A 104,551-nucleotide genomic window follows, 5' to 3' on the forward strand; every position below is an offset into this window, starting at 1 on the left:
TGGGGTCGAAACCAGACTGTTCCAATACGGTCCGTATTGATCGCGGTCCGCCAGTTGAGTATGGGGGCTATAGAGCATCTTAGAGTCAGGAGCTTTTCCTGATCACATGATCTGACATGGATAAACGCTGGGCCCTAGTTGTAGCCTACAACATAGCATAGTATAGCATAGTCACACAGAAACAGACAATCTTCATACTCTGCTCTTGTTTGGAGCACTTTGTAACAACTTTATTGCAAAAATACAAGTTCCATCTGCTAGCACAGCATTTACAAACTAAGTCCAAAATGGAAATCTGTCAACCCTTCCTTTATATTACCAAGAAAACACATCCTCTTAACATTTAAGTTCGAAGGATATCATTATCTGTACACAAATGTACACTGTTCAGCTGTCGCAGAATCTGTTTATTAGCATGTTAAATAAAAGAAAATGGACACCTGTCACCTGCTCTTCTACTGCCAATCCACGAGGGGGCAGTGTTGCATAATGTACACAAACTAAGGATTATTAATTCATTTTCATCAAAATGACTCTCACTAAAGTGGCACTCTTTGGTTAAGTGTTTAACATCTGCAACAATCCAATTACATTTCTGTTTCAGAGACTGTTTTCCCCAAAGAAGGACAACACCACTCGCACCCAGTGAATTGCACTGCAGTTGAGCATCCTAAATTCTTTATTAACCATATGATTTTAGCAATTGTTTTACCTTAAGACACTCAACTTTCTTCATTAAGCTCCATTCTCTTCATATTTCCTCAGTCATATCTACAGTGTAGAAAAATACGTGTACAAATATTCCAAAACAAATCAGCAATATCGTAGAAAGCAACAAAACATAATTTAGTAATTTCCTCCATTTCAGATTGTAGATAACGTAAGTGTATTTTGTAAGGCTGTAGCTCGCTTTTCCTCCCAAGCCAAAAAAGCGACTTCACTGTAATTGGGGCTCTAATGATCCATAAGTTTACATCATCAGATCTAAAATCTGCCTCAAAAAACGAGACAAAGTTGGCTTTTGTTGTATTCCAGAGCTACTGTATAAATCAGCGTCTTAGTAATATTTGGGTTGAGATTTCAATTAGGAACTAATTAGCCATCCCCGGTGTTGGCGCATCACAAAGACAAAACATCAAGAAAAAATGTAAATGGGTCTAACGTTCAAGATTCAACAAGTACGATTTGCTAAAAGCCATTGAATTGACAGCGTGATAGTCAGTTCCCATATATGTTCTCTGTAAAGTACACTGTCACTACATTCTCTCTACGAGTCTAAACCTCTGTACTTCCTTAGCACTCCAGATCACCATCCTCTAAATACCCCAAGTCTTTAAAGTACAAAAACCGGTTAATAACATTGAGAATCTCCCGTAACAATGGGAGAAATGTCAATATAAATAAAACAGCAACAGATAAAACTATCTCAACACTTCTGAAGTGAACTAAACTTGTTTAAACGCAGTTAGGTAAATTCCCTGCACTAAGAAAATCTCATTATTACTTTATAACGTACTCTAAGCCGAGTGATTCCGTCAGTCGTAGATGTGCTGAACAACCGTGCATAGCTGCAGGGCCGTGGAAAGCCTCAAGAGAAAAGTCTAGGGTCCTTAGCCCTCTCTAACTGAGAGACACACAGGCCCATTCTACAAGAGGGCTCTAATCACCAGACAGTGCTAGCTAGTTGATACAATGCAAAGTACAGCAGGTCTATGGCAGAGTATATACAGAGGCTGAAAGATTAGTTTGACAATCTATACACTACTTACCCAGGGCACCCTAAAAATGATAAATACAGTAGTACAGTAAGTAAATAAATCTGAAAGCTCAGAAGGTCCTGTTTTAGTGTCAGTATACAACGAGGAGAGGAGAGAAGAAGGTGTTGTCTCTTCCTATCCAGACAGGGAAGGGTTGGTGTCAGGAAGCAGCCTTATGATGCATCCATTTCACTGTCTAATACCTGTTAAAGAATAATTCATGACTGACAACAAAAAAACATCCCCACCCCGTTAACTCAACGTCCGTCTTCAGTCTTTGTCTGTAACAGGCTTCCTTCAAAGGGTTTTATCGTGACCCCTGGGAACAACAGTGGAACCCCTAAACCTCCAGCTGCGTTGTTGATGATGTGTCAATGGGGGAATGAGGGGTGTCCTAAACTCCAAGAAGCACAATGCCTCTCGCCATCCACCTCAGTGGACACTCAGTGCAAGGTTTTCACAACCCCCTTCTACCCAGCCTGGACTCTGTCACCTTCCAATGTTGTTGGCATCGCTCTGGATCACACCATCTTTAAACAACCTTAGATGAGGCTAAACATAAACTCTATCGAAATAGACCAGGTTTAGGACCAGATAGTGGTTGGCCTGTCTGGTTAAAGAGGTTTGGGGCACGGTTATACTATAGACAGTAATTGATGGGAAACGAAAGGGCCACAATCTGCTAGAACAACGTGCCCCAAGATCGCTGTTAGTCTCCCTAACACTCAGGACTAGAGTCTGACTTCTACAGCCCAACAGGGAACAGAGACAGAAAGAAGACCGAGAGAGAAAGAGGGGGTGTGTGTTGGGAGTGAACTGGGTCTGTTTGTAGGGTGACGGTGAGCTGGATCAGCTGGCAGGCCGGAAGCGGGCCATATAGGCCCAACAGGACTGGCAGTAGTGGCGGGAGGGCTCGGTGGGCAGCTGTTGGCACAGGGAACAAAGTGGGGCACTACCGGGGCCACGGGATGAGGCCCTCATTCGAGGTTGGTCAGGTTTCTGGGTGGGCTGATGGAGGGGGTGGGGGTCCCGCATGGGCATGGACGGTGGTACCATCCTGTAGTCGGGAGTCCTCCAGTCAACATCCGGGGGTACATCCAGGCGGAGGGGCTGGGTGGAGGTCTCGTTGGACAGCTGGTGGTAGGCTGGGTGGTGTTGGGGAGGTAGGCGGGTGGGTAGGATTGCGTTGATCCTGCTGGGTTGAAGGGGCTGCCTGTAGCCGTTTATGGTGCCTCTAGGGGGGGCGGAACGGCGGGGGTGGGAGAGGGTGGCGTAGCCCGTGTCTGGGTGGCTGTAGTACCCAGGGCCAGGGCCGGGGCTGGGTCCTTCCCTGGGCTGGGGGAGAGAGGAGGACCCGGATGGAGGTGCCCTGCGAGGGGCCCGCGGTAGTGTGCCGTAGCTCAGTGCAACACTGTGGTAGTTTTCACGGGAGAAAGCTTCACCCCGGTCAAACACAGCCAGAAACTGGTCTCCCTTCTGGTGATCTCCTGTGGGGGCAGATCATTGTTAGAACACAGCAGAGAACTAGCTATTCCAGTACAGGCACAGCGGGAAACACAATGTACAATCAAAGAGCTCTGTGAATTTGTTCCTGTCACATTTTCTTTTCAAAAGGGTCGTTTTGAGATATTTATTCAACATAAATAAATATTAATATAAATTACCGTGAAAATGCATATTTCAGAATCTAGACATACTCCATATGTTAGAGAACACTATAAGTAGTATAATGACACCAAGATGTTGTCTGTATCACGTACGATTAACAGATCATTATGTCTTACAGAAGGCATGTATAGGTCTAAAATGGGCCTAAAATGGCCACTTTCATCATGATTTTCTCAAAGATGGTTTGTGACACAAATGTAAAAAGTATGTAAAACATCCCTCCTCCCAATGAAGTTTCAATGTGAGAATTGACTGAACAACCTGGGATACCCAGAAATAGATTCTGCTCCCGCTGGCGTTGAATCACCTAAACCATGCAGTGTGACCAGACATACAGAGACAACAAAAGGAATAACAGACAGTGAGAGTGTGATGTGATCCACGTCTGATAGGGCCATGATGGTGCTGTGGTTTGATGACGGGAGGTGGAGGGGGCTGACGGTTACCTGAGCGTCCCAGATAGGGCCCCGAGGAGGGGGGCCGCGCTCCCTGCTGAGGGGGGTGCTGGGACAGTGCTGGGGGGCTGTAGTGGTGGTTGTTGTGGACGTATTGGTGTTGGGGTTCGGGTGGAGAGAGGTGGGTGGAGGAGGGAGGGAGGTGCAGGGAGGACGTGCTAGGGTGACGTGCGGTGACTCGGGGGTCCGCATGCTTTGGCATCCTGGTAACTGGGGGCTCCTTATTTTTTTTATTAAAGAAAAAAGAACGAGGTTCAGTTTGAGAGAGAGAAAGAGAGAGATCCACCACAAGGTGAGAATACCCAGCAGTTGAGAGGCAGAAAGGAGAGGAGAGGGAGGATGAGAGGAAAACAGGTGAGTTAAAAAACAGGTTGACAAGGGATGGCTGACCCACAAATGAAAACAAAACAAAAACAACACAGTCAGGATTTCAAATGGCAACACAAACCTCCCCATCTATTCATATAATGCAACAGAACCATGTCTAGCGCTGGTCTTTGTTCTTCAACCAAAGAATGTAAGCTGAACACAAGGTTAAAAGCTTAATGGACTACCTGAATGATTTATGGATCATTTATAGATTCCGCCTCTGGCATTTTGCTGAGTGAAGATCACACCACTAGAGGCTCCAGCACGGCAGTTACATTATGTGAACACCAGATGGAGGTATGACAGTATGAAACAATCATATCCACTGGGAGGGAGGTGTGACGATGATAAGGTACACTGATGGTACATGATGATGTAATGACGTGCTCGCCAAAGCTAACACATGCAGCTCTGAGTGGGAGTGACAGCTGTGGCATTCCCCAGTCAGGAACTGAGGCTTGCGTGTAAGGCTCTGTGTTTGTGTGTATGACGTATGCACAGTGTGTATGCATGTGTGTGTGACGTATCCACAGTGTGTATACATGTGTGTGTGATGTATGCACAGTGTGTATGTATGTGTGTGTGTGCGTGTGTGAGTGTTAGGGCTGAGCAATTAGTGTTTTTTAAAGGCATTTTTTTTATATATAATCATGTTTTTCGATTTAGGTTAAAACACTTTTTTTTTTAAACATTAAATGCATTATGAAATATGACCTTTGTAATTGAAATTCCAAAACCAAACATTTAAAACATTCCATTATCTCTAACACAGAATAAAACAATTAATAAGAGCCCATTACGGCTTACCACTTATTATGAACATTACTAAAATCAAATATTTCAGTTGTGATTAGATTAGACGGTTGTCTGGCTGTCAGGAGGTAGCAGCCAGACAGCCATCTAACGTTATCTTTGTGCTCCCCAACGAGTCATACTATTTAGCTAGTTGGCTCGAAAAGGGTAGCCGTGATCATTGGGTTGCCACAGCTGCCCATGCTGAAGAGCTGTCTGACAAAATCACTATTTTAGTAGGTTTTAAGACTGCTACAACTATCAATCGGGTAGAGCTACCTCGAGTCACAAACTGTGTCTATCCCTCTCGTCACTGTGTTGGTTACGTTCCTCTCTGTGTGGGAATGGGAAGACGAGGTGCAATGGATTCTGGTCATTGTAGTTAATTACCACATTTTCTGCACTGAACTAGGTTGAATAAGTGCCTATTGAGTCTTCAACTCCCTACAGCGTCCCACAGTTCGTTCTTTATTTGATGTCTCTCGTGCTTGATATGATTTCTCTCCAGAGAAACGGCGCATTCAGCTCACAAAAAAAACGAACAAAATGTTATTTATTTAATTACATTTTAGTCATTTAGCAGACGCTCTTATCCAGAGTGACTTCAAGTAATTGAACCACCCTCTCTCAGTTGTTTAATAAAAAAAAATACATTTTGGTTAATCGCTTAGCACTAGTGTGTGTGTGTGTGTTTGTTTGTGTGTGTGTGTGTGTGTGAGACTCACGAAGCTGCGGGAGGGGGCGAGGTGTTCCGGTCGTCCCCCTATGACTGTGCCACTCAGACTGCGGGTGATGCGACGGAGGTTCTCAGCACTGTAGTTCTCGTCATCTGCGAGTGGTCGCTCACATGACCCAGGCTACAGGGAAACAACAGACACATCGTGTCAAACGCCCTCCTACACACACAAACACATTCCTGTACAGACACAGGGGCTGACACAAACACATGCCTGTACAGACACAGGGGTTGACACAAACACATGCCTGTACAGACACAGGGGCTGACACAAACACATGCCTGTACAGACACAGGGGCTGACACAAACACATGCCTGTACAGACACAGGGGCTGACACAAACACATGCCTGTACAGACACAGGGGCTGACACAAACACATGCCTGTACAGACACAGGGGCTGACACAAACACATGCGAGTCCAGCCACACACGTCACTCAGATACAGCCTTCGCACATCTGCACCAAATCACTACACGCAGCCTCAACACACATCGATACACACAGCTTTGAACACGCATCACCACTCACAGCCCTGAATCTCACAACTAGCCAACACACACACATATATATACAATGCCTTCGGAAAGTATTCAGACCCCTTGACTTTTTCCACATTTTGTTACCTTACAGCCTTATTCTAAAATGGACTGAAAAAATTATAATCCTCAGCAATCTACACACAATACCGCATAATGAAAACGCTAAAACAGGTTTTTATTTTTGTGTGCAAATTTATTCAAAATATAAACAGAAATACATTATTTAGATAGGTATTCAGACCCTTTGCTTTGAGACTCAAAGTTGAGCTCAGGTGCATCCTGTTTACATTGGTCATCCTTGAGATGTTTCTACAACTTGATTGGAGTCTACCTGTGGTAAATTCAATTGATTGGACATGATTTGGAAAGGCACACATCTGTCTATATAAGGTCCCACAGTTGACAGTGCATGTCAGAGCAAAAACCAAGCCCTGAGGTCGAAGGAATTGTCTGTAGAGGTCTGAGACAGGATCGTGTCGAGGCACAGATCTGGGGAGGGGTGCGGAAAAACCTCTGCAGCATTGAAGGTCCCCAAAAACGCAGTGGCCTCCATCATTCTTCAATGGAAGAAGTTTGGAACCACCAACCGCCGCCCTGCCAAACTGAGAAATCGGGTGAGAAGGGCCTTGGTCAGGGAGGTGACATAGAACCCGATGGTCTCTGACAGAGCTCTAGAGTTTCTCTGTGGAGGTGGGAGAACCTTCCAGAGGGACAACCAACACCAATCAGACGGAAGCCACTCATCATTAAAAGACACATGGCAGCCCACTTGGAGTTTGCCAAAAGGCACCCAAAGACTCTCAGACCATGAGAAACAAGATTCTCTGGTGTGATGAAACCAAGATTCAACTCGTTGGCCTGAATGCCAAGCGTCACGTCTGGAGGAAACCTGGCATCATCCATACGGTGAAGTTTGGTGGTGGCAGCATCATGCTGTGGGGATGTTTTTCAGCGGCAGGGACTGGGAGACTAGTAAGGATCGAGGGAAAGATGAACGGAGCAAAGTACAGAGAGATCCTTGATGAAAACTTATCCAGAGCGCTCAGGACCTCAGACTGGGGCAAAGGTTCACCTTCCAACAGCACAACGCAGGAGTGGCTTCGGGACAAGTCTCTGAATGTCCTTGAGTGGCCCAGCCAGAGCCCGGACTTGAACCCAATCGAACATCTCTGGAGACCTGAAAATAGCTGTGCAGCAACGCTCCCCATCCAACCTGACATAGCTTGAGAGGATCTGCAGAGAAGAATGAGAGAAACTTCCAAAATACAGGTGTGCCAAGCTTATAGTGTCATACCCAAGAAGACTCAAGGCTGTAATCACTGCCAAAGGTGCTTCAACAAAGTACTGAGTAAAGGGTCTGAATACTTATGGAAATGTGATATTTCATTACATTTTTAAAAATAAATTAACAAAAATTCCTAAAAACCTGTTTTTACTTTGACATTTTGGGGTATTATGTGTATATTGATGAGGGGGAAAAAATATTTTATCAATTTTAGAATAAGGCTGTAATGTAACAAAATGTGGAAGAGTCAATGGGTCTGAATACTTTCAGAAGGCACTGTATGCACACAAACGTACACACAGCACGTGGATACTGACCTTGGAGTGTTGTGTAGGGCTGCTGGTGTAGCCTGGCGTTCTGTAGGCATGTCTCTCTAACTCGGCTGTGGGAGTCTTGGAGCGGCCAGGTGCAGCCAGCCCAGACAATAGCTTCCTAGCCGCTGCAGATACAACACAGAGACACAGTATTAGGGGTGGACAGCTCTCGCTCACTTACTCTTTCTCAATCATTGTTTCTCAGTCCCCCCCCCCTTTTTTTAACAGTGGTCACTGGTCAGTGAATATCTTACGCTGCTTGTTCGTAGTGGGCTGGGGGCTGACTCCGCGTGGGGCCCGGGGCAAGCTGGGGGCCTGTAGGCTCGCTTGGTACAGAGAGTCTAACTCTGACAGCTCCTCGCAGGGCGACCCCACCACAGGGGCAGGCTGGGAGTTGTAGAAGCGGGTCACGTTCTCTGCCCAGTGATCCACTGGCATGGCGGCTCCTGACCTGTAGTCCCCAGACGCCGGGGAAGGGGTCCGCCCTGGTCGGCTGGGGGCGGGTGGAGGGTAGTGGGAGTCTGTGGGAGGGGTGTAGAAAGGGGAGTCGACAGCATCAGGCCGGCCCAGGCTCAAGCCGGACCAGTTCCGGGTGGGAGGGGGAGGAGGACCGAGCCTGGAGGTGTTGGAGGAGATAGGGACAGGGGAGCTGTGGTTCTGATGGGCAGGAGGGGGCTGAGAGGGGCACAGGGAAGGCCGTCTGGGGTAGGCATTCTCCATGTTGGCATGGCCCCTTTCCTCTGAGGTGTGGCTGACTGGGGAGGGTGTCCTGGAGTGGGGGTGTGGGGTGGGCAGAGTCTGGGCTGCGGGGTTACTGTTCCAGTGTGGGGATGCAGCTGGCTTGTAGTTGGGCAGAGCTGGAGGCTGGTCATGGCCTCCCTCAGTATGGCTCTCGTCCCAGCCGTCCACGCACAGGGCAGGCAGGGACATGGCAGCGTGTTTGTGGAGAGGTCTCACATGAGGGAGCACGCCTGACATATCCAGTCCTTCCCAGCGCCCCCTCGCCTCCGCCACGTACCCCCCTGTGGTTGACCCTGTGTGAGGGCTTGGGGGCATAGAGACAGGGGGGTGGCTCGAGGGCTCAGGGAGTGAGTTTGTACTGGAGGGGAGTGGCTTAACGTGGAGAGGAGAAGGCATGCTTCTGGTGGCTTCCAGGACTGCTTGCGGTTGGTCCTCCTGGACGTCCATCAACAGTATTTTGATTGGGACAGGCTGTTCACTAGGAAGGTGGAGGAAAGAGGCTCACGTTATGGGCTGGTTAGTGAATCATGGCCAGGCATCTCTCATTGGTCTGAGCTCTGAAACAGAGGAGGAGTTTGTGTTGTAGGTCTAAAACGTGTGTGTGTGTGTGTGTGTGTGTGTGTGTGTGTGTGTGTGTGTGTGTGTGTGTGTGTGTGTGTGTGTGTGTGTGTGTGTGTGGGTATGTGAGTTTACTGTGCGTGTGAGCGAGATGACTGTGAACGTGTGTCATGTTCCTGTAACAGATGTACTCTTTATGGACTTTGGTACAGGCTAGCCCAGGGGACAGCTGGGTTGGCTCAGAACCGGACCCCTGGGAAAGGCACTCGTGTCTGTGGACCCCCCTGGCTCCTGGCCTCACAGCAACCCCCACAAGACTAAACAGTAAACACACACACAACCCTTCCTCCACAAAACACAGCAGCGTTAGCTGCATTTTCACTGAATACGATGTGGCATTAGCAAATATTAGTACATCTTCAAACACAAGAGTCAAATTGTGTGTTAGGAAAAAAATATGTTGGATTAATGGATAGATGAAGGATAACATCAGCAAACTGATAAAACTCCAAATATTTAAGCCTACTTTAAATAACCTAGGTTCAATGAAAGGAAACAGCATTTCTCGCTTTGTATGCACATTGAACACAACTTCTACCTATAAATCAATGGTATTTTTCCTATACTACCTGCAAGGCATTTTGCATGTTAAAGAATAAACCAGGACTGTGTGATCCCTTGTTCCACTCCTTCCAGAGTCACATGAGGAGCTCAGCCAGGAGTGTGGGCAGAACAGGGCAGGTCAGCTGGAGGACGGGAGTCACAGGACACAGACAGGAGACAGTGCTGGTACCTGGGGGGCCCTTGGGGACAGGGACAGGGCTGATCCTGCTCCTCTGTCTGCTCCTGATCCTGTTGCTGGGGTCTGTCTTCCTGCTGCTGCTGTTGCATGCGCTGCTGCAGGCCCCGCGCTCTCCTCATGCACTTTTGCAGCCGGGCCTCAGCCACTGTCCTGCTATGAGTGTTAGCACCGCCCTCATGCATGGGAAGCCTGAGTTTAGCTACAGGGCGAAAAAAAAGGGAAGGAAAGCAGAAAAGAAAAAAAGAAAAATGCAGAAAATAAAGAGCTGAGTTATGGAGATGCATGCAAAAACACTTGGCACAAAACTAAATCATAGGATTAGACTTGAAATAATGGGGGTGGGGTTTGGGAGGGGAGGGTTTTGGGTTCGAGGAAAACACAAACGGGCACCACACTTGGTACATTAAAATGGACACAAGCTAGGGAAATGAATATCCACAGTGACTCTTAAAAGATTCTGTTCATATGGCACAATGGTTAAATCATATCGAATAATGTTAAATTAATCAAAGTGAATTATGTTAAGCCCAAAAACTTAAATTGATGGTTTTAAGCTGAGCCCTTCCCTAGGCGCAATATCTAAGAAGGCTGAGAAGAAACTAAAGGCTGTTCCTTGGTATTTTGACTCATACTGTATCGTGGCAGCTGAATTGAGAAATACAGAAGCAATTTTTCTTGGTTAGCTGGCGAAATATCTTTAGTTCGGACGCTTTTAGTACTCGACTTGACTTGCTGTAGATCTTAAACGGAGAAATGGGGTTTGTGGGACAAGGGTTTACTGGGGTGCCTGACAGGGGAAACTGTGTGTGTGTGTGTGTGTGTGTGTGTGTGTGTGTGTGTGTGTGTGTGTGTGTGTGTGTGTGTGTGTGTGTGTGTGTGTGTGTGTGTGTGTGTGTGTGAGAGTTGGGTGTTTGTGAGCATTCCTCCGTGGACGAGTCAGGAGTATAATACACACATTCAATGTCCAAGACGCTCACGACAGAGACAGTGATACTGTGAAAGTTACATCAATACACAGATATACTAGGAAATGAGGACAAACAGACAAGAGACACACACCATACTAACAGACTCACTGGCATGTTGACATAACAGACCGAGGACACATTGTCCTAACTGAGCCTTTGGGAGACTTGGTTGTCATAACGCTGGGTTCCCCACCCTCTTTCACCCCCTGACCCGTCCCTCTCAGCACCGCCAGGCAGGCAGGCTAGTAACCACGGTGATGGGTAAACACGCCGACAACTCGCCTCGTTTCATTATCATCAGACAGAGACGGTTGGTAGACAGAGGGCTGCCGACCTTTTCAGCCTTCTCAAACTTGTGTTTAGACAGACCAAATTGTCCCTTCCTCTTGTCGTTACTCATTCAAGACTGCTCCTCGTGTTTATGGGCTTTTATTTTAGGTTTAGGCCTTATTGTAAGTGTGACTGGACAGAAAGCACAAATGTCATAATATTTGGATAAAACAAGAGCTACAGTTGAGGGCACTAAAAAGTTAGGGTTTTGTAACAAACTATCGCTAGGAGACGATAGAGCACCATGCTGCACACACATTGCGGCAATTATTCTTCCAATACAGTGGCACAAGTTAGTCTTTCAGGTATAGACTACTCATTTGACTGGTTCAAACCAAGTGACTCTGTGGCCTGGAAGTAGATAGTTGTCCAATAGGACCCTCAAGTTCACACCAAAGGTTAAAAATTGTCCTTCTTGTAGCATTCACATGATTAAAAATGTATAAATATATACAGTGGGGAGAACAAGTATTTGATTCACTGCCGATTTTGCAGGTTTTCCTACTTACAACGCATGTAGAGGTCTGTAATTTTTTATCATAGGTACACTTCAACTGTGAGAGACGGAATCTAAAACAAAAATCCAGAAAATCACATTGTATGATTTTTAAGTAATTCATTTGCATTTTATTGCATGACATAAGTATTTGATACATCAGAAAAGCAGAACTTAATATTTGGTACAGAAACCTTTGTTTGCAATTACAGAGATCATACGTTTCCTGTAGTTCTTGACCAGGTTTGCACACACTGCAGCAGGGATTTTGGCCCACTCCTCCATACAGACCTTCTCCAGATCCTTCAGGTTTCGGGGCTGTCGCTGGGCAATACGGACTTTCAGCTCCCTCCAAAGATTTTCTATTGGGTTCAGGTCTGGAGACTGGCTAGGTCACTCCAGGACCTTGAGATACTTCTTACGGAGCCACTCCTTAGTTGCCCTGGCTGTGTGTTTCGGGTCGTTGTCATGCTGGAAGACCCAGCCACGACCCATCTTCAATGCTCTTACTGAGGGAAGGAGGTTGTTGGCCAAGATCTCGCGATACATGGCCCCATCCATCCTCCCCTCAATATGGTGCAGTCATCCTGTCCCCTTTGCAGAAAAGCATCCCCAAAGAATGATGTTTCCACCTCCATGCTTCACGGTTATGATGGTGTTCTTGGGGTTGTACTCATCCTTCTTCTTCCTCCAAACACGGCGAGTGGAGTTTAGACCAAAAAGCTCTATTTTTGTCTCATCAGACCACATGACCTTCTCCCATTCCTCCTCTGGATCATCCAGATGGTCATTGGCAAACTTCAGACGGGCCTGGACATGCGCTGGCTTGAGCAGGGAGACCTTGCGTGCGCTGCAGGATTTTAATCCATGACGGCGTAGTGTGTTACTAATGGTTTTCTTTGAGACTGTGGTCCCAGCTCTCTTCAGGTCATTGACCAGGTCCTGCCGTGTAGTTCTGGGCTGATCCCTCACCTTCCTCATGATCATTGATGCCCCACGAGGTGAGATCTTGCATGGAGCCCCAGACCGAGGGTGATTGACCGGCATCTTGAACTTCTTCCATTTTCTAATAATTGCGCCAACAGTTGTTGCCTTATCACCAAGCTGCTTGCCTATTGTCCTGTAGCCCATCCCAGCCTTGTGCAGGTCTACAATTTTATCCCTGATGTCCTTACACAGCTCTCTGGTCTTGGCCATTGTGGAGAGGTTGGAGTCTGTTTGATTGAGTGTGTGGACAGGTGTCTTTTATACAGGTAACGAGTTCAAACAGATGCAGTTAATACAGGTAATGAGTGGAGAACAAGAGGGCTTCTTAAAGAAAAACTAACAGGTCTGTGAGAGACGGAATTCTTACTGGTTGGTAGGTGATCAAATACTTATGTCATGCAATAAAATGCAAATGAATTACTTAAAAATCATACAATGTGATTTTCTGGATTTTTGTTTTAGATTCCGTCTCTCACAGTTGAAGTGTACCTATGATAAGAATTACAGACCTCTACATGCTTTGTAAGTAGGAAAACCTGCAAAATCGGCAGTGTATCAAATACTTGTTCTCCCCACTGTATATTTTTTTTTAAACATTTGAGTCATGTAGTAGACGCTCTTATCCACTGTGACTTACAATTAGGGCATCTTAAGGTAACTGGGTGAGACAACCACATCACAGTCGTAGCAAGTACATTTTCCCTCAATCAAGTAGTTATCATGGCCAGCATCATGCTAGCAGTTAGCATGGCTGTCTTATGCACAACAGTGATGAGGACTACAGGTGGAACCAACAGAGACACACATAGACAGACACAGGGACACAGACAGGTCGGTGGTGGTACAGTGTTATAGCGGGGCGACTGGGCTGGCAGCAGGCACAGGGAGGCAGGTAAAGGCTACTTACACATAGCTTCACTAACCACTGACAGAGCGGCAGATACATCGCCAGCCTGCTCCAGCCGCAGAGACTGGTCTAGCAGCACCTCAGCGTCCGGCACACACCGCTCAAAGCTGTCCCCTTTGCCTAAAGAACACGCACACCAAAAGCAAAGCTCCTTAAACGCACCAAAAAAAGCTCTTTAAAACAAAAAAGGCACACTGTGGGGTTGAGTTAACTGAAGACTTATGTTTCACTTCAGAATCGCAAGTGCCTAGCACCACTTACCTAAATCACTGAATAGTGCTACAAATCTCACTAGTTCATCCAATTTCTCTCCACTACAAACGCAGCAAACAATCAAACATGTTTCTAACCCTCTGAATGAGGAAACGTCCTATTGTGTGTGTGTGTTGGAAAACAGAAGTCCCACTAGACAACCCACTCAGGGTGCTTTAAACAGGGAGCACTCAGACAACTGCTACATAAACGCACTCAGACAACTGCCAAATAAACACACACACACACACACACACACACACACACACACACACACACACACACACACACACACACACACACACACACACACACACACACACACACACACACACACACACACACACACACACACACACACACACACAGGGCAGGGCTGCCTCCCACAGAATAACTAATACAAGTCATTGTTCTCTAGGTTGGGTCTGGAGCTGTGTCTGGGGCCTTACCCTGGTTCTGAAGCTCGTCTAGGTCCATGAACTTGCTGGGTCTGGGGTTGAACCCCAAGGCGGCCTCCTTCTCCTTCTCCTTCCTCCTCTGTAACTCCTGTTCCCTCGCTCGCCTGGCCACCTCCTCCTGCAGCTCGTCCAGCTCGCTGCGGCCCTCTCCCGCTGTGTCACACACGCACGCACACAAACACGTTGATATCGCAGCTTTCTATAACGTTCCCTGTTCTATATCAAGTAAGAAAAGGTGTGGGGAGTGACAGTGTGTACACTTCATCACACTTTGAGCACACAGAGACACAGATATGAATGAACAGAAACCATCTGCTCAGGGGTCACATGCCATGAAACCATTCCATTATGTGCAGCGCACGTGTGAGACAATAGTGTGTAAACATGATATGGTGCAGACATGCAGACATGCACATTAAACATGGTGTGATATGGTGAACATGCAGACATTCACATTAAACATGGTGTGATGTATATACACACCCCCTAAAACAGACCCAAATCACACGTAAAAATACACTTTCCCACACACATTGTGGGAAACACAATCACACACACGGACTCAGACCTACCCAGGCTTACGTGGCTGTTGCCTCTGCATGAAGCCTTGACATCCTGCAGTAGAGCGCTGCTGCTCTTAGACTTGGGCACGGTGCGCCATGATGGACCTGAGCCAGAACTGGAGGGCTTCTTCAGACCGGTGTCCCTGAGAGACACGCAGGGAGACAGACGGAGAGGTCATACGCAGTTCACCATGTCCATGTGTGACTCTACCTTTTTCGGATATGTGAGTTACGGTCATCTGGAATCTTTCATAGTGGTCATAACGGTATGAATACAGTTGACTGTACCTGTGTGCATTAGCAGCATTGGGTCCCTCACTGAGAGGCATGTCCAGGCTGACAGGACTGTTACTGTTCCTCTCGCTGCTCTCATAGCCGCTCTCCATCCTCTGGATGAGCCTGGGGGGCTGCTGCTCCATCTTATGGCCCCTGGGGGTCGGCAGGGTCCAAGAAGAGGCCATATTACCAAAGGGCCCCTGTCCTTTTCCAGTGACTGACCCTGTGGAGCCCTCGGCTGGGGCCCCACTGTCTTCAGGCAAGGTGGCCCCTAGGGGACTATACCCGGCCTGTCTGCGTTTCTCCCTGCTGAAGATGCTGTCTATATTGAGGACCTCTCTCCGGGGCCTCCAGGCCGGTCTGTAGCGTCCCCCGGAGGAGCTGGACTTGGACTCACTGCTGGTGCTGTCGGCCTCCCAGTCTCTGGACTTGGTGGCGGCCCCCGGCTCAACCCCTAGACCTCCAAGGGCCCCGGAGCCCGAGGAGGAGGCGGAGAGGGGCCGGCTGTGGATAATGTTGCTCATGGTCTCCTTGAAGTCCCTCAGTCGACTGGAGGAGGAGGACTTGGTTGCGGTGCGTGGTGCCTGCTGCTCTTTCAGAGTCTCACCTAGAAACCAGGGAGAGAGGGGAGAGAAAAGGAGTGAGATTGAAGGAAGGGAGACAGAGCGAGAGCGGGAGATAAAGACGTTAGTGGTATGATGTCATGTGTTGATGGGGGAGAGGTGGAAAAAGCAAGAAAATAATGGGCTGAAAGTGCAACGTGAGTGACAACTGATAACTGGACAGAACAAAATAAAATGGTGAGGACACACATATTACAGTATACTACACGATACCCTACTCCTGTACCTGATTCTGATCTTCTGGTTAAATTTGGAAAACAAAAATACTTTGAACTACTGAGGCACTGATTCTGATGAAGTGTAAGTTTCTAGATACAGTATATAGTCTCCTGAGCCATCATGCCCTTATTTCATAGGTCACTTGTCCCCTGGCTCTGCTGTGTGGTTGGTCACTAGTCTCCTGGTTCTACCGTGTGATTGGTTCCTGCATACCCTCGCTGTGGTAACCTGCAGACGTGGCCTCGTCAGTCTTAGAGCCCCGGCTCCTCTCCTCAAGTCGGCGAGGACGACTAGAGCTCCGCCTCCTGTCACTGGCCCCGCCCTTTCTGTCCACTGTCCCACCTTTCCTCAAAGAGTGGCACTGCACTGGTCCACTGGCCGCCACTTGGCCTTAGCAACAATGAGAAGCGGGGGAGGACATTTTGAATGACCGTTTATGTGGTTAGGACATGCGAGACATGATGACACATGATCAATGATTAACATGATTGGGTAATGGCTGTGGCTTTAATCCTCTATACAGTACATACAAAACTGTCTCAGTATGTTGGGGTGAGTATTACATGCATAATCCTAAGTAGTTGCATGTGTGCAAGGTAAAAGCATGAATAAATATATAGCTTAGTCTGTGTATATGCGTGGGAGTATACTGTATGTGTGTGTGTGTGTGTGTGTGTCAATGTGTGTATGAGTGTGTATGCATGTGTGTGTCTGCGTGAGTGTGTGTGTGTGTGTGTGTGTCAATGTGTGTATGAGTGTGTATGCATGTGTGTGTCTGCGTGAGTGTGTGTGTGTATGTGTGTGTGTGTGTGTGTGTGTGTGTGTGTGTGTGTGTGTGTGTGTGTGTGTGTCTGTGTGTGTGTGTGTCTGTGTGTGTGTGTGTGTGTGCATCTATTCCATATATATGTTTGTGTGTATATAATAGGGCTGACCCCAATTAGTCGACTGGTCGATAGGCTGTTGGTCGACCGAGATTTTGTTTAGTCGAGCATTCAGCAAATATATACATTTTTTATGGCACACGAGAAACCTGTCTGATTCGCACTTATCTCAGTGAACTAATCCATTGCGGAGGCAGAGATGAATCCATTGCGGAGGGCGCGGGGATGGAACGGTCCAAGAAGAAGGGGAGTGTGGCTTAAATGCACAAAGCACGTCTCGTTCCAGAATGTGCTCTCTCCCGCCAATTTGACAACATTCATTGTTTCATCACTTCATTGTGTGAATTGTTTTCCTTGATTCTTAGTGTCTATCAATTCCCCATTACATAGATCACCAGTATTACATTTACCGTTAATTCCTATCATTTCTAATCTGCAATGTTTGTTTGGTTATGGTAATTTATGTTTATGTTAATGCATTCAATATATTATCATTACAGTCTTTACATTGTTTGCAGAGCACACAACCTATGCTACATTTGTGAGAAACAAGTTTTGGTGTATTTCATTCCAGTTTTGTCAATTTAGTCATTGTCGCTACTGTCAATGTTGAGTAAGGACGCGCACCTGATTACGCATAGAAGTAGACCTAAGCTACCTGGCCTGCGCGCAAATGTAGGCTTATAAATGTGCCCATTTGGGGCTGACAGTATTTCTGATTGTCGTAACTCACCACCACTAATGAGCTGTGGAGCTTCTCAAAGTAATGTTTTCTTCACCTCAAACAATTGAATTGAATTCCTCCGCCTCCTACCTGTGGTCTCCAGGCTGCTGTGTGAGGCTGCATCATTGTCCGGGTTACAGATGACGGTTCCCTGGGAGTCGGAGGAGAAGTGGCTGGCCATGGACTCATGGTGGGAGTGGGAGTACTTGTAGGAGTAGCTGTCTGTCGACGAGTCGGTGCGAGTGTCACTTGAGATGGATGGCTCCCGGCCTGATGACGACACATGATGAGCAAAACACGTCAGCATGACAACGGAACAGACACAGACAGCCTGCAGAGATAATGGGATAACACAAGCCGCGGTACCAGATGGGCGGGGTTTGCACTTTAGGGACTATTCCATTAGTTCCATTTGAAAGAAAACAGATAGTATTTGAACCCAGGCGTAGTATGTAACAGCCATCCTGTGTGTGTAGCAGTGATCTTGTGTGACGCGAGGCGTCTCGTACCCGAGTCCTCGCTGTCGTAGTAAGCCTTGTTGAAGTGGTGCAGGTCCAGGCGGGAGGGCAGGTCCTGCACTGACACGGGCGTCCCCCGGGGGTCAGCGTAGAGCAGTAGCAGGGGTTGATAGTGGCCCTTGATGCAACGCGACACCACGTCCTTCCACTTGGGCCCGATCTACCAGGAAGAGAGGAAAGCGCTGTCACAACTTTCCAGGGAAATCCAAATAAAGGTGTTTAGATGTGAGTATTCAGCCCATCCCTGATGTGAATCTCAAACTGTTGGGACAGAGAAACATCCAGAAAATTACACACAGAGCAATGCAAGTGAGCTCACATAAGAATGAGAGTTAGTAAAATAAAACATTTACAGTACAATATTTACTGGAAAACATGAACTGACTGTAAGTGCCAGAGGGGCAAGAACCAAGAGTCACGAGGGAAGTTGTTATCAAGCAAAGTCTTTCCCTCCATTTTCCAACCCTGTCTTACCTCAACCTGGTTTTCCCAACGCAAGAGTGTGTGTTTGAAAGTCTAAATGTGTGTGTGTGTGTCTACAGTGGTGGCCGCTGTGCTCTGGCTCTCTATTGGCCACACCCTCCTGTCCAGCTGGCCAGATAAACAATGGAGGGATATCCACTGTTTCAGGCCACTTTTGTTCAAACCCTCACTGGCTCACATGCCGGCTTTACAGACACACAGAGGCAGACAGAGCGAGAGAGAGACAGAAAGAGAGAGAGAATGAGAGAGCGCTACTTTGTGTGCAACTGTCCAGGAGTGAACGTACAGCACAGCCATTATGAGACTAAAGCAATGATAAGATAAGAGAGGAGAGAAGGAAGAGGAGGGGGAAAAGGGAAGAAGGGATGTCAGAAAGGAGATGAGACCCAGACCAGTGGGGGGGGGGGGGGGGGGGGCTGAGAGAGATACACCACAGCTGGGTCAGCAGGCCAGGCGTGTGGAACTAACTAACTAACACCTCTGCTCGTTGCTCACACACCAAGTCACACTGGGAGACGGGACCTGACCTGGAATTGCAGGAGAAGCCAATCAGAAATCGCACCCATGACTGCTCACAACACTGCTGAAGTGTGAACCACCAATCAGAGTTCATCCAGTTGACCTCATGTGACAGGCTTTGGGGTCCTCTCTTTGTCCATGATAAAGACTGTGGCAGGTTACATGTTTCTTTGCATGAACAACTGTACATACTTGTTGATTGTTGTTTATATTGTAATTTTCGTATGGTGTGAATATCCACCGTAGGATAATAAAGTTGACTAAGGGCAATTCCATGGTAACGGAATTACGCGGAGATTTTTCACTTTAAAATCTACACTAAACAAAAACCATTGATTTCAAAGTTTAACAAACCGTAGAGAACTCTATGCACAAGGACTATGTTTAACAATTCCCACTGAACATTTTACAAAAACCCATTTACAGGAAGAACTGTGCAGATACAAAGTATGGTAACAGAATAAAACTGTGTGAGATTTTACCGTAATTCTGTTACCAAACTTTGCATCCGCACAGTTTTACTGGTAAATGGTTTTCTTTGAACGGTGTAAATTGTTCAAAGCAGTCTCAGCGTAATTCCGTTACCGTGGAATTTCCCTTAAACTACTACTATGACAACCATCCCTCCTTTGGCTGTCATGACAACACAGCCTATGTCACATATAAAACATGGAGTAAAAACAATGAGAAATGAGATGAGATGAAATGAGCAACAAACAAACAAACAAACACAGAGAGAGAGAGAGAGAGAGAGAGAGAGAGAGAGAGAGAGAGAGAGAGAGAGAGAGAGAGAGAGAGAGAGAGAGAGAGAGAGAGAGCTTAGAATAGGTCCGATGGACCAGGCCACTGTTTAGCAATGAAAGAAAACAGGTATTTCGCTGTTAAAACATGAATATCCTCTCCCTCTTGACACAGCAACGTGAAAGAGAGAGAGAGAGACATTAACATATAAGAAGGAGGACTCATATCTGAGAGGATTCCCGAAAAAAACACTTGTATAGCTCATGTTTATGTCACAGTAACATCACCCAAGTGAGGAGCACAGCACAGCCAATCATGGCTTGTATGATTTTTAAATACAAACATACCAGGAGAATAAAACACAGAAACTACACAGTAAACTTTTTTTACATTTTTTTAAAAATACATTCACACAGAGTAAGGATGGGCATTTGACGTTTTTTGACTGTTTGAGTACTCAAAATACATTTTTAGAAGACAAGGGCCACACTGGAATGAAAAAAGTTGCCCGTGTGAAGTGATGCGCACCTTGAATCTGGAACAGTCGTTGTCAAAAAGTGATCATTTGAAACAGGGCTCAATTTGGGGAGTGGAAAGAAGAAACAAGTCTGGGTTACAAACATAAACTGTCTTCTTTTCGATATACATACGTTCGATTTAGTTCGTTCTGCCTGTTCTTTGGAATTTTCTAAATAGATCAACAAATCCACATTGAACACTGTATGGTGATGAATTACAGCCATGACATCTGTTTGGTGACTTAGACCTGCGCTTAATGATTCTGAGGAACATTTCTTTATTTTATTTAACCTTTATTTAACTAGGCAAGCCAGTTAAGAATAAATTCTTATTTACAATGACGCCCTACCCCGGCCAAACCCTAACGAGGCTGGGCCAATTGTGCGCAGCCCTATGGGACTCCCAATCACAGCTGGCTGTTGAACCAGTAGTGATGCCTCTAGCACTGCGATGCAGTGCCTTAAACCGCTGCGCCACTTGGGAGCCCAAAAAATGTGCTCTTTGTCTTTATCAAACTAATGTTTTTGCAAATTTTCAGTGTGGAACCTGTCTATGTTTAGTGGGGTTATAGCCTAGGCTAACTAACTCTAAATGGCAGTTTGCAAAGTAGCCTAAGCGGAAAATAGACAGGACAGGAATTATTTAAAAACTGAAGCTCGTTGTTGGAACACATATTTTCCTACTTCAATCAACCAGTCCATTTTGAATTGAAGATACAACTGTCATCATTTGGCAAGGAATGTAGTTTGTGTATCCTATCAGTTAGATACGTTTTTATAGGTATTTATTTCTGTAGGCCTAACGGGAGCTTGTGTGCGCACTCAGCACGCGCGAGCGTAGGGAGTGGTCGGAACGCAATTGAGTGAATGAGACACAGAGGGGAAATATAATTTAGGGAGAAGAACTGTGTGATGTAAAAGCAAATTAACATTGTCTTCAAGACAGAATTTTACTTGCCCGTTCAGGCAGCCACAAAGCACATTCCACCAAATAGTTTTACAGTATTTGATCTCTGGTTAAATATTGAGCTTTGACGTCCGTTCGAGTACTCGATTACTCATGCCCATGCCTAACACAGAGTAGGTAAAAGTTGCCCCTAACCACTGACACAGGGTCAGATATTTTTTCATCATAATGGTTATGGCTAGGGTTAAAGTAATCTTAGATCTGTGGATAAGGGCAACTTCTGGAGCCATTCACCCGGGTCAATTTGGTATTTTTTTTTTTTTTACCTCTTTGACATGTGCGTCGTCAAAGTACATCCACTTGCGTATCTTGGTCTGGAAGAAGAAGGTGGAGTAGTGCTTGCCGTAGTAACACACCATGCCCACCAGGTAGAGCTCTGCCTGCTTGGCTTTGTCATCAGTCACTCTGTAGAAGAGCTGTGAGGCACAAGGAGAGGACAGATTGATGCACTGATATTCAGCCCCATAAGGAAATTCAAAATACACTGTACTGCAATACTGTACATCAAAAACATATGTGGGTTAATGTCATTTCTCCTGGTCAAGTCACAAGGTCAGTAACAAATTAGGCCCTTACAGTAAATATAATCCATAATACATTTTTGCCTGTCATACATTTACATCAACTGAGGCCCAAACAGACATCAGGAATGTTGGTATCAGATCCCAACACAACTCTCCAGAGGTTCTCAAAGGTTAGCTCGCTTTTACAGCCGGTAAACACCATGAAAGATTCAATAGAGATGGAAGACGGTGCCTGACTTGTGTGTTTACCACTGAGTCAGAGTATAGAGACATCAGACTTCTTTTTACCCACTCTGGTGTAAAGGCTAGACACATTACAGCATATGCAAACCCAGAACAGCCTAACCTTGTGGCATCTTGTAAAGGAAACTGTAAGAGTCTGTGTGTGTGTGTGTGTGTGTGTGTGTGTGTGTGTGTGTGTGTGTGTGTGTGTGTGTGTGTGTGTGTGTGTGTGTTTGTGTGTGTGTGTGTGTGTGTGTGTGTGTGTGTGTGTGTGTGTGTGTGTGTGTGTGTGTGTGTGTGTGTGTGTGTGTGTGAGTGTGTGTGTGCGTGTCTTACATCCCCCAGGCGCAGGCAGGTGCCCAAGCTGTGGATGACGTCCTCTGCCAGATCTGAGTGGTCAGAGTCCCACACCAGACCTATGGTGATGATCTCGGGAGAGTTCATCAGCACCCGACGGATGCGCAGCTTCTCCCCGCAGTTACTCTGAAGCAGGGAGGGAGGGAGAAAGAGAGGAGGGAAGGAGGAGAGAGAGGGAAGAAGAGTCCGTGTGAAGAGGAGGTGGGAGAAGAAAGGTAGAGGGCAAGAGATGGAGTGGGAGAGGCAGACGGTAAATTGAGCGTAATAAATCACAAATATAAACACAAAATCCTCTAACAAACAAAGAAATCCTAAAGCAAAGTCTACCATGACTCATTACGTACTGAGTGGACAGTGATCTTTATCCATTTAGCTAGTTCAGCGTTGACGATGGTTCATTTCAAGGCAGCACTCACAGTGAGCTGTGTCTGAAAAGGTCAGCTGGCTATAGGCCAAGTCCTGACAATGACATCCCCCAATTCAAGTGTCACTTCTATGCCTGTCACAGAGAGCCAACCGTCCTTTACACTGGGTCCAGCAGCATGTGGGGTTCCTTAAGAGAAGGTTTACCACAGGATTCCTTTCATAAAGCTGATTTTGGCCAGAGCGGTGTGTGTGTGTGCGTTTGTATGCGTTTGTTTGCGTGGGAGAGGGACGCATGTCACCGCATGCACCTGCCATCTTGACCTCGTTTCCCAGAAGTGAGGCTGGAAACAGGCAGGCGGAAGGCCCCCTGAAGGCAGCGACTGTGCACACGCCAAATTTGCCATAAACAGAGGAGACTTTCTCACAGCACATGAGAGCACTGGGGTTTCTCACACACAGACCAGCGGTAGAAGCCTCAGAGTCAGCCAATACTTACAGAGAAATAAAATACAGTTCTGAAAAATGTCTTTAATTGTACAACATTGTGGGAGCTCGTTAGATATATGTAGACTCTAGTGTTCACCTTACGGGACTTTAGAGGCTTTAATGTTTGATAAGACAAAGCTGGGAGGGAGTACATGCATAATAGGAGTAATGTCTGACTGGGAGATTTCATGTGGTTGAAATTTTCAAATAATACTTTGAGCTGCTCATGTTGAGCTCCCCTGGTCCTTTCAGTTCAGTGTCGAACCCAGAGATATTACAGTCGGAGCACTGAGGACTGTGTGCTTGGCTGACCTCCGAATGTTGTTTACTGCCACTCTAGAAGCCATGGAGTTCCGCTGAACCAGTCGGCCCACACTGTCACGCCCTGGCCATAGAGAGGCTTTTATTCTCTATTTTGGTTAGGCCAGGGTGTGACTAGGGTGGGCATTCTAGTTTCTTTATTTCTATGTTTTCTACTTCTTTGTTTTTGGCCGAGTGTGGTTCCCAATCAGAGGCAGCTGTCTATCGTTGTCTCTGATTTGGAATTATACTTAGGTAGCCTTTTCCAACCTATGTTTTGTGGGTAGTTATTTTCTGTTTAGTCTCTGTTACCTGACAGAACTGTTTGCTTTCATTTTGTTACTTTGTTCAAGTGTTTTTTGATAAATAAATAATCATAAACACTTTTCACGCTGCGCTTTGGTCCACTCCTTCCGACGACAGGCGTTACACACACTCAATACAAGCCTCAGTTAGATTGTGTGTCTGAGCATGCATATGTGTGAGAGTACAGTTATTTTCATTGACTGAATAATCCCCCAAAAAGTGGCTCCAAGAAATTAATAAATCAGACCATTTTCACCACCATAAGCAATAATATGTGGTAAATATAAATGCAATATACACTGAACAGAAATATAAACGCAACATGCAACAATTTCAAAGATTTTACTGAGTTACAGTTCATATAAGGAAATCAGTCAATTTAAATAAATAAATTAGGCCCTAATCTATGGATTTCACATGACTGGGAATACAGATATGCATCTGTTGGTCACAGATACCCCCCCAAAAAGGTAGGGGTGTGGATCAGAAAACCAGTCAGTATCTGGTGTGACCACCATTTGCCTCATGCAGCACGACACATCTCCTTCACAGAGTTCATCAGGCTGATTGTGGCCTGTGGAATGTTGTCCCACTCCTCTTCAATGGCTGTGTGAAGTTGCTAGATATTGGCGGGAACTGGAATACACTGTCGTACACGTCAATCCAGAGCATCCCAAACATGCTCAATGGGTGACATGTCTGGTGAGTATGCAGGCCATGGAAGAACTGGGACATTTTCAGCTTAAAGGAATTGTGTACAGATCCTTTCGACATGGGGCCGTCTATTATGCTGAAACATGAGGTGATGGTGACGGATGAATGGCATGACAATGGACCTCAGGATCTCCTCACGTATTTCAATAAAATGCAATTGTGTTCATTGTCCATGGCTTCTGCCTGCCCATACCATAACCCCACCACCAACATAGGGCACTCTGTTCACAACATTGACATCAGAAAACCGCTCGCCCACATGAGGCAATACACGTGGTCTGCAGTTGTGAGGCTGGTTGGACATACTGCCAAATTCTCTAAAATGACGTCGGAGGCCGCTTAAGATAGAGAAATTACCATTACATTCCCTGGCAACAGCTCTGGTGGACATTCCTGCAGTCAGCATGCCAATTGCGCACTCCCTCAAAACTTGAGACATCTCTGGCATTGTGTTGTGACAAAACTGCACATTTTAAAATTGCCTTTTATAGCCCCCAGCACAAGGTGCACCTGTGTAATGAGCATGCTGTTTAATAATCAGCTTCTTGATATGCCACACCAGTCAGGTGGATGGATTATCTTGGCAAAGGAGAAATGCTCACTAACAGGTATGTGAGAAATAAGCTTTTATTTCAGCTCATGAAACATGGGACAAAAAATGCACATGTTTTTTGTTTATATATTTGTTCAGTGTAGAACGCTGTCACATTCATGTTTTTGTAAATTGCATATCATCCATGTCCATGTAAACTTGCGACTGTAACTACAACGGCACTCTGGCACTGACACGTTTAGGTGGCTACTGACAGAATGTAAGAGACTTGTCCAGTTCATCCAATCAGCACGTGTTGTGGGTTTGTCTTTTTTCTATGCTTCAGGGAGTAAGAAAAGCGTGATTGGCTCGCAGAATGGGCTGCGGCGAGTTAATTGATTGCTGTCCCATGTGCTAGGGGGGAAAAAAATCTATATTCTTATTTTTATACCCAGGGCCAGCGGCCCGGGTACCAGTCCGGAGCCCGGTGGCTGGGAAACCCTGGTCTATGGTATGGTAAAATATAGTGTGCTAGTATAATCACGCCTAGGATGAACCTCGTAGGTTACGATATCGCCTTTGTGAAACTCACCGGACAGTTGCGTAGGTCTCCCACAGTACTGGCGTTGCGGAGCAACTCTCCAAACATGTCTGGTGTGGGCTTGTCTCTACACTCCAACATCCTCACCGCCTGGTTACTGTAGCAGAAACACACAGAACACTGACACTCAGACATCGACAGTATGAGACGACACTCACTCAGACGTCTAGTCCTTCCAACACCGGGGTTGTGGGTGTGAGTCATCCACATATACAGAGTGTGTTAAATGTAAGTCACTTTTCGATAAAAACACTTTTCAATAAAGACATCGTACTAAAAGACAGACAATACAGCCCCAGCCTTAACACGGGTGTTACTGTTCATGTGAGACAGCACTGCCCTTCACTGCAGGGCACTCATCTACAAGGTGACTCTTTGTCCCTTCCCATTCTCTCCAGGTCTCTGGGGAGATCTCTCCACCTATAGAGGTGCACACCTCAAAGACGCTCCAGGGTTATACTGTAGCTTTGCTCTGTGCTCTGGTGCAGGAGAGATGACTAGGTCTCAGGAGACAGACCTTTGTTATTGGCAAACAAACCGTTGTCAGGATACAACACACTCCTCTGAGGGGTTCGTGGAGAGTGTGTTTGTGTATGTGTGTGTTTCTCTAAGACAGAGAGAGAGAGAGAGAGAGAGAGAGAGAGAGAGAGAGAGAGGCTTGTGTTGGGGGATTTTGGGCTTATATCTGGGCCAGAACAGCGTTCAAGAATCAGATAGAGCCCATACAGAACAAATACCAGACTCATCTCATGAAATATGAATGGAGACATTTCATAACTTTTGCATAAGAAGTTTGCTCATAGCATAACAAGCCCTCTGGGTTGACTGGCTACAGCACACAGCTGGAGACGTGGGCGGGCGGGCAGGCAGGCAGGCGGCCCCTGGTTCACTACAGCTAGTCTGTAGCCTAACGGCGGGATGATTCTCCTCCCATAGCCCAGAAAGGTGTTGCTGACAGCTCCTAACCCCAAGAATAAGAGAGCTAGTCAGTCCCAGTCAGAACACTAGTTAGTACCAGTGAGAGCTAGTCAGTACCAGTCAGATCACTAGTTAGTACCAGTCAGAACTAGTCAGTACCAGTCAGAACACTAGTTAGTACCAGTCAGAGCACTAGTTAGTACCAGTCAGAGCACTAGTCAGTCCCAGTCAGAACCAGTCGGCTCAGTGCTGTTTCCCCAGTCAGAGGGTTACTTACCAGAGGGAGGTGGTGGAGATGTAGTGCACCATCTGAATAAAGGGCAGTGGGTCAGAGGAGGCCCCACAGCTGCTGCACACACACTGCAAACACACACACACACACATCAAGTTACGTGACTATGATAAGCAGAGATGGCTTCACTTCAGTTCATTAAAATAGGAATGGATGGGCAGATCAATTCTGAGATTAACTTTTTATGGCTGCAGGGGCAGTATTGAGTATCTCTGTTTAAGGTGCCCATTTCAAACGGCCTCGTACTCAATTCTTGCTCGTACAATATGCATATTATTGTTATTATTGGATAGAAAACACTCTCTAGTTTCTATAGCCGTTTGAATTATGTCTCTGAGTGGAACAGAACTCATTCTACAGCACTTTTCCTGATATGGAGTGAGATTTCAGAAATGTTGGCCTCTGGTCCCAGGTCAGTTTTAAAGTCCCTGTAAATCCTATGAGGATACAAACACTGCCCACGCCTTCCTCTAGATGTCAGTAAGAGGTGACAATTTGAATGGAGTCGATTGCGCAATCAGGGCCTGTATAAAACGCCAAAGACCGGATGTACCGTTCTTTTCCTGCTGCGCCTGACGCACGATGGACGTTGGACCTGCTCTCTTTCCAAGCTTGGGTTTAGCCAGTAATATTTCGCCGGTCATGTTTTTACTCGTTATAGGTGTTAAAGACGTCATAAGGTAGTTAATTTAAACCGTTTTATAGCAATTTATATCCGTTTAGTGCGATTTTGAGGCAATTCTTAGTGATGCACTTTGAAGCTTTGGGCACGTTTCCAGTACCGGTCGAACGTTAGTGGGCATTTCGACGGACAAGAGGACATCTTTCGACCAAAAGAAGATTAGACCCAAGAAAGGATACATTGCCCAAGATTCTGATGGAAGATCACCTCATAGTAAGAAATATTTAAGATGATAAATCGTTGTTCTGTCGAAAAATTTTAAACGCATATTCCGCCATTTTCTTTGGTATAGCTTCGCTTGGCGAACCCTGTATTGCACAGTAAGGATAATTTTAGAAATGTAATTCAGCGATTGCATTAAGAACTAATTTGTCTTTCGATAGCTGTCCAACTTATATTTTTTTTGTCAAGTTTATGAATAGTTAATCATGAGACAAGATCACTGTCAAATATGGCGCCCGACATTTTCAGGCTAGTTTTGCTAGTTTTGTCATTGTATAACCACGTTTTTTTGTGGCTAAATATGCACATTTTCGAACAAACTCTATATGTATGTTGTAATATGATGTTACAGGAGTGTCATCGGAAGAATTCTGAGAAGGTTAGTGAAAAAATTAATATATTTTGGGGATGATTACGTTATCGCTCTCTTTGGCTAGAATCAATGCTCTGGTAACGTTTGCACATGTGGTATGCTAATATAACGATTTATTGTGTTTTCGCTGTAAAACACTTAGAACATCTGAAATATTGTCTGAATTCACAAGATCTGTGTCTTTCCATTGCTGTGAGCTGTGTATTTTTAAGAAATGTTTTATGATTAGTAATTAGGTAATACACGTTGCTCTGTGTATTTATTCTAGTCGAGTTGTGATGGTGGGTGCAATTGTAAACTATGATTTATACCTGAAATATGCACATTTTTCTAACAAAACCTATCCTATACAATAAATATGTTATCAGACTGTCATCTGATGAGGTTTTTTCTTGGTTAGTGGCTATCAATATCTTTATTTGGCCGAATTGGTGATAGCTACTGGTGGAGAGAAAAAATGGTGGACAAAGAAAAATGGTGTCTTTTGCTAACGTGGTTAGCTAATAGATTTACATATTTTGTCTTCCCTGTAAAACATTTTAAAAATCTGAAATGGTGGCTTTATTCACAAGATCTGTATCTTTCATTTGGTGTCTTGGACTTGTGATTTAATGATATTTAGATGCTACTATTTAATTGTGACGCTATGCTAGCGATGCTAATCAGTGTGGGGGGGGTGGGGGATGTTGTCATAGGTGTACCGACCTCGGGCTTGCAGCCATAAGAGGTTAAAATGTTTTGATTGACTGTGATAATATAAAGAATTTACTTAGGCTTGTATTTGTACTGATGCTTGTGTTTGTGCTGACCTGTTCGAAGAGTGTCATGGCAAACTTCTGGTGTGGGATGCAGTGCTTGGCTGTGCAGATGTCTTCTTTGGTCTCGTCTGAGATGTGGAAATGGATCCGCATTAGAATATTCTCCTGTGGGGGCAACAGGTAGAGACAGTCACGTTAGCGTTATGCCCGTTTTTTTGGTGTGTAATTGTGTATGTACGCAAGTGTGTGTGTGCTTGTCCACATTTATGTTTTTACTTAATCACACTACTACGTCATGACAAAACCAACACACAAAGAAAATATCCTTTTGAAAAAAATCACTGAAGTCCAGTGAATCACAGAGGCTCTGGTCGGTTATACTTGGATAATTTACTGGTTGATTGATCACTCGAACTGCAGGCAGGAGCCCTCTGGGCGGTGGGATCACAGCAGAGTTCTGCACACATAAGCTGCAGCACCGCAGAAAGAGGGTCTCCACGGGGAGGGTCCAGTGTACAGTTAGCATCTGCCCCGCACCCACCATCTCACTGCCTCCGGACCTCAGCCAAACACCTCGAATAATACACATTAAAAAACCACCCAAGTTGCAGTTTTTGTATGTTCCCGGTTGTCAGCAGAACATAAGGGCTGCTAAACAAGCAGAAGAGGGGGAGAGAGGAGAGATAGGAGAGAAGGAAGAGAGGTGGAGAGAACAGGCCCAGATAGAGATACAGGGTAAGGAACAATCCTCTGGCTGGCTGCCCAATGGCATTGCTTATAAGATTACCTGGTAAGGAGGAAATAAATTATTCTTTACAATCATGCACCTCTGAGAGGGGAGAAGGAGGGAGCAGGCTCGTTGGTTTCTTTGTCGTAGTTTGGAGACCAGGTGGACTCTGCTTACTGTCGGTGGGATCAGGAAAAGGCCCTGTACAGAACTCTGCCCTGCAGCTTCCCAAAGTGAAAAACACTTCCCAAACTTTCCTTTGTTCTGCCAAAGAAAATAGTGACTCTACCACTGTTTTGTAAATGTTATGCTACTGCAAATGTCTGGTGTCAACATACAGCATTTAGCTATGAGATCCCTTTCAGCTGATCTCTTAGCTCTTCTGTTTCTATATACAGTTGAAGTCGGACGTTTACATACACCTTAGCCAAATACATTTAAACACAGTTTTTCACAATTTCTGACATGTAATCCTAGTAATGTCTTAGGGCAGTTCGGATCACCACTTTATTTTAAGAATGTGAAATGTCAGAATAATAGTAGAGAGAATGATTTATTTCAGCTTTTATTTCCTTCATCACATTCCCAGTGGGTCAGAAGTTTACATACACTCAATTAGTATTTGGTAGCATTGCCTTTAAATTCTTTAACTTGGGTCAAACGTTTCAGGTAGCCTTCCACAAGCCTCCCACAATAAGTTGGGTGAATTTTGGCCCATTCCTGCTGACAGAGCTGGTGTAACTGAGTCAGGTTTGTAGGCCTCCTTGCTCGCACACGCTTTTGTGGTTCTGCCCACAAATGTTCTATAGGATTGAGGTCAGGGCTTTGTGATGGCTACTCCAATACCTTGACTTTGTTGTCCTTAAGCCATTTCGCCACAACTTTGGAAGTATGCTTGGGGACATTGTCCATTTGGAAGACCCATTTGCAACCAAGCTTTAACTTCCTGACTGATGTCTTGAGATGTTGCTTCAATATATCCACATCAGTTTCCATCCTCATGATGCCATCTATTTTGTGAAGTGCACCAGTCCTCCTGCAGCAAAGCACCCCCACAACATGATGCTGCACGGTTGGGATGTGTTCTTCGGCTTGCCAGCCCTCCCCCTTTTTCCTCCAAACATAACGATGGTCATTATGGCCAGTTATATTTTTGTTTCATCAGACCAGAGGACATTTCTCCAAAAAGTACGATCTTGTCCCCATGTGCAGTTGCAAACCGTAGTCTGGCTTTTTTATGGAGGTTTTGGAGCAGTGGCTTCTTCCTTGCTTAGCGGCCTTTCAGGTTATGTCGATATAGGACTCGTTTTACTGTGGATATAGATACTTTTGTACCCGTTTCCTCCAGCATCTTCACAGGGTCCTTTGCTGTTGTTCTGGGATTGATTTGCACTTTTCGCAACAAAGTACGTTCATCTCTAAGAGACAGAACGCGTCTCCTTCCTGAGCGGTATGACGGCTACGTGGTCCCATGGGGTTTATACTTGCGTACTATTGTTTGTACAGATGAACGTGGTACCTTCAGGTGTTTGGAAATTGCTCCCATGGATGAACCAGACTTGTGGAGGTCTACAATTTGTTTTCTGAGGTCTTGGCTGATTTCTTTTGATTTTCCCATGATGTCAAGCAAAGAGGCACTGAGTTTGAAAGTAGGCCTTGAAATACATCCACAGGTACACCTCCAATTGACTCAAATTATGTCAATTATCCTATCAGAAGCTTCTAAAGCCATGACATCATTTTAGGGAATTTTCCAAGCTGTTTAACTTTTTATGGCTGCAGGGGCAGTATTGAGTAGCTCTGTTTAAGGTGCCCATTTCAAACGGCCTCGTACTCAATTCTTGCTCGTACAATATGCATATTATTGTTATTATTGGATAGAAAACACTCTCTAGTTTCTATAGCCGTTTGAATTATGTCTCTGAGTGGAACAGAACTCATTCTACAGCACTTTTCCTGATATGGAGTGAGATTTCAGAAATCTTGGCCCCTGCTCCCAGGTCAGTTCATAAGTCCCTGTGAATGCTATGATGCTACAAACACTGCCTACGCCTTCCTCTAGATGTCAGTAAGAGGTGACAATTTGAATGGAGTCGATTGCGCAATCAGGGCCTGTATAAAAGGCCAAAGACCGGATGTACCGTTCTTTTCCTGCTGCGCCTGACGCACGATGTACGTCGGACCTGCTCTCTTTCCAAGCTTGGGTTTAGCCAGTAATATTTCGCCGGTCATGTTTTTACTCGTTATAGGTGTTAAAAACATCATAAGGTAGTTAATTTAAACCGTTTTATAGCAATTTATATCCGTTTAGTGCGATTTTGAGGCATTGCTTTGTGTTGCACTTTGAAGCGCCGGGCACATTTCGGGGTCCCGGTCGAACGTTAGTGGGCATTTCGACGGACAAGAGGACATCTTTCGACCAAAAGAAGATTAGACCCAAGAAAGGATACATTGCCCAAGATTCTGATGGAAGATCACCTCATAGTAAGAAATATTTAAGATGATAAATCGTTGTTCTGTCGAAAAATTTTAAACGCATATTCCGCCATTTTCTTTGGTATAGCTTCGCTTGGCGAACCCTGTATTGCACAGTAAGGATAATTTTAGAAATGTAATTCAGCGATTGCATTAAGAACTAATTTGTCTTTCGATAGCTGTCCAACTTATATTTTTTTAGTTAAGTTTATGAATAGTTATGCATGAGACAAGATCACTGTTAAAGATGGCGCCCGACATTTTCAGGCTAGTTTTGCTAGTATTGTCATTGTATAACCACGGTTTTTTGGGGCTAAATATGCACATTTTCGAACAAACTCTATATGTATGTTGTAATATGATGTTACAGGAGTGTCATCGGAAGAATTCTGAGAAGGTTAGTGAAAAAATTAATATATTTTGGCGATGATTACGTTATCGCTCTCTTTGGCTTGAATCAATGCTCGGGTAACGTTTGCACATGTGGTATGCTAATATAACGATTTATTGTGTTTTCGCTGTAAAACACTTAGAACATCTGAAATATTGTCTGAATTCACAAGATCTGTGTCTTTCCATTGCTGTGAGCTGTGTATTTTTAAGAAATGTTTTATGATTAGTAATTAGGTAATTCTCGTTGCTCTCTGTATTTATTCTAGTCGAGTTGTGATGGTGGGTGCAATTGTAAACTATGATTTATACCTGAAATATGCACATTTTTCTAACAAAACCTATCCTATACAATAAATATGTTATCAGACTGTCATCTGATGAGGTTTTTTCTTGGTTAGTGGCTATCAATATCTTTATTTGGCCGAATTGGTGATAGCACCTGATGGAGTAAGAAACTGATGGAGTTAGAAAAGTGGTGTCTTTTGCTAACGTGGTTAGCTAATAGATTTACATATTTTGTCTTCCCTGTAAAACATTTTAAAAATCTGAAATGGTGGCTTTATTCACAAGATCTGTATCTTTCATTTGGTGTCTTGGACTTGTTAATGTGTGAAAGTTAAATATTTTAAAAAATATATTTTTTTGAATTTCGCGCCCTGCACTTTGAGCTGGATGTTGTCATAGGTGTACCGACCTCGGGCTTGCAGCCATAAGAGGTTTTAAAGGCACAGTCAACTTAATATATGTAAACTTCTGACTCACTGGAATTGTGATAAGCGAAATAATCTGTCCGTAAACAATTGTTGGAAAAATTACTTGTGTCATGCATAAAGTAGATGTCCTAACCGACTTGCCAAAACTGTAGTTTGTTAACAAGACATTTGTGGAGTGGTTGAAAAACGAGTTTTAATGACTCCAACCTAAGTGTATGTAAACTTCCGACTTCAACTGTAGATGTATATAAAAAAAATAAGCAGGAGTGGAAGAATGAAGGGTAATGCACGTGGGGAAGTGAGGGATAAGGTAAGTAAGTATGGAGGAATAAGGGAGGTGAGAGAGGAAGAGTGGAAGAGTGAGGGAGGGTTGTCTCTTACGAAGCACTCTGCAGCGTCGTCCATGATGCCCAGCTGGAAGCGCTGTTCGTCCTGGAAGGTCTTGGCCAGGGCGCTGCGGAGCGCGTCAGACGGCAGCACCTTCTCACTGCTGAACTGGAACTGGGCAAAGATACTCTAGAAACAACAAGAAACACAATAACATAGCAGGGTCAATAACTTTCACACTTTCTGGAGTAAAGAAATTATAGGACAACCTGGCCTGATCACTCCTTGCTGTCCCCAGTCCACCTGGTCGTGCTGCTGCTCCAATGTCAACTGTTCTGCCTGAGGCTATGGAACCCTGACCTGTTCACCGGACGTGCTACCTTGTCCCGGACCTGCTGTTTTCAACTCTCTAGAGACTCTCAATGATCGGCTATGAAAAGCCAACTGACATTTACTCCAGAGGTGCTGACCTGTTGCAACCTCTACAACCACTGTGATTATTATTATTTGACCCTGCTGGTCATCTATGAACATTTGAACATCTTGGCCATGTTCTGTTATAATCTCAACCCGGCACAACCAGAAGAGGACTGGCCACCCCTCATAGCCTGGTTCCTCTCTAGGTTTCTTCCTAGGTTCTGGCCTTTCTAGGGAGTTTTTCCGAGCCACCGTGCTTCTACACCTGCATTGCTTTCTGTTTGGGCCTTTAGGCTGGGTTTCTGTACAGCACTTTGTGACATCAGCTGATGTAAGGAGGGCTTCTTGAATACATTTGATTGATTGATTGATAATTTCACAGGGTTCACAGGGCATGACACGTTCAGATGCAAGACATCCTTACGAATGGACTAATCTCATAACACAACCTAGAGTTACTGAGAGAAGATGGCCCATTATAATGTCTTTCTGTTTCACCCTGAACAATGTGAGTGTTTATTGGGAAAGCGGACACAGACACATGCAGGCACACAAACACCCACACGCACGCACGCGCACACACATACACACGTTTGCCCTGCCGCTGCACCTCAATTTATCTTGCGCAAGGAGGAGAGAGAGCGAGAGGAGAAGAGAAGAGGTGGGTGAGGTAAGGGAGAGAGAACAGGAGCGGCAGGGAAAGAAGTGGGGAGAGGATAAATGATCATATCCTAATAATTCTTCTCAAATTAAATGCCTGGCAGAAATGCCCTGTAATCGACCCCTCAATTGAGCCCTGGTGAATTCCGATAAGGCTGAAACATCAAGAGAGAGGGAGAGAAAGAGAGGAGAGAGGGAGACCAGAGGGAGGGAGAGAGGGAGATGGAGGAAAAGGGAAAGGGAGCATAGGGAGATGTGGAGAGAGAAGAGGGGGAGAGAGAATGGGAGAGAGAGAGGGGGTGGGGGGAGATGGAGTGAAAGAGAGAGAGAGAGAGAAAGTGCAGAGGGAGCAGCAGAAGTACACTTAAGCCTACAATGACTATGACTCACACTGAGGTACAGTAGACACGAGTGTGAAACCAGCTAACCGGTCACAGTTAAAAGGACCAGACCTAGTTAGCCAGTAGCTAAAAGGATGGCCTCGTTGAACCCACAGGGCTCTTTCACTCTCCAAGTCCTGCCAGCTGGCCAGATTCAGCTGCTCTAAGCTATGCATGCATGCCTGCCTGCCACAGACCCACAAAGGAATCAGAAATGCCTTCAAATGTCACCATCAAACCCCTCTGATGGCCCTGCAGCCCTAATGCATCGCAGATCACACCACTCAGATTCACAAGAGCTCATTAAATCTGCATTTGGGGGTAAAAAATCCCACACGGCTGAGTGTGTGAAGTGCCATCCTGCAGCCACTCAAAAGGCATTTACGCAGCCTCGACTGTCACCTCGGGTGTGTGTGAGTTTGTGACACCTCCTCATTAAGATCAAATCAGCGACTCAAAACAGGAAGAAAAATAACTTCTGGCCCACAGGATGAGTCTTGTGGTGTAATGAAAGTAGCATAGAGGCAAAGCTAGTCTGGTTCTGCCAGCCAGACAATTGGACAGAGATTTGGAACGCCCGACAGAGTCCAGTACTGCGTAACATCTAAGTTTGATAGACCACACTCAGACAGAAATACACGGTCATGGTGAGATATATAGAGAATGGTCATTGGTCACAGTGAGAAGGAGACGGTCACGGACACGTTAAGACAGCGAGACGGACCATCACGGTGAAACAGAGAGAGAACCATTGAGTCCGTCACACTCCTCACAGACAGAGAGACCGACAGAGACAAACGGACAGGGGAAAGCACAGGAGAGAGCCTCTCATTCCCAACTGAGATATTGAACGTTTGATGGAGAGTGCCAGTGGCATTCCTGCACATTAGATGGAATGTAATAATAAAAGAAAGAGTGATGAGAGAGGGGGATTGGAGGGAGCAGAGTGAGAGAGAAAGGGGGAGAAAGAGGGAGTGTAAGGGAGATAGAGAGACAGAAAGGAAAAAAGAGAGGGGGGGAGATGGCTAAAGCCAATGATCTACATTCGGCAGTCTGTCTAGATCAAATCAAATCAAATTGTCAAAAATCAAATCAAATCAAATTTGTCACATGCACCGAATACAACAGGTGTAGACCTTACAGTGAAATGTTTACTTACAAGCCCTTAACCATCAATGCAGTTTTAAGAAAATACCACAAAAAAAAGTAAGAGATAAGAATAACAAATGATTAAAGAGCAGCAGTACGTAACAATAGCAGGGCTATATACAGGGGGTATCGGTACAGAGTCAATGTGCGGGCCACCGGTGTCGAGGTAATTGAGGTAATGTGTACATGTAGGTTGAGTTATTAAAGTGACTATGCATCGATAATAACAGAGAATAGCAGCAGCGTTCCGGGGGGGGGGAGCAATGCAAATAGTCTGGGTAGCCATTTGATTAGCTGTTCAGGAGTCTGACAGTCAGAGAGAGATCCATGGTGCACAATCCATAACCACTGTCCAGGCATCCAACCACTGCCTGTCCACACCAGGGTAGATTACTTACTTACTGACAATTCACATGCTGAGATACACATGTTCACATTCAAAGGCATGGTCCTCCATCTCTCTGGGGGCACTCAGCTAAATCCACAAAAGTCACTTGAGAAAATACTCCTAGATTTACTGTTAAAATAAACGCAACAGTCCAATACCAAAATAACCATCCTCTATCTGCATTCTTTGGAAGGCATTACCTGGAAAGGATTCATGAATAAGTGAATCAACTCCTCCACCCACAGGCCCCATCCTCTCTCCACCCACAGGTCTAGACTCTTACCTTCAGGGCACAGAAGATACACGAGTCCTCCATGCACTTGTGTGTGGTCAGCTGCCGGAAGCTCCGGCGAAAGATGTCCAGGTGCCACAGGACCTGTGGGAAACAAGAGCAGGAAGGAGTGAGACAAACCATGAAAACGCTCCTCAGGCCTTCTCATTTCCTGATTTCTAAATGGAGTCTGAGTTTACTGAGTAAACAACAGAAAGGTGCTGCGTGCGGGACATTAGAAGGTTGGTAGAGTGTTTCCATCGAACCCCAGAGAGAGACAAAGCTGACAGTCAGATTGTCTCTGTGTCGCCTCCGCTGCTGCCTCAGATGGTCGACATCCCTGCAGTGCGTGTCTGATACAAAATGCAACGGGAGCGTGTGACAAACACTTGCTCCGCTGCGTCGCCTGCGTTTGACTTTCCCACCCTCTCTAAGTGCCGGAGCTTCGCTCCAAAGGTCAAAGCTTTTCACAGATTCAAAACCCTTAGAGAGAACAGGGACTGTCAATCTGTGGAAATCTAACTCGAAAAACCAGTGGAATTCCCTCGCTAGTTCGTACCTGATGCTAAAGGATGTCCCTCCCTGGATCTGAGGTTAGTTACACAACCACAGTAGTGCCCACTGTTGTCCTGTCCAATCCCCCGTTGGCTCTGAGAGCCCACCACTGCTGCACTGTCCCACGCCCATCCAATAGGAACAAGAGCAGGTCCTCACCAATCAGATCCCTGATGCCCTCCCAGGCGCTTAATCCCCTCAGCATGGAGGAATCCTGCACGCCTCGCCGGGAGTTACGGGAAGAAGGAATAAAGACTGGGGGGGGAGCGAGACAGACAGAGGGAGAAAGAGATAGTACGCGCTAGACCGCGGGAGAAGGGGACAGAAGGTGGAATAGGGAGAGAGCGAGAGGTGAGAGAGAAAGAGAGAATGTGTGTGTGTGTGTGTGTGTGTGTCTTGGGTATATGTGTGTGAGAGAGTAGCAGGCCCCCTCTGAAGCCTATCACTTTGAGGAATGTACGCTTGCCCAGGTCGAGCGGAGATGCGGGTTGTCAGCGGAACAAACGTGGCCCTGGCAGTTTCCTGTCGGTAAGCTCCTCGGCATACCATCTCCCATCTGGCACCCTGCCTGGGCACCCCCAAAGGGACAGGGCCCACCCCCACCTGTCTAGTGTCTACCCTGACCCCACAGTGCCCATGTCATGGTCCTGCTGCCAGGCTGCCACACGTCACTGAGCAGAATCATAGAGGCCTGTCAGTCTCTGTTAACCTAACACCCCTAACCTTCCTTTTTCTATCTCTCTGTTCCCCCTGTCTCAGACACTACCACCTTCACATTTTTCACACCAATCATGATCCACCCAAAATGATCACCCAATACTGTACAGTACACCTGTGCTATCTTAATTTGATCCTTCTGTTGTCACAGAGAATAAAAAAGGCTTCTTAAATCAGTAATTTCCACTTTAAAATGTCAGACTAGATTTATCCTAACTAAAAATGGATCAACCCCTACAAAAATGTCCATTAATTATAATCCACATAATAATTAGCATTTCTTGTTGCTGCAGACTTATTTTCCTGCAGGGAGAAACTGGTCAAATTATAATATTACATCTGTATGTCAAACATGGCTTCAATCAATTGAAACACCAATCATGATACAACCAATTGTCACCCTATACTGTACGCCAATACATTTATGCAGCGGTGTAAACAGCTATCCAAACTATCCCATAAGTATTCAAACTAAAACATTGCTTCAATTCATTTAAACTCAAACAACATTAGGGGATAAATAGTGAGTGTGGTGAGGCATGAGTAATACCTAGGTGAGCAGCAAGCCTGGAGCATCTGTTGGCCTCCAGCAGAGCCAGGCGTTACAGCACTAGTACCCAGTGGAGCGGGTTAATAGCAATCAACAGCATTGAGCATGACAGGCCTCCATAGGTCAATATAGCTGACCTCCGGTGACCTCCTCTAACAGTTTCTGCAAGGCAAGAGACTCCTCCAGGACTACTCCAGGACAGTGTGAACCAATACCACTTCTTGACGCTGCATGCTTCCTCAGGCGTGAATATACAATCTGTCCAAGTGCGTGATAAAACACAATCATGGTCACTACATTTGAAAGGACTTTAGCTTATTACAGCTGGTATAAGTTGGTTGCCTGAAGAGGTAGAAAAAAGCTCTGAGGCGGTTTAAGGACCATGTTGTGACACTGCTGACTGAGATACAAGAAGTACAAGAACTGTGAGGTTGAACTATAAAACTAATAGATGTTCCTTGATTAACATTTACCAACATCAAGCATATAAATTATTATTATTATTATTCAGTTTTTTACACTGCTGCTACTCTCTGTTTATTATCTATGCAAAAGTGCTATTGACATACAGATGTAATATTATAATTTGACCAGTTTCTCCCTGCAGGAAAATAAGTCTGCAGCAACAAGAAATGCTAATTATTATGTGGATTATAATTAATGGACATTTTTGTAGGGGTTGATCCATTTTTAGTTAGGATAAATCAAGTCTGACTTTTTAAAGTGGAAATGACTGATTTAAGAAGCCTTTTTTAAATTATCTGTGACAACAGAGGGATCCAATTAAGATAGCACAGGTGTACTGTACAGTATTGGGTGAGCATTTTGGGTGGATCATGATTGGTGTGAAAAATGTGAAGGTGGTAGTGTCTGAGACAGGGGGAACAGAGAGATAGAAAAAGGAAGGTTAGGGGTGTTAGGTTAACAGAGACTGACAGAGACTCTATGATTCTGCGAGGCTATATCTAGGGGGTACCGGTACCGAGTCAATGCGCGGGGTACAGGTTAGTCAAGGTAATTGAGGTGATATGTAAATGTAGGTAGGGGTAAAGTGACTCTCGTTATTGTTATTTTATTGTGTTACTTTTTTAACTTGAGTTTATTTAGTATATATTTACTTAAAACTGCATTGCTGGTTAGGGCTTGTAAATAATCATTTCACCTGTTGTATTCGGTACGTGATAAAATAAAATTAGATTTGACATGCAATCATTTCCAGATGAAAAAAAGGCAGTGTGTCAAACACAATAATTTAAGTGGCCCAATTTTTTTTTTGTACAGGCCTATAAATTCAGAATGATATACGAGGCAAAATTCTCAAAATGGAAACCTTCCAGAGCTTTGTCACTATGGACAGCAAAACATTGTTTTGTTAGTACAGCCTTCCCTTGAGTAGGCTATCAGCAAGATTTGGGCCAGAGGCTGGGGGGTTGGAAACGCTCACATTGAGATCTAAACATCTCAAAGAGAGTGATGAGAGATGAGTTCTATCCTGAGAAGTATCTTAAGACGAGAAGTTGCTGGTTATGCCCTATAAGACAGCCATAAAGAGGCTGTCAGCCACACGCACACATTAACATCTCCCAGATCTTAACAAGTCCTGACTGGACCTCTCCTCCAGGTTTCATAACCGGACAATACACCAGACCATCTGCACTGCAGCAGCTTCACAGAAACGCAAAGGACTGCCTCAACACCTGGATGAGGCCAAATATGTGAGTTTCAGTTTCACCTAGACTCAAAAAGCTGTGAGTTGGGGTCAAATGCCAGGTGAAACCATATGTAACATCGTGGGCCCGTCAGTCTGGCAAAAAGTATGCCAGAACATTCCATCTATGCACCAAACAATCTGAACATCAGCAACAGGACCACTAGAAATGGTACTGAGTGTGTGATACCACAGGCCTTCAGTTCTTTTTCTGAACTATGTAATCGGAGACATTGGGAATTTCCTCTCATCCATTCCAGAATCGTTGGAATGTATATTCAGTTTATGAGACCCCTGCTGTGTTGCCACTCTGTGTGACCCTGTCCCTGATAATGCCTTCAATCTGTCAGCCATCACTTGTGATAAAAGTGTTTCAGGGAACTGATCCAGGAACGAGAAGCATAAAAAGTGGGAAAATCCGACTGGACGAGATGCAAATCGATGATATAACAAAAATAGCAAAATTCCAGCTTTAATGCTGCCATGACGACAGCACTTAAAGCAGGATTAGCAGATTACACTTAAGCAGAGAAAGGGAGGTGGCAGTGGAGGGGGAAAACAGACAACTTCTAACCCCAACAACACAAACATATGGAGAGAGACACACACACGCATGCATGCACCGCCCAAACACACATCAAACCCACATCCCTACCTTATTAAACTGAGTGTTTCATCTTCACTTCCAGGGGCAGTCTAAATCAACATCTCTAACCTCTCCTCCACATGGAAAAGGCTACTGTAGCTAGCCCTCCATCCAGCCTGCCTCGGTGCAGCATGTACGGCACTATGCAACCAATCACACCCCAAAGACCCAACAACAGTGACTGGTTTACTCACCCAATCAGAGAAGGGTGAGCATCACAATACCCAGGGTACCGCCTCATTCCAAGGCTACCCCTCAGACAAGACTTAGGAAAGAACATGTGGCATGACAGATTTTATTCCGAAGGTGGAGGCGTGACTGCAAAACCTTTTTAGGCCATGATGAATAGCTCTCCGCCTTCATGAGCAGTGGCCGGTATGGTATCAGTGTCTGTGTGCAAGTAGTATGTGTTACTGCAGTTCTTGTACAAGGGCTAAGTTAATAAGAATAACAGAAAATATAGCTTTTGAGTCTATATTGCATGGAGAGAGAATGGGATCACATGTGCATAATGCGCAATCAGCACAATTCCTGGTTTGTGTTTTTCTTCCTGTCCTATGCCCCCTACCAGGTCCAATATGTTGCTTGTTCTCCCACTGCGGAGTGCAGACCCAGACCATGGCATTCTTCCGACGCACACAGACTATTCTTCCCAGGTTTGTGAGCCCTTCTCTCTTTGTGGTGGTCTGTTAGTCTTAGAGACAGATGTCCAATATGGAAACAATGTCCAGTCCACAACTGTACTACACAAAGCAGAGAGCAGAAAAGGAAGGTACCTCTCCATATGGGATTGGTAAAAGGCAGTGGAGGCTCCTCAGAGGAGGAAGGGGAAGACCATTCACCTCAGTGAAGTTCATACAAATTAAAATTGTGAAACATACATTTTTTGATAAAACTATACTAAAAATATTAATGTCACCAAATAATTGATTAAAACACACTGTTTTGCAATGAATGTCTACAGTAGCCTCAACAGCACTCTGTAGAGTAGCACCATTGTGTAACCAGAGAACAGCTAGTTTGCACCCTCCTCGGTACATTAACTTCAATACAAAACCTAATAGGCTCATGGTTTTCACCCCCCTTCTACAGAATTACACAGTAATGACAACTTCCGGAGGACGTTCTCCAAGCTATCAGGGCTCTTGCAGCATGAACTGACATTTTGTCCACCCAATCAAAGGATCCGAGAATTAATCTAGTACTGAAAGCATATGCTACAGCTAGTTAGTACTGCAGTACACAAAATGTGGTGAGTAGTTGACTCAAAGAGAGAGAAGGACAATTGTTGAACAGTTTTGAACAAATACATTTCTTAAAAAATGAAGGAGAAGCAAGAGAGAGAGAGAGAGAGAGAGAGAGCTAGCTATATTTTCACTTTCACTTACTTAGCTAGTGAATGCAGCTAGCTAGTTAATCCTACTTAAATCGGGGCGGCAGGGTAGCCTAGTGGTTAGAGCGTTGGGCTAGTAACCGAAAGGTTGCAAGTTCGAAGTCCGAGCTGACAAGGTACAAATCTGTCGTTCTGCCCCTGAACAAGGCAGTTAACCCAATGTTCCTTGGCCGTCATTGAAAATAATGATTTGTTCTTAACTGACTTGCCTAGTAAAATAAAGGTAAAAAAATAAAATAAAATACCTGGCTCAAATGGAGAGTGATGCTATGTTAGCTAGCTGGGTATGGCTATCCAACATTAGAATTCTTTCATGTCAAGGTACGCTTTTGGTTTTATGAATTTATTGCCACCCGGGCCTGCTGGTGTAAATGCTAAACTGCTTGCTGACTGTACACTGTACTGCATGATTGTAGTGGGTTTACTAATGCATAAGTTCTATTAGCTATGTTGACTATGACATTAGCTATTATGGTGACGATGTAGGTTTGGCTTGGAAAGTTATTTCGCCTGGTCACAGACTGCTGATGTGTTGTGCACTGAAGTCCACAAGCGAAGGGAAAAGGGGAGAGAGGAGGAGAGCACGTAGATGCAAGAAGGAATTACTACGAGCAAAGTGATCATGCTGTTTGTATGTGGTTGCTATGAAAGTGTGTATTCATTCAGACGATTCTGTTGAAAAACCTTTCTTAAACGGAAACAAACGGAACAAAATGGGGATAAACATACCTGAATTTGTTTGCAACTGTTGGACTAATGATTACACCCTAAATCATCTAGATGCAGGGCAAAAGTGTGCAAGGCAGCATTGAATGTGTCACTGTCTGTCACCTTATCTCGACCCGTGCACCTATGTTGTAAACTTTAATTCATAGGCTAGGTTGTAGCAACCTCATGATGGGTATAGGGAAAATGTTAGTATTATGTAGTAGCCTAAACCTATCGATATTACATTGAGCTGGGTGATGGGTGAATGGAATATGAATGACAGTCATCCGATACGCTGTAATAGAAATAAGGACATGCTCATATAAAAATCATTGTCCTCCTCATCTTAAATGGCACCGACCGCCACTGATAGGAGGGCCAAAGGAAGACAGGTGTCTGTCTGTATGCTAACATGGGACATAGCTGCTTGTTACTGCGATGTTCCAGCCCTTTCCCTCATCCTAATCAGATGTCAGAACAACTACTCCTCATCTGAGCACAGACCCAACTACTACAATTCACAAACGTGCCATTTCTACTGGCCCTGTGAGGCCCTTAGGTATTCCAAGCATACATCCTCTTGATCACTTTGGGCACAATTATACAACACTTGCACGCCACGCCGCTCAAGTCAGGCAAGTGAAGCTCAACATATTTGTTCCCAGGTTTGCGTGTCCTTGTTGAACTGTGGAGCGTGGAGGAGAGGGTTGTTAGGAAGGCACACGGCACAGATGCTGCTCTCCTATTGGCCTCGAGGCATCTCCCGGGCCCCTTTCTGTACATGATATGGAAATGAGAGAGGCAGGAGAGCATGACAAAGTCATCCCGACTGGACAGCTCTGGAGGAAAGTGATAGCCCAGCAGAAAAAAAGAGCCGTCGTTGACTATTTGTTTCTGCATTATCATGAAGTGCATGTGAAAAAGAGAAGGCAGGAAGGAGAGAGGAACTGATGGAAGGAAAGAGGGAGGAGGGAGAGAGGAAGAAGGGCTCTGTTGAACCGCAGGACATCTGTTTCCTGAGATGGTATGTCAGGTGATATATTTCTCATGTTTTCCCAACACTGCACTTAATCAGAACTATGGACAGTATCTATCGTTAAATAGAAGGTGTGGAGCTCAAAGCAACTGTAGGAAAAATGTTAGGCTAGAAATATGACCAAATCAGACAGAGACAAATTGTGCAAGTAATTACTATAATCAAAACAAACACCACAAGGCTATTCTGAACAGCAGACAAATGCTCAACTCAAGCTGTTAACTCAAGTCTCCAGGGATCATTAGGACACCGGAAGTACTAAGCTGCCACCAGGAAGTAGGCATGCTTTGCTTTGTTTGCTTGCTCCAGTCGTGAGTCGTGACAGGAAATGGGTTATGTCATAGTTGTTTTTTCCTTCCATCTCAAGCCCTAGAACACATGAAAGACAGATGCCCAAATACCCAACACACAGGACCACTAGATTGGACAGATTTCCATCTGATGAAGTTTTCATTCTGGAAAACATTTACTTGACAGAGGGATGCCATGGGCCGCTTCTTTTCCGATATGGAATATCAGAGAGTATTGTGGAGCTGTCCTTTGGCAAAAATAATGTCCTATTTCGAATGGAACTGGGTCCTTCAGCGCTAAATCGGACATCTTATGAAAGAGTGACATGATTTCCCCCTGGGATTTATAGGACATTCAATGAAACTTTCAACGCAGTGACTTACATGCTCCCATGCCCCTTTTTTTCAACACCGCTTTAATAGGAGCTACTCAATTGCTTCATCTTTTAAAACCAGATATGCTAAGACAGTCAAAACACAGACGATTTGCTGTGGTAGTCAGCCCCATATGTGATCAGTCTGGATGAGAGCAAGGGAATTGATGAACACATAGAAAACTGAGTGGCAAATCCTTCAGCAGAAAGATTGTTCTTCTGTAAGACTACTTTAACATATTCAAATGTTTGAATAAATCATTGCAAACTGCCATCCCTACTGTACATAATAGGCTGTCAATTAAATAGGCCTAGATGCTCAATGCCGGGTGTTAGGAAACGAGACACTAGAATGTTGCAATCAATCTAAAGATAGTTTATACATGTTTTCATTGTGTCCTGTTTAAATGTTACATATCAGTCTTGACATTTCTTTTGGATTCATTTCACATGATAGGACGCTAATTAGTTAAGGCCAGAAGGTCCTTAATCTTAAACTGAGCCATTACCCATGACTCATGGGTGAGAGTTACATGCAGATACGTTTTTACAAACACAGGGGGTGTCTAGACGCTACATTTCTCCTCCTCTCATGTTTTCCCCTCTCCCATTTCCTGTAACTCAACTGGTTCTTATTATGTGCCTCGGTATGAAGGTTTTACTTTCAAACATTTGATGAAGAATGTGAACTCAAACACAATGGCCTTTCGTGCGTCCCTGCATAGCATGCTTCAGAAACTCAAAATAACATGATTAGATAAAACTGTAGCGGTGATGTTAGAGAGGGGTAAAGCTGAAGTTATCTGTTCGGGCGTCAGGCAGGTATTCACACTGCCAACGAAAGTACAAGTAAGATTCTGTTCCATCACAGACTGATGCTCATCCACATAGGGAGGAACTTGTACGTAAGTGCTTAAGTCATCTCTCAAAGGTAGGTACCTCAGATCCTCTCCTCTAAGCAAAGACAGAATGGCAGGTTTCAATAAACCCTTTCACCCAGGGGCAGTGATTTAGGGCTTTTCAATTAAGCCCAGAGTACTGCAGCTACCAGAAGTGGTTTCTGTTAACATGGTGGGTACTGGACATCAATCGAAGTGTTTTGAGCTGTAGCAAATTAACATTACAAAACAATACTGTACAATAGGCTTAACCAAACTTAAACTCATAAATAGACTGAAATGAAACCATTCTAATAACATATAGCAATATGTATATGTCCAGATTACACATTTAAATGCACAGTGGATTGCAAACCGACTGACATACAGTACACTCTTTGGAAAAAAAGTGCAATCTAGAACCTAAAATGGTTATTCAGCTCTCCCCATAGGATAATCCTTTGAAGAACCCTTTGGTTCCAGGTAGAACCCTTTTTGGGTTCCACGTACTGTAGAACCCTTTCCACAGAGGGTTCTACATGGAACCCAAAAGAGTTCTACCTGAAACCAAAAAGGGTTCTCCTATGGGGACGTCCAAATATCCTTTTTTCTAAGAGTGTACTTCCAACTCAGCATAGAAATGATTTGCTTAAATCCTTTTTATATGCCCATATTCAAATGTTCCCAAATTATGACCTTTTCAACAAAGTTATGCCTGTTAAACCATGTGTAGGCAAAATAAGAGACAATATCAGAGAACTTAATGAAGCCTAGTTAACGCACAGCATTTAATTTCAGACAAAAAAGGACTGTTTTCGCCCCCGGGCTGCCGATACGCTGTTCCAGCATATTGTTATGGCTCCCAGCAGCAGACAATACATTATCAGCTCCCCCCCTCTGTCTCCTTACTCATAACTGACACTAATTTGTAGCTTTGGCGGTATTATCAGTCAGTTAAGCCCCTGTATTTCTATTTGGCTGATTATATGGTAATCCAAAAATAGAGTGAAAACTAATGACAGGTTGTTTGGCTGGGTAATTATGGTGCATGGCAGCATCTGTCTGACAATTGTTTATGGGGACTAGAAGCTTGGCTTAAGTCACAGGCGACTGACTGCCTGGCAGGCACCATATTAAACTTTGGAACCGCCTTTCCCATTTCCCCCGAAGTACGGTGTGAGTGGGTCCTCCCAGTCAAGCTGGCAGTGCCTGGGCAGCAGTCCTATAGAAGGCAATGGTAGAACCACTTTCTTAAGCCACTTGTTCAGGCTGAGTCCTTCTGGATGAGAGAGTGGACAAGAGTCTCCCACCCACTACGTCAAGTAAAGTATCTATGAGTACACTAATAAGAGACTGGTTATCCAGGCATTTCATAAGACTCAAGCCTACTTCACCAATCATTTACTTAACATGAGTCCTTCAAGGATGACTTGGTGACTTGCTGGTGTGGTGACTTGCAGTGGTTGGATTTTAAGACGACCAAATAATGGACAGTTTTACAGTAGAACAAATTAATTGCTGTTATTGTTGTTTTATATTTATCAATGGATTGACATTGTATGGGACTACATGAGAATCTGTAATTACAGTATTGCATCAGTAGAGGGATTAGTCAGGAACAAAGGCTGATTATAATGAGATCTGGCATAAAGTTTCATATCACTGACAGATTAGAAATTGGACTAATCTGAAAATGTGGGTATGAGAAGCCAGAAGTATGGGAAGCAGACTCCCGAGTGAAGAACATTACCGCACTGAAATATTTAAAGCTACACTTGGAGCATGAAGTTCTGAGAACATTCTGTGTGTGTGTATCATGCTACATTAAATGTATCGTCATCTCTCTGTCATGTCAAGTGAGGATACTAACACGTATTTCAGAGAGTTGTGTTTCACTATATTTTCCTAAGGGTGCCACACAGGACTTGTCTATTACTGTCTGTAATCACTGCTCCTCCCTGAAATCTCACAGAAGTCTAACTCTTTTTCCATAACGTTATCGAGCAAATTAAGAAGGAATGTCAACGTAACTTGTATCGAAGTAAGAAGCAAAATTCTGTTTCCAAAATAATAATTATTGTGAGCTAATGTGACATAATAAAGAAATGTGCATATGTCGCAACAGCAATGATAATTCGCCTTATTTAACTCTTATTAAAATCTTTTTCCATTAAAGGATGTCGATTTAACTCGTTTGACTGCTAGGATTGTACATAAATCCTTTATCCTTTACGCATGTGCATAATCATAGATAAATCCGACAGGAGAGTTTTAATGATGAAAGTTGGACAGAGGATCTCAAAATCTCTGTGCAAAAAACACTTTCACAAGCTTATTTTCTGGCAATTGTGCCTTATTCTGTGCTAGAGTTAGGTGGTATTCAGATTTTCATACCGTCATACCGTTTCTGTACCATACCAGGGTATACGTTATTACCGGAAGTGCACACAAAGGGCTCTATAATATAATTTTTTTTAAATGCACAAAACAATTTAGGCAGCAGGGATCGAGATCCAGGAGGGGATTGAATGTCTCTGTTGTAACCAAGAAGCTTGATCTTGACATCTAGCCACTTAGCTAGCAAGTTAGCAAACCAAATGCATAGCTGGAACCCTGAGCTTGAAATAATTGATTTGATACATCTTAGATTTCGTATAGTTAAACTTAACTTACAGTTAATTATAAGCAGTGGCGTAGCACACCTCCTAGCAGAACCCGCGAGGGTATTGAAAATCGTACCATATGTATTTCGAAAAACCCCGGTATATGTTATCCTGTGCCTGATGTTAAACAAACCGTTATAAATGAATAATGCAAATAGTTAAGCCTATTTGCGTGATTGACCCATCATTTCAATAAAATCTCAGTTTATGATTGTAATTCAACTTTGCCATGGTATAGCCCCCGATAGGCCTATCAGACAGCCTACAGTAGCCTACACAGCAAATTTGCAAGTGTTCAAATCTTGGTGTTAAGGTAAAAAGTGTTGTGAGTGTTATATCTGAGTGTTGATTAAGGCTGTCGAGAGTCGGCTGTTCTTTCGACCAATCGATTGGTAAAACATTTTAAACGTGTATTTTTCCATATATAGACGCATCCTATGTGTTTTAATCAAATCAACTATACGCATTGAACTTGTCTGATGCTTTAATTGCACTGTTGGTTGAAATAATTAAGACACAAAAATGACTAGAGGGAGTCCGACTGCAATTGATTTGATTGTACCGCCTGGCTCAGATTGTGTAAAAAAAAAACTGCTAGTGACTGTGTGACTAGCATCCATTGTCTCTCTCTCCTCCCTGCTGCAGCGACCACCACAGAACATCAACAGTGTTGATCACGCTGAAGCTGCAACATAATTACAGCCATTTCTGACTGAAAAGTTCTGCTTAGGAAAAACATTCCCTATTCCCTTAACCCTTGCTTTCTTTACGTGACACATGTATGCATCTCATGCATGTGACCAATAGGGCCTGACCTATGGCATATCATAATCACATCAATAAATTGGATATAATAAACTCCACACCGTAACACGTGACAGCAAAATGGATGCAGAGGACATGACAAATAAACTAGAAACGGGGGAATGTTACTGGTTGCTCAGGAGGTAAAGGGGAAGTCAGATGTGTTGAATACATTTGGCTAGTTGTGGAAAATACTGGAGATCAAGAAAAATAAGGTATGGAGCAAGCGCTGTGTGCATATTATGTGTACCAAACAGGTGCTGTTAAATTATAATATTTTTCTGACCGTTTGGAACAATGTAAACAACACAAAATAAAGTATAAGCGTACCAGAGAGTCTGTTGTGATGTATTTTTGGGCCTTTTTTAGCCGGCAAAGACTAAAAACAGTCGCATGCCTTCGTGAATGCAAATGCCGAAATTGAACAGTTTATGTATTGTTTACGCCAATTATTGAAGGGTCGCTTTGTTATTTTATTTTAAAGCTAAAATGCTTGACTGCATTTGAAATAATGAATGACTCGTATGCTTTGTGATGACATGAACAAATGAATGATTGATACATTAGGCTACATAAATATAGAAATATAGGCCTAAGTAAGTTATGGTATTAAGACTAACCAGAATGCACTCTCAGGCCTGGTGGTTATACCAGGCTGCTATACTAAGCCTAGTAATGATAATGACATTACTTATTTGTATAATGATTATCATAATAATAGCAGTAGTAATAATAACAATAAGGAGATCAAGAAAAAGGAGGGTTATTACTTGTATTATTAAAATAATTTTGGGGGAAATTTGGAACAGTGTAAACAAAACTAAAGAAGTTCTAAGTAATACCAGAGGGGCTGTTCCAACAGAAACAAGTGCAAAGCCTTTATTACAGCATAGCAAATAAAAAAATAGCCACATTTGTGATATTGTTTATCTGACATGAGGCTTGGTGCTCACAGTCTGTAGGCTATTAAACAAACACTCAAACAGGCAACATAAGCAGGATCTGTCTTGTTTCTGTAAATATACAGTACCGGTCAAAAGTTTGGACACACCTACTCATTCAAGGGTTTTCTTTATTTTTTTATTATTTTTTACATTGTAGAATAATAGTGAAGACATCAAAACTATGAAATAACACATATGGAATCATGTAGTAACCAATCTCAAATATATTTTATATTTGAGATTCTTCAAAGTTGCCACCCTTTGCCTTGATGACAGCTTTGCACACTCTTGGCACTCTCTCAACCAGTTTCATGAGGTAGTCCCCTGGAATGCATTTCAACGGGTGGGCCTTGTTAAAAGTCGCAGTGATGAAACTGGCTCTCATGAGGACCGCCACAGCAATTGAAGACCCAGAGTTACCTCTGCTGCAGAGGATACGTTCATTAGTGTTTTCCAGCCTCAAAAATTGCAGCCCAAATAAATGTTTCACAGAGTTCAAGTAACAGTCACATCTCAACATCAATTGTTCAGAGGAGACTGCGTGAATCAGGCCTTCATGGTCTAATCGCTGCAAAGAAACCACTACTAAAGGACACCAATAAGAAGAAGAGACTTGCTTGGGCCAAGAAACACGAGCAATGGACATTAGACCAGTGGAAATCTCTCCTTCGGTCTGATGAGTCCAAATTTGAGATTTTAGGTTACAACCGCCGTGTCTTTGTGAGACGCAGAGTAAGTGAACGGATGATCTCCGCATGTGTGGTTCCCACCGTGAAGCATGGAGAAGGAGGTGTGATGGTGTGGGGGTGCTTTGCTGGTGACACTGTCTGTGATGTATTTAGAATTCATGGCAGACTTAACCAGCATGGCTACCACAGCATTCTGAATGCCAAGAGTGTGCAAAGCTGTCATCATGGCAAAGGGTGGCTACTTTGAAGAATTAGTTTAACACATTTTTGATTACTACATGATTCTATATGTGTTATATCATAGTTTTGAAGTCTTCACTATTATTCTACAATGTAGAAAATAGTCAAAATAAAGAAAAACCCTTGAATGAGTAGGTGTGTCCAAACTTTTGACTGGTACTGTATATGAATGATAAATAAAGCCAGGCATATTTAACAGTTAGGCTGTTGATTATAGACCTAATTAATTTGGGGTTTCCTCTCTTCTCACTTTTCTTAGACAATTAAGGCAAGGGCTGTTTTCTTGCCTCCTAACTCCGCTGCTGCTACCGCCACATTGTTCTCAACACCAATATGCTGGTTAACTTTGCTATTATCCACATAGCTGTAAGGGGTGCGTACTGGCGGCAGAGAAGTCAGGCGCAGGAGAGCAAAAACTGTGTTGACAACGGCGCAGTTTAATAATAAAAACCACCGGAAAACAGAACAATCAAACAATGGGTACAAAACCCGTCGTACACCAGACATAACGTGCACAAGCACTTACAATAAACAATACCGGACAAGGACATGGGGGGAACAGAGGGTTAAATACACAACATGTAATGATGGAATTGAAACCAGGTGTGTGGGAAGACAAGACAAAACAAATAGAAAATGAAAAGTGGATCGATGATGGCTAGAAGACCGGCGATGCCAACCGCCGAGCGCCGCCCGAACAAGGAGAGGGACCAACTTCGGCGGAAGTCGTGACAATAGCAACATGGTCTAGGAAAAGGCGCCAATTCAACAGTGCACTGATGTTTCAGAACGGCAGACAGCGACTGTAACGTCCTGACCAGAGTTCTTATGTGTTTTGCTTGTTTAGTGTTGGTCAGGGCGTGAGCTGGGTGGGAATTCTATGTTGTGTGTCTAGTTTGTCTGTTTCTATGTTGGGTTAAATGTGTTGCCTGATATGGTTCTCAATTAGAGGCAGGTGTTTGACGTTTCCTCTGATTGAGAACCATATTAAGGTAGGCTGTTCTCACTGTTTGTTTGTGGGTGATTGTTCCTGTGTCAGTGTTGGTGCTACACGGGACTGTGACGGTTAGTGTGTTTTGTCAGTTTGTATAGTGTCTTGTTTTGTTTGATTAAATTCATTATGTCTAATTACCACGCTGCACATTGGTCCTCTGATCCTTCTCGCCTCTCCTCGTCTGAGGAGGAGGACGACATAGACTGCCGTTACAGAGACCACTATCGAATGCAGGAGAAAGCGCATTTGTTATAAAATTATTTTACCATTGTCCTTAGCCATATACAATTTCAGTAGCACGTCTTACGAGTTATGGACTGTGCCATCCCCACGGTCTCCACAATGGATTAGTCCACTCAGACAAGGCAGGTGTCTTGTACATCAAAGAAATCTTTGGTCGACCAACAGCCTATATACCAAACAATCAACCAGTTCGCTAAATGAGGTCAGTCCTAGTGTTGATTCTGGGGGGGTTAACATCAGTGGGATTGAAATTGACCCCAAATGCAGTGAATAAATGAAGTGTTATTTGAATCACAGTATAATCAACACTGTGTGTGGTGTTGTTGTTACTCGACTGTGTTGAGCTCATTTCCGTTAACATTGACTGATTAATTGATTTTATACTATACCAAGATGAATAACTTGTTTCTAAACTAATCCAATCTGTAAGGGGTTGGACTTATTGCACCCGTTACTGAGATGGTTGTTCCAGTTTAGATGGTTTAGGTAGTCTAGTTTATTATGTCTTTCACCATAGCAGTCATTCTGAATGCAGGTTGTGGGTGATAAAATGTTGAAATTGTTGGATGTCCTCCCTCTGGCAGGATACCGTAAGGAATAAATAATCACTTCACAAACCAGTTTATTGTAACTTGCAGGTCTGATGTAGCCCATGAGGCAAAATTTTATTTTCAGACCACAATGTTAATGATAACTAGGCCTTATGAAATGTATAATATATAAAGGGTTGACTTTGAATTCAAACACATTCACTTGTTCAGTCACTAACTCGGTGAAGGCCTCAGAACTAAAAGTTATTGAATGCAACAACTATGTCTCTGTCACTAACAAACACATTAATGGGTGGGTATCTCTCACATTCAATTGAAAGGCATATGCAAATAAGGCGTTTACAACCTACATCGTTAAAACAACCCCCCGCCCCCCAAAAAATACTGTAACACTACATGAGCTTTTCCCTAACATAAAAAAGTGTAACAGCAACAGCTCTAATAAAGTGTTAATTTAAGTCTGAATTTGCAACACCCTTGGTGTTAAGGACCACCACTCTAGGGGTGTTAGTTTGTGAACACTTTGAAAAGTTTTAGTTTTAAAATTATTTTGGTGGGTCACATATAATTTCACTGTGGGTGTTAATATTCTGGATGTTAAAATTCGGATCTAAAAATTTGCTGTGTGTGCGTGCAAGCAGTAGTGTGTTTGTTTGTATCCCTACCTGTAGTGCGCTGTTGAGGAAGCAGCTGTTTTGGCCCGGCTCGTTGCTGAGTCCTTTACTGGGGGCGATGGATGTCATGGTGCGTGGGGTAAAGATCCCCTGCAGTCCGCCGCTTCCGGACGCAAAGTAGTTCCTCTTCCAAGACATGTTCCTGGCTATGAGTCACCTATTTCCCGGGATCAACACTCAACAGTCTGCCCCCATGACAAAACACACAGGGCCATCTTTGCAGTGGCAGAAAAAAACGGAGAGTGAAAATCAGTGGGTGTCCAAAATGGGCTAGAAAGACAAAAAAAAATCAATACAACTGTGGTTAGTTTTTCCAATGGTTTGATTTGACTGATGGAGTCCAGAGACTCTAATGTTCCTAGTGCAATATCGGACAGGGTGTGTCCTATCTAATCCAGTCTTCAGAGAGATAGAGCGAGTGGAATCTTCTCATCCTCTAGCTTTCTCACTCCCTCTCAGTCTCCCTCCTGGACTCCCCCTCTTTCTTGGACTCGTTTGTGGAATCTCACAGACGTCTGACACTAGGGGACTCGTTGATGGTAGTTGTTGTTGCTGCTGCAGGTGTGTCGACCCTCACTGGTGTCTTCTGCACAGCCAAGTACAGCAGAGTCTTAGCTCCTCAACAACAGAAGCTCTTTACAGAACAGGCCAAAGGGGAGAGAGGTGAAAGTTCACACTTCAGCAGATCTGCAGGGGGACAAGAACATAGAAGTTTATGAGCGGGCTCCTCCCCATACCACCTCCCCCTCACTGGTTTAATCACACTCCCACACTAAAGTCACAATAGAGGGAGATATATTTACAATCAAGACCCTCTCTCCCACTCAAAATGCCATGTCTCCTCCAGTGCTCTCCCTGCCCTACCTCTGTCTTTACTCGATTTCCACACGCAGTATGCAGATGTCTCCACTATCACCACGGTGGAAGGGGAATAGATTTGCTGACAGTCATCCCATTTGCGGAGCGTTAAGACGGGAGAAAAGTCGAAGCCCACCCTCCACTGGGTCTCTGCACAAGTGCCTGGGACTGCATTCCCTCCTTCCTTCTAGCACACACCGTGCAGATAATGCCTTGCAGGAGACGTGGTAGTGTGACGCCACTCTGCCACGAGTGGTGCAGGTCTGAGGCACTCTAATCAGAAATCCACAGACAGGCTAAATAAAGCTGTGCAAAGTCTGCTCGGTGGGCGGACACAGGTGTGTGAAGGTGATTATGAGGATGACAGCGTAGAGAGAGTGGTAATTCCACAGTGGTTTTATAAAACCCTTGTTGTCATTTGTAAATATTACAAATCTCATTGCCCTTTGTGATATGGAAGGAAACTTTTTTTTCTTCCCCCCCAATTTCATGGTATCCAATTGGTAGTAGTTACAGTCTTGTTTCATCGCTGCAACTCCCGTACAGACTCGGGAGGGACAAATGCATCCTCCGAAACACATCCCAACCTAGCCACACTGCTTCTTGACACAATGCACATCCAACCCGGAAGCCAGTCGCACCAAGGATGAACCAGACTTGTGGAGGCTACAATTATCTTTCTGAGGTCTTGGCTGATTTCTTTTGATTTCCCCATGATGTCAAGCAAAGAGGCACTGCGTTTGAAGGTAGGCCTTGAAATACATCCACAGGTACACCTCAAATTGACTCAAATGATGTCAATTATCCTATCAGAAGCTTCTGAAGCCATGACATCATTTTCTGGAATTTTCCAAGCTGTTTAAAGGCACAGTCAACTTAGTGTATGTAAACTTCTGACACACTGGAATTGTGATACAGTGAATTATAAGTGAATTATAAGTAATCTGTCTGTAAACAATTGTTGGAAAAATGTCTTGTGTCATGCACAAAGTAGATGTCCTAACCGACTTGCCAAAACTATAGTTTGTTAACAAGAAATTTGTGGAGTGCTCGAAAAACGTGTTTTAATGACTCCAACCTAAGTGTATGTAAACTTCTGACTTCAACTGTACACTGAGTGTACAAAACACTAAGGACACCTGCTCTTTCCATGACATAATGTAGACTGACCAATGGCACACGTACACATTCCATGAATCCAGGGGAAAGCTATGATCCCTTATTGATGTCACTTGTTAAATCCACTTCAATCAGTGTAGATGAAGGGAAGGAGCCAGGTTAAAGAATGTTTTTTAAGCCTTGAGACAATCGAGACATGGATTGTGTACGGGTGCCATTCAGAGGGTGAATGGGCAAGACAAAATATTTAAGTGCATTTGAACGGGGTATGATAGTAGGTGCTAGGTTTTTCACACTCAACAGTTTCCCATGTGTATCAAGAATTGTCCACCAACCAAAGGACATCCAGCCAACTTGACACAACTTTGAAAAGAATTGGCGTCAACATGGGCCAGCATCCCTGTGGAATGCCTTCGACACGTTGTAGAGTCCAAGCCCCGACGAATTGAGGCTGTTCTTTGAGAGCAAAGGGTGCAACTCAATATTAGGAAGGTGTCCTTAATGTTTTGTTCACTCAGTGTATACAGTGCATTTGGAAAGTATTTCACATTTTGTTACGTTATAGCCTTATTCTAAAATGTATTAAAAACATGTTTTTCCTCATAAATCTACACACAATACCCCATATTGACAAATTGAAAACACGTTTATAGAATATTTGCAATAATTTAAAAAATTATAATGAAATAAATACTTTATTTACGTAAGTATTCAGACCCTTTGCTATGAGACTCGAAATTGAGCTCATGTGCATCCTGTTTCCATTGGTCATCCTTGAGATGTTAAAACAACTTGGAGTTCACCTGTGGTAAATTCAATTGATTGGACATGATTTGTAAAGGCACACACCTGTATATATAAGGTCCCATAGTTGACAGTGCATGTCAGAGCAAAAACCAAGCCATGAGGTCGAAGGAATTGTCCGTAGAGCTCCGAGACAGGATCGTGTTGAGGCACAGATCTGGGGAAGGGTAGCAAAACATTTCTGCAACATTGAAGGTCCCCATGGACACAGTGGCCTCCATCATTCTTAAATGAAAGAATTTTGGAACCACCAAGACACTTCCTAGAACTGGCTGCCCGGCCAAACTAAGCAATCGGGGGAGAAGGGCCTTGGTCAGGGAGGTGACCAAGAACCCGATGGTCACTCTGACAGAGCTCCGGAGTTGCTCTGGGGAGATGGGAGAAACTTCCAGAAGGACAACCATCTCTGCAGCACTCCACCAATTAGGCCTTTACGGAAGCCACTCTTCAGTAAAAGGCACATGACAGCCCGCTTGGAGTTTGACAAAAGGCACCTAAAGGACTCTCAGACCATGAGAAACAAGATTCTCTGGTCTGATGAAACCAAGATTGAACTCTTTGGCCTGAATGCCAAGCATCATGTCTGGAGGAAGCCTGGCACCATCCCTACAGTGATGAATGGTGGTGGCAGCATCATGTTGTGGGGATGTTTTTTAGCCACATGGACTGGGAGACTATCCAGGACTGAGGAAAAGAAGAACGTAGCAAAGTACAGAGACATCCTTGATGAAAACCTGCTCCAGAGCGCTAGGACCTCAGACTGGGGAGAAGGTTCACCTTCCAATAGGGCAACGACCCTAAGCAAACAGCCAAGACATTGCAGGAGTGGCTTCGGGACAAATCTCTGCATGATCCCGGACTTGAACCCGATCGAACATCTCTGGAGAGCCCTGAAAATAGCAGTGCAGTGATGATCCCCATCCAACCTGACAGAGCTTGAGAGGATCTGCAGAGAATGGGAGAAACTCCCCAAATACAGGTGTGCCAAGCTTGTAGTGTCATAACCAAGAAGACTTGAGGCTGTAATCACTTCCAAATGTCCTTCAACAAAGTACTGAGTAAAGGGTCTGAATACTTATGTAAATGTAATATTTCAGTTTTGTATTTATAAAAATGTGGAGAAAAAAAAGAAAAAAAAACGTTTTTGCTTGTCATTATGAGGTATTGTGTGTAGATTGATGAAGGAAAAAAATATTTAATCAATTTTAGAATAAGGCTGTTACGTAACAAAATGGGGAAAAAGTCAAGGGGTCTGAATACTTTCCGAATACACTGTATATGCTTATGGTAACATTTATGATACTATGAAACATTTATTAGGTTTGGTGGCTAAAAATCGGAGCTCTTGGCGGTTTTTAAGTAGGCTCTTTCTCAGTCCTTCCATATCCATCATCATCACAATGTGCTTTAAATGGTCCGACTTCAGGGCAGAGTTGCAAGGAAGGGATGAGGAGTGAGATGAAAGGGAGAGGGATTAAGAAGGAGGGAGAGAACAATGAAAGAGGTAATAAGGTGGAGGTACAGAGGAGGAGAGCAAGAAAGAGTCAGTACATCCCTATTGTGTGTGGTGGCTGTGATGAACCGAGCCTTCTCTCCAATTCCTCTTTCGTTCCTCCACTCCTCTCTTCTTCTCTCCTCTGGATGTGTTTACCCAATGTTGAATCACAAGCTGACCTGTACTTGTGATGTCACCAGGTCACATGTCTGTCTGTTTGTGTTTGCTCTTCACAACCCGGACCTGTGGCACCGACTGGCAGGATCAACCAACCTCTGGTGTACAGTGTACACAGTCTGCCTATGACAGACACAAAGTTTTGAGTTTTGTGTTTGCAGACACCAAAAGGGAAACATCAATAATCCTGAATGAGTCATTCATTAATGAGTCATTCATAAACCACCACTGTTCAAATGTGGGAAGAAATGTCCTCCTTCCACACACTTGATTAAAAACGGTGTAAAAAAACAAAATGTGAACAATTAATCACTGTCGCTTATTCAAGAGGATAGACTCTTGGTGAACCTGAGGCGACACTGAGCAAGACTACGGCGTGTGTCTGTGTCTCTACTCTGCACTTATGCATGTCTGCGTAATTACTTGTTTACTTCAAGGAGGAGGATCAACAGCCCTCCTGTCCTCTCTATCCCACAAGCCCAGTGAATGGTGCTGAGTCCAAAATAGTTCCTCTGCCAGACAAAAACAACACTTTCAGCGCTCGTGGTGGGAGTAAGACAATCCCTGAGCTGAGGGTCAAACAGACACACACTCCCACCCTGGGACTGGCTGGCTGGGCTGGGGAATTATATGGGCGTTTCCTATAGGTGGACGGTTGTGAAGCAGCCTAATCACCGGCGCAGGGAGGAGAGGGTTCAAAGGGGGGGCTTAGACGTTTCCTGTAATGAGGTGGCTTGTTAACACCAATGCTGGGTGAAGACGCTGGGGGTGCTTGGGCATCTCCTATAGGTGGTGTTGTGTTGTTATCATCCCGACTGAGTGTTCCCTACCAAGGGCGAGGTTAAGGGGGAGTGTAGCATGGGCGTCTCCTATACAGCTAACTACCGTTTTGTTGGGGGAGTGGAGGGAGTTCAGTTAAGAGGCAGGTCATGTGGGCAGATTAGCCTGATCAGACCCTGCCTAGGATTAGTCTGTCCCGTTGGTCAGGGATCTGTCTGGGCCTGAGAGGGAGGCAGACCTGACTAACCTAGCCGCTACGCCATGCGACATGAAGCTCATATTAGCTCCACCACAGACACAGATGTCTACTGGGCTGTAGGAGGCTCCCTCAGCATGGCCCGTAGCCACTGTGCATTTACAACACCACATGGCCAGGGGCAGCCACAGGGAGTTAGAAAACATGCTACTAGTCCCAGATACTCATGGAGAGAGACGGGATTCCCTCCCTCCCTGCTGCCTTCACATGAGCTCATTACAGACAGCTCAGATGAAATGTTCTCCAAAAGCCATCATTGTCAAAGAAGTGACCACAAGTGCTGGATGATTTCTAAGCGGTAGGTAATTGGGACACTACATTGGGAAACTACACTGCAAGCATATCCCTAGCAGTCCAGAGGTGTTATTTTCGGTATGCAACACCAGAAGCAGAAAATCGGGGGCCGCATCTTCAGTGCGAGACACTTATTTCAGATGAGAACACTTTGGAAGCGTGATTGAAATGCTTGATGATCACAGTGGCTCCAGTTTCAACCGAAGCTTGCGCTATGCGAGCGCTTTGGCCGGTTTGTGCCACAAAGCCAGAACACCAAAGTGGGCTAAGTCTCCTAGGCAACAAAAGTATAGGCCTAGATGACAGCTGATGATGTGCTCCAACGGGTGTTTGAATTCATCCATCTCTTTTCATTCACTTAGAAGTCCTAGGACATATGAAATGGGTCTCAGAAGGGATGTTCTCTAAAAGAGGCATCATTACTGAATGAAGTCATCGATGAAAGGGGAGTCGACACCCTAAATACACCTCTTCACACAGCAGCACAGCCTTCAGTCAGCATTCAGGGACCAGAGAGAGAATCTGTTTGACTCAGGGAAGATGGCGCCCATTGCCAGGCAACTGGCTGCCACATCTGATTAGAGGGCTGGGTGCTGATGGACTGGCCTCTCTGACCAGGAGGCATGTTGACATGCCCACATCGATCAGTGCGTGTCCCATCACGTCCAGGCCAGCTCTGCTCACAGTGATTTTCTCACCAGGCAGCTACGCAGACCACTGCAACAGGCCTGGGTGCCATCACACACATGGTAACGTGTTGGCTTCTCTCTCGCCATATGATTGTCAGGTAAGATTAGCCTACGTGCTTTTGAGTAGGACCTACATAGGAAAGGTTAGGAGAATCAAAATTGGAAAAACTAAATCAATACCCATCTATCTGCATTAAAATGAATCATGGTCCTTCATAAGAAAGATCCATACTAAAGCAAACCACCCAGAATGATGCTGGACCCTTGTGGCTGTGTGACACTGACTGGGCAGTGTGTACACAGTGTGACTGAAACCCACCAATTTTGACTAATTCAATTGAACTCAGTGAGGCGAAAAGGCTGAGCTGAGCGCCAGCGAGACGAAATATCCCCTGACGACATTAATGGGCCATTATACAGTTCACCCATCCTGTCTGCCATACACCGCACAGATAAAGTGAGAAAAGGCTTCTTAAAAAAATTCCCCATCAAATTAAATAAAGCTGTATGTCCCAGAGAAATACCATTCGGGTGCTTGAGAAGTATAAACAATAGTAAAACGCTGTTTAAAGCTTAAATAGCGTTATACTGCCTCGAACAGGATTAAGCAAATGAAGCCTGACAAGACTCTTTGGTGCAATTCCAGCTTAACGGGCATAAAGACAGACACACACAACACAGCATAGTAATCCCCCCCCCCCCCCGGCCCTCACATTCCATATCATCTCATAATAAATCATCAATAGGGGGGGGGGGGGGGGGCTTGTCTGGAAGTGGTTACGCAACATGATTACAGTCTGTAGCTGAGTGTAGCCCCTCCTCCGCCTGCACCCCTAGAAATCACCACTAATGCCTCCCGTTGACACCCCTCCAGCACCACACCACCACATTGCCAGCCTGGCAGGGGCGCCGTGCCAGGGCCTGGCCTCCACCGGGACTACGCCAACAGGGGGATGCAAAGTAGACTTGTGGAGGCCGCATGGGGCTCGCTCCCAAAGACTGGTGCTCTGGTGCTCACATGCAGGCCTACTGCTGTGCTGCCATTGACTATATCAACTGAATTTAGGACTGTACTGGCAAATCAAATCTGTAGCCTGATCACCAAAAACGGTCTGTGCCTTTAGGAAAGTCTTCCAACCTGGAAATGGCATGCCCTGATGTTGTTTCACTTTCATTGGAGACAGGGGAGGAATTCAGTTTGGCCACACTGATATTGACATTCCATCATTAATGAAAACAGTGAGGAGTCTCACCATTGAACAAACTCACACCCCAGTCTGACAGTAACAGCTTCAGCTACTGGTGATTTTATCACAATCTACTTCTGCCAAGAGGACCTTCTAGGAGCTTACAGTGACACATGAAAACAGGACCCCTGCTGGTGAGAATCACACCACCATTAAACCAAGAGCCAAGGCTCTGGCAGATTCTGGCTTTGACTACTAGTCAAAAGGCAATCATTGAATGAACAGTTCGAGGGGACTTGATGAGGGATACCAATGAAATGTTGGTCAAACAATGAGGAAAGAGGTCACTGCTGACTTGTCTGTATTCCAGCAGCCTAACCTGAATAACGTTTGCCACTATTAAAACCCTGGCCTCTGACCTGCCAAATGATAAAACATCTGTCCCCGGCTCGCATTGCTGGTAAATCTGGGCTGTTTGGGCATTTAAGCTGGCCTCCTAATTGTCTTAATGCGGCATTACTGTATTTATGTAATCAGCTCCAGCCCTATTTAAAATTACCTGGCCTGGAAGATCGTTCTAACATGGGAGGAGGGAGAGAGAGACAGGCTAAATTAATCTTGAAATAACCTTGCCATAATTCTTGTATCTGGTTTACTGTTACTGAGAATGTGGCACTAAAGCAGAATAAACCAACTAATCTCAGCAGAAAATGCTTTGCCTCACAGTGAGAGAGAGAGCACTTGGGTCTTAATGAGTATTACATAAGGTAGCATAACATAGGCCTACATCTGTTTTCAGACAGACAACATCTAGCGACAATTAATGACTCTTGAAATCTTAAGGCTGACTCCTGATTCTCTCAGTCATTCACACGCACTTGTGATTTAGGTTTGAAATGACTTGCTATGGCTCAGGTGGGGAAGGGGGATAGACGTTGAAGAGATTAGAAGCATGCTGTGCGGTATGGGGTGATGCCAGGACAAACAATGTAAGTGTGCAGTGTGCACATACAAACACACACACACCCATCCTGGCTGCATGTCTGCACGCTATCAGAGCTCTGGCAGACGGCAGGGGGTAGTGGCAGCCTGCGAACGTGGGAAAAGGAGGGATTCAGTATAAGGGGCTACCGTGGGACCCGACATCATTGCGGCGCGGTCTGCATTTTTCATGCGGCGAGCGGGAGATCAGACAGACAATATTTTTTGGTATCGCAGATTAGGCTACTTGGAAATAGTCATCTGTCTGTTTTGTAGGGTATGCGTTAGCCAATTAAAAGCACCTCTTTGTCGCACTATTTACACACTCGCTCTCTCATCATTCGCTGCTTCAAGTTCAATAGCACCTCTTCTCTCCTAGTTTGGGTGTGCGAGATCAAGTGCAGCGTTAGGCTATATGGGTGGTCTAAATGAAATGCATGGGTGGAGAAGCATGGTGCAGTTAGCCTATTTTAGCAAGGAAATTTGCTTAAGTATGTTTAGGCTACAGTTTACTACAGTTTCAGGAAATAACTATTGACAATTAAAAGTTGAGGTGCAACGTTGCGCCTTTTCCTTTTCAATAAATATTGATAACCTATTTTTTTGTCTTTGCATGGAAATCGTCCCGCTCCTAAAAGGGTAGCCTGTAGGCTATGCAAAACGTAAGAGAAAGTGCAAGTGTCCGCTCTCATCATTCTTGCTGCTTTAAGCTCAGTAGCCATACCTCTCCTCTCCTAGTTGGGCGTGTGAGATCAGGTTTGCGTGTGGTCTCTATTAAACAAAGCATGCTATATGCATGGGCGGAGAACCATGGGGGTTATCTTTCCAAGGAAATTAACTTCCGAAATATAATAAAGCTATAGTTTAGGCCTACTACATTTTTTGGAAATAAATACTGATCACCCATATTTGTCTCTGCCTGCAAAACGTCCCGCTCCTATTAAAGTATGCTATATTATGCAAAACGTAGCTCGAGAGAAAGTGCAAGTGCGATAACCCCCGTGCTTCTACGTTCCAACTCTGGATCTCTTTCAAACTACGTCTAGCCTAATGGCTGATATATCCCAGTAATACCAATAACCTAATATAGCCTAATGGGCCAAGTGAGAATCTCTGGTAATTTAACCTATTTCTTGGGTTATTTTTGATATTGCCTACAGGGCGCAAAATTGCTGGGACCATGGCTGCCAAGCGATATGCCTGACCTATGCCTAAAATAAAATTTGCAGGACTGCGGTCGGGTTCGGGGCTAGTTCTTGTGGGAGCGGGTGGGAGTTGGACTAACCTAACGTAGCGGGCGTTAAAAGGCCCATTGACCCGAGTCCCGATATTCGTTTTTCAGGGGAAACGGAAGTTAGGTTGAATATACCGTATCCCTGAAAACCGGAAACATCCACCTTCTACCAAACACGCGGAGAGTGAAGTCGGACAATAAGCCAGCAGGAGTGAGCGGGTACGGTATGAAAAGCTGCGGGAGCGGGAGGATGAAATCAGTCCCGCGCAGACCTCCAATTCAATAACATTTCCACTCCCAAAGAAAACAGGGCAGATGCAGAAGGTTGTTTTTTTGTGATGAGGGTGTGGGTATGTGGGGTGGATGGTCAAACACACCAGACATGATGACACATTGGTCAGTACCAACACCCCTCTCCCCCTCTCCCTTACAACCTCTTTCCACCTCCATCAATATTTCCGAGAAAAAGAAAAGTGCGAGGAGAGCAGTGGGAAGCAGTAAGAGAACACTCAATAGTTTCAAGTAACTGACAGTGAGAGAGATGAAAAATCGAAAGAGACTGAAAAGGAGTTTGAGAGGATAAAACTAGGAGACATTGCTATGTAGCTAGAATAGAGGAGATGAGAGAGAGAGAGAGAGAGAAAGAGAGCGAGATGAGAGAGAGAAAGAGAGCGAGATGAGAGAGAGAGAGAGATGGAAAGCAGGGCAGGGGTGAGCGGAGGGTATGGCAGCAATCACTCTGGCCAGATCAGTGGAGATGAACTGGGCTGAAGCCAGCCAGAGAGAGAGGTTGAGACTGGGCACAGAGCTCCATCTCCGGCTTTCAGCCTTTCTGTCTCTCTCACTCACTCCCTCAGTCACTCACTCTTTGACTCTCTCACTCGATCACTCACCAGGGTTCTAAATATAAAAAATGTATTGGTTGCAAAAAACGAATATGTAACACTGTAAAGACACTAGCTTATTATAAAAAGCTAAAATCATGATGCGAATTAAGGGGGAGCTGAATGAGACGTTAGCACCTCTAAATGAGAAGCTAGCTCCCCTAAATGCAACAAAAGTCAAACTGGGGGGGGGTCTCTAAATAATGAAATTTAACCATTCTAATATTTGTTTAAAAAGCCGTGGTAAATATGACAATAAAAGCTTCCAATGAAACGAACACCCCCACCTCTCTGTCATGGTTTAAACAATCTATTTCTACAGTATGTGGTGGCGCTGTCCACTCAGTAGTACTGAATTTCAGCTTTAGCTGAGCTCCTTTACACATTGATTTTCCTTTGTACTTCCTCATTTTTGCTATTTGTTTGCCATGCGTCGTTTAATAAAAAAATATCCTTTATTCCAACTCATTACATTTATCCATTGATGTATCATTGCTTGCTGTTGTCAGTCAGCTCTTTAGATCACTCAATGCTTTGTTTTTCAGGTGCTCGTGGGTGCTGGGGTTCTCCCTGCCATCCGTGACCAGAGGTAGCAGACCATTTATTTACCTTTATTCTTTTCTAAAGTTGTTTGTTTTCTTTCCTGGATCAGCTGATGGTCGACAATATCACTAGACAACACGCCTACAGCTAGACACCAATGCGCATCCAATCCATCCAACAAGTATACGTTAATGAAAGTAGGCCTATAGTTGACTCTTTTGGTTAGAAGCATTCGATTTTGCAACTGCATAGACCTACATTATTTTGGATATGTGAGCCCAGGAGAGCTCTTTCACAGTGAAACATCATGACATGTTAAGTAGGCATAGTTACACATACAGTGTATTTTAAGCGATAACCAAGACCCATAAATAGTACAGGGCTTAAGTTCAATGTTTTAATTCAATTCTTATTTGTTAATAATGACAAATAACACTGTCATAAATGTCATTAATGCAAGGATAGAGAGTTAGTGTTTTATGTCACACGATCTGTGAAGACTCCAAGCATTAATTCATGAACTAGGGTGTAAAACATGTTTTGATTCAACTCATGTTGTCACGCCCTGACCTTAGTATTCTATGTTTTCTGTATTATTTTGGTCATGTCAGGGTGTGACGAGGGTGGATATGATTGTTTTGTATTGTCTAGGGTTTTTGTATGTCTAGGTGTGTGTGTGTAGTCTAGGCATATGTAGGTCTATGGTGGCCTAGATTGGTTCCCAATCAGAGGCAGCTGTTTATCGTTGTCTCTGATTGGGGATCCTATTTAGGTTGCCATTTTACAGTTTGGTTTGTGGGTTATTGTCTATGTGATGTTGCATGTCTGCACTCATGTCATTTAGCGTTCACGTTCGTGTTGTTATTTTGTATAGTTTGTTCAGTCTTCTTCGTTATTAAAAATAAGATGTATTATCATCACGCTGCGCCTTGGTCTCCTCACTACGACGATCGTGACACATGTATTACATTGAATGTAGGCTTCCTATTCTTCCAGGTTGTTAGCTAGCTACAACAGCCAAAGATGTAACATGCATTCCTCAAAACACCACCCAGAGAGAACGTTTGCTAACAAGTGACAAACAAGTCCTCGTGATGTGGATGTTGAGGAACTTAAAACTTGTGACTCTCTCTATTGCAGTCCTGTTGATGTGGATTGGGGCATGTTCCCTCCTCTGCTTCCTGAAGTCAACAATCAACTCCTTTGTTTTGCTTAAGTTGAGGGAGAGTTTGTTATCATGACACCACAGTGCCAGTTCACTTACCTCCTCCCGATAGGCTGACTCATCGTTGTTGGTTATCATGCAGTGGTCTCGTCAGCAAACTTGATGATGGAGTCGGTGCTGTGCAAAGCCACGCAGTCGTGGGTGAACAGGGAGTACAGCAGAGGACCGAGGACACATCCCTGGGGGGACCCTGTGTTAAGAGTCAGTGTGGAGGAGGTGTTGTTGCCAATCCTCACAGCCTGTGGTCTGCTCGTCAGGAAGTCCAGGATCCAGTTGCAGAGGGTGATGTCCAGGCCCAGGGCTCTGAGCCTTGTGAATAGCTACAGAAATGGCATCTTCCGTGGATCTGTTTGAGCGGTAGGCAAATTGGAGTGAGTCCAATGTGCCTGGCATGCTGGCCTTGATGTTGGCCATGAACAGCCTCTTAAACCACTTCACGATAATTGAGGTGAGCGCGACGGGGCGATAGCCATTTGGGCATGTCACCTTGTCTTTCTTGGGCACAGAGACGATGGTGGTCTCCTTTAAGCAGGTGGGGACTACAGCCTGAGACAGGGGCAGGTTGAAGTTGTCCGAGAAGACGCCTGCCAGCTGGTCAGCACACACTCTGAGGACGTGGCCAGGGATGCCATCTGGGTCGGCGGCTTGGCGAGTATTCACTCTTTTGAGAGTTTTCTTCACGTCAGCCTAGGACGGCGAAAGCACCTGGTCGTCTGGAGCAGTGAGAGTCTGCCTGAATGGCTCAGTATTGTCTGCCTCGGAGCGAGCATAGAATGCGTTAAGCTCATCTGGGAGGAAGGCTTGGGTTGGCACCACACAGTTGGATTTGCCTTTGTAGTCTGTGATAGTCTGTAGTCCTTGCCACATGTGACGCGAATCTGAGTTGTCAAACATCAATTCAAGTTTGAGTCTGTATTGTCTTTTTGCGTCCCTAATGGATATGCGGAGCGAAACAAAGGAGGTACTTCCACAATACTGATGATGGATCAGCTCCTAGAAAGATGATATCACGTATGGCTGCAAATATTGAGGAAGCTTATTCTATGACAATGCACTAAATCGAGATTTGTTGTTGTTGTTACATATCGTGAAATATATGGAGGCAAAAATTACAATAGCCTACAATTAGCAAAATAGAACTCGAATGAACATGAAATTGGTTTCAATATTATAAAATGATATAGGCCTATGTAGCCTATACTGTAGGCTATTTATCTTTTAATGCAATCATCTCAGTTTTCATGTTTATCCCTCGCTTGTTTGTAACAATTGCAAAGACATTGTGCAACTTTGTATTTGTAGTCAACTTCGTTGTGAAGTCAATAGCGTCACAGAGAGACATATAAACATCTTGATTCTATGTTTAGTGGAGATCTTCTGTGTATAAAGTGACGCGGTAGGGGGAAAAACGTATCTGTCGATGCACTTAGAGTGGTCTGAGGCAGTTGGTAAATAACAAGCGTTTTGTGCAACCTTAGTAACGATGGTGTTGGGAAACAGCTCGGATATTTAACGATGCTTCAACGAAAGTTCTAATGATGAACAAGATGCTTTTGGGAAACTGGGCCCAGATCTTTTGACCTGGTTGTGCTAAAGCAAGCTGTTTCAGCTGTTAGTAGTAATGGTGCAGCCTTAGACGCTATCGAATCTGCACTCGCTTTTTTTTCTAAGGACCTCGGAATCAACGGTACAGCGGAACCTTATCAGTACAACAATAATTATCTGGGAGATTTTTTTCCTAGTCGCAAGGCTCCCAAAATAAAACTCCTGGTCGCACAGCAAAATTGGTCACACTTTGTAGCACTATCACTTACTCTATGTTTTTTCTCTCTCTCTCGCAGGCATCCAGCACTCAATGTCCCTTTGTCCTGGCATCCAGGCCTGCTTATTCATCTTACCATCTGTATGATAAAGTGCCACCTGAACCCGGGCCAAGAAGCCATGTGAACTCAACTCTCAGCATCGCAGGGGGGTGGATGGATAGAAGCAAGATGGCGCCGACAGACATGCCTCCGCCCAGTACCCTGCCCTGAACTTTAGTCACTGTTACTAGCCGGCTCCGACCCGGTACTCTACCCTGCACCTTAGAGACTGCTGCCCTATGTACATAAAGGCATTGAACACTGGTCAATTTAATAATGTTTGCATACTGTTTTACCCACTTTATATGTACAGTATATACTGTATTCTAGTCATGGCTCATCTTATATAACTACTGCTGTACACACCTTTTCTATTCATATACTGTCCATGCTGTTTATACACACCTGGGCTGTCCCCGACTAAAACAAATCTTTGTTGAACTAGTCATCTACATTTTTAAACGTGTCTTTTCCCCTACACCATGTGTGTTATAATAAAATCAACTATATGTAGGCTACTGAGCTTGTCTGATGCTTTAAGCACACTGTGACTAAATAATTAAGACACACAAATGACTCGAGGGAGCCAGAGATCAAGATAACCTAACCAGAAAAAAAAGAAAACTGCTCCCGACCCTCTTCCTCCCGCTGCTGCTGGCCTTCGCAGATTGACAACCTTTTCCATCTGGAGTGCCAATTTATCTTACCATTTCTACCATCTGAGTGCCAGTTATGATTTTTATATGCACATTTTCATGAAACAGTTTCATTTATAATAATGCCTTTGTAGCTCAAAATCATTATCATGTGGTTAATCAAAATTCTAAAAGTAACTTCCAATGCCAACTATATAAAAATAGCCTACATAAAGCCAACAAATAAAAACATTGCAGCCTGCAGGCAGAAAATATCCTGATAAAAATAAATATCCTATAAATCACATTGGCTACGCATGGCCTGTCTGCAAGGAACTTGAAACATTGTATCACTATTAACTTGGGTCAGGCCTAAAGCTCCTGCTAGCAAACTTGCAACATTGAAATAAACCAAAACGTGTTCTTCACAAGTGTAACCTAGGTTGTGTGGTCTGCAAACAACGTGTCCACTCCGACAATGACAACGATAAAATACTGAAATAATAATATATTGAACACATTAACAGAAATTACCTTAACCAAACAAACATTGTAGATCAGAAATTATGGGAATTAACAGTAAATGTACTACTGATGATACTGGTGTGCCATCCCCCTTGCCTCCGCAATGGATTAGTCCACTGAGATAGGCATGAATCAGACAGGTGTCGCATGTGTCATAAAAATATATACATATATATACTTTAGACTGCTCGACTAAAAAAAGCTTGTGTGGCCTACCACTTTGTGGCTGAGCCATTGTTGCTCCTAGATGTTTCCACTTCATAAATTACAGTTGACAAGGGCTGCTCTAGCAGGGCAGAAATTTGAAAAACTGACTTGTTGGAAAGGTGTCATCCTATGACGGTGCCACGTTAAAAGTCACTGAGCTCTTCAGTACACGCCATTCTACTCCTAATGTTTGTTTATGGAAATTGCATGGCTGTATGCTCAATTTTATTTACCTGTTAGCAACGGGTGCGGCTGAAATAGCCGGATCCATTAATTTGAAGGGGTGTCCACAGACTTTTGGCCATGTAGTGTATAAATTCCAGACTCTGACATTTCTCGTTCTGATATTTCTTACATTTTTTGTATTACTGCACTGTTGGAATTAGAAACACAAGTATTTCGCTTCACCTTCGTTAACATCTGCAAATCTGTGTATGCGACCAATAAAATTGTATTTGATTTTGATGGGACAACACAACTTGGGATCAACTCAATAAAACAAGAGTGGTAAGGTCAACAGAAACACAACAGCCCAAACACAAAAGCTGAGGCAGTAACGTTACTGAAGCACACTTCCAAGGCAGCCCTACATCACTTGTTCCATTGGGAGCCACACTTCAAAAGGAGCTTAATGATGATGAATGTGTAAATACCATGTTTTTTTTTAATTATTTTTTTAAATTGTTTATTTGCTCATAGGCCTAAGTGATAGATTCCCAGTCGTAACTATTTTACATTTGCTTTTCTAACCCCGAGCCATTTCTGAACCCGCATAGGGCAAATAAAAATGCAGCGGAGGATAACATAAACTAAGTCAAAAATTGGCATCTTCTGTGTTTACAGCTAGCCCCTGCCTTTTAGCTTGGATTAAATACTGCTCTGCTGCCTGCCTAAACATAAATAACATCAGACCTACAGCACAGAAAATTGTCATTGCTAGTGGATCCCAATAAGCAAAAACACTTTGTGTGGAAGTAATCTAACCTGTAATCTAACATGACCGATATGATTGCTATTACACAATACAATAAAAGGTTCTTATAGAACTCCACCAATAACAATAATCTTTGGGAAATCCCATATGAACCATGTCAGTCACAAATGGTAGGCCTATATTGTGTCCTTCAATGACCAGCAATATATCAAATGGGGGTGAAAACTGGGTGAGGAATAGAAGGGTGGGGAATGAGAGAGAGAGAGAAAGAGAGAGAGAGAGAGAGAGAAAGAGAGAGAGAGAGAGAGAGAGAGAGAGAGAGAGAGAGAGAGAGAGAGAGAGAGAGAGAAAGGGAGAGAGAGAGATGCTGTGATGTTGGCTGTATGTGTTAATGAGCCTTGACTGCTTTCGACACAAAACGGCCAAAACCCACAGACACGCCTTGCCCCAGAGACGCCAAATTCTTATACCAAACCAACCCCTAGCCCCAACCCCATTAGCACTTCTGATATGAAATTAGTGTATATGAGCAATATGGCAACAACAAAAAATCCACCCAGCCTTTCAGAGGACATGACCTGGTGATGTCATTATGGGTCAACCAAATTCCTTCCATCATTCTCAGACAATAATCCAGACACCTGATGCAACAGTTGCACTGACAGATTATACATTTGGTTGAGTTGAGTTGAATGAGTTTAAAGCTTATGAAAGAAGAGTTAGCCTATGGTTTCACCAAAAGGAACGTTGTACACACCATTAGTATGTCAATACACCACTTTCCTACAATGACACACAGACCATCACCCCACCACAACAGTGGGTGGGCCAGAGTGCAGCGAGTCCTGGCCTGTCATGGGCACCAAAGCCTATTAACACGGTCCATTAGTTCTGGAGGTGAACCCAGTGTGAAGTAGACCGGTCTTGTAATGGTGAAATCAGTTCATTTGACTGATGTTCTGATGTTAAAGTGGAAGTCCAATGATAGTGGATCTGTCTGTCTCTATAACAAGTATTTGTGAAGAGATGACTGGTCAAGATGTATAGCAATAGCCTAACAAAATATGAATCATCATGACTCATTATCACACTAATTCACAACATGATAATTATCACATAATGAAGAGGAAAATGACTAAGGCTATTTTGATTACACTATGGTCCATGTAACCCTTATCAATCTAATACACTAATTTTAATTGAACAATAGAATATTAGTTTCAATTTCTCATTCACACACATTTATGTCAAAGGTTACATGTGAATACACTACACAATGCAGCAAAGATAGCTGTTAGCCAGGGGACTCAGTATAATATCAAATTAAAATAATGAAAACAAACAAAATATATTGTCCTCATTCCAACCACCAAAGATAAATCAAGTAGCCTGAAGAGCAGGTGCGTCAAAACATATAGCGTATAGCGAACTCAATTTAGTCATGCCTGCTATTCTGTTATTTCGTAGGTAAAAGTTTATTTTGGAGATAAACGCTCTATTTCACCATATTACCAGGGTTCTAACTGTGTAATAGCACAATCAAACGTAGGGTAGTTTACCGGAAGTCCCCATTCATTCATTCGAATAACCTACTTTCAACGTTAGGTGTTTATGTTGTTACATGAATCGCACCGATACATTGTAACATTTCGCGGTGTGCAACATTCCAATGTGAACAAGGATGGATACATGAACGGATACATATAACATTTATGTTAAACCGTTCTCGCGAGTGAAGTTTAAAGCATCTCGTTAGTCAACTCGACTCCCAGAGAACAATGAACAGATTCCGAGCAATGCAGCATCCCGTGCCTCAGTTCAACAGTTCTATATACCGTTAGTCACAGACAATGCGCAAGGGCTAAAACTTATACTTAGTGTTTCCGTTGCCTCTAGTTGGAACCACATCGACAAACCTCTGATAATTATTCCTAAAAACTCAAAATAAAGACTGTAAAGTTGTACGAAAGTAACGGTTCTGTGTAATAACAACATCTTAACCCAATGTATTTACATTTATTTTCAAAACAACAGATCAAAACACATTCTTCTAAAATAGTAGCACGAACAACTTACCTTTTCATTCGGGAAAATGTTTCCGGATAGCCTACGGTACTAACCTTCGCTTCAGCTGCAGGATTCTCAAACTCCCAAAAAATTCCGCATACCAATTTCAGCAGGCATTGAAATCTTCATAACGTGCTCTGTGAGACTGTGCTGGGTTGGAAGCTGGGCGGGGGGAGGGGTGGCGCCATTACCTGCCGACCGAAACAACCACAGGCAGTCTCCCAAATAAAATCACAGTGGAGGGGGCGTTTGAGAAACAGAGACGACACTTTTTGCATGTTTGATGGTACTCGACCGCGCAGACCGTAGCGCGAAACATTCTGTACAGAAAAAAATATTACTCAATTCAGCAGTGTTCTGCTGTGATAATGGTCATACTGAGTAGCTTAATAATGACTATACGATGTTAATAGTGGGAGGAAGTTGTAATTATATGTAGCCTCATCGACTTTGAAATAGGCTATAGAATAATTTGACATGAAATAATATTAGTAATCATGCAATAGAGTAACTAAAATAAATATTCCAAATCAAATGACATTTTATTAGTCACATGCAGCAGAATACAACAAGTGTAGTAGACCTTACAGTGAAATGCTTACTTACAAGCCCCTAACCAACAATGCAGTTTAAAAAATACGAATAAGAAATAAAAGGAAAAAGTAATTAAAGAGCAGCAGTAAAATAACAATAGTGAGACTATATAGAGGGGGTACCGGTACAGAGTCAATGTGTGGGGGCCCGGTTAGTCGAGGTAATATGTACATGTAGGTAGAATTATTAAAGTGACTATGCATAGATAATAACAGAGAGGAGCATCGGTGTAAAAGAGGGGGTGCAATGCAAATAGTCTGGGTAGCCATTTGATTAGATGTTCAGGAGTCTTATGGCTTGGGGGTAGAAGCTATTTAGAAGCCTCTTGGACCTAGACTTGGCGCTCCGCTACAGCTTGCCGTGCGGTAGCAGAGAGAACAGTCTATAACTAGGGTGGCTGGAGTCTTTGACAATTTTTAGGGCCTTCTTCTGACACAGCCTGGTATAGAGGTCCTGGATGGCAGGAAGCTTGGCCCCAGTGATGTACTGGGCCGTACGCACTACCCTCTGTAGGAGGTGAGCACTCAAATAGTATGAGCTTCACCATACCCATTTTGAATTTGTCTGGATGGTGACATTAACCAGCCACAGACCTACTGTATATTCAGTAGAGGGTATGGAGGGTACGCTATTGACTTCTGTAATGATTAGAACCATCACATGTCAAAATCAATAGATGGCAACTAACTGGCCCCTATATTAGAACAGGTATTTCAGAAATCAGCATTGAGGGTGTTATGCATGCCTTGGGGTTGCAGCCAACTAGAATAAAAAACTTGTCTAAATGGCCTCCCGAGTGGCGCAGCGGTCTAAGGCACTGCATCGCAGTGCTTGAGGTGTCACTGTCACAACCGGTCGTGACCGGGAGTCCCATAGGGCGGCGCACAATTGGCCCAGCGTCGTCTGGGTAAGGGGAAGGTTTGGCCGGGGTTCTAGCAACTGCTTGTGGCGGGCCGGGCACCTGCAGGCTAACTTCGGTTGTGAGTTGAATTGTGTTTCCTGCAACACATTGGTGCAGCTGGCTTCCCGGTTAAGTGGGTGGGTGTTAACTTCTTTGGGGTAGGGGGCAGTATTTTCATGTCCGGATGAAAAGCATGCCCAGAGTAAACGGCCTGCTACAAAGCCATAAAAGCTAGAATATGCATATTATTAGTAGATGTGGATAGAAAACACTCTAAAGTTTCTAAAACTGTTTGAATTATGTCTGTGAGTATAACAGAACTCATCAGGCAGGCAAAAACCTGAGAAGAAATCCAACCAGGAAGTGAAAAATCTGAGGTTGGTCGATTTTCAACTCAGCTCCTATTGAAGATACAGTGGGATATTGGTAATGTTGCACTTCCTAAGGCTTCCACTAGATGTCAACAGTCGTTAGAACCTTGTCTGATGCCTCTACTGTTTAGTGGGGCCGAAGGAGAGAGGAATGATTCAGGTCTGCCATGACCTGAACATGCTCTGACCATGCGTGTTCATGTGAGAGCGAGCTCTGTTCCATCGCAATTCTGAAGACAAAGGAATACTCCGGTTGGAACATTATTGAAGAATTATGTTAAAAACATCCTAAAGATTGATTCAATACTTCGTTTGTCATGTTTTTACGGACTGTAATATAACATTTTTTACTTTTCGTCCGTACTTTCCGCTGGACCTGCCCGCGCGTCGTGAGTTTGGAAAGTGTACTGAACGCTAGAATTTGGACATAAATGATGGACATTATCGAACAAAACGAACATTTATTGTGGAACTGAGATTCCTGGGAGTGCATTCTGATGAAGATCATCAAAGGTAAGTGAATGTTTATATTGTTACTTCTGAATTTTGTTGACTGCATAATATGGCGGCTATATTTGTGTCTTGATTGGGCTCTGAGCGCCGACTCAGATTATTGCATGGTTTGCTTTTTTCGGTAAAGCTTTTTTGAAATCTGACAAAGCGGTTGCATTAAGGAGAAGTGCATCTAAAATTCCATGCATAACAGTTGTATCTTTTAGCAATGTTTATTATGAGTATTCCTGTAAATTGATGTGGCTCTCTGCAAAATCAAAGGATGTTTTGTGACTTCTGAACGTAAGGCGCCAATGTAAACTCAGATTTTTGGATATAAATATGAACTTTACCGAACAAAACATACATGTATTGTGTAACATGAAGTCCTATGAGTGTCATCTGATGAAGATCATCAAAGGTTAGTGATTAATTTTATCTATATTTCTGCTTTTTGTGAATCCTCTCTTTGGCTGGAAAAATGGCTGTGTTATTCTGTGAATAGGCACTCACCTAACATAATCGTTTGGTTTGCTTTCGTCGTAAAGCTTTTTTGAAATCGGACTCTGTGGCTGGATTTACAACAAGTGTATCTTTAAAATGGTGTAAAATACATGTATGTTTGAGGAATTTTAATTATGGGATTTCTCTTGTTTTGAATTTGGCGCCCTGCACTTTCACTGGCTGTTGAAGAGGTGGGACGCTAACGTCTCACGTACCCTAGAGAGGTTTTAAGGAGGGCGGTTTGGCGGGTCATGTTTCACATGACTCGACCTTCACCTCTCCCAAGACCGTTAGGGGAGTTGCAGCGATGAGACAAAATTGAAATGGGGAGAAAAAGGCGATAAAATACAACAACAACAAAAAAGTATATAAAAACTTGTCTAAAAACTTGTGTAAATATCAAAATTACCCACTGGGCAAAAACGGGTTGAATCAACATTGTTTCTACATCATTTCAACCCAAAAAATGACATTGAAACAACGTGGGAAACTGATTGGATTTGCAAAAAGTATTTTAACCTAAATCCAATGACATGGTGAAATGTTTTGTTGATTTCACATATCATTTACGTTAGTTAAAAACTCAACCAATTGTAAATCAAAACTAGACGTTGAACTGACGTCTGTGCCCAGAGGGTAGTATTTCAGCTCTTGTGCTACACTTGACAATGGGAATTACCCAAGCAGTTTACGCTATTGAGTGCGCAACAGATACCACACCACATTTCTAACACACAGCCATTTTCATTCTCAAGGAATGTTTACACCCAGTCTGAAGGCTACGCAGCTATGAGCCACATAGTCCTCCTCCACCCATATGATTAACAGGGCTATGTTACCCTATAATCTGGAGCTCTGCCAGTCCGGGAACTCCTTAAATTTGAGTCAGTTTGCTACAGCAGGAAAATAATCCTACAGCAACACAACATGAATGTGAATTATTATGTAGGTTATAATTAATGGATATTTTTGTAGGGGTGGATACATGTTTAGTAAGGGAAAATCAAGTCTGAAATTTCAAAGTGGAAATTAAAACTTCAGAAGCCTTTATAAACCTCAAATACACTACAATTTAAAAGTTATCCTGCAACTGGGTGACGAAATTAAGATCCTACATCTGTACGAGTACACCTCGATACAAATAGGATGAGGTGGTGTTCATTAGAAATTAATAACGCCACAGTTTCTCTGTTCAGTCCTTCATTAAAAGTTCCAATGCACCCGGTTTATTCTAATATCAAATCATTTCTGGCTAACAATTAAGTACCTTACTGTGATTGTTTTTAATTAACATGATGCAAAAATAGCTTCTTCGCAAAGAGCAATTTCTCAAGTAATAGTTATAGTTTTCTTTTGCATTAGATGTGTCTCAATCCACCACATCCACCGATGTCGCACTTCCGCATCTGCGGTCAAAGGTGACAGCGCTAGAGTGTTTTTTTCCAGACATCATGAAAATCGGTCTTCTCACAAAACCGTCTGTAGGGTCTGAACGGTTATTCCCCTCTATGGAAAGATGAGACTCTCACGAATATGATAGGGTTCTCCGTTTTGCTCTATGGCCCCCACAAGCGTCTTGGGACTCGTCTGAAGTTGGTACAGCCGATCTGCCAACTTCTGTCTGTAGCGTCCGAATAGTTTGGACTACTCGTCTGGAAAGGTGAGACTCTCACGCAGTGATGTAAAGTACTTAAGTAACAATGCTTGAAAGTACTACTTAAGTCATTTTTTGGAGCATCTGTACTTTACTATTTATACTTTGTACAACTTTTACTTTTACTTCAATACATTCCTAAAGAAAAAAAGTGTGTGCGAGCAAGGAGGCCTACAAACCTGACACAGTTAAACCAGCTCTGTCAAGAAGAATGGGCCAAAATTCACCCAACTTATTGTGGGAAGCTTGTGGAAGGTTACCCGAAACGTTTGACCCAAGTTAAACAATTTAAAGGCAATGCTACCAAATTCTAATTGAGTGTATGTAAACTTCTGACCCACTGGGAATGTGATGAAAGAAATAAAAGCTGAAATAAATCATTCTCTTTACTATTATTCTGACATTTCACATTCTTAAAATAAAATGGTGATCTTAACAGGCCTAAAACAGGGAAGTTTTACTTGGATTAAATGTTAGGAATTGTGAAAAGCTGTGTTTAAATATATTTGGCTAAGGTATATGTAAACTTCCGACTTCAACTGTATATATGGAGACTGTTTAGTTCCAAAAATAAAGGGTTTAAATACATGTAAAAAAAACATTAAAAAAAAAACATTCTTATATCTTTTCCTTGAGATTTGTATCTGTTGTTCCATGTAGTGAATCTGTTATTCAATGTGTTTGTATTGGCTAATAGCAGTAAGGCCAAATTAAAAAAATATATATAGTTCAACGGGTCTTAAAATTCTAAATCCAGTAGCAAAATGATCCTTGGTATGACCTTCTTAAAGCAATTCCATATAGTTTAGTAGAACCCCACCCAGACAGGGTATATACTGTAATGGTTTAACTAATTTAGCGTCTGGTGATGTCACCAGGTAGGCAAAAACTCCATTCCACCAAAACAGGCTGAAATGTCAGGTGTTCTTGTCAAACAACTCTTACACTAAAAATGTACTATCACAATTTTCACAATTTCAAACTATTATTCCAACCTCTTAGTTTGGAAATATATATAAAACACAGGAAATCAAGTTCTGACTGCACTGGGCCTTTAACGCTGATCAAGCTTTGTGACTGTGTTATGGTGTTAGTGGCACACAGCCAAGCTGTGATATCTTTAATCCAACAGTGGTTGTTTTCAAAGGTGGCAAATGTCCAATCCAGAGAGAGACCATAACGCGACTTTGAACTCTGAGACGAGCCTGTCATAACAGCGTGAGTTGATTCACACAACATGACTGGAAACAGTTTTCACACGAAACTGTACATGACTAAATAGGTGGATGATTTTCAGTAAATTCCACTGAGGAAGGAAGGGAGGAGAGACCGGCCAACGTTAAACTTTATATTGGCGGATGAATAGTTGTGTGAACCCTCAGGGTGTGAGGCTTTACTTGTAAAATGATAGGGCAGGGAGGGATTGTGGGGGAAATAAAACTTTTTAATACAGGGAGAAAAGTTCCACGCACCACCATACAACACATGAGGTAGTGCTTATCGCAAGGGACATTTGTGGAACTTCACATTAGGAGAAGCTTAGATAAACACATTGTTAAAGGCAGTAATCGTGTTAAGTCAACAAATACTGTGTTTGACTGCCTACACACTCCCTGCTACAATTCCATAGCACCACATACTATAGAAAGCTGTAGCTGTGGTGTGAAAGGAGGACAAAATCATTCAAACCCTAATGAGAAAACACATGGGAGTTAATCTAAGGAAGTCCGTGTTAGCATGGAGCACAACACAATCTGATCCATAATAAGTCACGTTAGGCTACTTTGTGTGTCACTTTTTAATACAGTTCTCTGAGAAAAACACAACAATATGATAGAAATACCATAATTGTGTGACTCAACGTGATCATCAAGAAAAGGCCTATTGGGCTCTGTTCTAAGCTTTCCTCCTTGGTTGGGAGCTTGTACTTTTAGAGGATTGGTCCATTTTTTGATCCCTTTCCAGCTAATTTGCAGTGCAACAGGTGCCTGCTCCAACTCTTCATCTGCATCCATCACTAGGATCAAATAAACACTTTTGAAAGCTGCAGCACAGCCTGTAATCTGCACACTAATGAAATAAAGCCCAGAGAATATCCCAAACACAACCTGGAAAACAAAGTGTACCACGTGAACGCTACTGGGTGTCCTAGAAGAACTGTTACAGAGAAGATGCCCCTACTCCAAGAACAGACATTGATTACTTCAATAAAAAAATAAAAAGGGACTCAATCTGCAAGTTGTGTCAAGCTTTGATTCGGGAATTAGAACACTTTCTCACAATAGGCCATTCATTCAGAAGACAAAAGCTGTTATTTGAAAACAAAGCATTAGCCCCGTAACAATGCACCGGCGTTCTGCTCAAACATGAGTTTCCTCTTCTCCAAAGGCCCTCACTCAGCCAGCTAACAAAGAGGGGGTCCACATTCAGACCAATTAATAAGGGTTTTGTTTTGCTTTTTCGACAAATATGTGTTTGTGTGCGTGTGTATGTTTCTGGGAGAGAGAGACAGAGTAAGATTGTTTTTATGCTGTATAAGTTTGTTCCAGTTAATATATCATACTTTAAAGGCTCATATGCCTCTATGTAATAAAAAAAATACATAACCTTTTGTGTCATAATAATCTAATACTTGAGCATAACAGGGACATTCAAAATTATTAATTCTCTCAAGCGTTCCAAACAAAGACGAGTAATTGAGATATGTGTCATATGACTCTGTGACAGGCCATATGGTACAGTAGACCTACAGTACAGTACCTTATTTCACTGTGTCCACTGACTCCACTTCCTGAATGACATCATCCGACCTAGCTCTTAGTCAGCCACCTTGACTGAGATACTGTTTACTCACAGTGTCATATGATGGTACCTAAACACACACACACCCTGGGGCTGTTCTCAGTCATACCACCCTGAGGCTATTGGTTAGACAACACACCTATTAAGTAAAAGCCTTGCCCTTCTAATAGGTACCTTATCATTCAAAGAGGTTTCCTAGTACTGTTTTGCCGAACAGACCTTCTTAGTCATTTCAAGGTTTCCCATGAGGCACTTTTTGAAGGGGAAGTTGCCTAGTGTCTTACTTTTTTTCTCTGTATGTAAATGTCAGGAAAAGATATATGACCATATTCACCACAATAATGGGGCAATAAATTCAGGAGGCGTCTCTCAACCAAAAGTTTTCAACATTGAGATTGGGGAAGGAATTGCTTGGCTCCCACGGTTTCATACATTTACTAATATGCAAATAGTCCTTGGATGAAGCCCAGCGGACTGAGCTGGGAGCATGGTGAATAATGCAGCTGGCCCATGCACTGATCTACTTCAGGTTACTATTTTAAGGGGCATAAATTCAACAATAACTAAGGGATAATCAACTCAGGGCTCTATGCGTTCTATGGAAAATAATGAACGACGTGAAAGGTGTGTTCCACGATGCGTAAGCGGAGTGGAATCTTACCTTCCACGGAGTTGCATCATTTTCCAGAGAACGCATAGAGCCCTGAGTTGATTATCCCTTTTATACCACGGCTATAATTGAACACATTTGCCGCTAGAAATGTGTTAATTTGTAGGTAGAAATGTGTTCAACATGCACTGAAGTAGCTAGCAAGTTTACTAGATAGCTACAGTAGTTGCCGTGGTAAACAAACTGCTTGCTAGTTTAGCTAAACAAACCATCATAGCTTGCTATTATGAAAATCGAATTCAATAATACCAATGCTGTTATCAATTCGACTTTCACTTTCGAAAGCTTTTCAAAACGTAAAAATGAACTATAGCCATTGAATTCTACTGTGCAACTACACCGTGCATTACAGGGAAATAATGCACGCTCTAGAATCTCCTTCAAGCCAATGAGAAAGGAGTATTCAACAATGACATGGCATAAAGTACATTATAAACTGGGTAAATAAAGCCCTGAATGCTGATTGGCTGAAAGTATATCACGGGTATGACAGCACATTTATTTTTACTGTTCTACTTTTTACTGTTACTGTTTGTAACCAATTTATAATAGCAATAAGGCACCGCAGGGGGTTGTGCGTAAGAACAGCCTTTAGCCGTGGTGTATTGGCCATATACCACACCCCCTAGGTGCTTATTGCTGAATTAAATTAGCAAAGCATCTTTTTAAATAAGGTTGTGGCTTCTCACATTAGCATTCAGTTACTTGTTCAGGAGACAGCTGTAGTCATCACATCTATACTTATGACTAAAATATGCTTTCCCCAAAAATACACTATTCATGCCCCACAAGGGATTACTGGCGGAGAAACATACAGTCTGTGATGTCTGCTGCTCAGTGATGCTACGCTCCCATCCTGTCACACCTGCTACGCAGGAGCTAAGCTACTTGTGAAACAGGCTTTCCCGGGTGTAAGACAACCCCTTACCTTGACAAAAGTGCAGTTTCAATAACAGACAGCTCTTTTCTGTACTTACTTATATCAACGTGCCGCCTGGGAGGCATCTGCACTCCGGTCTCTCTACCAGCTGTGAGGTGTGATAGTGGAGCCGCTACAACGTAGGTCTTCCCAGGTGACACTGAAATAATGACATCATCCCTGTCAGCACATACCTGTTTCCTCAGGAAGCCCCTCCCACCTCCCCTCTGTACACCTATTAAAGAGACAGACACTCAGCGGGGCTGCCAGGAAAGAGGAAACACAGTGAACTTGACAGGGCTCCCCATACAATGAGTCGGTTTACATAACCTCTACAAGTGCTGAGATACACAAGGCATTATATAAGATGAAGAATTCATGCTGTGCTTCAGTATAAAGGGAACTTTGGGAACAGTTCTAACATGTATTTTACATTTGTACATTTTAGTCATTTAGCAGACGTTCAGAGCGACTTACAGTAGTGAGTTAAAAAAAAAAATTGTACTGGTCCCCCGTGGGAATCAAATCCACAACCCTGGCATTGTAAGTGCCATGTTCTACCAACTGAGCCACACGGGACACGGTTTTATACATTTCGAAGGGTGTTTGTTTCATGGCTCTTTTGGTGTTTCTCAATTTTCAAATACACAGTAAGCATTTAGTAATGTTAAATTAAGGACGAGGTCTAGCTGAGAAAAATGTCTCCCCTTCCTATAGTCAGTAACACAGACTGCAAGACATAAACACTGTATAATAATTGAATACATCTGTGATATTGCTGTTTGCTATTTGCTCCTCACTCTAAATCACTTTAATATTTATGAATCTCACACATTGTGCCTCATTGAATCAGAGCTTCAAATATATGGCAAGGCAATAGGCAAACAAAACAGTTATTGATGATGTGTCTCTGCCATTAGTTGCGAGTGGTTAATAAATATCAATATTTCATAGCTTACTTGTTGATTGGATGGATTGAGTAGCAATAAGTAACTTTAACACTCAATGTTGAGGCACATAGTGAGGTCTGCACAACGCATCACCGGGGCAAACTACCTGCCCTCCAGGACACCTACAGCACCCGATGTCACAGGAAAGCCAAAAAGATCATCAAGGACAACAACCACCCGAGCCACTGCCTGTTCACCCCGCTATCATCCAGAAGGCAAGGTCAGTACAGGTGCATCAAAGCTGGGACCGACAGACTGAAAAACAGCTTCTATCTCAAGGCCATCAGACTGTTAAACAGCCATCATTAACATCAAGTGGCTGCTGCCAACATGCCGACTCAAATCTCTAGCAACATTGAACGTAATAAATGTATCACTAGTCACTTTAAACAATGCCACTTTATATAATGTTTACATACCCTACATTACTCATCTCATATGTATATACTGTACTCTATACCATCTACTGCATCTTGCCTATGCCGCACGGCCATCGCTCATCCATATATTTATATGTACATATTTTTATTAATTCCTTTACACTTGTGTGTATAAGGTAGTTGTTGTGAAATTGTTAGATTACTTGTTAGATATTACTGCACGGTCGGAACTAGAAGCACAAGCATTTCGCTACACTCGCATTACCATCTGCAAACCATGTGTATGTGACCAATCAAATTTGATTTGATTTGATACGGTCACTCAAATACTACAAATAGCAATATGATTTCCCATTAGCAGAAGGGAGACCAGACATTTGCTGCAGGCTAAACATCAATGAGTTTCAAACAAAATTCCACTTGATCTAGTCACCAACACTGTTACACGGATCATAAAAAGTTTCAGAAATTCCTGTGATGGGTAAATTATTACCATACATCTCAAAGTGTATCATAGCTGCTATAAAGACCAATGTCATGACTGATTTGTCATGTGAACGTGTGATTTGTCATGTGAACGTGTGATTCATTCGAAAGCTAAGCCCTATTCAGCACCGCACCATCCTTTCATTAGCCTAAAGTGGCTTGTCAGTTATCTGTCACCGGCCAAACGTTTTCAGAGCAGTGGACGGTGATGATAATTATCATATAATTCTTCATCTGTTTCATCCTCTAATCCTGGAGCGTAAAACAGGGGGACATCCTGAGACCAGGTAATGGTAAGGTAAAGTTAGGCTACATCAGTCACTGAGGCACATATTGTAAAAACAGTGTAATAACACTACAGAGACTCTAAATAATGGAAGAATGAATAAAAAAGTAGGCCTACTCATTCATTTATAGACTGTTTGCTTCAATATTTAGCCTAGCGAGATGTAGGCCAGTGTTATTGTCATCAGAAATAGCCTGGTTTCCATGCTCACCCATAATAGCAATGCGGAGGGAAATGGAAATGAGGTAGGCCTACTAAAAGCTTGATAAAAGCAGCCAATCAGGCCTACTAAAAGTTTGATAAAAGCAGCCAATCGGAGAGCTTCACAAAACGAAATAGAAGAAAACACAAGCGATGCAAAGGAAGCGATAGAGAGTCTTGAGGAAGAAATAGGATCTTTGGAAAGATAACCATAAGACGCAGTGGAACCATTAGCACAAAAAGACAGTGGCATAAAAGACTAGAGTGCCAAATGTTATATTCTGCCAAGACTTTTATCACTTTTATGCTCATGCTGCTGAAGTTAGTCTTATTTGGGATTTTTGGCTACTGCTGTTGTTTCCCCTTCAGGAGTTTTCACAGGCACACCTATAGTGCTGCTGCCCAACTAATCCCAATGAGTCACAGTCTATCCAGGGGTAAAACACAATCTCAGTGTGCTCCGCTGTTTATTCCCAGTACAGCACCAATCTGCTCTCTGCCAACATTGTAATAAGCCAGAGCAGGTCCTCAAGCACAATAAACTACCATCGCATTATCATAAAACCCTACTAGGCAATTCCAAACTTTAGCTCCCTAAATCTCCCTTACACAAGATGAACACAATCAATTATTGAAATATGCAAATGTGGACAATTAAGGATTATGTGTGGTTTTCGTTGAGATTCGATTAATCTCAGTGTCGCCAACGGGGGAAGTGAAATCAACACAGCTTCACTACTGCCATCTAATTATTTCCAACACCAAACTACCTCGAACTATCTTACGTCCCCCTACAGTATTTCGCCCGTTCTCTCTTTCTGAATAACGTTTTATTGTGTGAGACACATTTCAAAATTGAGATAATGCACCACTTGTCTCCTTTCAAGCTGTAAACAGAGGCCTTAAGACAAATTAAACTGCTGCACATCAACAAAAGAGTACAATATAGATTCCTCTCTTCCCACCAATTAGGAGAGGACCTGACCTGACCCATAATGTCACCACAGACTAAGAATAGGATCCGTCACTGTTAGATACATAGGGAGCAAAGATCAGGAGGGTCAGGGGATGAGGTGCAAAGGGTGCATCAGGACAATGAGGCTAGCTGGCTGTACACATATGCTGTCAGTTTCCTCAGGTGTCAACCTCCACACACATCGTGGACAGTCATTCACCATTCACCAATGCTCATGCATCCATTTAGTCACAATTGCTGGAATCTCTAAGGGATCCAGCTAACTAGGACATATTCTAATCTACGGAGCATTATTATACGTAATTCTACTGTAAAATGTTTTCTGATGCAACACTTAGTGCTCAGAATAGCCTCTCTCTCTATCAGATCCCACCGATGTACTCTGGTGGGCTGGAACCTGGAACTAGTCTCAGCTTTCACTCACCATATGCCTCCCTGGCATACACTGGTGCCAAAGGGAGGAAGTGATCCACTGGTCAACAAATGAGCAAACCGACCCTGACGCTCCTCAAAACTACATGAAGCCTCTATCCTTAGTACCAGACACCAGCTTCAACATCATAAGCACAGAAGAGATAAGAAAAGAGAAATCCCAATTCATTGTTGCCTAAAAAGGATATGTGAACATATTCTATGTAAGACTGGTTAAAGTTCAAATAGAGGCTAATACCACTGATGTCAACCCAACATGCTCTGATAATGGCCGTCTGCCCGTCTGCCGGGCTGAGGTTGGATGACTCGTCACTGCTGGTGTTGGGTGTGGATGATGGTTGTTTCTGGCAAACTTTTCTATTCAATCAAAATTGGTTAGGCTGGCCAAAGTTGAATTACTGTTAAACGGATGCCCCGCCTCACTTTTCTCCACACCCTGAAAAATGAATAAAATATAATCAGATGTGTTATTTTGGGGGGAAATATATTCAGCTCTTTGTTTACAATTCACTGTCCGCTCTCCCTTGAGGCTTTCCCAACTGGATGCCCAAGAGAGCAAACGGCCTCAGATCACACGGTCAGATCATGTTCGAGCCTCGGATTGGACAATGAAACACACACGCTTCACCTTCAGGCGACGTGCAGATGTTTCATTTCTCTCTCATGCCGTCATGGCAGAAGCCAGGTTAAATGTGGGACGTCCCTCATTATAAACAAACAGTTGGTTAAATGGATGGTTATTGCATACTTTTCTGATCTAATAGAAGCAATTAATAGACGAAACAACAATGTAATTTAACCAATTGACTCACCAGAGATCAGGGCATTCATCAGCAAAGACAGTGCAAGCTGATAGTATTTTGGACGACCAAATTTAAGTCAAAATGATTGATGAAATAGAAGTGTGTCAGTTGTACGGTGATTTGCGATTCATAACATTTTACCGGTACTACCAGTAGTAGTAGGCCAACCGATAACACCACGACGGAATGCCTTTGAAGAGATGATGCGCCGCCAAGAACAGCAAGAATGTCCAGCAAAGTACAGATCAGCAGGTGGGGGCTTTTCGTGGCAGCCAGGCGAGACAATCGAAGGAGGCTGCCGTAAGAAAGGTTACTGGGCTGGAATTTAGTCACGCTTGATCTATATAGATTGATGCTTCTAATTGTACATGTTATAAAAATAAAAAATATATTTTGATGATGATAGGTTATACTCTATGGCTGGATTTATGTATTTTTTCCAATGCTACATTCATTTGGCAGACCTAGCTTGATTGACCCTCTTTCTACAAGGCCTAAGGCCTAATCATATTTGTATGAATATTTTGTTAACGCCTAGGCAATAGAGATGCATTCAGGTAATGAACTCATTATTATGCATCAATATTTTAATTTGATTAGAATTATTTATTGTCAATCATTGTTGAATTTGTTAGGCTATACAATTAAGTAGATTAATGAACTGATAATACATTACTTTTTTTAAACTTTTTAAAAAAATATTTAATATGATAGGATGTATAATAGAATGCAATATTCTATGTGAATAATGTTAATTTGTGTATTCATAATAATGAACTTAAAATCAGTCTGAAATTGAATATTTCGCCTATTCTTCATGTCCATAGGACAATGTGGAAAAGTACTGTTATTGCTTATCCTCCTAATGTATTTCTTATTTTTTAGCTCGCTCGCCTCACTTTTCTGGGAGGAAAATCCATTAATAACAGTGGATCAATTTTGTCTGGCCTTAGGTAAAGACTTAGCTTAGGAGCACTTACTGTAAGTAACTTATTCTGCAATGATTCTACCAACACCCCCATCTTATTATAAAATCATTTTTATCTCTTACGGTACACCAAAAAACACAGTGGGAGGGAAGAGGGGGGTGTTGGGTGTAAGGCAATTCCATGATAACAGAATGATGCTGATAATCACTTTTTTTACTTAAAAATGTATGCCAAACAAAAACCATCGATTGCAAAGTGAAACAAACCATAACACTCTATGGACAAGAAACTACTTTTAATAATTTCAAGTGAACATTTTTTATAAAACATTTACTTGAACAACATTGCAGATGCAAAGTTTGATCACAGAATGATGGTAAAATTTCCCTCCGTTTTTTATGTGACCAGGTTTTCCTAAAACTCTTAAATATTTACTCCGAATTAAGATTCTGTCACGCCAGCTCCCGCTCTCCCTCCCTGGTGCGCGAAGGCGCCAGGCTCCCCAGCATTATGCACTCCTGCCACCATCAGTACGCACACCTGCCTTTTCCCTTTCACGCGCATCAGCACGTATTGGACTCACCTGGACTTAATCACCTCTGTCATTACCTCCCCTATATCTGTCTGGTTCCCCGCTCTATTCCCTGCTGCAGCATTAATTGTCATACAAAAAGGTAGAATAGGGTTGCAAAATTATGATAACTTTCCCAAAATGTCCAGGTTTTCCAGAAATCCTGGTTGTAGGTTCATGGATTTCCTGCTTATTCCTTCCTGATTCCGGGAATATTCCAACCGGGACATCTGGAAAACCTGGACATTTTTGGAACGTTAACAGAACTTTGCAACCCTAGGTAGAAATATTAAATATCCTCCTATTTGGGTATTATTCTACACACTGGCTATTATTCTAATGATCTCCGACCCCAAACAAGAACACATTTGGTTTGTCCAGACCGGACCAAATATGAACCAATCATAGACGTCTATGTTTCATAACCTTTGACAGTGCAGCACCGATTTGGTAACAGAATGATGCATTTTAATCACTTAATAATTCATTTAAAAAAAAATGTTCTCAGTAAAAACACTAAACACTACAACTAATTGAGAGCTCTCTCTTTACTTGTTACTTCTTGGTCGTTCCACCTCAAAAAGCACAAGAAAGTGGACCCCCCACGCCAAGCCCACCCCAACAACGAGTATATAGTATCAGTTCTCTATGTCTGACATGTAGTATGGAATCGCGGCTCTTAGTATTGTTTCTTCTTACTATATAATACGTATTCTCAGTGAATGTGGTTATGTTTTTTCCCCCCCCTGTTCAGAGAAATTTGTAATTGAAGTTATTAACTTTATGTCCCATCCTACATCCTGATATTACCAGGTTGTGACCACTAGATGGTGCTGTTTTTTAAAATAAGTATTGAGTAACTCAATGATGTTACTTAAAGAGGATTTGGATATGAAGCGCAAAAAATGCTAATATAGGTACCATTGACTTTTATTGGATTTATGCCACAAATGCTAAAAAGTTAGCATTTGAAACAGTGGCCAGGTAGACAAAATAAAAGCATGTGTGCTGTCATACCTTGTCCATAAACTGCTTAAATGGTAAGAATTTTGCAATTTGGGTGAACTGTCCCTTTAACATTGAGAGAGGGGTCTTTTTTACCTAACAGCAGGAACAGCATCGTCTAGTGGTCAGAACCTGGTAATATTAGGATGTAGGATGAGACATAAACCTAACAACTTCAATGACGGCCTACTGGGGAACAGTGGGTCAACTGCCTTGTTCAGTTGGTTAACTGCCTCGTTGGGCCCAACACTCTAACCACTAGGCTACCTGCCGTTACATAGGATGAAGAAACAATACTCCGAGCACCAGCTCCCATCTACTTGTATAGAGAACTGATACTGTATACTTGTTGATGGGGTGGGATTGGCGTGGGGTGTGGGGGGTCCGTGGGTGGCGTTTGACTATTTCTGGTGATTCCAAATGTCTTACTCATTGTTAAAAATAAGTTTGGTCCAAATCGGATGTTAGGTACTATTTTTATTGAATATTATACGAATCCTATCAATTAAAATGGCCAATTTCGGTGCAATCAACTAGGTGAATTTCTCATATATCAAACTATGTGTTAACAAAATAGTGTTGCATGAATGCTAATCTTATCTGTTTCTAACTAAATAAATGATTTCAGAACAAAATTACATGGAACGACCCTTCTACAAACTTGTATTATCCTCTCTCCTCATGAGGGGGAGAAATTTGAAAATATCTTAAAGGTCCAATGCAACTATTTTCAGCTCAATATCAAATCATTTCTGGTTGACAATTAAGTATATTACTGTGATTGTTTTCAATAAAAATAGTTTAAAAAACAAAAACAAACATAGCTTCTTAGCAAAGAGCAATTTCCCAGGCAATAATTTTGCTAGGATTGTCTGGGTGGGGAGGGGAAAACTGAAAACTACCTGTTATTGGCAGAGAGGTTTGGAACTCTCTTTCTTACTGGTCTATAAACTAATTTACCACCTGGTGATGTCACCCCTTTCCAACTGTTTAACCAGAAATCAAAGCCTTTGCTTATTCTTAATATTAAGAATAGAAAATGGTTGAAAAATATATGCCTTCATTTCTCAAAAATAAATATATACTTTCATTTGACACACAATTTCATATGCTCCTTCGCGCTTTACGTTGGTGCTCATGGGTTCTTTTACACGAAAATGCTCTGTATGCAAATCTGCAGGGTTAGGCTACCCAACTTGGCAAGTCCTTGTGAGCCTTTCTATAACCTATGGTAGAGCGCAACGTGTCACCAATACTGCCTGAAAGCTTTGAGAAAGATGGAAAGAGAGAGAACATGGGACAAATGGGTCATGAAGTTTTAAAGAACTTTGGAACAAGATGTCGTCTGACCCTCACAACTTCTACTGTGTTGTTGTTAACATAGCTGACATAGTCCTCCTCCCAAGCTTCACACTATCTGAGTGGTCCACAATGTGGTTTAAAAATATATGTATTTTGTATTGTTAATTATTGTATCATTGTGGAGTGACACTTCAACAACAAAAAAATCCTCCTAACCATACCATAATAATCATCCTTCATGTTAGATACAATGTGTTATGTCAGCTTCAATGAATGAATGCACGATTCAATGACAGCAAATATTGCGGTTCAGACTGTACTGTCATTTTGTAAGAGTCTCAGCCTGTTATTTGTTGTGCTGCAGCCGACATTCATTCTGCCTGTCCTAGCACTGAGAGAACAGCAGGGACAGCTGACATTTGTACATGTTTAATAGCAGTGTGGTTAACCTTAAGTCATCTCCTCTTAAGGAGAACTGTAGGTCCAATCAAAACAATGAAGAGAGTATCCTATTAAACAGTGATGCGAGCCAGCCTGACTAACTGGAGCCATAAACCACCCATATTCCACACACTCACACTTCTGGCATGTGTTAAATAAGGCTATGCATAAATTATGTGATTATCTAACATATTTTATGTGTTGCATATAGCATGGTCATTATCCCGGGGGACATAATGCAATCTGGTTGATTGTTGGGGGCACTATTATTGACTCTAGGGGTAATTTTGTCTCCATGAATTATTGTAGATACAGTTGAAATCGGAAGTTTACATACACCTTAGCCAAATACATTTAAACACAGTTTTTCACAATTCCTGACATTTAATCTTAGTAAACATTCCCTGTCTTTGGTCAGTTAGGATCACCACTTTATTTTAAGAATGTGAAATGTCAGAATAATAGTAGAGAGAATGATTTATTTCAGCTTTTATTTCTTTCATCACATTCCCAGTGGCTCAGAAGTTTACATACACTCAATTAGTATTTGGTAGCATTGCCTTTAAATTGTTTAACTTGGGTCAAACGTTTCGGGTAACCTTCCACAAGCTTCCCACAATAAGTTGGGTGAATTTTGACCCATTCCTCCTGACAGAGCTGGTGTAACTGAGTCAGGTTTGTAGGCCTCCTTGCTCGCACACGCTTTTTTAGTTCTGCCCACATTTTCTATAGGATTGAGGTCAGAGCTTTGTGATGGCCACCCCAATAACTTGCCTTTGTTGTCCTTAAGCCATTTTGCCACAACTTTGGAAGTATGCTTGGGGTCATTGTCCATTTGGAAGACCCATATGCGACCAAGCTTTAACTTCCTGACTGATGTCTTGAGATGTTGCTTCAATATATCCACATACTTTTCCATCCTCATGATGCCATTATTTTGTGAAGTGCACCAGTCCCTCCTGCAGAAAAGCACCCCCACAACATGATGCTGCCACCCCCGTGCTTCACGGTTGGGATGGTGTTCTTCGGCTTGCAAGCCTCCCCCTTTTTCCTCCAAACATAACGATGGTCATTATGGCCAAACAGTTGTATTTTTGTTTCATCAGACCAGAGTACATTTCTCCAAAAAGAATGATCTTTGTCCCCATGTGCAGTTCCATACCATAGTCTGGCTTTTTTATGGCGGTTTTGGAGCAGTAGCTTCTTCCTTGCTGAGCGGCCTTTCAGGTTATGTCGATATAGGACTCGTTTTACTGTGGATATAGATACTTTTGTACCTGTTTCCTCCAGCATCTTCACAAGGTCCTTTGCTGTTGTTCTGGGATTGATTTGCACTTTTCGGCCACCAAAGTACGTTCATCTCTAGGAGACAGAACGCGTCTCCTTCCTGAGCGGTATGACGGCTGCGTGGTCCCATGGTGTTTATACTTGTGTACTATTGTTTGTACAGATGAACGTGGTACCTTCGGGCGTTTGGAAATTGCTCCCAAGGATGAACCAGATTTGTGGAGGTCTACAATTTGTTTCTGAGGTCTTGGCTGATTTCTTTTGATTTTCCCATGATGTCAAGCAAAGAGGCACAGAGTTTGAAGGTAGGCCTTGAAATACATACATAGGTACACCTCCAATTGACTCAAATGATGTCAATTAGCCTATCAGAAGCTTCTAAAGCCATGACATCATTTTATGGAATTTTCCAAGCTGTTTAAAGGCACAGTCAACTTAATGTATGTAAACTTCTGACACACTGGAATTGTGATACAGGGAATTATAAGTGAAATAATCTGTCTGTAAACAATTGTTGGAAAAATGACTTGTGTTATGCACAAAGTAGATGTCCTAACCGACTTGCCAAAACTATAGTTTGTTAACAAGAAATTTGTGGAGTGGTTGAAAAATTAGTTTTAATGACTCCAACCTAAGTGTATGTACACTTCCGACTTCAACTGTATTAGTAAAAACGGCCAATGGCCCACTGATAAAATCCATCTGGAGCTGTGGTGTAGCCTGTGAAGGCATTATTAGGTGAACTGGAAACAGACCAACGCCTGAGACACAAGCCTGAGTGCCTGAAGGTGTCCCTCCACCATTCACTACGCATCATTGAACATGAACTGCACCCCTTCTTTCCTTCCCTTCACATACACAAAACAGCTGTGACAAGGCAGAACCAGCATCTTCTGAATCCATTTAACAATGATGTCAGACTCCTATGCTCAGGTGGACTGACCTCTTAATAACTGAGATACATGGATAATGAAAACGGATTGACTCCACGACAACAGATCGAAAAGAGTTTGATGCGAAAGTAAAACGGCAATGGATGAGGAGGTTGAGACTGGCTAATTACATAATGGCCAGTCTAGACTGCCTCAGCTAGTCTGCTTACACACAGATTCAATGCATTAGGCATTACATGGCGACTGAACCAGAGCCTACCTCTGTATTACACTCTCCATTACCATCTAAAGACCAGCCTCTTGTCCCGATGTGTCTGCGTAACTCCTATTTAACAACAACTCTCATTTCTGCCACGTTCCCTCTCGGCAATCCTGCTTAGCCGTGTTTCATTTCTGCACTGAAGATTACAGCTGATAGAAAACATACGGCCGCTGCTGTGGGTGAAAATAAGCAGGCCTGGGCAGAGAGTGCAGGAGGGATGGAGGGAGGGAACTGGGCTCCGGGTCCATGGACGACATGCCAGGCATTGGTTCGCTCCGCCACAGAGGGTCTAATGGGAGCCTGACGCAGTAGGAGCAGGTTATCAGTAGACTGGGCAGCAGTACCTATAGAGATGTACAGCCCAGCTTCGCTAGCCTCCTGCTGGGAAAGGAATTGAATTTACCCCCGTTTTTTAACCATCCTCACTTCTCTGACAAATTGAAAAGGGAGGCCACATATTTCAGATGTGTTAGACCAAAGAATTGCAATTTACCAACTGGTGGGAGAAATATAACAGATCCAATACTAAAGGAGAAGCTGAGTAGGCTATATTCAATCTCCGATAAGAGACGCAGTACTGTTTTGCACAGGACCCCTATTGTATCACCCTCTGACATTTACAGAGATGTCGCTTTTGCTCCACTGTTCCCAGGCTTGTTTATATTATAAATAGGTGGGGATAGCACATCACAACATGGGGTGGTCTCTCCTGCTTATCTGAGTTTGCACAGGACGCTGGCTGCCAGGATGGACCAGGCTGATAATGGAGGTCACTGAAGCCCAGGTTAATAGAAGGGGAAAGCATCACGGCTTGAATCTAGACACCCAGAGTGCAGGAGCCATGAAGTCTGAATAGTGATCTAAGTCACTTTCTTGGGAGCTCTTTCAAGCAATAATCTGTTTTTGTTCCTCCTCAGAAAGTAGCACTTTTTTCCAAAAGTAGGCCTTATCCTCAAACCTCTAATATCCAGGCCCTTCCTGACTAACATCAGGAAGCTGCACCTGCAACTTTCAAGCACGGTATACCGCCTACCAAAACAGTCCACAGACCCTTTCTCTAAAAGAATGCATGGGAACACTCCGTCCGTATGTTAAGTTATTCATCTCCAAATTCTACATAACAATCCATGGCCTAATTTAGCATGCAGGCCAGGACTCACATTTACTTTGCCCAGCTAATCTATGCTATAGAAAAGGAGTGTGAGAGAGAGAGAGAGAGACAGAGAGAGAGAGAGAGAGAGACAGAGAGAGAGAGAGAGAGAAAGAAAGAAAGAAAAAGATGAAGGGGGGCTAAGAAAGAGAGAAAGAGGCCGAGGGGGCTGGTCAGAGATATCAAAGCATGCACTAATCTATTCACCCCCTCTCTCTCCATACTTCACAGAGCTTGTGTTATTGTTTACTTGTTTACACAATGCGAGGAGTGTTGAGAAGATACGCATGTCTGCACGATTTAGTCACGTTCACTTGGGAAAAGCACTTAGGGCAAAGGAAGGGAAAAAACTGTCTGGCATTTTACATTTTGAAAGGACAATAGAATAACTCTCTCTCCCTCTCTAGCATAAGCCTCTCTGTATTTTTCTAACTTCTGCAGATCTCGAGTTGTAACAGATCAGCAATTCATAACCAATTAGCCTAGCTACAGTGTAACCCTTAGATCCCTCTCCAGACTGTTTATAAACAGTTAAAGTCGGAAGTTTACATACACTTAGGTTGGAGTCATTAAAACGTATTTTTCAACCACTCCACAAATTTCTTGTTAACGAACTATAGTTTGGGCAAGTTGGTTAGGACATCTACTTTGTGCATGACACAAGTAATTTTTTCAACAATTGTTTACAGATAGATTATTTCACTTATAATTCACTGTATCACAATTTCAGTGGGCCAGAGGTTTACATACATTAAGTTGACTGTGCCTTTAAACATGGCTTCAGACGCTTCTGATAGGCTAATTGACATCATTTGAGTCAATTGGAGGTGTACCTGTGGATGTATTTCAAGGCCTACCTTCAAACTCAGTGCCTCTTTGCTTGACATCAGGTGAAAATAAAAAGAAATCAGCCAAGACCTAAAAAAAAAAAAATTGTAGACCTCCACAAGTCTGGTTCATCCTTGGGAGCAATTTCCAAACGCCCGAAGGTACCACGTTCATCTGTACAAACAATAGTATGCAAGTATAAACACCATGGGACCACGCAGCCGTCATACCGCTCAGGAAGGAGACGCGTTTTGTCTCCTAGAGATGAATGTACTTTGGTGCGAAAAGTGCAAATCAATCCCAGAACAACAGCAAAGGACCTTGTGAAGATTCTGGAGGAAACAGGTACACAAGTATCTATATCCACAGTAAAACGAGTCCTATATCGACATAACCTGAAAGGTCGCTCAGCAAGGAAGAAGCCACTGTCCCAAAACCGCCATAAAAAAAGCCAGACTACGGTTTGCAACTGCACATGGGGACAAAGATCGGACTTTTTGGAGAAATGTCCTCTGGTCTGATGAAACAAAAATAGAACTGTTTGGCCATAATGACCATCGTTATGTTTGGAGGAAAAAGGGGAAGGCTTGCAAGCCGAAGAACACCATCCCAACTTAGAAGCACGGGGGTGGCAGCATTATGTTGTGGGGGTGCTTTGTTGCAGGAGGGACTGGTGCACTTCACAAAATAGATGGCATCATGAGGATGGAAAATGATGTGGATATATTGAAGCAACATCTTAAGACATCAGTCAGGAAGTTAAAGCTTGGTCGCAAATGGGTCTTCCAAATGGACAATGACCCCAAGCATACTTCCAAAGTTGTGGCAAAATGGCTTAAGGACAACAAAGGCAAGGTATTGGAGTGGCCATCACAAAGCCCTGACCTCAATCCTATAAAAAATGTGTGGGCAGAACTAAAAAAGCGTGTGCGAGCAAGGAGGCCTACAAACCTTACTCAGTTACACCAGGTCTGACAGGAAGAATGGGTCAAAATTCACCCAACTTATTGTGGGAAGCTTGTGGAAGGCTACCCGACACGTTTGACCCAAGTTAAACAATTTAAAGGCAATGCTACCAAATACTAATTGAGTGTATGTAAACTTCTGAGCCACTGGGAATGTGATGAAAGAAATAAAAGCTGAAATAAATCATTCTCTCTACTATTATTCTGACATTTCACATTCTTAAAATAAAGTGGGGATCCTAACTGACCTAAAACAGGACATTTTACTCTGATTAAATGTCAGGAATTGTGAAAAACTGAGTTTAAATGTATTTGGCTAAGGTGTATGTATACTTCCGACTTCAACTGTACGTTCCCACCTATCATAGACGAAACAATAAAATCCTGTCATTTTCTCTTCATCAGCAGAAAACAAAGCAGAGACTTGCACGGTGGGGGCTTAAAATAGATTTACAATCATGTTATGTAAGAAAACACTGACTGTGCTAAATAATATAGAAAATCCAATGGTTGATTATAAAAGTACTACACTCACACATCAGTTTGGGTGCTGGGGAACCATATGTTACTGGGGTGAATTTTCACACCCACATCACACATGCAGCATCTCCCACAGTCAATTCAATAACATGCCACTTGGGAAAAATACTGTATGTTTTGAAAACGGATGAGATGACAAAAAAGCTGCATGTAATTGTATGTACTTTTCCCGATGACAGAGCCCTGTTAAGGGGAAGTGAAGAGTAGCCTAGACAAGGGCATATTATGTTTCTATTTTCCGCACCCACAGGACATCATAGGCACACAAGTTTAGGTTATTCTATCTTTATTCACCTGTCTTCAAATTATATTTTTTAAATCCATCATATTGTCAACTGTCTAATTTCTCTGTTCTTCGCCTTCCATCATAAAAGCAACTTTATGTAGCAAAACTATTCCACTGTGTAAAAACCGTTCAACTTTCTCAAGTAGGTTACACTGTAACACGTCGTAACACAACATTACTACACTGTAGCGTGACGTAACACAGCATTACTACACTGTAACACGTCGTAACACAGCATTACTACACTGTAGCGTGACGTAACACAGCATTACTACACTGTAACACGTTGTAACACAACATTACTACACTGTAGCGTGACGTAACACAGCATTACTACACTGTAACACGTCGTAACACAGTATTACTACACTGTAACATGTCGTAACACAGCAATACTACACTGTAGCACGTCGTAACACAGCATTACTACACTGTAGCGTGACGTAACACAGCATTACTACACTGTAACATGTCGTAACCCAGCATTACTACACTGTAACACGTCGTAACACAGCATTACTACACTGTAGCACGTCGTAACACAGTATTACTACACTGTAACACATCGTAACACAGCATTACTACACTGTAACATGTCGTAACCCAGCATTACTACACTGTAACACGTCGTAACACAGCATTACTACACTGTAGCACGTTGTAACACAGTATTACTACACTGTAACACGTCGTAACACAGCATTACTACACTGTAGCGTGACGTAACACAGCATTACTACACTGTAACACGTCGTAACACAGCATTACTACACTGTAGCACGTTGTAACACAGCATTACTACACTGTAACACGTCGTAACACAGCATTACTACACTGTAACATGTCGTAACACAGCATTACTACACTGTAACACGTCGTAACACAGCATTACTACACTGTAACACGTCGTAACACAGCATTACTACACTGTAACATGTCGTAACACAGCATTACTACACTGTAGCACGTCGTAACACAGCATTACTACACTGTAGCGTGACGTAACACAGCATTACTACACTGTAACACGTCGTAACACAGCATTACTACACTGTAACATGTCGTAACACAGCATTACTACACTGTAGCACGTCGTAACACAGCATTACTACACTGTTCTGCATTATTGTGCGTGTGAAATGACATGCATCAATTCATCCATTAGGATCAATGATGGAATCAAACAAGGATTAAAAAATGATACATCTGGCACGCGTGAGGGCGACATGCATTTTTGTTGTTGAAATGTTTAAGATAGAACAGGATGACATCTCTACAAATGCACCATATCATTATCATATCATATCATATCATCATCATTTTTTTAGGGTACAGGAGCTATATCAGCAACTGAGTCTGACAGACGGAGAGGCGAGTTGACAAGACAAGAGAAACTATTTCCATGCTTATCCACGTACCTTGATTAGTATGTGTTCATAACACCAAGTATCATATAGAATGCATTAGCTATATCTAAATCAACAACGCTTGCCGAGTTGCGGAGTAGATGCAGCTAACAATTTAGTCGTGAATCACTCCTTTTCCTGGATCCAGGACTTCCTGACAGGCAGACTCCAGGTGGTGAGGGTAGGCAACACACCTCCGCCACGCTGACCCTCAACATGGCGGAGCCCCATGGGTGCGTGCTTAGTCCCCTACTGTCCTCTATGTACACCCACAACTGCTTGGCCACACACAACTCCAACACCATCATTAATCACTAATTGATGTAGTTCTGTCCTTAAGCTGTTCTTGTCTTTTAATGTTCTGTATTATGTCATGTTTCATGTGGAACCCAGGAAGAGTAGCTACTTTTGCAGCAGCTAATGGGAATCCCAATAAAATACCAAAAATACCAAGTTTCCCGATGGCACGACGGTGGTGGGACTGATCGCCGACGAGACAGCCTACAGGGAGGAGGTTAGAGCCCTGCCAGAGTGGCCTCTAATGTTGATCGTGGACTACAGGAAACAGGAGGGGGAGCACGCCCCTTGCCATCAACGGAGCTGCAGTGGAGAGGGTCAAAAGCTTCAAGTTCCTCAGTGTGCACATCACAGATGACCTGACATGGTCCAATCACTCCACTACAGATGTGAAGAAGGTGCAACAGTGCCTCTTCAACCTCAGGCGACTGAAGAAATTTGGCATGGGCCCTCGGGTCCTGGAGAAGTTCTACAGCTGCACAATCGAGAGCATCTTGACCGGCTGCATCACCGTTTGGTACAGCAACTGCACCGCCCTCAACCATAAGGTTCTACAAAGGATGGTGAGGACGGCCCAATACATCACTGGGGGCGAGCCCCCTGCCCTCCGGGACATGTACTCCAGGCGGTGTCTGAGAAAGGCCCGAAAGATTGTCAAGGACTGCTGTCACCCGAACCACGGACTGTTCACTCTGTTCCCATCTGGCAAGTGGCATCGGAGCATTGGGTCTCGGATCAACAGGCCATCAAACTGCGGAACAGCTAACCCTAGATGTCTACCTGTACAGACATGCACCTACAGAGACTATTTGCACCTCAGAGACTATCTGCACTTTAGAGATTATTTGCACTGACTACCAACACATCGAACCCTTACCCACAAACTTACACACATGCACCCACACACACTCAGAACTCTCTCTCTCACACACACACACACACACACAGTCAACCCTGCTGTTCTATTTATTCCACAGCGTGACATGAAGACACTACCCACTTTATATGTGTAAATACAGCGTAATACAGTCCAGTATTACTATGCATACTATATTATTGTTATTGACTAATGTACTGCATTGTTGAGGGAGCTAGCACACAAGCATTTCGCTGTACATTTTATACCTGCTGTAAACGGCGTATGCGACTAATAGCATTTGATTTGATTTCAACTGGTAACCGCCGTTGGAGATAATCTGTATCAATGCTAACACACTGTGCACGCAAGTTAAATATCTGGTAGAAGCAAACAACGTACGAGGTATGGCGTGCATATGGCTGCGTATGCGCAGTCTAAATAATCAAGAGAGCCCGTTAGATAACGAAGTCGAAATCCAATGTGCTGTGGTCACCGTGCAGACAGAGCATCCTCTTGCAACGCATCCCTATGGTGAACGTCACTCTCAATGTATCACAGGACTCGCGTGCATTTAGCCTACACGCGATTGCAGCCTGTATTTGTCCATGTTCCATAACTTAAGTCGTGTTCTAAATTGGTAATTTTATCTAAATCCTTCCATGTTATCATTTGGTTTATGTATCAAGTTTGTGGACAGCCGACTTACCTTTTCAACCACGATGTTGCCTTGTCCCTTGTCCTGAGGGACTTGAGTGAAACGCTCTGCCGCTAAACCCCAGTCAAACCTCTAGCGTCACCCTGCGCTGCAGCCAAGGCAACCAATGCTCGCGATATTTTGTCTTGGCGTCTTGAGAGGTGATATTCAAGTGCTTGGCACAGGGGGACGGACTGAGAAGGAAAAAAGGGGGCACTGACTGATGATTTTATTTCACATTTTTAAGGTGTGTTTGTCACAGGTAAAGATCCTTTGAAATTCATCCCTGTTACATCACTGTCTTCCATCAAGTGAATTACACTGTGGGGCCCTAAAGAGGGTCCCAGCACATTAGACTGGCCTCCTGTCTATTTGTTCCACTAAAGATTATAGTTAGCCTTACACTGTACACATGCGAGATACAAAGAATAACAGATGCAAACTACAATTGGAAAAAGTTTATTAGGGAGAAAAATTGGGTGATGCAGTAGAACATCATCTCTATCACTCAACAGACATTAACACACCTCACCTCATGCTTACTGCATGCATCCTGGGATGGGCTGGATTTGCAGGGGCTTGACAAAGCTGTCAAAAGTGAAAACGGCATAGAAACACAGAAAAAACACAGAAATACAGTAAAAGCCATGATGGTAGAAGGCTAGAAGCTAAATGAACAACTTGTGGCTGTCCTGATGAGCAATGAGTCACATCAACATGCTGAAAAGCTAAACAATACTCAAACTCTCCGTCGTGTTTACCTGTTCTCCTCATGGACAAAATATGTTATTTTGCTGCTTTTTGAATAAGCTACACACTTGTAGTGTGATTGCACAATATACTATGCCCCTTAAATTAATCATCATGAAAAAGTAAGTGTAAGCATAAATCAGAGTTATGGTAGCCTATTGTGTTTACTTTCACTCCTTCTCTCTCTCTCTCTGTCTCTCTGTCTGTCTGTCTGTCTGTCTGTCTGTCTGTCTGTCTGTCTGTCTGTCTGTCTGTCTGTCTGTCTGTCTGTCTGTCTGTCTGTCTGTCTGTCTGTCTGTCTGTCTGTCTGTCTGTCTGTCTGTCTGTAAATTAAAGAGCCCAATATTGAGCTACGTGGTTCATGCCATACACACTTTCCTATTAATTAATTCAACCCAAGGAAAAGCTGATTGCATCCCAAACCTTTCAAAAAAAGTTATGGTTTTTGTTTATGTAATTGTATATATTCGTGCGTGGTCTTTATCTGCACATCTGGGTCTGTGGGGCATGCTATTCACAGGTCGTCAGTCTCCCCATCGAAGGGCATGGCGTCCAACTCGATGTGGATGCTGCTGGGCTCACCGCTCCCCACCCAGCCTATAGGAGTGCGGTTGAAGGAGGGTCGAGCGCCAATCTCATGCTGGTATACCATAGCCAGTTCAGGCTCATCATGGGCCACCTCATGGGTGTCTGGCAGCTGGAAGGTCATGAGCTGCGAGGCCTTATCAAAGCCCCCAAACGGTGTAGCACTCCTAAGATAGATAAAGTGATGGGCAACAAAATAAGATGAGGAAAATAAACGAAATAAATCTTATAAGGCAACTTCTGTACATGTGTGTCACATACATGGATGGACAATATAAGAGTCTGAGTTTGATAGTAAATGGGTGGGCTCCATTACTTCATGCTCTTTTCAAATATATATATTTTTTTAGATGCTATGGAGTCAACCATGCAAAGCATAGAGGGGACTGTACCTGTTGAAGGACTTGAACTTGGGCAGATCATGGTGGGCATGGGGGCCCGGCATATGATATCTCATGCTGGATGTCAGCTCCTGGTTGCCCTTCATGGCCTTTTCCCATGGTGATACGTATGAGGGGACATAATCATGCCTCTTCTTGGCCTTGTCTAAGGCAACCTCTACTCCATGACTACCTGTAGGAAGAAAACAGTGAGTCAGGAAAACAGATATTCTATCACATGATGTTCAAGCCTCTTTGGAATAAATCTCCAGGAAAAGTCAAGTCAGGCAAAATCTGATATATTGATTGCACTGCACTCCATTCATTCAAAATCACTTTTTCTAGTTGATATGAGCGGATACTGACCATGACCATGTTCTCCTGGAGCAACATCATCATGATGTGCATGTCCATGGTGTCCATGCTCATGTCCATGCTCATGTCCATGCTCATGACCATGCTCATGCTCATGTCCCTGACCATGACCATGACCATGACCATGCCCATCTTTGCCTGGTTTGGGAGGGGGCACAGGAGGGCCTGCCTTCTTCTCCACCATGTGGCCACTAGCGTCCAACATCATTGTGCCACCCAGGCTGGGGACCAACTTCTGGAAGTTCTCCTGAAACGAAACACACAAGTAAGACAAGCTTCCAACCTGGGTGATTGTTGAAATATATATTGATAGCCTCAACATTGTGTTCATTTCCCTATCTATCCATGGGTTGTACTTCCTTCCCTCATCCATTGCCAATTTTCACTGCAATGGTTTTACATTAAAGCTCTTTGGACAGAATTTCTACATGAACTATATATAATACTAACTTGTATTATTGTTATATCAAGTTTTTAATTTTGACTTGGATGATTGACCTCCTTTTTCTTACCATAGACTCACTGCCGAAGAGGTCAGGGTTGTTCTCGTATATGAACTTCTCCACACGCTTCTGCCTCCTCTGGAACATCTTGGAGCCCTTGTTGGTGAAGAGGTTCAGCTCTTCCAGCATGGTGTCCTTGGGAGTCTTGATCTTCGTCCCCAGGTCAAACTCTGATGCCTCAGGCTCTGACTCATACTCTGCAGATGAGAAATGTTCACAGTCTATTAATTTCTCTTGTTGTTTCTCTACATTGTACTGTATGAACATACTGTATAAGGCTCTATTCCATTAAACTTGTAGACCAGGTTTCCGGGATAAATCAAAAACATAATTATTCTGGTTCAGCAATTGTTCAAACTTGGATTATTGGACTCAACAATGTCTGCAGTGTGATACAAAAATACACTCAGCAATGTATCTCCCTATGCAGAAAGAATCTTACCTGTTTGGTTTGAATTGGTTCTACGGTTTGCTTAGCATTGTTTGAATGAATGTTAAAGTACTTTGCGTGCATCATCTTTCACCTAGAAAACACATCTGTGTGGGTGTGACGTGATCTCTACATCTCAGCAGAAATTACACTGAGTGCAGATGGTTGCCTAGGAGGGGGATGCTCTCAGATTCTTGGTATCATTACGGTGGAAAATTCATAAATCTCTCTGCCCAAAGATGAACTGGCTGTTCTTCAACAATGTGGAGGAGAGAGAGCAGAGAACAGCTCATCCCCGAGTTTGGGCCTGACTCTGACTGAGGCTTTATGGCTTTATGAGGTAAGGCCTGAGTCGTTTTCATGTCTGTGTTGTCTATATTTGTTCTGTTCTCAGTGCTTATGATCCATTGGTCAGAAGTCACAGGGTGTTGAGACCGAGAGGATGAGTGAAGGGAGAAAGTCTTCAATCCGTAACACTGCACAGGGAAGATGTTCCACAACAATTCTAAAGTTATGGAGTAATACAATGCAGTAATACAGTGCAGTAATACAATACCTATATAACAGTAGGCTATACTACTAATATGATACATATGTGTCTTTTACACTTTTTTTGTAGTAGCCTAATCATTCTTTGCTTTGTTCTTTATCTATCTATCTATCTACGGTAAGCTCTTATGTAAAATGTTCTCTGTGTGTAAAAAAAAAACAGGTTTTCAGATAGCAGCTGATTATTTACATAGCACCACCAGGCCTTAGAACTTTGTTATGAGAACATTCATCCCACACCGTTTTAACAAAGCACATCCTCTCAACATTACATCCTTTTAATTCCTGCTAAGAAGTTCTTGCCACCCGTTTCCATTGTAGGAATTGTTACTAGATAAACACACATTAACTCTGATTCAATTTGGTGGATTTAATCATTTAGCATTCCTGTTTGTTTTCCTGGCAATAAATTCTGCAGTTCAAAAGGACTATGCTTGTGTCTCAATGACTTTTGTGGCATTACGATTTTGTAATGTTTGACAGTACCATTTTTATGTTGACATTGAAAGTCAACACTAGTTATGTGATTCAAATATGATTTCTGTCTATTTCTGTTATAAGCTACAACAGACGTGGCTTCTCTTGTGGAGGGGAATACGTTTGAACGCTGCAGCTAGCTGGCACAGCCACAAAAGTCATAACATCTGATTTTAAACCTAACCCTAACCTTAAAAGGGGCAATGCAGTTAAAAACGTGATTTTATGTAAATATTTTCAAATGTTTTCCTAACGCCCACATGATCAGACTGAGCATTTCACAGGTCAAAGGAGTCTCAGGGAAATACATGATACAAATATATTGTGGAGTTATTTTCATTAAATAAGCACACACGGTGATTTATTAGACATGCAGTGATGATTTCCAAATAAAATGACAAAGATTGCATGGGGACTTTAACCCCAACCGTAACCACACTTCTTACAAATATGCTTAACCCTAACCTTACATTCATTTCATAACTTTTTACAATATAGCCTATTTGGACTTTGCAGCTAGCCCATCTTGCGAAGATCGCTCAGTTCTGTGTTAAGGACAAGATTTATCTCAATAAACATGAACCTGCTGTTAAAACACAGCTTTCTGCTTAGGCCTTATTGCTATATCTGTCAGGACACATTACACAAAAAAAGTATGAAGTGCACAGCACAACTGAAGTGTAAGGGCAACATAAATGTACACTTTACTGATGTCAACGGAGACTACCATATTTACTTGCATGCAGATCTGGAGCACTTAATGGATGGAGGGGAAAAACACCTGCATCATTTTCATTAAAAATCATCATGCCATCGCTGGTTAATGAAGCATGGATCCTAACAGCTGAGAGGGAGGGGAGAGTAAACCATTACTGCGATGATCGTAAAGGAGAGATCGTATTTGTGCTGTGAATTCTATGAGATAAATGTTTGTGTGTGTGACAGGGCGC

The 104,551-nt window shown here is 43.2% G+C and overlaps 2 protein-coding genes across 2 annotated transcripts in view; both read right to left on the reverse strand.

Moving 5' to 3' along the window:
* Window positions 1-275: 275 nt before the first annotated feature.
* LOC120017406 (inactive ubiquitin carboxyl-terminal hydrolase 54-like) lies at window positions 276-53,798 on the reverse strand. Its single transcript, XM_038960155.1, has 21 exons — window positions 53,652-53,798; window positions 37,016-37,108; window positions 33,793-33,927; window positions 29,155-29,268; window positions 27,054-27,136; window positions 25,850-25,955; window positions 22,533-22,679; window positions 21,717-21,866; window positions 18,214-18,382; window positions 17,795-17,974; window positions 16,313-16,489; window positions 15,270-15,864; window positions 14,991-15,124; window positions 14,410-14,571; window positions 13,709-13,828; window positions 10,051-10,219; window positions 8,174-9,138; window positions 7,911-8,044; window positions 5,767-5,883; window positions 3,872-4,100; window positions 276-3,244 (listed from the first exon to the last, which is right to left on the reverse strand). The coding sequence occupies exons 1-21, from the start codon at window positions 53,796-53,798 to the stop codon at window positions 2,607-2,609; spliced, it is 4,764 nt and encodes a 1,587-aa protein (XP_038816083.1). The 3' UTR covers window positions 276-2,606.
* A 47,018-nt stretch (window positions 53,799-100,816) lies between these two features.
* The window catches only part of LOC120066958 (myozenin-1-like), a 6,633-nt gene continuing 2,898 nt past the window's right edge, over window positions 100,817-104,551 (reverse strand). Inside the window, exons 2-5 of the mRNA XM_039018296.1 lie at window positions 102,155-102,342; window positions 101,634-101,889; window positions 101,280-101,460; window positions 100,817-101,054 (exon numbers count right to left, since the gene is read on the reverse strand). Of these exons, the coding sequence (XP_038874224.1) occupies window positions 100,817-101,054; window positions 101,280-101,460; window positions 101,634-101,889; window positions 102,155-102,342 (863 nt within the window). The remainder of the gene's footprint in view (window positions 101,055-101,279; window positions 101,461-101,633; window positions 101,890-102,154; window positions 102,343-104,551) is intronic.

This window comes from Salvelinus namaycush, chromosome 22 (genome assembly GCF_016432855.1).
Source record: "Salvelinus namaycush isolate Seneca chromosome 22, SaNama_1.0, whole genome shotgun sequence".
Taxonomy (NCBI): Eukaryota; Metazoa; Chordata; class Actinopteri; order Salmoniformes; family Salmonidae; genus Salvelinus; species Salvelinus namaycush.

Coding starts and splice junctions, on each gene's coding strand:
- LOC120017406 (XM_038960155.1), bottom strand. CDS start 53,798: ATGTCTTGGAAGAGGAACTACTTTGCGTCCGGAAGCGGCGGACTGCAG. Junction 25,956..27,053: donor ATCTCCACCACCTCCCTCTG/GTAAGTAACCCT, acceptor TTTCTGCTACAG/TAACCAGGCGGTGAGGATGT. Junction 18,383..21,716: donor ACGACGCACATGTCAAAGAG/GTAAAAAAAAAA, acceptor TCTTCCTGGTAG/ATCGGGCCCAAGTGGAAGGA.